General features: G+C 50.4%; 6 protein-coding genes and 1 long non-coding RNA gene across 14 annotated transcripts; 3 read left to right on the forward strand and 4 right to left on the reverse strand.

Annotated features, from left to right (window-relative positions):
• Window positions 1-16,735: 16,735 nt before the first annotated feature.
• Window positions 16,736-20,580, reverse strand: LOC132506489 (probable cystatin-15). The gene is made up of 3 exons (XM_060125200.1): window positions 20,374-20,580; window positions 17,823-17,933; window positions 16,736-16,882 (listed from the first exon to the last, which is right to left on the reverse strand). The coding sequence occupies exons 1-3, from the start codon at window positions 20,578-20,580 to the stop codon at window positions 16,736-16,738; spliced, it is 465 nt and encodes a 154-aa protein (XP_059981183.1).
• A 19,362-nt stretch (window positions 20,581-39,942) lies between these two features.
• On the forward strand, window positions 39,943-42,521 carry CST11 (cystatin 11). Its single transcript, XM_060124893.1, has 3 exons — window positions 39,943-40,167; window positions 40,741-40,845; window positions 42,438-42,521. The coding sequence occupies exons 1-3, from the start codon at window positions 39,943-39,945 to the stop codon at window positions 42,519-42,521; spliced, it is 414 nt and encodes a 137-aa protein (XP_059980876.1).
• A 4,639-nt stretch (window positions 42,522-47,160) lies between these two features.
• Window positions 47,161-50,421, reverse strand: CSTL1 (cystatin like 1). The gene is given in 3 exon segments (XM_060125037.1): window positions 47,161-47,244; window positions 47,900-48,013; window positions 50,206-50,421. Coding segments are annotated over 3 exon segments (414 nt in total).
• A 14,687-nt stretch (window positions 50,422-65,108) lies between these two features.
• On the forward strand, window positions 65,109-105,221 carry NAPB (NSF attachment protein beta). 3 transcript variants are annotated; one of them, XM_060123790.1, is made up of 11 exons: window positions 65,109-65,274; window positions 81,934-82,013; window positions 86,541-86,656; window positions 88,185-88,244; window positions 88,336-88,413; window positions 92,945-93,000; window positions 93,172-93,256; window positions 100,115-100,219; window positions 100,922-100,990; window positions 101,325-101,375; window positions 102,289-105,221. In XM_060123790.1, the coding sequence occupies exons 1-11, from the start codon at window positions 65,177-65,179 to the stop codon at window positions 102,397-102,399; spliced, it is 909 nt and encodes a 302-aa protein (XP_059979773.1). In that variant the 5' UTR covers window positions 65,109-65,176; the 3' UTR covers window positions 102,400-105,221. The 3 variants fall into 3 exon arrangements, with proteins under 3 accessions (XP_059979773.1, XP_059979771.1, XP_059979772.1); XM_060123788.1 differs by lacking the exon at window positions 88,185-88,244 and having other exon boundaries at window positions 65,217-65,274; window positions 86,541-86,657; XM_060123789.1 differs by lacking the exons at window positions 65,109-65,274; window positions 88,185-88,244 and adding an exon at window positions 74,628-74,760 and having other exon boundaries at window positions 86,541-86,657.
• A 1,332-nt stretch (window positions 105,222-106,553) lies between these two features.
• Window positions 106,554-114,853, reverse strand: GZF1 (GDNF inducible zinc finger protein 1). Of its 2 annotated transcripts, none has more exons than XM_060123807.1 (6): window positions 114,596-114,853; window positions 112,268-113,687; window positions 111,024-111,118; window positions 109,441-109,608; window positions 108,849-109,006; window positions 106,554-108,527 (listed from the first exon to the last, which is right to left on the reverse strand). In XM_060123807.1, the coding sequence occupies exons 2-6, from the start codon at window positions 113,662-113,664 to the stop codon at window positions 108,192-108,194; spliced, it is 2,154 nt and encodes a 717-aa protein (XP_059979790.1). In that variant the 5' UTR covers window positions 113,665-113,687; window positions 114,596-114,853; the 3' UTR covers window positions 106,554-108,191. The 2 variants fall into 2 exon arrangements, with proteins under 2 accessions (XP_059979790.1, XP_059979791.1); XM_060123808.1 differs by having other exon boundaries at window positions 114,195-114,853.
• Window positions 114,854-115,298: 445 nt separating this feature from the next.
• Window positions 115,299-119,237, forward strand: LOC132504942 (uncharacterized). Of its 4 annotated transcripts, none has more exons than XR_009535180.1 (4): window positions 115,299-115,556; window positions 115,677-115,785; window positions 116,531-117,117; window positions 118,636-119,237. It is a non-coding gene; the product is annotated as an uncharacterized LOC132504942 (long non-coding RNA). The 4 variants fall into 4 exon arrangements; XR_009535182.1 differs by having other exon boundaries at window positions 116,531-116,866; XR_009535181.1 differs by having other exon boundaries at window positions 116,611-117,117.
• Window positions 119,238-124,464: 5,227 nt separating this feature from the next.
• NXT1 (nuclear transport factor 2 like export factor 1) lies at window positions 124,465-127,482 on the reverse strand. 2 transcript variants are annotated; one of them, XM_060123939.1, is made up of 3 exons: window positions 127,230-127,482; window positions 127,187-127,198; window positions 124,465-125,131 (listed from the first exon to the last, which is right to left on the reverse strand). In XM_060123939.1, the coding sequence occupies exon 3, from the start codon at window positions 125,070-125,072 to the stop codon at window positions 124,650-124,652; it is 423 nt and encodes a 140-aa protein (XP_059979922.1). In that variant the 5' UTR covers window positions 125,073-125,131; window positions 127,187-127,198; window positions 127,230-127,482; the 3' UTR covers window positions 124,465-124,649. The 2 variants fall into 2 exon arrangements, with proteins under 2 accessions (XP_059979922.1, XP_059979921.1); XM_060123938.1 differs by lacking the exons at window positions 127,187-127,198; window positions 127,230-127,482 and adding an exon at window positions 126,534-127,178.
• Window positions 127,483-140,093: the final 12,611 nt, after the last annotated feature.

The following is a 140,093-nucleotide window of genomic DNA, read 5'->3' on the forward strand; positions in this document are numbered from 1 at the left end:
GAAAGGCTGTGCAGATGAGGCCCCAACTCCGCCATGAGGGAGCCCTGTTACGTTCAGGCCAACACCCTCGAAAGCAAAGAGCCTGGAAGGGAAAAGGCCCCATCACCTTTCTCCACATCCACATTAGCTGGCTGCTTGCCAAGGCAGGTGCCGAGCGATGGCAGCAGAAGCTAGGACGGCGCCCAGCCCACCTGGACTCACAAGAGACACCGCCGAGGGCCAGACACCTGGCTCCAGTCCTATGCCCGTCCTCGCCCGCACTCAGCCCGGCTGTGTGACGTAATTCCTGCCTGGTTCATCTCGTTCGGCAGTTCTTCTTCTAGCAATGCCCTTAAGTCTTGCTCCAGGGGTGGCTGAATTGGGAAAGATCCTGCAGAAATCACCCTCATTTCATCACAAATCCCCTTTCGTCAAGAGGAAGGCCACGGTCCAGTCCCCAGCACTTTGGAGCAATCCCCTGATCTGCGGCCTGGCTCTGGGCCTCTCTCATGGGTGAAGTTTGCTGTGACACTGAGCAAGGTGAAGCTAGGTCCACCACACAGCCGGTTCCATCTTGGCAATGGTCACAGTCCCATATTCTTGCTTTTTCCACGGGCAAGGTGAGGGTGAGAGAGTGACGGCAGAAGGGGCTTCTCTGCGTGTGAGCAGGGGGCTGGCCTTGAGGCCTTGAGGTTCCCGGCCAGGAGGCGCAGTCAGGGTTCTGGAAGCAGAGCAAGCTGGGCACTGGGCGTGTGCACACCTCGGGTTGAGCCCATCAAGTCCGACAGCTCGGGGGCCTGTCCCTGCAGTGTCCATGGTGGGAGCCCATGTAGAGCCGGAGACCAGCTCATTGCCGTTGGCAATTCTTTTCCTGAGAAAGGCCCCCAGGTTCACGTTCCTGTCCTCACGGGGGGATGGGTAAACGCTGCCGGCACGCCTAATGTCCAGATAAGAGCTGGGGACTCGCAGACCCAAGACCTCCCCATCCTCTATTCCAAGGACCCTCTGTTCTTTGGGCAAGAGCCTTGCAGTCTCTGTTTTGGCCCTGGCCTACTTTGAAGTTGCAACAATTAAACTCTGTGTCAGCCGAAGAACAAAAGTGACTGTAGAACTAATGCCTTTTAACTCTTTGGTGGGACAAGGCTGACAGTGAAAAGTGGGAGGAGGCAACAGAGGCCAGGGCTCAGGTCTCTGCTGCCAACTGCCCCTAAGGCCGCTAGCCGGCCTGACCTCAGCAGAAACCTGCAAATGTGTCGGCACACGGATAGCAGAACCGTCAGCCTCCCCCACTGTAACGGACGTACATGGAGCTGACCCAGCACATCGCCTGGTCCTACCGAGCCAGCAGGCATTCTGTCCTCCAAGATGAAGGCTAGCAAACTGAGGGCCCAGTTACACCGTGAGGGCTTTGAACTAGAAGGTGGCAGCGTTGGGACAAGAACTCCATCTTCTGTGCTGGCCTGTGGCTGGACCCCTGCCCTCGAGGTGGAGCAGCCTACGGCTCAGACATGCTGGTGTCCGGGAGGTTGTCCCACAGCCGACCCTGCTCCTGGCCTCACTCCCCTGGCCGGGGGGCTCCGTGACTCAGCCAGGACTAGAGACTCGTTTCCTCGTGCTCAGACACGCTCATGCCCAAGAAGGGAGGCTGTTAGCTGGGACTGGTACCCAGGTAGCCAGGATCTGCCCACAGGGACCGTAAAATGCTGTGGGGAGAGGGCCTGCCCCCTGCCAAGCCTGGCCCCGAGCTCCTCTGGAAGTGCCCTGTTGTCCTGGGCCCCTCTGTCCTCTGTTCCCCGTGGCTTCCTGGACTCCCATCCTTCCACGGCCCAGCCTGGGTCCACACACGCAGCCAGGAGTCAGGAGGCTGCCCGTCACGGGGGGCAGCCCCACCGAGGGTGGGGACATGGTGCGTGAGTGCCCATGTGGAGTCTCCGCCGATGGGCAGGGGGCCCAGGGTGGGCCATGGGTGGGCAGAGCAGGTGGGCATAAAATGCTCGGGGCACAGTGGGCGCACAAAGGCACTGTCCGGTCCCCACCGGCATGGTCACCAGCCTGTAGAGGGGCCATCCAGGCCCTGCAAGTTGCCTCTCCTTCCAGATGATACACACCAGTCTGCAGGAGGGGGTGGTTCCCCTGGGCGGGGGGAGCTGAAGAGCCTCTGGCTGGCCCTAGGTGACATCCACGGCAGTGCGTTGACCTGGCCCTGCAGGCCCAGCAGTAGCCTGGTGATTGGGGCAGAGATGGGCTTCTGTGCCAGGTATGCTCAAGAGCACTTGATGGGCCGTTGACTATGGGAGGAGGGAAATGCCCTGCTCAGTTTGGCTTTGGGACAGCACTTGCGGGGTGGTCCTGGCTGAGACTGGAGACGCCAGGAGGGCAGACAGGAGGGGTTTATGGCCAGGCCGGTGCAGCGGCCTGCCTCTGTCCAGGACCTGCCAATGAATCGGGGAGCCCTCCACAGTGGACGTGAGGAGAGCTGGCAGGAGTGCCCTTCACCAAGGAAAGCAGCCTGTGGGCAAGGGACCCCCGGACCGCAGACGGCCTCTCTCACCCCCTGGGCCTCTGCTCCGGCTGCAGCTCCACTTCTGCTTACTCTCCTCTCCCCTGGCTGAGCCCGTCGGTCTCGGGAGAGGACGCAAATCTTTATCCCATGTGCCTTGGAACAGATCAGCCTTGTTGTTTCATTCCCGGGGTCGGAGGGGAACAGCTACTTTGAGGCCTGGGTCCATCCTAGAGCTCCCACGTGGCCACCCCACCATCCCCTGTGCAGGGTGGACACTGGTGGCCACTCCGCACACTTCCAGTGCCCACGTCTTGACCCTTTGTCCCTGACTCCTCTGGAGACCCTAGAAATGCACCTACTGTGTCTACATGTACCCACCACAGGGAAAGGGGAACACCACCCACTAGGTGCACGTGGGGGATGAGTTTGTGCCCCTCCCCATGGGCTCTCAGTCCAGCAGGGCCTGGGAGCCAGGCGGTCCCCACGCTGGCCTGGGTCAAGGCGAGCAGACCTGGGGTGTGGTCAGTGGTGCGGCACCCAGTGGACATGGCAGAGCTGGGACAGTGCTTACATCTCTGAGACTAGGACCAGGCTGCACTCTCTCCACAGCCCACCTGGCCCTTTCCCAGGTTGGAGGCCCTGAGCTCCCTGCTGCTGCTACCCAGGTGATCCCCGGAGCACCCACCCCTGGTCCTGGCAGCTCTGGCCTCGTTTCCCACTGGCCTGCGGGGTCTCCACAGCCCGGTCCAGGATGGGGCTAAATGGATTCCTTGTTCTCGCAGAGGATGGCCATGACTGGTCACCAGCTGGAAAGGCCTTGGGTCCCCGCAAGGATAGGGGCAGGGCAGAGGGCGGGACCCCCAGACCAGTCCTGAGGTTGGGCAGCCTCCGAGGCCACGTGACCAGTCTTGTTGGGTGGCATTTCCTTGATCTCTGTGGCCTTCCAGGGCCCCTTTGTTCCTGTGTCCCAGACTGAGGCGGACAGTGTTGGGTCCAGGGTGCAGGGGGGCTTCAGCAGAATGGAGTAGAGGCTGTAGGTCTGACCTCCCACCAGGGAAATGAGTGTGTGTGTGTGTGTGTGTGTGTGTGTGTGTGTGTGTGTGAGAGAGAGAGAGAGAGAGAGAGAGAGAGAGAGAGAGAGAGAGACCAGTAACAACATCTCAGCAGAAAGGACATGAAACCCAGCAAGGGAAAGCAAGGCCTGCCTAGCATTTTATTTCATGTGAAGAAAAAGAAAATGAAAAGAAGAGACTTGGAGAGACAGGTTAAAAAGAGGTGAAGTTAGATTAAATTTTGATATAAGTTAACACAAACTTAGAAATAGGCCCGTACGGGGTATCTCTGTCCACGTGGGAGGAACACCTGTACCAGCGGGGTGGCAGTCACCCCGCCCCCAGCACGTCCGGCTAGCCCCGCACTGTGCCCTGCCCGCTTGCTGCAGACACTAGATTCCTGCGGTTCCCACCCAACTGTCCGGAAGAAAGGACCATCCCAAGAGGTTGGTCCCAAAAGGCTGTCTTTCCTAAGGCGCCTACATGTGCCTCGCGAGCAGGGGGGGATGCGCAGCTGTGGTCCGACCTGAGCACCGGGGCTGGGCAGTGGGTCTGCTGCTCTGCAGGGAGCATCCCACCAGGGTATCTGGGGGGCACTTTTGGATGGAGCCCTCCTGGCCTGAGGGGAAGAGTAGTTTTTAATCAGGATAAGTGTATTAGGTCCAAGTGATGTTAAGCCTGTTTCAGATCCGAATCCTGAGCCCTTACCTGGCAGAGGCTCCTGGGGCTGGGGGCAGAGCAGGAGTTGCGTCGGAGGAGAGTGGGGCACACATGGGTGGGCTGGGAAGAGAGACTAAGGGGGCTGACAGGGGGGAAGAGACAATCAGAGGAGAGGCAAGGGCTCTGCAAGGGGAATGCCACTTGTCCCCTGTCACCCCAGGTGGCATGGTGTCTCCAACCATGAGACCTTAATTGGGAGGAACCAGAGACGAAAGAAGTGGCCTTTGAGTCTCGAGGCCTCATTCTGTCTGGGGCAGGAATGCTGAATCCCTGCCACCCACCAGGCCCTGAGGTGAAGCCCTGAACGCTGGAAACACAGTTGGTCTCCCAAATTGTACCCAACACCACGTTTAAAACAGCCTATTTAGTTTTTAAAAATCTAATTGTGGTAAATACATATAACATCTCCCATCCAAACCATTTAAGTGTATAGTTCAGTAGTGTTGAGTATATTCACAGTGCTGTGCAACTGATCTCCACAAGCTTTTCATCCTGTGAAATTAAAACTCTATCCATTAAAGAATTCCCCCTCAGACACACCTTTTTTTTTTTTTTGCAGTACACGGGCCTCTCACTGCTGTGGCCTCTCCCGTTGCGGAGCACAGGCTCCAAACGCTCAGGCTCAGCGGCCATGGCTCACGGGCCCAGCCGCTCTGTGGCATGTGGGATCTTCCCAGACTGGGGCACAAACCCGTGTCTCCTGCATCGGCAGGCGGACTCTCAACCACTGCGCCACCAGGGAAGCCCCAGACACACCTATTTTTAATGATTGCTTTCTTTGAGGGAGTTTTATCTCCTGTTATCATCTCTGTTTGTGTACTTCCTTCTCCACATACCCCCATCTCTCCTCCGTCTCTCTCCATACACACACCTGCATTCGCACACCAGTACACACCTGCACACACCAGCACACACCTGCACATACGTGCACCCACAGACTCATGTGAACACTGAAGCTTCCTTTGAAGGCCTTATTGTCCTCACCCCTCTAGATCTGCGACCACTGTTGACATTTACATAAAAAGAAACACAAATTCTCCCAATTCACAGAGCCCCCAAGGGGAAGACTGCTGCTTCTGCCAGGGGGTCTCCCAGCTGCGTCCCCCTCATCTCCCACCGGTGACCCATCCACTCGGGACCCAGGGAGGAAGGGGCCTCAGGCCAAAGGAGGCTTCCAGAAGGAACCTGTGAGTACCCACTGCGTTCAACCCTCTGTGGGGCGGGAGTGGGGCGATTACCAGATCAAAATGAGATTCCTTCCCAGGGGTGTGGCGGGAAATGGAATCAGACCGCACCCCACCCTCTGTGCTCAGTGACAAATGTTCCTTATTCCTAGGGGCGGGCCATCATGCCTGCTAAAAGCAAGTGGCCTCCCGTGAGGCCAGGAAGGAGGACTTGGTCCTGCCCATCTTTCGTTACCACCTAACCTGAATCTAGAAAGCAGAACAGCAAGCAGGGGGACATGTATGAGGAAAGCGTGCTGGTAACGGCTCACAGGCCATTGCTGTTTCACAGACAAAGGAAGGGATGGTGGTAGGAGCTCCAGAGCCCCAGGCATCCACACACTTCTTCTTCATCACAGTGAAATCGCTGTGCCACGGGAGTGCGCCCACCAGAAAGGTGCACATTTGGCTCTGAAAAAGACCACCACCACAGCAAAGTCAGCAGTGTGCCAAGAGGAAGAGAAAAAAAATGGCTCTGTTGCCAGGTGTCAGCTTAGGATACTACGTGTCAGCTTAGGAATATGTGGGAAGACGGGTCATCACCCATCAAGGAATGCCCCCAGGAATCTGCCGGCTGGAGGCTGCAGACCTTTGTAGCCACCAGCAGGTACCTGGAGGGGTATCTGTCTCCGTCCCTCCCATGGATAGACAGCAAATATTAATCATCATCATATTTTGGTGGGAGATCAGATGTAACCTTGATTTTATTTTGAATTCTCTTTAATGTTTTCTACAGTGTAGATTGTATGCAATTCTATGCCAGGTATAAACTAACGTAGGTCATCTTAATAATCAAACAATGCCTTTTGTTCTAACAACAATGTCAGGATAAGAGCAATTGAGAGGGTTCTAGGACCTAACATATCTTTTATTCCAAAGACCCCTTCTCTCCCTTTCAAAATGTCATTGAGGGCTTCCCTCGTGGCCCAGTAGTTAAGAATCCACCTGCCAATGCAGGGGACACGGGTTCGAGCCCTGGTCCGGAAAGATCCCACATGCCACGGAGCAACTAAACCCGTGCACCACAACTACTGAGCCTGTGCACCTAGAGCCCGAGCTCCACAACAAGAGAAGCCATGCAATGAGAAGCCTGTGCACCGCAACGGAAGAGTAACCCCTGCTCGCTGCAACTAAAGAGAGCCCGTGCACAGCAATGAAGATCCAACGCAGCCAAAAATAAATAAATAAATTTTTAGAAAACCACTGAAATGACAAATGAAATATTCTATGTGTGGGTGATAGACGGATGAGTGAAGGGAGGGATGGAGAGAGAGATGAACAGATCGGTAGCAACCCTGGAAAAACAGCAAAGGGCATCTTCAATAATTGGCTGGAAACACTGGGGCATTTCAGGAGCTAAGAGGCAAACGGTGTCAGAGAGAATGGTGTTAGGTCTCCACTGAGTTCTGGACACATGCAAAGGAGTATTATGGGGGCCTCATTGCCCACAAACCAACAAGATACCAAGTCAAAACGTTTTTATAGGCAAATTACATCAAGCCTTGAGAACCCAAAGCTCTTTTGGTCTTTAAACTGATCTAGATCACAGGAAAAAAAGGAAAGCCCCCATTCTCATTACACCAGACCACAGAAATCCTGAAACCAAAATATAGCTGAGAAATAAATTATAACTCAAACTTATCTACTAAATAGCCTTAAAAAATACCAGCAAATTAAAAGCAGCTGCATAGTAAACAGTTACTGTCCCTAATGCAGTGCTTTTCAGCGTTCCTGTGACATGAAGTGTGTGGATGTCAGTACCCGGACATTCTGATTCAGTAGGTTTGGGGTCAGACCATGGAACGTGTGTGTGCCCGTGTGTGCACCACATGCTCCAAGCCATTCTCTAGGGAAGTTTGACTGTTTAATATATAAAAGCAAAATTCCTAAATGAAAAGTGGCGCATCGATCCCTCTGTATTCTAAGAGACAAGTGTGGACACCACCCATGTCACTGCTCCCTTCCCAAGACCCCTCCCACCACCCCAGGGGCCCATGTGGCCGGGGTTTGTCTTCCTGTTCTCTGAGTGTTTAGGAAGCAGAACAGCTGTGATGGACAGAATTTGCTAACAGTTGAGTGAGGTAAAGGCTGCCCATATGTCCGTGTAAATCTGCTCCCATCTGGTTTTAAAAGATTACAGCAGGATTTAGAGATGGCCAAGCCCGCCATCCGGAAAATCCTTCTCCTACCAGCTCTTGGAATCACAGAAGGAATGAGGGCCGTCCTTCCGCAGTGGCGTTCCAGGCTTCGCAGGTGGGGCGCCTAGACTGGCAGCATCAGCATCACCAGGGAACTTGATGGAAATGCAGGACCTCGACCTACTGAATCAGAAACTCCAGGGGTGGGCCCCGCAGTCTGTGTTTGAACAAACCTCCAGGAGATTCTGATGAACGGTGAGGTCAAAAAAAGATGACAGGGCTTCCCTGGTGGCGCAGTGGTTGAGAGTCCGCCTGCCGATGCAGGGGACACGGGTTCGTGCCCCGGTCCGGCAGGATCCCACATGCCGCGGAGCAGCTGGGCCCGTGAGCCGTGGCCGCTGAGCCTGCGCATCCGGAGCCTGTGCTCCGCAACGGGAGAGGCCACAACAGTGAGAGGCCCGTGTACTGCAAAAAAAAAAAAAAATGACAGCAGGAAATGAAAGGTGTGTCTGCAGCTTGGGTCCAGGCTCACCTGGACTCATGCTTTTCTGCCAGGCCTTCCCTCACTGCCAACTCCAGCCTTTAACGAGGTCGTATGACCTCTTAGTTTCTTTCCAAAGAACTAACAAGGGTGACCGGACTGTAATGGGAGAAGCTGGTTAGCCAGCTGGCGGCCGACCCAGGGCTGAGACGGGGGCGTCGGGCACTAGAACGCGCACCCCTAACAGCCGTCCCCACTCCTCCTACCTCCCAGAGGTCCCGGACTCTCTGCTCATCCGGCCACAGGAAGGAAGAGGATGGCTGTGTGCTGATTCCAGGGAAACGGGACCCTGAGAACTCACATCCCTTTCTGGAGGTGGGTTAACCAGAGTGACAGATTCAAAGCCCGTATCTGATCGCATGGATCCCAAGAACTGCGTGACCTAATGTTTCTCTGGCTTTTCATCCTCCTAAGAAGGCCTGAAAGTCTTGCCCACAGCCTACGAGGCCTGGCTTGGCCTGGTCACTGCCCACCTGTCTGGCTGCTCACACTGGCTCCTTAGGGTGCCTGAAATGGGCCACACTCCTTCTTCCCCTCCCCCACACCCCTAAACCCTCCCCACTCCCCTCCTGCAGCAGATGTTATGGGTGGGGCCCCAGGCACCGACCCACACTGTCACTTCCCGGGGCTCTCTGTTGCCAGCAGAAGCCAAGGGCTCCTGGAGCAGCTCTTAGCCTGAGAGTTTGTGGATGAGGAACCCAGCTCCTCTCCTGCAGGTGGCCCAGCTCTGCAGTGCTGCCCCCTCTCCCCAAGGCCCCAGGGACCCTGAGCCCAGATGCCCTTGGTTGTCACCTGCTCAGTGGCTCCCCTGCACTGGTCCCTTCCCTGCCCCCTCTCAATCCTCTCCAGGCTGCCTGCTGCTTCCTGGATGGCCTCTCAAATAAACCACTTCACTGGAACACTAGCACTAGGGTCTGCTTCTGGGGACCCCCCCCCAAGAACCACTGCCCACCAGCCTCCTTCCCCTGTAGCCCATCTGCCCTCGGGCTGCACTTTCATCTGTCCCTGGGGAGGTGGTGCTCAACCATGATTGTGTAGGGGACCCAGGTCCCACACAGGGATCCTCACTTAATTGGTGAGGGTGCGGCCAGTGCAGGAGGGGATGCACCAGCTGTCTAAGGAAGCCCACGGACGCCTGGCCCCGAGCACCACGCCACAGACAGCATCTCAGCTCTCAGGTCTGGCTTAGTGGTTTGTCTTCTAATTGACCCCCTGACTCCCTAAAGGCTGTGATCACCTGTATCCATCTCAGCCCCACCTAGAGTGGCTGGCACGGAAGGGCTGCATGCCCATGACGCATGGGTGCCAAAGGGGAGAACTGTGAAGGGGGTGTGGAAGTTACAGGACCCGGGAGCCTTAACTTCAAAGGGCGGCGGGGTTGCCCCTGACGGAGCGTGCAGCCATCAGCCTCGTGCGCTGGGAACACCGTGTTGATGGCTCCCTTGTGCCGGGAGGCGGGGTCACGTGTAGACTGGCCCCTCTCCTGCCAAGGGAGGCAGTGTGGAGTCCAACACCTGGGGTAAGTCTTTCTCAATGGCCTGCCTGCCGACTCTCTTTACAACTCATCCCTGTGAGCCTCCTGTGCAATTATGCCCCAACCACCCTACTGAGGCTGGAAGTCAGCGGAATTTCAACGCCGAGGGCTTCTTCTTGGACTTGGCAGGCGGGGCCGTGTGGAGCATCACCCACATGGGACTCAAGCGAGCAAGGTCTCCCAGCCTTGGGCCACCTGAGGCCCAGCGAGGAGGGGTTCTGTGGACAGAATGTCTCCACTGCCACTAAAGAAATGTAGGACTGTCAGAATGAAGGAATCTGGGAGGAGGCACTATATGAGCCTATCTATTCGATATCAATCCACATTCCACAGGATGTGGATAGATTGAATGTTGCCTGGGGCTGCATTATTACAAAATATTCATGGCGCTCAACTTGTCTCCCAGCCTTAGCAAACACGGATCACAGACGTGTGATTTGCAGTTTGGGAATTAACTGAGTTCACAGGTTGGGGCCCCTCGGACAGAGGTCGCAGCACGTGGAGAAAAGACGCTGGGCGTGGAGTCCGGCGCTCGAGTGTCCAGAACCGCTGGGTCCCAGTGATGTTTACACACCCTCTCTCTCAGCCTGGCTTCAGTCTGTGCTGATGGGAACAAATATGCAAATTGGGAGGAAGCACCCTTACCTGCAGCTGGACCTGCAGCACCTTGACCACCTGGAAGAGGATTTCTCCTTGCTCTCCTTATTGTATCCTGCACAGCGAACCACAGACACTGCTTCACGTTGCCACTTGAGGTGCTGATGGTCAATTCCCTCAACACCTTGCCTGTGTTCTTGGATAGGAATGTGCTATCTACCAGGACCCCCAGAGTCTGGTCATGGTCCCTCCTTCCGGGGGCACAAGTGAACGTCCTCGTCCTCCCAGGGCTGGAGCTGTGGGTAGGGTGGGGTGACCGCGGATGCCACTACAGGTCCAGAGATCTTACCCTGAGAACATCAGCCCAGCTGGATGAAGACAGAACTGTCAGCGTCACCTGGTGGGGCTCCCCCTGTCTTCCAAGGAACCCTGCCCACGAGAAGCCAGTTCAGGAGTGCCCCCGCCCCACCAGCATCCTACTCTTCTCCTCCTGGGTGGCTCTGTGGCTCCAGGCAGAGCGCTTAGAGCTGGCGGGCCCGCACCTACCCTGTGAGCCTCTCCTCCCACTCTGGTCTCTGTGTCTCAGGCCTGTAAGATGTGGCTGTGAAGGGTGTGGCTGCCCTGAGGTCTCCTGCCCCGGCCCTGTTTCCAGTCTGCTCCCCCTCCTGTGGAGTTGGGTGCCCCAGCCCGGGGTTCTCCCACAAACCCAGCACTTTCAGCTGCATCTAAGCCCTGCTCTGGGGCCTCCTCGTTCCTGAGCCCTGGTGTGTGGCCACCTTCTGGGTCCATGCCCTGCAGGGAGGTCCCACGTTGTGATGTAATCCCACACCAGTGACCGTATCTCGGTGCGGGTACCTCTCCCCTGCTGGCCACTGGCCCGTGGTCCTGGCAGCTCACGCCAGGCAGGCACGCCCCGCCTGCCTCTGCCCTCGGGGCAGAGGGCCCACCCACACCGTGATCCTGGCTTCCTAAGTGCCTGGCCTCTGGCTCCCTCCCCTGGAGCCCCAGCACCGCCCTCTGCTGTCCCGTCCTCCGGGGAGCAGCGACCACAGCCCGCCCTGCGGCTCAGGCGTGCACCTTAGTGGGAGGGGGCGTGGGCACCCCTGGGCTCTTGGACATTCCTGGAGGGACAGAGAGGAGGGCATTGGTCCCAGGATGTTAAGGTTCATGGGCTCCTGACACTGGGCTATGTATGGGAAACCGCTGCATACATCTGGCTGCTGGAACCATTGCTGGGTGGGAACCCTTCCTCCACGTTGTACTTAAACTGTCGGAGGTTTGGTTGTTTCTCATTTTCAGCTGCTACAAACAGTGCTGTAGTGGACAACACTTTTCCGATATCTTTGAAAAATTATGCAAGTATTTCTGTATAATAAAAGGCAGAGAGAGAATTGATGCAAAAACTTAACATGAATGTATATTTAGTATAAACGGCCGATTGCCGGTCACTTACTAGTACAGTTGACTCTTGAACAACGCAGGGGTGAGGGGCGCCGAGCCCCAGTGCAGTCGAAAATCCACGTGTAACATTTGACTCCCCCGAAACTTAAATGCTAATAGCCTACGTTCGACCAGAAGCCTTACCAGTAATCTAAACAGGTGATTGACACATGTTTTTCATATTCGATGTATCATATAATGTATTCTTGCAGTAAAGTAAGCCAGAGAAAAGAAAATGTTATTAAGAAAATCATGAAAAAGAGGAAATTCATTTACAGTCCATATATGTATTTATTGAAAAAATCCATTTATAAGTGGACCCGCCCAGTTCAAGTCCGTGTTGTTCTGAGGTCAACTCTAATGTATTCATGATTTTTGAATTTTGCTGCATATTAAAAGCACCAGGGAAGTTTAAGAGGTTCCCACCTTTAGTAAATATACAAGTGCACTATGATATGAATAGAAGAAGCCTATGACGTTGACTTAAAAACTAAAGAACTCTCAGCCATGTTGGAAAATGCTTATTAAAAGAAGTGATGCGCGGGATGCAAAACACTAAATACTGGTGAATATCTTTATTGCCTGTCTTGCCCCACGAGAAATAAAACGGACTTTCTAAGGGTAGGGAATCTTTCCTGTCACGCATCATGACGCCCCCAGAGCCTGGAGCCAGGCTGAACACAGAGAGGACATGTCAATATTTGTGGACTGAGTGAGAAATGCTTTTGCTTTGATGAGAAAAACATTCATTTCTGACTTTTCTTTATATTGTTTCAAGCATTACTTCAATCATTAGGAAAAAAGGAAAATAACCTTAGCAAAGGTATGGTGTGTAAACAAAAACAGGGTTAGAGCGAAGGGCAGTTCCTGTGCTCATGGCAGAAGATCGAAGAGGAACCGGTCCTGAGGGCTGACAATTTGTCACCTCTAGGGATTTGGCCGCACATGCCCCTCTGCCCCCGGGATCAGGAGGCCTCAGGCACCATAGCACAAGGTCTGACCCAGGGGAGACCCCGCTTTGGGGGCAGATTAAGCTCCAGAGCCCACAGTGGCCTCTTCCTTGGGCCTCCACGTGCCTCCTGGGATCGGGGCACCTGGTCCCAGTGCTGTCATGGCCGAGAATGTAAAGCAGACAGGCCTTCTACGCTCAGTGGTTCCCACAACCCAGGGACATAGGGGTGAGGGAGGGCCCTCGGGAGGGGAGCCCATGCAGGCTGGCAGGCACCCGAGGCCCTACTGGGCCCCTCAGGCCGGGGTGTCATGGAGGGCAAACCCCAAGACCCAACCTGGCAGATGCAAAGCCCGCTTCGAGGGTCATCAGTGCATGGAGTCCCCTACCCCCATGTCCTCCAAGGCTGGGCTGATGGAGTAACCCCACCAGCTGCCCCTCAGCCCTTTCCCCATGAACTACCAAGTTCAAAGCACCTGCTGGACTTTTGTCTGACTCTAGGGTGCATTTGAGGTTTTTGTTTGCTCGCCTTTTTTTTTTTCTTATGAAGCCTAGTTGCCCAAAGTCAGCTTAAACATCATCTGTCTTGGTTTGCGGCACTCCTGGCATTGGTCCACGCATAGCTGTATGACGCAGTGGACACCCGTGAATCCTTCACCCAAGCTGAGAGCTGGAATGTTCTCAGTCTCTGACACGTACTTCTCAGCCGCCCTGTGACCCCACTCTGGATGCTATACTTCTCCTCCCTGCCTTTACTCAGAGCTTCATCACCAGTGTCCGCAACCCTGACATGTCCAGTTCTGCTGGGTTTTCTACTTTGGGAAACGATGAGTATCCATCATGGCACGTGAAGCCCTGGGACCTGGGCTGTCCGCTCAAGGTCATGGTACCAACCGTTGCACACGGAAGCATCCCTGTGGTCCTCAAGCCCTCCCTGGTTAAGACCAGCCCATCTGCACACTTTGCCCTGATTTCCCAGCCTCCCACCGCAGTGGGCCTGGCACATGGCTGGTTTCCACCTGTGCCGTGGAGGCGGAGTTGACAGCGTCAGAACGAGGTGTGAAGATTCCTCCTACTCTCGGGTGGTCACTCAAGGTGAGGGGTGTCCTGGGGGCACCTAGCCTGAGAACACATGGTGTGGCAGCTCCTAGCGTCCGGCAACCTGGTCTGGGAACTATTAAAGGTCTAGCTATTTGGAAACACCTAGTCGGGGCCCCAGAACAGGTGGAACAGACCTGTCCCCACTCCAGGGTGAGCCCAGCTGTGCTGATCTGGAGGGAAGCCACGCAGCCACGCCTCTGGGTCAGCCTCAGACCCACGACTTGATAATGGACTCTTGCTGTGACGCACTGTTGAGGTCAAGGGGGGTTTGTAGTGCAGCACTTCTGTGCCAAGAGCTGATCAGTGCACCAAAATTCACCACACTGAAGCGATACTTCTAGGATTTGGATATTTTGTAGAAATATGTGGTTACTGTTGTTGATTTTGTAAAAGAACCAAATATTATGCCCCTAACACTCTCATAAGCCTTTGAACTTCACAAGCATGTACAAACACACACACACACCATCAGCACGTTGATATTACCTAGAGAAGTTTAATTCTGGGTAGCTCTGAACTTAATACTCCCCCTACCCTGCGTGCCCGTCAGGAAGGAGTAACTCTCACTGCTATGTGTCACCGATATTCTGAGGCTGCTTCTTATGGAGCAAGAGCTAATGGACACAAAATCTTTGCATTGTGTCTTCCTTTAATTTTGGAAAATGTATCTCCATTATTTCTTCAAATATTTCTATCTTTTTCCTTTTCTCTTCCTTTGGTGTTCCTAGGTTCGCAGTTCTACGGATGTTTGTACTTCAACTTCTATCCTTAAATCACCCGACATTTCTCTCCCTTACCTTCTCATCCTTTCCTGCTGCCTCTGCACGCATTCCCCAGTGCTGAGACTTGGATTAAGGAGGGGTCTCAGCATGTGTATCCCAAAGGGCCCTGCTTCTCCAAACCAGGCAATCCCAGAAAACATTCTGGGTTTTGTGGACATCAAGAATTTCTAAACCAGTGTCCATTTTTCTATTGTGTGCTCCTACTGTGTATATTTTCACTCCCTACTGATTTGGGATGACTAGTGACTAGGCTAAATATGGAGGGGTTCCTCCAGGACACGGTGACACAGGACAGGCCACCCCTGGTTGTGAGACCTTAGGGAGTGGGGCGTCATCCCCAACCTGCTAACATGGGTTCGCCAATGACAACAGTGGTGGGCATGAAATTCACCAGCCCCACCAAGACCCTCACACGGCCCAGGACCCTGAGCCTCAGCTCGGTGAATGGGCCATGGTTTTAACCACATATTCCCAGACAGCGGGAGCCAGAGGCAAGATATGGGCCACAAACAAACTATCCTCACTGCGGTTCACACACCTCGAAATACTGGGCTTCCTTAGAAAGCATTTCCCAATCTTGGGCACAAGTGCCAACCTGGGGCCTTTGTGTGTTTCTGACATCAGGTAGCAGAGATGGGGGGAGTGGGTCTCTAGGAGATGAGTGAAATGAAGCCACTGGGGTTTCCAAAGTAGAAAACGACTGACTTATAATGAAACAGAGCAGATGGCAGGCCTTCCCCAGGGGAATGGGGGTTGGGCTGAAGATGCTGACCTGTGAGCAGAGCCCGCTGGCCCTCAGGGCAGGGCTGTTGTTCCTGGGCCAGCGTGTGTGGCCCAGAGCAACGACCCTCAGAACTAACAGCTCTAAGGCAAGGGTGGGCAACAGGCTGGCTTTGCTGACCCTAAGACTCACCCCGTCAGTGTGTACACGCCCCTAGCAGGGCGTGACGATGTTACAGACTCTACGCACAGGCTGGACAAGGAGCCAAAGCTGACCCAGGCCGCTGTCTTTGTGACCTGCCCAGTGGAGCTGTCCTCAGTGGTCCTGGGAAATGCTGTCCCATCAGCACTGATGACCACGTCAAGGGAACCAACTGGCCAGGAAAGGATAGACTATCTACCCTGGACACACAAATCAGATCCCTGAACTGAAAAGGCATAGGGAAGACCCCTCAGCCCCTCCCTCTGAAGTCCTCCTCCAGACAGCGTCCCATGGCCTCTCTGTCCCACTTAGAGCCCCAGGTCCCCATCCCTCGGCCCCTCCAGGGCTGCCCCCACCAGGACCCGGGAAGAGAGAGGTGCTCATGGGGGGATCTGTCAACTCAAGGCCTGTCCCAGGGCTAGTGATCAGTGTTGACGGCCATGGAGGCCAGGCTGGGTGCCGATGGGGGGCGCAGGGGTCAGGGAGCATGAGGGGAGGTGTGACTGGAGCTGCCATCTTCTGAGCTGACCCCAGACGCCCTAAGAAGATTTCTCGTCGGTCAGGCAGCTCCAGGGCAGACGCCCCAATGGCGATCCACGGAGGACAGAGCCTTCTGTCATCCTTGTCACCCACCTCCCACCTGTGTGCCTGGGCATCAACCCAACACCACCACCGCAGAAGGGCCACTCACTGTGAATCTGGCCTCAGAGATGGACACAGAAGGGACACAGGTGGCTGTCATCAGGCAAAACTGTCTGGATTCCTTTTGAGTGGAATGGATGGGGGCCTGGAGAGATTGGAGGATGATGAACAAAGGAATGGAAGAAGAGATGCATGGATGGACGGATGGATGGATGCATGCATGTTTGGATGGATGGATGAAAGGAGGGATAAATGGATTGATGTATGTGTGTATGCATGATGGAAAGATGGATGGATGCCTAGATACATGGATGGATGCATGGATGGACAGATGATGGACAAATGGAGAATATATGAAAGAATGAACGAATGAGTACACACACCAACCATGAGGACCCTGCAAGAACCAGGAAGGGCACCCTCCCATGAGCTGAGGAATTGGATTGACTCAGCACCCTGCGCCCACAGCCAAGGTGAGAACAATGGTAAATTCTCCATCGCTTGTCACTGGCAGCAACGTCCATGGAAATAAACCAACAGGGAGAATGCAAAACTGACAGGGACCCAGGATGTGCTCTGAGATGCCTTTAATTGCTCCGGTGCCACGCAGACCTAGGACTGCAGACTCTCATTCTTCAGGAGGAAAGGAGCTGCTGTGGGAGCCGGGAGCTCCTCCCCCCATTTCTGCTGGCAGGTGCTGTTCAGGAGGGTGAACTGGGTAAACCATGGGCGTGAGTCCACAATGAAAGTGCAGCTCACCTGAAAAAAGTAATTTTATGTAAGACATCAAATCAGAACAATGTAACAAAGAGAGCGCTTAGCAGGAAGGACTTAGCAGGAGCTCAAGGTGCATTGAGAACTAAAGGGGAAAGAAAAGCAGAATCAAACAGTGGCCTGGGGCTGGGCTCCAGAGCTCTAGTCTCCACCATCAAGGCAGGCGCTCCTGAGAGGGTGCCTGGTGGGGCCATCACCTGCCCTTCAGGGTCCCCTCCCACCCAGGGCACGTGACGCTGCCTGAAGGGTCTCTGCCCCGTGAGCTCTTGGGGGAGCCAGCAGACTGCCCAGGAGATGGCCCAGATGGTGCCCACCCCGCCATCAGCTGCAGCTGCAAACCCACCCCAAGGAGAGGCTACCCCAAGGCTGGGGTCCGGGGAGACCCCAGCCCCACTGAGGGCATCACCCTGACTGAGGCCCGTCCCCAAGGTTTCAGTTCAACGGACCAGATGTCAGTTCATAGGGTGATGACAAACGGTCTGACTGACCGGGACTCCTCCTTGCCGCCCAGGAGACCAAAGGGAGGGATGGGGCGACCAGAAAACTAAACTGTCCTCCTGTCCAGAGGAATCAGAGCAAAGGAAAGAGGCCCACAGGGAGAACAGCGTCCTCCTGGACCCGAGTTCTCAGGAAGCTGGAGGCTGGGGCCTGGCGAGGCTCCATCCAAGAGGGAAGGGCCCATGGGGGTCTGTGGGGTTTTCTGGGGGGCCAGCCGGGCTGTGAGCACAGGGCCCAGCTTGGTGCTGTGCTGGGAGCATCTCTGTGCTGGGGGAGCCCTGGGACCTGGCGGGGAGGGGCCAGGGCCTGTCATTCTGCCCCAGGGTCATCCCTGAGGCCTTCCAAGGCTCCTCTCATAGACACTTCTTGACATTATTTTTCATTCTCTGAAGATTTGTGATGCTTTTGGTTGATTTTATCCTCAAACCTTTTTCTGTTCTGGGCCTTCTTGCAAGGGGCAGTTGTCAATGTCTTCGTCGTGTTTTTTACAAATTGTGCGGCCCAGCTCCAGGTCCATTAAATATATCCAACTATACATCTGTCAAGGAGAGATTGTAGAAACGTCTGTGAAATACTTACTTTGCAGTAATGAGAAAAACACAGACAACCAAGTAGAAAATGGGCAAATAGGTATGAATGTGCACATGTGTATAAATTGGGACAAACCTAGGTGCATTTTTCTTATTTTTAATTTATGTATTATTTTACTTTTTCATTTTAATTCTCTACTCTTCCTACAAAAAGATGTCCCTCAGTGCAGCTCCAGCCCTGGATTCTTCCCTGCCACCCTCCTGATAGCTGGTACCCAGGAGCCGTGTCATGAGTACATGGCGGTGGGGAGGGGGGTGGTCACGGGAGGTAGGGCCCCAGCGCTGAGAGCACACGAACAGCACACCTGACATGAAACCCAGCTCTCAATCCTCCAGACACACGGAGGGCATCGCACGGCTCCTTCTAGGGAGGCGGATGGGGGTGTTTGTCCACCGAACCACCCTCAGAGCTGCCCTGTCCCTCGGGGTTAACACAGATAGGATTTCATCCCCTACAGAGAGGTCGTGAAAACTCAGAAGAACTCCAACACGGAGAGGAATGTAGCCAGAAACTTCCATAGGGAGGAGCACGGCCCTGACCTGGAATTGTCTAGAAAACTGGCTTCCTTAGGGGCTCAGGCATGCCTGCAGCCGATGCCACCAGCCACACACACACACACACACACACACACACACACACACATGCCCAGCCCCTTGCACTGCCGCTGGACCCTGGGCGAGGATAGGCTTAGGGCAGTGGGGGGTGGAGGGTGGCAGCTCAGTCCACAGTGATGCTCGACGGGCCCTCAGCCTCCCCACGTCCAGGGCTGGGCGCAGCCCAGCGAAGGGCCAGCCGGTCAGCAAATGAGGGCCCTTGAGGGAAGCCAGGGCCGTCTGCGCAGGGAGGGGGCCAGCCTCCAGTCCCATCAGGAGTGTGTGCAGCGGGGGACCTTCACATCAGAGCCCCGCTGACCCGGGCCACCTTGGGGCTAACCATCTGGGGCCAGTAATGGGTCTGGGCTCAAGACTGCTGGACAACAACTAATCCAGACAAAGTATCTGGGGCGGGGGAGGTATGGGCATCGGTGGGAAAGCGCTGCACAGCCAGGTGCTAAGGGCACCCACACTCCCATCAGGTGCCCCCTCTTCCCCACCCTGATGCTCTGTAACCCATAACCTTCTTTCCCAGAACTGCCTCGGGAACACTGACTGTGACGGACTCGGCCCGGCCATCTTCCTGTCTCCCCCGCCCCTCACTCTGCTGTCTGCCCACCTGCTCAGGACAAAGACCTGGGGTCTGTGCCTGATCCCCGCCCCACTACCTGCCACGTCAACCTCCAAGCCGACTCAGAAGCCGGTTTTCCTCTGCCTCCTGGCGTCCAGGGCCCAGCTCCTGCACCCTGGTCTCAACTTGCCCCCAAGCTGTGGAGCCCACTACCCCCACGGGGTCCAGAGAGACGCTGGACAAAGCTGAGCGACCTCCTTCCGTGAGTCCCTGCTCCTCTGAGGATAACATCCTGGCCCAGCCCTGGCACACACCCACCCCGCACGCCCGCCTCTCTGAACCTCCTTCCCTGAGACACTGGCCCACAGCCCTCAGGTGGCCCCGCCGGGCACTGGCAGCTCACCCTGGTCCAGGACCCTCTCCGGGGCTGCCCGCCCTTCTTGTCCCCAAACCTGCACTTGGCCGGGTCCTTCCAGGAGTGCCCGTCATGAAGAGCGCTTCCCCACCCCCTCACCCCCCCCTCCCCTCAGCCCTGCGGTCCTACACTGACCGCTCTTGTCCAGGTCTTCCACTATCTCACCTGAAAACTTAGGGCCTGTGTGCTTCTCACCACCAGTGTAACAGCCCTGCGAGGTCACGCCCTGTCTGCCTCTGCTGCCTCCGGCCGGGCCTGACCCACGGCGGCCACGTGGTCAAGGCCGGCTCACTTCATGAGGGGCCTCAGCCCAGCATCCAGGCAGTGATCCTGGCAGCTGAGGCCTGCAATCGGCTCCGCTCTGCGCTGCCGGCCCTTCCTGGGCTTTGATGTCGGGGCGCTGCCTCCGCTCCGTCTGTCTCCCTCCTCACCTGCCCTCTGCCTCCCTCTCCTTTTCTCCCTGTTCCAAGCGCTAAGCTAACACATCAGAAACTTGGAGCCCTTCTATTTAGGTACCTTGTGTTTTTAAATATCCTTGACCAAATGAAACATCCCTTACCTTTTCCTGCAGACAGCGGACGGCCCCTTCTCCCGACCCCGGGCCCAGCTTCAGGAAGAAGGTGGAGCCGCAGACAGGGAGCCTCCCTCACCCTCTGGCCCCCACTCCCCACCCCCACCCCCCACTCCCACCCCCATCCACCATTCCCCCACTCCCAGCCGCATCCCCCATCTCCCACCCCATCCCCCACTCCCACCCCACCCCCATCCCCCATCTCCCACCCCCATCCCCCACTCCCATCCCCCTCACCTTGCGCTGGCTCCGCCCCACCCAAAGCAGCTTGTAAGCATACTCATCTGGCTCGTGTTCATTGAAGTGAAACACAGCAAACTCCACACACAAGCGGAAGTTTTGCGTACTCTTACTGATGTCCTCAAACTTCCAGCTGCAGACATGAGGCCCCAGAGCAAGAAGCCCCAGAAGCAGAGACAGCTTCAGGAACATGCTGTCCGGCATTGGCCTGGAGGCCAGCAGTACTGTGGGCCGCCCTCCCCAGCTCCCCAGCCAGCGCCGCCCTGCCCTGCACAGCCCTGTGCTGCTGGCCAGGCCCTCTGCCCAGCTCCTCCTCTCTGTCCCTCCCGTCATCACCCGACGGGAGGCAGTGGCGGGGGAGTGTCCCAATTTCCACCCGTCATCACGTAAACCTTGAGCCCAAGGACATGCAGGCTCTGTTCCCCCTCATCTCCAGGGCGTCCCCAGCCCAGCTTCGGTAGGGCCTTGGTGAGGGTCTCAAGCCCACTAGGCTTTGCCCTCATGGCAGTGCCTCCCTGGGCTGGCAGAGTCACGGGCACTTAGGAATGCTGGTGGGTCCTGAGTCCCGGGAGCCGAGGAGGAAACCAGATCTACCTCTGACCTTCGCTGCAGCCGATGACCTCAGGGCACAACGGGAAGACCGTTGTACTAAAAGACCAAAGCTGGCTCAGGCCAGCTGTGCTCATGGAACTGCCCGGAGCTGGGGGGCAGGGAGGGGGACGCCTGTTTCACCAGTGCTTATGGCCACATCACGGCAATAGGTCAGTCAGGAAAGGGACAGCCTGCCAACCACAGGACACACAAATCAGATCCCTGAACTCAAAAGGTGGAGGGAAGACCCCTCAGCCCCTCCCTTTGAAGTCCTCCTCCAGACAGCATCCCATGGCCTCACTGTCCCACTTAGAGCCCCAGGCCCCCATCCCTCGGCCCCTCCAGGGTTGCCCCCACCAGGACCCGGGAAGAGGGAGGTGCTCACGGGGGGGCTCTGTCAACTCAGGGCCTGTCGCAGGGCTGGTGATCAGTGTTGACGGCCATGGAGGCCAGGCTGGGTGCCGATGGGGGGCGCAGGGGTCAGGGAGCATGAGGGGAGGTGTGACTGGAGCTGCCATCTTCTGAGCTGACCCCAGACGCCCTGAGAAGATTTCTCGTCGGTCAGGCAGCTCCAGGGCAGACGCCCCAATGGCGATCCACGGAGGACAGAGCCTTCTGTCACCCTTGTCACCCACCTCCCACCCCTGTGCCTGGGCATCAACCCAACACCACCACCGCAGAAGGGCCACTCACTGTGAATCTGGCCTCAGAGATGGACACAGAAGGGACACAGGTGACTGTCATCTGGCAAAACTGTCTGGATTCCTTTTGAGTGGAATGGATGGGGGCCTGGAGAGATTGGAGGATGATGAACAAAGGAATGGAAGAAGAGATGCATGGATGGACGGATGGACGGATGATGGAAGGATGGATGGATGGATGCATGGATGGACAGAAGATGGACAAATGGAGAATATATGAATGATTGAAGGAATGAGTACACACACCAACCATGAGGACCCTGCAAGAACCAGGAAGGGCACCCTCCCATGAGCTGAGGAATTGGATTGACTCAGCACCCTGTGCCCACAGCCAAGGTGAGAACAATGGTAAATTCTCCATCGCTTGTCACTGGCAGCAACGTCCATGGAAATAAACCAACAGGGAGAATGCAAAACTGACAGGGACCCAGGATGTGCTCTGAGATGCCTTTAATTGCTCCGGTGCCACGCAGACCTAGGACTGCAGACTCTCATTCTTCAGGAGGAAAGGAGCTGCTGTGGGAGCCGGGAGCTCCTCCCCCCATTTCTGCTGGCAGGTGCTGTTCAGGAGGGTGAACTGGGTAAACCATGGGCGTGAGTCCACAATGAAAGTGCAGCTCACCTGAAAAAAGTAATTTTATGTAAGACATCAAATCAGAACAATGTAACAATGAGAGCGCTTAGCAGGAAGGACTTAGCAGGAGCTCAAGGTGCATTGAGAACTAAAGGGGAAAGAAAAGCAGAATCAAACAGTGGCCTGGGGCTGGGCTCCAGAGCTCTAGTCTCCACCATCAAGGCAGGCGCTCCTGAGAGGGTGCCTGGTGGGGCCATCACCTGCCCTTCAGGGTCCCCTCCCACCCAGGGCACGTGACGCTGCCTGAAGGGTCTCTGCCCCGTGAGCTCTTGGGGGAGCCAGCAGACTGCCCAGGAGATGGCCCAGATGGTGCCCACCCCGCCATCAGCTGCAGCTGCAAACCCACCCCAAGGAGAGGCTACCCCAAGGCTGGGGTCCGGGGAGACCCCAGCCCCACTGAGGGCATCACCCTGACTGAGGCCCGTCCCCAAGGTTTCAGTTCAACGGACCAGATGTCAGTTCATAGGGTGATGACAAGCGGTCTGACTGACCGGGACTCCTCCTTGCCGCCCAGGAGACCAAAGGGAGGGATGGGGCGACCAGCAAACTAAACTATCCTCCTGTCCAGAGGAATCAGAGCAAAGGAAAGAGGCCCACAGGGAGAACAGCGTCCTCCTGGACCCGAGTTCTCAGGAAGCTGGAGGCTGGGGCCTGGCGAGGCTCCATCCAAGAGGGAAGGGCCCATGGGGGTCTGTGGGGTTCTCTGGGGGGCCAGCCGGGCTGTGAGCACAGGGCCCAGCTTGGTGCTGTGCTGGGAGCATCTCTGTGCTGGGGGAGCCCTGGGACCTGGCGGGGAGGGGCCAGGGCCTGTCATTCTGCCCCAGGGTCATCCCTGAGGACTTCCCTATGCACCCTCCCCTCGGCATGCTGTGAGATAAAGATAATATGTATATTGGTCTCTGCCTGTATTCCTGGCACAGAGCACCTGGATCCCTTGTAAATTTCTAAGTGATAAGAACACCAGGAGCATGTTTTGTTCTATTGCGGTGACTCTGGGTGGGCCCCTGGCTGGGGGCTGGTCAGCAGAAAGTCCAATGATGACCAGTGACGGGGCTCGGGGTAGTCTTGCCTACGTGCGGAAGCCTCCCTAGAATCCTGATGGTGTGGCATTCAGAGCATCCCTGTGGGTGAGCACATCCAGATGTTGGGGGGAGGGGTGATACCCCTCGATCCTCAGAAGCGCCTGTGCTCAGAACCCTCCTCCACCTCACCTGTGTATCTCCGCATCTGGCTGTTCATCTGTATCCTTTACCATATCTTTTAATAAGATGGGAAATGTAAGTATTTCCCTGAGTTCTGTGAGCCACTCTAGAAAATTCATCAAACCTGAAGAGGGGGAGATGGGAACCTCCGATCTGTGGTCAATTGGACAGAAGTTGTGGGCAGCCTGGGGACGTACTCCCTGCGACTGGCATTTGAATGGGTTGGGGTGTCTCGTGGGCCTGAGCCCTTAACCTGTGAGACGTGATGCCCCCTCCAGGTAGGTAACTGGTGTCCCCGAGAATTGTTTGGTGGGGGAAAAACCCCACACATCTGGTGACCAGAAGGGTCAGTAGTGAGGTGTTCAGCGTAGGGAACAAAGGAGATGCGCGGGAACTATGTGTTTTCTTCATACCCCCCCCTTGATATGATTCTTCCTTCTCAGATTGGTGATGCTTTGGGTTGATTTTACTCTCAAACCTTTTTCTCTTCTGGGCCTTCTTGCAAGGGTCAGTGGTCAATGTCTTCGTCGTGTTTTTTACAAATTGTGCGGCCCAGCTCCAGGTCCATTAAATATATCATTGTCCGGTTCTGTCAAGGAGAAATTAGAAAACAGAAAGGCAAAGAATCCAGTAGAAAAGATGTCCCTGAGTGCAGCTCCAGCAGCCCTGGACTCTTCCCTGCCGCCCTCCTGATGGCTGCTACCCGGGAGCCACATCACCAGTACATGACGGTGGGGGAGGGGGGTGGTCACGGGCGGTAGGGTCCCGGCGCTGAGAGCACATGCACAGCACACCTGACACGAGACCCAGCTCTCGATCGCATCCGCCAGGCACACGGAGGGCATCGCACGGCTCCTTCTAGGGAGGCGGATGGGGGTGCTTGTCCACCGAGCCGCCCTCAGAGCTGCCCTGTCCCTCGGGGGCAGCATCCAGACCAGGACAGGGGGCTGGGGGCTGGATGCTCTGTCTCTCCTGGGGCAGCTGCGGCACCAAAGGGCTCACCTTGTAAACCTTCATCCAGGTGGATGTTTGTGAACCGGGTGCTGCTCTGTGTGTTCATCAGCTTCTCTAAGAGGTTAACACAAGACAGGGTTTCATCCCCTACAGAGAGGTCGTGAAAACTCGGAAGAACTCCAACACGGAGAGGAATGTAACCGGAAACTTCCATAGGGAGGAGCACGGCCCTGACCTGGAATTGTCTAGAAAGCTGGCTTCCTTAGGGGCTCAGGAATGCCTGCAGCCGATGCCACCAGCCACACACACACACACACACACACACACACACACACACACACACACATGCCCAGCCCCTTGCACTGCCGCTGGACCCTGGGCGAAGACGGGCTTAGGGCCTGGCGAGGGTTGGGGGCAGCTGAGTCTGCAGTGATGCTCGAGGGGCCCTCAGCCTCCCCAGGTCCAGGGCTGCGACGCAGCCCAGAAGAGGGCCAGCCGGTCAGCAAATGAGAGCCCTTGAGGGAAGCCAGGGCCGTCTGTGCAGGGAGGGGGCCAGCCTCCAGTCCCTTCAGGAGTGTGTGCAGCGGCGGACCCTCACATCAGAGCCCCGCTGACCTGGGCCGGCTCGGGGCTGGCCATCCGGCAGCCTGGGCCCACGACTGCCATTCACCTTTTGCTGGGCTGCCTGACCTCCAGCAGCCTGTCGGCATGCTCTTCCTCATGGTCACTGTTGAACAAAGCCACGGCGAACTCCACAGACACCGCAAAATAATTGTGGTCCTTACTAATGTCTACAAGTTCCTTTTGAATGATCCAGACGTGAATGCCCACAACAGGGAGCCCCAGAAGCAGAGCTGCCTTTGGGAACATGCTGTCCAGAGTCAGCACGAAAGACAGGTGATTGGGGGCAGGGTGGGGGGGCGGCCCTCCGCAGCCCACAGCCCATGCAGCCCTGCGCGCTGGCCTCCCGCTTTGAATATGCCTGTGCCCACCTCCTCCTCTGCATCCCCTGCCTGTCCCTCCTGCCGGCACTAAAGAGGCAGAGCAGGGGGTTACATCCCTGTCTCATCACAGAAAGCCTGGATGCGGGGACACGCATGGAGCAGGCTCTGTCCCCCTTGCTTTCAGAGCTTCATCCTGACAGGGTCCCACTCCGCAGGGCCCTGCATCCCCGCTGCTTGCCCTGGGGACTGTGCAGGCAGGGACTGCCAAAGTCCTGTGATTTCCTGGGAGCTCCAGGAAGCCAAGCCTGCCTATGACCTTGGCTGGAGCCAACACCACCAGCTGGGCACAGGGGAGTACGGGGTGTGCAGCCAGCTGTGGAGGTGTCTAGGAGGAGTTGTCCTCATCACTGCCCTGATAGGAATTACTAACCATAGTTGATTTCCTAATTGTCTTTTCTTTTATCGACTTCCAGCTCAAGTCCACTACAGTCAGAGTGTAGTGGAATAACTGAGGACATGGAAAGGAGACGTGACCCATGAGCCCCTCCCCCCCCAGCAAACTAGGGGCTGGCGAATAAGCCAGAACTGCAAACAGTCCTGATTGCTTTGAGCACCCCCAGCAAACCGGGGGCCTGCGAAGAAGCATTGGGTGCTTTGGGCACGGATCCATGAGACGTCCTCAGTATAATCAGAACGGTGGGAACACAAGGAAATGTCCTTGTGCTACTTCAGTATAATCAGAATAATGGAAACACAAGGCAATGTCCTTGTGCTGCCTTTGCGCTCAAGGACGAAGCACGGCATGTCTTCAAGAAAGCCCACTGTTGCGTGTATAATCAATAAAAGCATATGTTGCTGCTTTGGCATTTCTGGAATGTTAAGAAAACAAGTCTTAAAATGTAAACATAGATAATGCTTCAATAACAGCAGGACAGACGGCGCTGTATTGCCTGAGCGAGCGGCAGCCCTCTACTGCTGTGCCTCGGCACAATTCATCTCATGTGATGAGCTTACTTTCGGCCCTGTCATAAGATAAACTACAACATTTGGTGCCCAAACAGGGACCTGAAGGTAAGTTATCGCGTGATCGCGGGACCGAAGGGGAATTTGGTCCGCTCAAGAGTAAGCGAAACCTTCGGGAGCAGTAGAGTAACTGTAATGCGGAATTCCCATTCAGTAGAATTTCAATACATTAGACTCCTGAAACAGTTATTACGGACTTCAGGAGTGAAAGTGAAACCAGAATCTTTTGATGAATTGTTTGCGCTGGTTCGTAAACATTGTTACTGGTTTCAACCTACTGGTCATAACCAGTTGAATTTAAAAGTTTGGAAACAGGTTATGCGAGCCTTAAGAAGAGCTCATCAGCATGGAGACCCTATATCTGTCCGTGTTTGGTCTCTTTGTAAATTAATTTCCCTCGCCCTGGAACCATTACAATCTGAAACTGAAAGTGAAAATGGGGCGCGCCCTCAGCGTCCGAATTCTGCTCCCGATCATTCTGCTGCTTTTTGTACTCAGTTTCGTGAGTCTCCTATAGAGGACCTTCCTCCTCCTCCCCTTGTGTCTGAGACAGGAGAGGATTTTTCAGGTTCCAGTGATGAAGGGGCTTTTTCTGATGATGGTAAAGATTGGGAGCAAACAAAATGAGATGCCACTTTCTCAACAGAATGAGATTACTGATATACTTTCAAAGTTAAAAAATTTGATGGTTAAATTGGAAGAAAATAAAAACAATGCTACCACTCCTTTACATCAGGAGCCCTGTCCTACTATTCCTTTGGCTCCTTCTTTAGAATTAGCAGCTTATCCTGTTGGAGCCTCTCGTCAGTTTCGCATTCCTCTAAAACCTGAATCTAATAGACTATTGTTGGAAGAAGAGATGAATAAGGAAGAAAAGCAATATTCTGAATCCTTTTTTGCTTTCCCTATTGTTAGACAAGCTATGCCTGCTAATGATCCATTTCCGAATGGATATGTAAGTGTTGAGTATAACCATCATGATATACAAATTTTAAAAATGCTAAAAGAAGCCATTAATGCGTATGGGATGCATTCTAATTATGTTCAAGGACTTTTGTCTGGGTACGCTACTGAAAACATATTAATTCCTCACGATTGGGAAGTGATTGCCAAAACTGTTCTTGAACCTGGACAATATATGCAGTTTAAGACTTGGTGGAGAGAGGAAGCTGAAAACATGGCAAGGACTAATGCGGCCCGTAATCCTCCAGGGCCACTTTTAGATGAATTAATAGGAGCAGGCGCATTTAGTAATCTACAAGCTCAAGCTCAATTTGATGATTTACAAATCATTCAAATACGTATGTGTTGTTTACGAGCATGGTTACTAGTGGAACCCCCCGAAGAAACAACACAATCTTTTACTAAGTAAATGCAAGGGCCTGGTGAGCCTTACGCAGATTTCTTGTCTAGGCTGCATGCAGCCATTCAAAGAGCTGTAACACAAATAGACATGCAAGATTTATTATTACAATCTTTGGCCTTTAAAAATGCAAATCCTGAATGCCAGAAGGCATTATGGCCTTTACAGGCTGTAAATGCTCCCCTTGAGGAGTATATAAAAGCTTGCCATGATATTGGATCTCCTACTTATCATGCCAATTTACTTGCAGCTGCCATAAATGAAGGGTTGAAAGATAATCGTACTAAATGTTACAATTGTGGAAGGTATGGACATGTGATGCGAGATTGTCGAAAAGGGCAAGGCCAGATATCAAAACAGGTTAAGAATGAGCAGCTACCTGGTATGTGTCGCCGGTGTGGTAAAGGACGACACTGGGCTAATAAATGCTGTTCCAAAAGGGGTAAGTTAGGAAATCTTTTGCCTCCATGAGATGATGTCTCGGGAAATGGGAAGCTAGGCCCAACCTGGGGCCGCAACAACAATACGGGAAAAGTGACAGTAAACTCTCAACAGTATCCAGTAAGCAATGGCAGCTTTTATCAGACATTACAGGACAGTCTCAACCTCGGCTCTTAGTTACTGATCTCATACATAATACCAGTGGCAGTGCTGCCGTTGACTTGAGTGCTCCTCGAGATGGTATCCTTACGCCATCAGGAGAAATACACAAATTAGCTACAGGAGTTTATGGCCCTATACCTACAGAAACCGTGAGACTATTATTAGAACGAAGTAGTTTGACTCTGCAGGATGTAACAGTTCATACTGGAGTTATTGATGAGGATTATAATGGAGAAATTTCTATTATGATTTCTGTTACAAAATCTATAGAATTTAATAAGGGACAAAGAATTGCTCAATTGTTACTGTTACCGTATGTAAAACAAGCAGCCGCCCCAGTAAAGCCTACTGGGGGGTTCGGCAGCACGGGAAAAAATGTTTTTTGGCAATCCTTTATCAACGACCAACGTCCTCAATTAACGCTTACTTTTAACAATAATGTGAAATTTACGGGCCTTGTTGATACGGGAGCTGATGTGTCTATAATAAAACAGTCTGAATGGCCTTCATATTGGCCTTTAAAAAAGATGGAAGCTACTTTTACAAAAATAAAAACATTACATATGGTTTGACGCAATAAAAAATTGAGATGTAAAGGCCCGGAAGGACAAAAAGCCATGTTACAACCATATGTGGCCAATATTAAAATTAATTTATGGGAAAGAGATATACTACAACAATAGAAAACCTCTATCTCCATACCAACAATTTCCCCTAAAACAATACAAATGATGTCAAACATAAAATGTGATTATTCACAGTTAAATGCTACTAAACCCCAATATGTAACTAAAACAGGAAAAGATTATACTGGGCTTGGATATCCAAATTTAGTGTAGGGGTCACTGCTCAAAAATTTGCATTACCATTAAAATGGTTAAAAGATACCCCTATATGGACAGAGCAGTGGCCCTTAACTCAAGAAAAATTACAAACATTACACCAATTAATACAAAAACAATTAATAACAGGACATATTAAAGTATCCACTAGCCCTTAAAATTCACCTGTTTTTGTAATAAAAAAAAAATCAAAAAAATGGAAAATGTTGACAGATTTACGAAAAATTAATGAGATTATTCAACCTATGCGGGCATTGCAACCTGGAATTCCATCTGCTGCAATGCTCCCTCGCAATTGGGAACTTATAATTATAGATTTAAAAGACTGGTTTTTTACTATACCATTACAATCTCAAGATTGTGAAAAATTTACATTTACTGTACCAGCCCTAAATCAAAAAGATCCGGCTCAGAGATTTCAATAAAAAGTTCTCCCTCAGGGGATGTTAAATAGTCCAACTATGTGCCAATTTTTTGTTAATCAACCTTTGGAGGATTTACGTCACATATATCCTGAGACACGTATTCTTCATTATATGGATGACATTCTATTTGCTCATTCTCATCAGCAAATGTTACAACAGATGTTACAACAAGCAGAGTTGAAATTTAAAAACTGGGGTTTACAAATAGCTCCTGAAAAAATTCCAAAATGTGCTTCCTGGCAATATCTTAAACAAATTGTAACCAATACTCAAATTATTCCTCAGAAAGTACAAATTAGACGAGATTCTCTTGTAACATTAAATGATTTTCAAAAATTACTAGGAGATATTAATGGGTTACGTCCTAGCCTAGGAATTCCTACTTATAAGTTACAAAATTTATTTCACACCTTGGAAGGCGATCCAGCATTGAATAGTCACCGTGAACTTTCTCCCCAGGCTGAACAAGAACTTAAATGGATAGAAAAACATATACATGATGCACAATTGGATCGGATTGAGTCTCTGGATCATTTACGACTTATTGTATTTCATACTCCTCATTCCCCTACTGGATTACTACAACAACAAGATAATCTCATAGAGTGGGTATTTTTAGCTCATGAAGCTCAAAAGAAATTACAATCTTATGTACAAAAAATAGCTGATATTCTTATTAAAGGTAGGTTACGATTAAGGCAATTATGTGGTCAGGACCCACATGAACTTATAGTTCCTTTTTCAAACAAAGAGATACAAACTCTTTTTCAACTAGAGAATAACTGGCAAATTGCCTGTGCTCATTATATAGGTAAAATACATAATCATTATCCTTCTGATAAACGTTTCCAATTTTTGAAGAAGACTAATTGGATTTTGAAAAAAATAGTTCAGTCAGATCCTGTTATAGGACCAACCTTTTTTACTGATGCCAATAAAACGAGAAGAGCAAGATATGCTAACAGTCATGATCAAAAGGTGTTACAATCTCAATATGTTTCAGTTCAAAAAGCAAAACTATTTGCTGTAATACTATTGTTACAAGATTATCCAATTGCTCTTATAATTACAGACTCTCAGTATGTGGAATTTACAGTTTAAAATATTGAGACCGCTTTTATCCCAAATAATGGATCAGAACTGCACTCTTTATTTTTGCAAATACAACATATAATTAGACTACGTACTGCACCACTTTATATTACTCATAATCGTGCTCATACTCATTTACCCGGCCCATTGGTAGCTGGAAATGATTTTATTGATACTTTAGTGGGTACCGTACAATTAGCTACAGCAGAACATCATAGATATCATACTAATGCCAGAAAATTGGAAAATAAATTTAATCTTACATGGAAACAAGCAAAAACTATTCTCCGTACGTGCCCGCAATGTGCTGCCATTAATCAACCTTGTTTGAATATTGGAGTTAACCCTAAAGGCTTATCTGCTAATGCTATCTGGCAAATGGATGTAACTCAATATCCTGGTTTTGGAAAGTTAAAATATATTCATCATTCTGTAGATACCTACTCTCATTTTTCATGGGCAACTCCATTATCTTCTGAAAAAGCTGATGCTGTAATAACTCATTTATTAGAAGCTTTTGCTGTTACGGGAATTCCCGACAGCATAAAAACCGATAATGCTTCTGCATATCACTCTCAAAAATGTCAGACTTTTTTTGCCACACATAATATACGGCATGTTACAGGTATCCCAGGAAACAGTATGGGACAAGCGGTTACTGAACGACAAAACCGCACTTTGAAAGAAATGCTTATAAAACAAAAAGGGGGAGATGAGGTACAAAGTCCTAGGAAAAGAATACATATTGCTTTATTTACTCTTAATTTTTTGAATCACGGAGAAGATGATTTTAGTGCAGCTGACAGACATTGGACAAAAGTAAGTACATGAGAACTTAGGCAACCTGTTTTTATATTAAATGAAAATACTAACACTTGGGAACCTGCCGAGGTTCTTCGCTGGGGCCGGGGATATGCTTTTGTTTCTGCAGGAGCTGAATCCTACTGGGTGCCGGCTAAGAAGATAAAACTTCGGGATGGCAACTAAGCGTACGCTTGATGTGACGGAAATGACGAAGGGATTTGCGGAGATGGATTTGAGCAAGAGAGCATCCCGTGTGCCATTGGATCGAACAAAGAGGGCGTCTCCATTGACCTGGGGGCAAGTGAAAAAGTTTGCAGGCACTGCCGAAAATCTTGTTATTTCGCAGGGTAAACCCCTCAATAGCACCAATCTTTTTGTGGCCATGATGGCAGTGTTGTCTGCACAGGTAATAAGCATATCAGCCAATGAGATAAATTGTACTAACCATACTTATCGGACTTATATTCCTAACCCCCCTCTTAATATGGGGGTTACCTGGTGGGATGCCCCAATTCTTGTATATGTAAATGAGTCTGGATGGTTGCCTGGTCCTTTTGATGATAGAGGCCCTTTGAAGCCAGAAGAAGAAGGAAGGATAATAGAGAATTACACGGTGGGTGTTAATGGACCTCCTATTTGTATGGGAAAGGGAGATCATTGCCTTAAAATGAATTATCAGGCATGGTTAAGTGTTGTCAAAAATGAAATCAGATATCATGGGTTATATCCTTTGAGTGCTTATAGTTTTAAAAGTTCTCATTCCACTCTTAATGAGAATGTTTCCGCACCTTACTTGCCTCCACGCCAGCTGCCTCTTGTGGATCGATTATCAGATTGGGTCCATTGGACCCGATGCTGAGGAGAAATGGCTCGGGTTCTTGTTAATACTACTTGGGGAAGCGTCATTGATTGGAGCCCTTTTGGCTCCGCCCGAGGAAAAAGGGGTCTGAAGAATTTACACTGGCATAGAGAGGATAACACTATTTATAGCAATACTATTAATGGTACCATAGTATGACATGCTGGAGGGTTTTCTCCTCCAGGTCCTCATTTAAATGGATATCCTATCCAAAAGGACTTGTGGAAGCTTATGGCAACTTTGAAAAAGATTAATGCTTGGGTAGGACATATGGTTAACAAATCTGGAAATCATAGTTTGACTTTTCATAAAAATGTTACTCGGTATACTCGTAGTTGTGTAAAATTACCTTATATATTGTTAAAGGAACCAGCTGTATGGAATGAGACTCAAGGTATTATAATGTGTAAAAATTGCTCTCTGTATACCTGCATTAACTCTAGTATATCTTTTAACATATCTACTGAAAGTTTGTATATCTTACGAGCTCGGACAGGTCTTTGGCTTCCTGTCAGTCTTGGAAGGGAATGGCAAGAATCTCTTCCTATGGCTGTCTTGCAATATTTAGCTGATGCATTAAAAAGAAGTAAAAGATTTGTAGGAATGTTGATTGCAGCTGTCATGGGTAGTATAGCCATAACAGCTACTGCTGCAGTAGCTGGAGTTGCTTTAGAACAATCTATTCAGACCGTTGATTATATAACTGATTGGCATAAAAATTCTGAAATGCTTTGGTCCTCTCAACGACAAATTGATTCAGAAATACATTCGGAAATAGCAGACTTGCAACAAGCTGTGGTTATGTTGGGGGACCAACTTGTAAATTTACAAAGACAAATGAAGCTACGTTGTGACTGGAATCAAAGTGCCTTTTGTGTCACTTCAGTCCCATATAATCAGTCTGCATTTCTCTGGGCAACAATAAAAAAGTATTTATTACATCACAAAAATTTGACAGAAGAAATTGTGAATTTACAAGGGAAAATTCAACAAACTTTTCAGAAGAAATTACAACGACTTAATTTGCAAGAAATAGGGTCTGGAATTACTCAAGGATTTAATAATTTAAATCCCATGTCTAGATTACGTGCTTTATTTGGTTCTACTACAGGATTGCTAATGCTCATTGTAATAATAATCATATGTTTAATTGTAGTCCAACGACGAGTAAAAGCTACCCGCCATGCAACATCACAACAAGCTGCCGTGTTCTCCTTGATGCTGCATAAGCTGCAAAACGAAAAGGGGGAAACGTAGTGGAATAACTGAGGACACGGAAAGGAGACGTGACCCATGAGCCACCCCCCCCCCCAGCAAACTGGGGGCTGGTGAATAAGCCAGAACTGCAAACAGTCCTGATTGCTTTGAGCCCCCCCGCCGCAAACCGGGGGCCTGCGAATAAGCATTGAGTGCTTTGGGCACTGATCCATGAGACGTCCTCAGTATAATCAGAACAGTGGGAATGCAAGGAAATGTCCTTGTGCTACTTCAGTATAATCAGAATAATGGAAACACAAGGCAATGTCCTTGTGCTGCTTTTGCGCTCAAGGACGAAGCACGGCATGTCTTCAAGAAAGCCCACTGTTGCGTGTATAATCAATAAAAGCATATGTTGCTGCTTTGGCATTTCTGGAATGTTAAGAAAACAAGTCTTAAAACGTAAACATAGATAATGCTTCAATAAAAGCTCCCACAGCAGGACAGACGGCGCTGTATTGCCTGAGCGAGCGGCAGCCCTCTACTGCTGTGCCTCGGCACAATTCATCTCGTGTCATGAGCTTGCTTTCGGCCCCGTCATAAGATAAACTACAACATCAGAGAATGTACTTTCTATTATGTCTCTTCTCTGAAATTTGTTGAGATTTGTTTTATGGCCAATATTCCACAGTTTCTTTTTTTTTTTTTTTTTTTTTGATGTAGACCATTTTTAAAGTCTTCAGTGTATTTATTACAATACCGCTTCTGTTTTAGGTTTTGTTTTTTTGGCGGCAAGGCACATGGGATCTTAGCTCCCTGACCAGGGATTGAACCCACACTCCCCGCATTGGAAGGCGAAGTCTTAGCCACTGGACCACCAGGGAAGTCCCCACAGGTTCTTGAAAAGACTGTATGTTCTGCATTTTTCAGGTGCAGAGTTAGGTATTGACATAACTCAGGTCGCCCATGTGACCAAACCTTCCACATATTGACTTCTTTACTTTGCTTTGTTTTATTGAGTTTCCTTTGGTTTGGGTTTGGGTTTTGGTCTGTTGTTCTGTCCGTTTCTGAGAGATGCATTAAAGTCTCTCACTGTGATTATGATTGTAGATTTGTCTGGTCTTCTTTTCTCATAATTCTTGCTGTATATATTTGAGACTCTGTCATTAAGTGATTGTACAAACAGAACTGTTAGGCCATTTTATCCTCATCAGTCACACCTTTGCATCCCAGTAATGCTGTTGCTCTAGAATCAGCTTTGTCTGACATCAGAGTAGCCACATCAGCAACGTTCTCATTAGTGTTTCCATTATGTATCTTTATCCATCTTTTTACTCGAAGATGGTACCTTAATAATTAAGATGTGTCTGTGTGGGGCTTCCCTGGTGGCGCAGTGGTTGAGAGTCCGCCTGCCGATGCAGGGGACACGGGTTCGTGCCCCGGTCTGGGAAGATTCCACATGCCGCGGAGCGACTGGGCCCGTGAGGCATGGCCGCTGCGCGTCCAGAGCCTGTGCTCCACAACGGGAGAGGCCACAGCAGTGACAGGCCCGTGTACCGCAAAAAAAAAAAAAAAATGTGTCTTTGTAAACAGCATGTAGGTTTTTAAATCAGTCTAACATTCTTTTATTTGGGTGATTTAATCCCATTTGCGATAACTCCTATTACTGATCATTATCAGTATATTCAGGTTCAAATCTACCATATTACTGTGTGTTTTCTCTTCATATTGGTTGTCTCTGTTCCTTCTTTTCTACTTTCTTGTGTTCTCTTGCATTATTCGTGGTCTTTTCATTGTTCCATTTCTTCCTCCCAATGGCTTTATTTGCCCTTATTTCTCTTCTCTCAGTGGTAACTCAAGCAATTGTAATGAGCACCACTGACTTAGTTGAATCTACTGTAAATTAGTACCTTTATCATTTCAAGGATGGCGGGAACACTATTGCTCTTAACCCCACTTCTGCCTTGTGTGTTATTGTCATATTTGAAAGTCCATAGAACAATATGATTGTTGCCTTACACATTTGCTATTCACTTGGACTTAGCAACATACCTACCCTTCTGCTGGGCATCATTCCCTCAACATAACTTTTCTTCCAGAGGGTTCATTTCCCCTCCCCCTAAATAACTCTCTTAAGGATTTTGGGGGGTTTGAGATTCTTTTAAAAATGAAACCTACTTTTGAAAACACAGCAGGACTGAGACACAGCGATCCCCTCAGTATGTGGTTATGGGTCAGAAGAGGGGAGGCGAGCCCAGCAGGATGAGGTTGTCCCTGCCCTGGGGGACACCAACTGCAACGGAGGGTGTGCCTGGGCAGTCCTGGGACCACCACCCCTGATCTAGCAACGGGAACACACCTTGCTGCTTCTGACACGGAATCCCACGTTGTTGCAGCTGGAGGTGACTTAAACACAGACCAGCGCCACCTCCACGGGGAGGGGAGCAGAGCTCCGTGGGAGCGTTTCTGGCTGAAGTCCCCAGGCCATCAGAGGGGGCCCTAAGCAGAGCTTCAGGCCCGCCTTCCTCAGGCAGGTGGAGGCCCCATGGTGCTGGTGGCGCTCAGGGCGCACAGTGAGAGCGGTGGAGGGAAACCAGTGCGGGGCTACTGGCGAGTAGGTGACACTGGCTCTGTTCCTCTAGGGTTCCTGGGAGACAATACACAGTGTGTGCCTCGAAGGGGCCCACCTGAGGGGGGTATCGAGTCTCCAGCTCCTGTCTGTCTTGTATAGAGGCTGCTCCCACCGCCTGCCGCTTTGGCCTGTGCCCACCCGTGGGCGCACGTGCCCGCAGCCAGAGAAGCCTCAGGCAAAGCACAGGGAACATGGTAGGAGGCCCGGTTCTGCTGGGAGGCACGTCGGGGCCCTCTGCTGCTCTGTCCCCTGGGGGAGGCCCTGTCCCCCTCCTGGCAATGCCCTGGGCCGGGAGGGCTGCTCTGGTCCAGACTCAGGTCCTTGCTCCAGCCCCTGTGAGGGGAGAATGGGGAGAATGGGGGCTTTCTGGAAGTGCTCTGGGGAGGGCTGGCGCATGCCTCCTGATGCCCCATTATTACCGGGGGCGGAGCAGGCGTGCCCATCCCCGTGTGTGTAGCTGGGGCTGAGCCGACAGACGGCTCTGGGAGAAGCCCTCTAGGAGCAGGATGGGGAGCTCGCAAGCACAGGGACAGTGGGAGAAGTCCTGTCTTTTCTCTCCTTAGTCCTCCCCTGCCCCAGCCCCTGCGCGATCCCTGACAGCAGAACGGGGACGGCAGATACTGCAGCCACATAAACATTGGTGGGGGCGCAGCCTCCCTCTTTGATCAGAGCAGCTGTGGTTCTAAGAGGGTGGGGTAAGCCTCCACTGCTTTTTCCCATCTCTGTCCTCCTGCGCTGTGGCCCCAGCATTGGGTGCAGATGTGGGCCTGCAAAGCTGAGCGACGTGAGGAAGATCCGGGGAACCAGAAAGGACCAGAGGGATCATAGGAGCTCCGGAAAGTGAACCCTGAACAGCACAAGTGTGGGTATAACCCTAATGGCACACGAAAGATGTGAACTGAAGGAAGGGACAGACCACCACCCAGCCAGCCCAGCCTCTGGAAGACACACGTGCACAGACCCAAAGAGCCCTGCAGAGGGTTGACACAGAGCTGACCTGACGGTGAAATCACAGCCCCCAGAAGGCTGAGCAGAATTCGCACCCTGAATGCAGCTGGTTGAATCATTGCGGAAACAAAACTACCAACATTCCCCAAAGAACATAAATAAGATACAGAGTCTCATAACACAGTTTTCAAAACACCCAGGATACAACCCAAGATTACTTAGCATATGAAGAATCAGGAAAATCTCAGCTGTCCCGGAAAAAGACAATCAACAGATGCTGATGCTGAGATAACTCAGATGTTGCAAATATCTGACAAAGACTTTAAAGCAGCTGTTATCAAAAGGTTCCTAGTAAGGGTAAACACTCTTCAAAGATTGGAAAGGTAGGAACTATTCTTAAGAAATAGAAGATATCTGTACAAATCTGATGGATATTTTACTGATATCCTGCAAAAATACAAAAACCAAAATAAAAATCTCATTGGATGAACTCAAGAGCAGACTGAAGATGTCAGAGAAAAGGGCCTGTGAACTTGAAGATAGATCAATAGAAATTATCCGCTATGAACACTAAGGAGGAAGAAAACATTAAAAAGCATGACTAGAGCTTCGGAAGCCTATGGGACAATATCAGAAAGTCTTTCATGTCATTGGACTCCCAGAGGGAGAGGAGAAAGTGTTATGCCAGAAGAAGGAGGAGGAAGAGGAAGAGAAGGGGGGAGAGGGAGGGGAGAAGGAGGAAGGAGAAGACGGAGAAGAAGGGGAAGAGATAATGGCTGAGACTTTCCCAAATTTGTCGAAAACACAGATTTAAGAAGCTCGGAGAACCCCAAAACAAGTAAATTCCAAGAAATCCACATCAGAGCACATCATACTCAAACTACTGAAAACTAAAGACAAAGGAAAAAAACCTGAGAGCCATTAGAGAAAAGACATAATTTACAGAAGAACAAAGATTTGAAGGACTGCAGATTTCTCACCAGGAACACAGAGGCTAGAAGGAAGTAGAATATGATTTTGAATTCTGAAAGACAAGAACGGCCAAACCTGAATTCTATATTTAGGGAAAATATAATGGTGGTATAAAGATGTTACCAGATGAGGAAAGGTTAAAGTATTTCATTGCCAGCAGACCTGCTATAAAAGAAGGGCTAAGAGAATTCTTTTTTTTTTTTTTTTTTTTTGCGGTACGCGGGCCTCTCACTGTTGTGGCCTCTCCCGCTGCGGAGCACAGGCTCCGGACGCGCAGGCTCAGCGGCCATGGCTCACGGGCCCAGCCGCTCCGCGGCATGTGGGCTCCTCCCGGACCGGGGCACGAACCCGTGTCCCCTGCATCGGCAGGGGGACTCTCAACCACTGCGCCACCAGGGAAGCCCAGGAATTCTTTAACAGAGAGAAATTTTCTTGGTTCTTCATATGCTGAATAATCTTGGATTGTATCCGGGACATTTGAAAATTGTGTTATGAGACTATATCTTACTTACATCCTATAGGGAATGTTCATATATTTGTTTGGGAGGATGGAGGAAGGGGGCCCAGGCTGAGCAATGCCTCTGGAAGCTGGAAGAGGCAAAGAAAATGTTCTTCCCTAACACCTCTGGAAGCAGTGCAGCCCTGTGCACACCGTAATTTTAGGACCTGCAATCTCCAGAACTGTGAGATAATAAGTGTGTGTCGTCTTAAGCCACTGTTGGTGGTCACTTGTCACCACAGTCACAGGACACTAGCCAGGTGCCAGGAGAGCAGAGGTCACTGCTATGGAGGCTGGGGGAGAACAGGGAAGGGACCTGCTTGGCAGTCAGCTCCAGAATCCCGCCGGGGCGGGAGCCCCGCAGCTGAAGCTTCCCAGTCCCTCCCCTTCCTTGCCTCATCCAGACCAGGAAGGTCCAGGACCCGTGGGTGGTGAGACGGGAGGCAGGGCAGACAGAGGGCAGAGGAGAATGACAGAAACCGTCTCTCCCTCTCCAGGCAGGCCTCCAGAATGGAGAAGGGCAGCTCCAAGTGCCTTCTAAGCTCTGGGCATCTGAAGACCCTGGCCCCTTGGTACTGGACCAAGGGTGCGTGTGTTGTACGAGTGCCACAGAGGGTCGCAGGGACGGATAGCATGGCTGATGCATCCACAGGGACAGCAGGACATGAACACAGAGCCGCGTTGTGGCCACACCCACAAGCTTCCCATACGGGGCACACCCTCCGTTTTCTGGGGAGTATCAGCTTCTCCAGGGAGGCCCAGTTACCTCCCAGGGTTAAGAAATATTAGCAGGAGGAAGATGCCAAGGTTTGGGCTTGTGGGCGAGCTTGCATCCCAGCCAGCCCGGGGAGTGGGGAGGGGACAACCAGAGGAAAGTCTGAGGAAGATCACAGGGACAGGAGGACGAGGTGTTCAGGGCTCCGTCTCGCTCCACCGCCCTGGGATCCAGCGCCCCCAAGTGCTTATCGCTTCCTGCCTGCCGCTCAGGCCTCCCACGGCCTGGCTGGGCCAAGCTCAGCAGACAGAAACCCCCGGCCTGGCTCCCACCCAGAGATGCTGGGGCAGCAGGAGGGTCTGTGCTGCTGAGACAGCAGCCCCCCATAGAGAGAGGCGAGTTCGGTGTGTGTGTGCCTGTGAGATGCGGAGGCCTGTGAGGAGAACACGAGTCTGCCCTGATCTCCCCGCAGCCTCGGCTACGGATAACGAGGGAGGACACGCATGGGCGTCCCCCGGCTGCCTTAAATCCGTCCGTGCAGAGCAGCCTTGGCAGGGTGAGCCACGATGGCCAGAACCCAGCAGGGCCCCAGGCTGCTGCTGGCCATCATGGGGGCCCTGGTGGCCCTCACCTACCAAACAAGGAGGAAAACCTTCCTAAGTGTCAGCGAGGTGCCCGCGTCAGATCCTGTCGTGGTGACCACCCTGGACTTCGTGACCAAGGACTTCAACAAGAAGAGCGAGGACCCGTACAACTTCCGGATTGTGCGTGTCCTCAAGGTCCTGAAGAGGGTTAGTGTCCCCCTCCCATCGCGCCAGGCCACCGCAGGCTCGGGGTGGCCAAGCAAGTGAACTCAGCCTCGTTTAGTCCAAAGTGGAGGTTTTAAGAGAAGCAGAAATCCCCTGGAGTGGATGAAGTGGAGCTGCTTAACTGATACCCAGGACCAGGGCTACACACCCCGGCCTGAGGGCCCGAGCCGCCTGTGGCCCCGCGTGAGGGGTCTCCAGGGTGCCAGGCGCACCACATGTGTGCACGTCGGGGGCTGTTTCCACGTGGGGCGGCAGCGCCAGGACCCACAGCTGAGCCGGGCTGGCCCTCAGAGTCTAGGCTGCTGCTCTCTGCCCTTTACTAACCGTGAGCATCACGTGGGTCACCCAAGGGTGACTTTGCCCATGGAGTGGCTTCTGGGGAATTCTGCTCAAATGGCAGAAAGGGGCACGGGAGGCAGACAGGGGGTGGGGGGAGCCCACGGGTCTGTCCAGTGCAGGCCCTCGACCTGGGGCGCCACACTAGGAGTCCCCAGCCCCAGAAGCTACAGACAAAGGAGAGGAGGTCCTTTATCCCCCTGTCCTTACCTCCGACAGGTGACTGACCACATGGAGTATCGCATAAACCTGGAGATGCGGCGGACCATCTGCCTCAAGATGGAGGAGAACAACTGCTCCTTCCAGGAAGGGGAGCTCTACAAGGTACTGGTCACGTCACCCAGAAAGAGCTTATTTCTCAGTGCTCTGCTCCTTTGTCGTTGGAAGAATGATGAAGCAGTTGGGGGGTCCAGAGGGAGAAGCCAAGGTGGCTGAGCTGCGGGGGAGTGGGGGGACGCTCTGGGCCCGAGAGAAGTAGCTGATTATGATAATATTTTAGCAGCCGGGGGACCTTGTTGGTGCACCCACTGAATATCTGAACCTCAGGCTGACGTAAGACACGGTCGCTGGGCTGCAGCCTCTGTTTCTTTCATCCAGCAGTGTTTAGGCAAAGAGGTGGAGAAAGAGGTGGGAAAATGTGTTCAGAAATAGTTCAACTGGTTGTGGGGTGGGTCAGAGAGGGGACAAGCCTGCAGGCAAGTGGCCCGATGCAGGCCCACCTCCCAACAGTGGCTTTGTCCCCACCCAGTGTTGTCACATCGGGGAAGCCGGCTGGGCCGTCATCACTGCAAGTGGTGGACCATCACACGCACACGCGTCAGGTGGGCCCACGTGCTCAGGGGCCTTGAAGGTCCCAAGTCCTACAGGCCCTGCAAATCTCTGCTCTTTACCCAAAGGAACTAACATGACGGTGATCACATGACCCACCTTGCCTACAACAGTCCTGATTGTGCCCAGCTTCTTAGTGTCACTGTTAACAGCATCCCCAGTTGTCTACAACATGTCCCGGTTTGGTTCATAGATTCCATGGTCACCCTAGTTCTAATGGCCTAGGTTTCTCAAGACAAACACATGTCCATCCACGGGCCTCCCCCTCCATGGAGAAGTCTTCAAAATCTAGCAAGTTAGACGTTTTTCTTCTTCCCTGGAGAAGATCATGAAATCTATGAAAAGACTAGTTGACGATAACAGTAAGGTAAACTTAGAGAGTCTCATCACTGTGAGAGATTAAGTTGTGGGGTTAATATTCTGAATTCTACTTTAGGAGAAATGTCAACTTTTATGCCTCCCACATCACCTCATCCCCACCCTGGCTTCCCAGCGGAGAGCAGGAAAGCAAAATCGCACTACGAAATGAAAATAATATGCAAAATACATTGATTGATCTTTCCTTGTGGGAGAAGAGGGAGGTGGAGAAGAAAGGGGATCTTGAGATAGAACAGGGAAGGGAGAGGAGAGGATGTGATGATGGGCGGACGGATGGATGAAGGAAGGAAGGAAGGACAGCAGGAGGGAAGGAGAGGGGATGGGTTGGGTGGAAGGAAGGCGAAAGGAAGCAGGAGGGATGAGGTGGGAGAGTGGGTGGAGGGAAAGAGAAAGGGAGCCAAGTGAGGGTAAGTGTGTTCACTGTATGAACAGCACATGAGCAGAAAAGAAGAGGAAACATCAGTCGTTACCATGGTGATGTGGGCGGGTGGACACTTGATTTCCAGTCTCCAATTCTAACCACAAGCAGAAGGACGTTTTGTGGGGTGGTTTCAGCAGTAACACTCTCAAGTCATTGAAATCAAAATAAAGATGGGCCCGCCTGTGGACTGGAGGCAGGTGAGGCAGGGTCATTTTCCCCATCTGCTTGTCTTACACCTTCCTCTTTCCATCTTGATCTTTTTTATATTTTGTTTTCTTGTCTTTTTCAGAAAATCGATTGCTTCTTCTCAGTATTTGTTATTCCCTGGTTTGAAAAGTATAAAGTTCTGGCCCGAAACTGCACGGATGGCTAGGTGTCCCAGAGTGCAGCCCACACGGAGTCACTGTGTGAAAAAGAACCCTGCATTAAACACGAGTTCTCAACATAGAAAATAAATGTTGGTCAGCCTATGCTCTTAATGCTTTGAATGTTTATGTTTCCACTCCTTTTTTCCCCAAAATTCTTCAACTCATAATAATATGATCTGAAGGTCTTCTGGGCTAGGGCAGTTTGGGGGTCCAGATGAGGTGACATGTATAATTTTTGGTCTTATAGCCTCTACCTGCAGGATAGCAGACCTTCAGCCTCATCCTTATATCAAGTAGGATTCTTTAGATTTTAAAATAAGGAGATGAGAAAAGGGAGAAGGAGAACGAGGGAGGATGCTCTAATTACTTAAATGAACAGCTAAGAGATATTGGCAAGAATGCCTGTGATGACATCTCTGAGGGACCCAGTGAATCTTCCTTGCCTAAAGTGTGAAGCAAGGGGAAACAAGGAGAAATAATGCAAGTAATTGAAAATAGGAGGGCCTTTGTTGCTGGTAAGAACTAGGTTGGGAGATGTGCCTTATTTTTGCAGGCACGTGCACTTTCTGATACCAGACTCCAGAATTAGACTCACACCTCCAGCATCAGCAACATTGGACCAGAGCAGGTCTCTTCCCAGAGAGATTCCTCTCCCAGAATTGGCACAGAAAACGTGGGCACCTGTGAGAGGAGGAGGACGTGGGTATAACGCCCCGTTTATTCTTCCCAAACAGACCCATCTGATGAATTCCTGCAGGAGGGGAATGATCGAGGGCAGAGTGAAACCAGGAATGCTGCATTAAAGTGGTGTCCTTTTCATGGATGTCACATTAGCAGTGAGGAATAAGCATCCTTCACCCACCAGCTTGATTCAGTGTTTCAAATAATGTCATCAGGCTCAGCTCTCCCCTCGACTTCCTCCATGTGGTCTCAAGACGGTGCTAGCAGTTCACTGGGTCACATCTGCCCTCGTTCACATCAAGTAGGGAAAGGACGAGCCCATCCGCAAGAGTTCGGGCAAAAGCCTTGGGGTTTAATATCGCAGGGGAATCCCAGGGTCTCTGTGGAAAACACACCGGCACACACAGCATCCATCGACCGGCAGAGAGAGGGAGCTGGGACATTTATCCCCAGTTACTGGCTGCAGGACAGCTCCTGTGGGGCATTAATTCCCTGGAACCTCTGGCCTGGGGTGGCTCGAGGGCAGAGCAAACAGCCAGAGGTGACAGGGCACAGGTGCTGGAATCTGGAGCTGGTGTGCACAGAAGGATGAGATGTGAGAGGACACGGGCAGAACACCAAAGGGACAGGTGAATCGTGAGCTGACAGCGGCCACCCACGTCCCCACCAGCTGGAGAAGGCTGGAGCTTTGAAAGAACAATGTTTTTCAACTTCTACTCTCCCTATGAAAGTTCCGGAGTCCTCAGGACCCCATTTCAGGTGGGACCCAGGTGAGAGTTCCCTCTGCCAACTGTCTGGGAAAATGCTAACCTACAATTTCTTCATCTTTAAACGAGAATGACAGTACCTATTTCTTGGAAGAGTTGCAAAGATTAATGATGATAATGCTTGTAAGTTGCTTAACACAATGCCTAACACAAAGCAGATATTCAAACAGACAGGGATTCGTAAGAATACGGGCACCAGCAGTATAATTTAATATTAACCAGCCATGCAGCTCTCTTCCGGCACTTTGGTTGCCATGTCTGGAGGTGAGGGTGGGAGGGGAGAATAAAGGAAAGGTAGGACATTTGTGCTCATTGATTTTGGATTTCTCAGCCCAGTGGGTTTTTGAAACTTTTTTTTTATTTTGAAATGCAGATTCACAGGAAGTTACAAAGCGTACAGAGCGGGCTCTTGTACCCTTCATCTAGCTTCCCGCCATGGTTACATCTTTTGTAATTACAGAAAAATATCACAAGCAGGAAACGGACGCCGTACAGTGTGTATGTGTGTCATTTTGTCATATGTGTTGATTTGTGTGTCCACCACCACGAAGACATTCTGCACTAACCCCTCTGTAGTCACACCTTTCCTTCACCATCTCAAACTCCCAGCAACCACTTACTTCTCCATCTTTATTACTGTGGCAATTCAAACATGTTGTGTAAATAGAATCATACGGTGTGTGCCCTTTGGAGACTGGTCACAATGCCCTTGGGATCTATCCAAGTTGTTTCATGCATGAGTAGTGTGTGCCTTTTAATTGCTTAGTGGCATTCCATGGCATCCTTAGTACCACAGTTAACTATTTACCCATTGTAGGTGTGTTAGTTGTTTTCAAGTTTGGGGCTATTACAAATGAAGCTTCTACGTACAAGCCTGGAAGGTTCACGCGTGGACCTAAGTTTTCGTTTCTCTGGGTTAAATGCCCAGGAATGCAATTGCTGACTTGTACGCTAAAGTATATTTTAGGATTTTTTTTTTAAAGAAACTGTCAAACTTTTCCAGAGTAGATGTATTGTAATGTTCGCCTCTATCCCTGGTGATAGTCTTTGCCCTGAGGTCAACTTCATCTGATATTAATATAGGCTCTCCTGCTTTCAATTAATGTTCGCATAATATAACCTTCACTTTTTTACTTCCAACCTACCTGTATTGTTATATCTAAAGTAAGTTTCTTGTAGACAGCACACAGTTGGGTCACTTTTTTAATCCACTCTATCACTATCTGTCTTTTAATTGGCTTGTTTAGACAATTTACATATGGTTTGTACATACCATGCATGACATTATTAACATGTCAGGGCTTACGTCTATTTTACTATTTGTTCTCTGTTCTCTCTGCTTTTTTTGTGTGTGTGTGTGGTGCGCGGGCCTCTCACTGTTGCGGCCTCTCCCGCCGTAGAGCACAGGCTCTGGACGAACAGGCTCAGCGGCCACGGCTCACAGGCCCAGCCGCTCAGCGGCATGTGGGATCTTCCCAGACCGGGGCATGAACCCATGTCCCCTGCATCGGCAGGTGGACTCTCAACCACTGCGCCACCAGGGAAGCCCTCTGCTTTTTATTTGTGTTTTCTTTATTCTTCCTGTGAGTTTCTTGAACACTTTTTTAAGAATTCCCCTTGCACGGATCTATACTGTTTTTGAGTGTATCTCTGCATAGCCTTTTTAGTGGTTGCCTAGATATTACGTTATGTATATATAATTTGGTCTACTGGTGTCAGTATTCTACCAGTTTGAGAGAAAGTTTACCTTCCTTTACATTCCATTTCTAGAAGTTCAGCCAACAGGCCAGCCTCGGCTGGGATGTTAGGATCTGGACAGTTTCCTTTGGAGGCTCCTGGCCTGTGACGTGGAGATAAGCTGCCCCTTTATAGGGTTGTCAAGTGAGGTAGTGAGGGCAGCAGGCAGCACCAGGCCCCCGGGCAGCCCCCAGTGACGTCAGATTTGCAAAACCAGATGCTTCCAGCTTCCCTCGTTTTTGCACAAGAGTTTTACCACCTTTAACCCTTCACCTCCATCCTCCGCTCTGCCTCAGGCCCCTCTGGCAAATGTGAGTTTCTGGTCTTCCCCCTCAGGAAACACTCTCTCCAGTTGCCAGTGTGACTGATGGTGGGACTGCTCCCTGGGGAGGAGACCAGCTGGTCTGGGGGCGCATCTCAGCCCACAGCCACTCCCTGGGTGTGGTCCAGGCCACACCTTCTCTGCTTGACTGTGAGTCACATGACGGAAGACACCGTGGGCCTCACTCCACCAGCAGTGAGCCCGTGAGCGGCTCGAGAACTCTGTCAGGAAGACCATCCCACGGCCAGCCCAAGACACAGGGTCCTTGGAAAGGCCTGCTTGCAAAGGCGGCCTTGGCTGGAGTCTGGGAACTAGGACGGTAAACCATTCCCGATATAAAACTTGCCCTAAGTGATAAGAGGGCCTCCCTAGGTCTACAGTGTTTATACAAACAATGGGATTTATGCTGAGCACCTGCTTTCTTTCCAGAAATCTGAAATTTCGGTACATGCTGGGCAGAGGCTGCCTGTGTGAGCAGCTCCAGTGAAATCCTGGGGCACTGAGTCCCTGGGGAGTTTCCCCGGCACACACATTATCTAATTCCTGGAGGAATGAGGCATGTCCTGTGTGGCTGCCCCCGGAGGGGACCCTGGTTTCAGGGACTTCTCCCCACGAGCCTCTTCCCTTGGCTAATTTTGTCCTGTATCCTTCACTGTAAAATTCACAGCCCTGAGTACGACTGTACACCTGCCAGGTCCTGGGAATCCTCCTAGTGAATTCCTGAGCCAGAGGGTGGGCGTGGGGACCCCTGACACACTCACAAAGACAGGTGTCAGTCACAGAGTTGTACGTGCGTGGGACAGAAACTGGGCTCTCCAAGCTCAGGCCAGGGTCAAGATGTACCTGACTCGTGAAAAGCCTCAGAGATGTGGGCTGGAGGTAGAAACTAAGTGATGAGCTTCCCCCAAAGGACTAACAACCTTCTGCTCCAACCACATTGGCCGCCTAAAGACCATTGACTATGGGCATGAGTGTGTGAGTGCACACGTGTGAGGTTTGGGTGGCTGTGAGTGTGCATGCACGTGTGAGCGTGTACCGAGATCCTGATGAGGGATTCAAGGACCTTTCAGATTCTACAGTGCAAAGCACACAGCATGACCGTCCAACGTTTCTTCAAGGACCTTTGCACATATGCACCTAGGCATCCAGACAGGAGTTGTTCCACAGCTGGTAATGGTTCATCCAGGGCACAGTATATACCAGAAAATCACAAATGAAACTCTGTGGACGGAGAAAGAAAACGGACAATCAGCTTTCAGGGAAATATTTTTTTTGAAGGCAACAAAAATTCCTGCCCCCACCACCAGCCCCTGCCTGGGGAGTCTGGACCCGGGCTGACGCGTGGGCAAGGCCAGATCTACTCACCGGCACCTGCTGGGGGTGAGAGTGTCAGCCAAGCCGGCACAGGAATGTCACCCTGGGCCCCCCCGCCCAGTCCTCCTGCACCTGCCAGCTTGCAGGAGGTGCTGCCAGGAGGGACCAGAAGGAGGACATAGGTTGGAAGGCAAGGAGGTGACTGGACAACCCACATGGACCCAGCGGTGCAGCCCAGACACAGCAAGGTCCCCGAGGAAGGTAAAGCTGCTTCCATCTGAGGGCCGGGGAGTGTGCCAGGTGGGTGAGGCATCCAGCAGCCGTGAGGCCTGCTGCCAGGGCTGTACCAGTGCAGGGTGGGGAGACACCCAGTCAGAGGGCTTCCCTTCCCCCTCTCCCGGCCCCAGGCACCACCACCGGCATCAGGCAGCCCTGGGGCTGCGTCCTCGCGCTGTCCCAGCCACACAGCTGCCAGAGCTTCCGACATCCTGTTCATGTTTCCTTGTAAAACGTTTATTCCCCCCTTGACCGGAGCGCCTTCTCAGACAGCTGCCGCACACACCTTCTGCAGCTTCCTCTTGCTCTGAATGGGGCACCAGGAGTTGTTCGTGCTGTTCCTCTTGCACTTGGTCCGGCTAATTTTCACGGTGACTAGGTACTCCATGCCTGTCGTCCGCTACCAAGAAGCAAAGGCTATTAGATTTGTTTGTTTGTTTTTGAAATATTTATTTTGGCTGCACCAGGTCTTAGTTGTGGCACATGGGATCTTTAGTTGTGTCATGTGGACTCAGTTGCAGTATGCACGCGGGATCTAGTTCCCTGACCAGGGATCGAACCTGGGACCCCTGCATTGGGAGCGCAGAGTCTTACCTACCGACCACCAGGGAAGTCCCAAAGGGCTGTTAGTTTTGACTCCAAGCATTGCTGATGCTCCCCAGGAGGAGCTGGGTTGGAGAGTGAAGTCCCAGGAGCCTCTGTCCCCATTCCCTCCTCCCCTCCTGGCTGGAGGATGCCCAGTGGTCCCCGGTCAGCGCCCAACATGTGTGCAGCCCGGTCCCTGCTCTGCACCGGCTCCACTGCTGCAGCCACAGGTGGCTTCTCACCTGTCTCCCTCGCATCCTCGGGACCAGGGAGGCAGCTTGGCTGCAGCCCCATCGTACCCCCTAGTCTGCAGAAGGGTCCTCAAAATGCATGGATGGAGCCTCATCAGTTCCCTGGGCTCTGCCTCTGTCCTCTTCCTCCCTCCCCGCTGCCTTGTCCCGAAGTCAGTGGTCACACCAGTGAGAAGGCTGGGCACTCTCTGGGGTGGCCCCCGGGAGGACAGCCCCCCAGAAAACCTCAGGGCAGAGCAGCAGGGGAAGGGGCCTGGGGCAGGACCACCGCCCTGGTCCCAGCAGCCACTGGAAGGACCTCAGGATGCAGGGCTTCTGGCTCTCCATCGAAGGGCGGCTGTATCCAGCTTGCAGGGCTGGTGCCCAGAGGTTTCACACTGACCCTCAGCACACCCCGCATGCGTGAAGAAATTAAAACACTGGTGGCAAAGTTAACTAACATTTCAGAGTGCACAGTGTTTTCTTATTCATTATTAGGCTCGTTAGTTAAATAATAATAGGAATAATCGTGATGATACAAATGTTCTCACAGGTGCCGCTTCACTCTTATTCTGCCCACTTTGCAGGTCAGGAAACTGAGGCCTGGAGAGTATGGGTGGTGCTTGACCAAGACTCCACGATCAGGAGGAACTGCGTGTCAAACCCAGAAGGGGGACCAGGAGCCCAGCAGAGACGGCCACCGCATCCCCTCCCTGCCCCCTGTGAGGTACAGATGGACACAATCACGTGGCAGCAGGCGATCGTCACCCAGCTACCCAGGGGTGCACTCGCTCTGTCCACTAATCCAGCTGTATGACATCAAAAGTTTGCTTATAAACAATGATATCTGTTAACTGTTAGTGACAACGGACCAACTCCACATGACTGGCCTCCTTGGGTTCCAGCTTCACCCCAAAGACTGATGGGGGAGAAAATGCCAACTTGGGCAGAATTTGGTGGATGGCCGCCACCTTGTGGCCATGTCACCTCAATGTCCTTGGCGCCGCGAGCCGCCGTCTTGCAGCAAGAGTGTGTGACTCAGGCAGACAGGCTGCTGTCCACGCCCTGTGAGACCCCTTAGTGTCGCACTAGCACTGCCCGCCTACCCTGCCCCACTGTGGCTGGGTTCTGTGTTCCTGTCGTCCCTCTCTCTGGCCAGAACCCTTTTCTCCTAGTCAGTTTTTTTTCCAAATCCAGTTAATTGAACAAAGATGCATTATTGCCTCTTTCCTAACTCATATAGTTTACTATCTAACCTTGAGGGCAGGTTGGACCAACAAAAGTGTTTTTTCAACAACTTTTCTTTCCTCTGTTATCCTTCAATTGATGTATTTCAGAGAAACTTTATATGTAAAACAAAATGAGAGATGATGTGTACCTCCAGGTTCCTATAGGACCCTGCTAGAGGTCCTCTGTGTCATTCCAGCTTCCTGAAGGACACGGCTAGAACATCGAGACTCAGAGTTTACAACCCTGGACATGGAAAAACTATTGCTGAGGGGAACATACAGAGAACACTTAAGTTTTGCCAAACGAGAGGAATAATAAAGGAGACGAGACCATCCTCCTTTGCTGTCCTTCTGGCAAATTTCTCAATGAAAGCGATTCTTCCCTCGGAAGAGCAGCTGAGGAGCTCGGGGACATTTCCGTTCAAATGAGAGTAACCTCGGTGCTCAGGCGGCTCTGGGTCTGAACGACCCTGCTCCCAGGAAGGCGCCCCCTGGTCCTCTCTGGGAGGCACACCTGTGCCCACGAGGCCCTGCTCACCCGCTCTCACCTGCACCTGGCTTCAGAGAAGTTGGTCCACGCGGAACAGGTAGGAGTCATCGCTGTTGTTGTTGTACGTCTCCATGAAGAAGGCGACGGTGGAGTTCACGTTCTTTGGGCTCGTGGACTCCTGGAAGCCGCTCCACTGTTGCAATTGACCCAGCCTGGCCACCAGGGCCAGGGCCGCCAGCAGCAGCAGAGGGTTCCCCCAGGGTCCAGCTCCCATCTCTGTGGCCTGAGAAGCCTCCTCTCCACCGGGCCTTCCAGGTAGAAAGGTGCCAGCCTCGTCCACTCACCCTCTCTCCCCGCAGCCGTCGCCACGCAGGCTTCCCCAGGAGATGCCCGCCTGCCATAAAACAGGGACTGAGGCCCCAACCCCTTCCTTCAGGTCCTGCCCATGACTTGACCGGAGGACCCGCCGGGGAAGTCTTCCCGCGCAGCTGCCCAACCTGCCGTCAGCTCGTTCACCTTTCTTGCCCCTTGGGTTCTTCAGTGATTGAGGCAAGTGTGCTTTCTAAACACCCACCAAGGCTGGCAAGACCCTCTCTTACCTTCACACCCAGTGAGGACAAAAGCCCCCAGAACAGACCCCACAGGTAAGAAGAGCTGGTGTATCAGACAGAGAAGGCCCATTTGTGGGACTCGGGCAAGGCCATGGAGAAGGTAATGTTTGAACTGGGATGCAAGGAATCAGGGACACTGAACAGGATACATTCCACATTATCTACAGTGGGTTCCAGCCGTCCAGCCCGGCCATCCACTATTCCGTACTTCCTCCAGACACTGGATCTCTGCCACCCACTCGCCACAGAGTTCAGCCTGCTGGATCCCACCATGCCTGCACCCCAGCACTAGCTCTTACCATCTTGGTGTGACCCCAGTGGAGCTTTGTGAGGTAACCCCAGCCTCTCTGTGAGGGAGGAATGAGCTGTGGGCCTCATTCAGAGATTAATCCTGCAGATCCCTGAAGGTTAGGTGTTGCCCATATAGGGAAGGGAAATGTCCTCTCCCCTCTTTGGGTCTCTGGCTGAGCCTAAGACTTAAACTGACAGAAGGCAGATGAACAGGAGACAAGTGTACAAACTTTACTGGCTTTGACATGTACGTGGGAGACTTCACAAGAGAATGCAGACCCAGAGAAGTGACCAGAACAGGGAGCTTTCATACTTTGTAGATAGGGACACAATAAATCTGTGGAGTTGCCAAGACAAAGGGGTTGGGCTCGGGGTGCCCAGTGGTGAAGGGGTAACAAGTTAGGTTAAGCAGCCTCCTTGGCCCTGCCTTCCCGTCTCTGGTTACCAGGACATCCTCCATCTTCATGTGCAGAGAGGGGACCTTCCACTTGGGACATTTATCTCCTGCTTCAGGGAGGAGGGGCCAGTGGGAGGTCAGAGTGACCTTCCTGCTTCTGCCACTTTTTCAGACTCCTCCAGCTTAAGACAGTCCATAAGCCAAGGTGCCATATTTGGGGGTAGCATGTCCTGAACCCCATCACCTGCACCCAGAAGTCTGTAAGAGCTCCCTATTTTTAAGACACTCATTAAGGTGGGATCCTGAATTGGGTTCTGCTCCAGAAAAAGAACATTAGTGGGACAATTGATGAAATGTGGATAAAGTCTGTAGATTAATAGCATAATAAGAGAAAATGGGACTCTGGTGATTTCCATGGAATGAGAGGAAAATATAGACCCTGGCTATGTCTGTAGAATAAAACTAAAAGAAGCCTTGTCGTGTCACTCCCGGAGTTCTTGGGCTCGTGGCAGTGTCACTCCAATCCGTGCCTCCCTCTTCACATGGCTTCCCCTGCCTCCCTTGGTCTCAAATATGTCTCGTCTTTCTCCTATAAGAACATCAGTCTTGGGACTTCCCTGGTGGCACAGTGGTTAAGAATCCGCCTGCCAATGCAGGGGACACAGGTTCGAGCCCTGGTCCGGGAAGATCCCACCTGCCACGGAGCAACCAAGCCTGCGTACCACAACTATGGAGCCCGCGCTCTAGAGCCCGTGAGCCACAACGACTGAGCCTGCCTGCCACAACTACTGAAGTCCACGCGCCTGGAACCTGTGCTCTGCAATGAGAGAAGCCACTGCAATGAGAAGCTCATGCACCGCAACGAAGAGTAGCCCCCGCTCGCCACAACTAGAGAGAGCCCACGCAGCAACGAAGACCCAACACAGCCATAAATAAATAAATAAATTTTATATATATTAAAAAAAAGAACATCAGTCTTATATAATCTCATCTTAACATCCTTCACTTCGTTAGATCTGTAAAGACTCTGTATCCAAGTCAGTTCCCGTTCACAGGTACTAGGGGTCAGGACATGGCCATATATTTGGGGGGTAACACACTTCTACCCACTGAAGCGCCCATGGTATAAGAAGAAAATTGAGAGCACAGGGTCATGTGTATTCGTTTCTGTGCCTACTATAACACAGCGCCACCAACTTGATGCCTTAAAATTACTGGGCTTCCCTGGTGGCGCAGTGGTTGGGGGTCCGCCTGCCGATGCAGGGGATGCGGGTTCGTGCCCCGGTCCGGGAGGATCCCACGTGCCGCAGAACGGCTGGGCCCATGAGCCATGGCCGCTGGGCCTGCGCATCTGGAGCCTGTGCTCCGCAATGGGAGAGGCCGCGGCGGTTAGAGGCCCGCGTACCGCAAAAAAAATAAAAAATAGAAACAACAACAACAACAAAACTATAGAAGTATATTCTCTTGCAGTTCTGGAGGCCAGAAGTCTGAAGTTATTTTCACTGGACCAGAATCAAGGTGCCGGCGGGGCCTGTCCTCCCCCAGAGGCTCCAGGGGAGAACCTGTTCCCTGGCTCCTCCAGCTTCTGGGGGCTGCCAGCATCCTTGGCTCATGGCCTCATCACGCCAATCTCTGCCCCTGTGGTCATGTGGCCTCCCTGCTCCTGTCTGCCTCCCTCCTAATGAGGATAGAGGGGAGACACTCAGAGCCTGACTGGAGAATCCAGGATGTCTGCCCACCTCAAGATCTGGAACTTCATCACTTCTGCAAAGTCCTTCTTTACCATTTAAGATTATGTTCACAGGTTCCTGGGGTTAGGATGTGAATATCTTGTGGAGGGACGTTATTTAGCCTATCACACTATGACTAGGGGAAAATCGGAGGCTGATTATATCCATGGAACAAGGGGAGGACAGGGGCCCTGGTCACGTCCCAGGAAAGGGAGAAGGGGAATGAACACATCCGAGGAAACAGGAGGGAATGGGAGGAAATAGGACGCCCCATCAGTTCTATACCTAAGGGAAAAGTAGGAGTCCCGGTCATGCCTGTGGAATGAGGAAAAAGCAGGGCTACGGTTCTCCCCAGGAGTAAGGATGCAGCAGGGTATGATCACGGACTCAGGGGGAAATGGCATCCTGGTCCCGTCCGTGGAAAGGGAAGAATAGCGGCTGGATGACATCCATGGGGCAAAGATGAATCCGGCAGCAGTGCCGCGTCCATGAATCAGAGGGAAAATACAGAGGACGGATTGTTTCCATAGTTGAGGGGGAGACTGGGGCCTTGGTCATGTCCACAGTAGAAGGGGAAACAGGGGCTTGGTTAAGATCATGGAATAAGGGGAAATAGCTGGAACACGCTGCGGGGGAAGGCAACAACTTAATGTCCATAAAATAAGGGGAAACCGTGGGCCTGTCATGTCCATGAAACACGGTGGGAATAGGGGCCTCTGTCCACAAATTAAGAGAAAAATATTGAGACTGATAAAATCCATAGAAAGGGAGAGTATGAGGCCTGATTGCTTCGTGGAGTCATGGGACAGTGGAGCCCTTGGTGTCCAGCAGTGAGAAGAAAAGAGAAGACACGGCTATGTCCGGGGAATACAGGGGAACCCACGGCCTGGGCAAGTGCATGAAGTCAGAGGAAGTGGCCTGATCACATCCATTAACAGGGCAAACAGGGAACCTGGGCATACCCATGGGATTAGGAAAAGGAGGGTCTCTGGATGTTTCTACGGGAAAGGGGGAAAACGGTATAAAGGAAAAACTCAGCTTTCCACCTGTGTAGGAAAAACCCATTTCTCCCCGACTATGTCTTTGTTTCCCATGAGCCTCCTTTATTACTCCCACTAAACACACCTTCTGACACTTCTGGTTCCCAAATAGGTGGGTGTTTTCCCCACAATAAGCAACTCCCTGTGACACTGGCTGGATGTCCTACAATTCAACTCCATTCCGACACCATCTACCTGGAGACGGCATCAGACCCCACAGGGTAAGGGTTCAGGCCTGCAAGATGCCTCCCGCCCCACACTTCTAGGACAACCGCAAGTCCAGGTCGTCACCTGTGCTTCTGACCGACCGGCTGGAGATCGGAGGTCACCATGACCCCCTCCTCGGGTTCGATTAATTTGCTAGTGAGGCTTACAGAGCTCAGGGAATCATTTACGTAGGTTTACCAGTTTATTATAAAAGGATATGTTAAAGGATACAGACACCATCCAGATGCAAGAGACACGTGGGGCAGGTGTGTGCAGAGGGGCACGGAGCTTCCACACCCCGCCCAGGCGCCACTCTCCCAGCACCTCCCTGTGTGCACCAACCCCGATAGTCTCTGTATCCCATACTTTCAGGATTTCATGGCAGCTTCATCATGTAGGCATGATCGAACTCCTCAGCCCTTCTCCCTTCTCAAAAGAAAGCAGAGGTAGGGCTAAAAATCCCAACCTTCCAGTCATGGCCCGATCTTTCTGGTGACCGGCTTCCATCCAGAAGCCACCCAGAGTCATGGCATTAGAACAGAAGACACCCCCGTCACCCAGGAAGTGACGGGGTTCAAGGAGCCCTGTGCCAGGAACCAGGGGCAGACACCAGTATGTATATTTTCTATTATCCCACAATAGGGAACTTGGTTATGTCCATGAAATAACTAACAGGGCGCTAGAGGCCCTGGCTCCGTATCTGGCCCAATCATGTCCACAGAACAAGGGGAAAATACAGGACGTATTTATTTCCATGGAATAATAGGAAAATATGCTGCCTGGTTACAGCCAAGGGGTAAGAGGAAAATAGGGAGCCTGACTATTTCCATGGAATAAGGGTACACTTGTTGGTTATGTTCATGAAAAGTGAAAAATGGGAACCCTGTTCTTGTCAATAGAGGAAGGGGAAAATATGGCCTAGTTATAGCATGGAACCATAGCAAATATGGGGCCTGTGTATGTCCATGGAACGAGGGGTGGGAAGGAGGGAACGCAAAGGGGCATGAGGAACCTTTGGGGGGTAGATGTGTTCGTTTTTATGGATTGTACAGACGATCTCATGGGAGATTCGTATGTCAAAGCTCATCAAAGTGTGAGTTTAAATATGTGAGTTCATTGTATGTCAATTATACCTCAAAAGAGCAGTTTGGATGGATGGATGAGTGGGTGGGTGGAGAGGTGGATGGAGGGACAGATGGATGGATGAACAGATGGATGGACGGATGCATGGACAAATGCATGAATGAGTAAGTGGACAGGTGGATGGAAGGACAGGTGGATGAATGGACAGATGGATGGATAGAAGGATGGACGGACAGTTGGGTGGATGGAGGGATGGATGGATGAATGGATGGATGGATGAGTGAGTGGGTGGACAGGTGGATGGATAGATGGATGAAGGGTGTGCAGGAATAAGCACAGAGCTCCCTGTGGAACAGACACTCAGACTGGAGTCCCCCTCCTGACACCACACCTTTTCCTGACTGGTACCCGGGCCATAGAGTGGAAAAGGGCTGCCCCTGCAGAGCCTTGTGGGGGCAAGGATGAGAAGAGTGAGGTCTGCACCTTGGCCCCTTCCACCTGCCTGGACCCAGGCTACCTTCTCGTCTGCTGCCACGCCACCCAGAGGAAGACAATAGTTGGTTCTTAAGAAAGAGGAAGCATCTTTCCCCAGAGTCCAACAAACCTGACCTCCTGACTCACAGGCTGAACCTGGTAGCAGAGCCATGGCTGCACCAGTCACGGGGGCAAGAGGATGGGATTCATCTCAGGTGAGCCCTTGGCTGGTTGTGTGTGGGTCAGGTAGCAGGGATCCAAGGGGGGCCCCTCTGTGAGCTGCACAACTTCCTGGTTTTGCTGTTGCCAACCAGGCTTGGGATTTCTTTATCAGCTGCTCCCAGGGGAAAATAAGCAGGAAATGAAACTGCCTTAGCACTCAGCAGAAAGGCTCTGCTTGTGAGGCTGGGGTCTGGAGACAGGAGTTTCCTGGCTGTGGCTTTTAACCCACTCCCTGGTCCTACCTTGGTCATTGCTGTGTCCCCCACCCCTGCTGCCCTCGTCCCATGAAGTTCTCAGGGCCTGCACAGATCACCCTGGTCAAAACCTCTGCTCGTCATGTTACGCTCTGACTAGACATCTGAAGTGGGGTGGCATTGCTCCCCAAAGTGTGGGGGGACCTGGAGGTCATGTAGCAGGTGGGACCCATGCCCTAGGGTGCCCGGCATGCTCCAGGACAGGTAGCCAGGTAGAGCATCCCCTGCCCAGCCAGGCTGGGTCCAGACATCCGGGCTGGTTAGTGGTCAGTCTGGTCTCACTGTGTGTCCTGGGCTGCTGTGAAGGGGGCCGCTGCCCAGCAGGGGCCGAGGTGGGGCAGGCTCGCCACTGTGGCTTGGCCATTGCTTTACCTCCTGAGTCTCTTTCCGGGCCTGTAAAATCGGTGTCATAGGAAGCTGACTGTGAAAGTTAAATGATAAAAGGTGCCTGGGGCAGGGCTTCAGCTGTTTTAATAAGAAGGAGGAGGTGAGGCAGGTGGACTGGCCCTGGGCTTCCGGCCATTCCCTCCCTCCATCCCTCTGCCACTGCCGGCCTGGGCCTGGGACACGGGACAGTGTCACGCTCTCTTAGGGACCTGCGTCTGCTCCCAAGCCTCTTCTCTATCTGCGGGAACAACTGAGCCCTTGCAAACAGCAGGCTGGCTTCCTCTGGGCTCTTCTCTCCACTGTCTTTCCATTTTGTTTTGTTTGTGTTTGTGTTTGGTAAGCTCCTCCTTTTCCCCTAAATAGTCCTGATCCGGCCTGGCTGCTGACCTGGATGTAACCCAGGCAGGATGCCAATCTATTTGAGGCTCACCCTGCCACCAGAAACCCTTCAAAGAGAGCCCAGCGAGGAGCAGCCCCGGGATGGAGGGGTTGCTGCCTCGCACGCTCCCGGCGGAGGCTGCAGGGGACACTGCCAGCCGCCAGCGGCAGCCCTGATCCCTGCGCTGTAGCAGAAGGACGTGGCTGACCCTGGCTGGAGAGCCCCGCTGGTCCCGGGGAGCAGGCCAGCAGCAGAAAGCCAGCCGTGACGAGGCGGAGCTCCAGATGGCTTGGAGCTCACACCGCCTCCAAAGGCCCAGCGGACGTTTGCTTTTTCTAGACTAGGACACCTGAGAAACCATGGGACTCAGAAGGTCACAGGGGCTGGCATTCTGTCTCCATGGGACTTCTACGTGGGGACCCAGGGTGGCGGGTTTGTCACACGCCGTTTTCCTTTGTCATGTTGCTTTTCTGCAGACGGTGTCCATAATCCTGCGATGTTGGTTTACCAGTTCCTAACAGGCTACTCCACTTAAACAGCCATCAGGCCCCGTCCTGAAAGCAAAGAAAAGGCACCCAGGCCCCGCAGGCCTCTGGCTGCTTCCCTGCTGTCTTTCTGGTTTTCTATGAACAAACCACTGTCCTCCTAAGGCAATGAGCAGCAAAAGCTGAAGAGGACCCAGACTTTGCTGCAACCTTCAGTCCTTCAAGTCCTTTGCCCATGTTTTCTATTTGGTTTTTGGTCTTCCATTGATTTGTAGAATTTCTTTACCCTTAATAATAATTATCTGAGGGCAAATGTGCTGCAAATATCTTTTTCTGGGTTGTGGTTTTGTCTTTTCGTTGGAGTCAAAGTTGGTGAAAATAAATCTTTAATCTTAAGGGAGTGAACGTATCGATTTTTTCTCTTACAGTTTGTAGTTTTGATGTCTGTTTAGGAAATCAAGGTCATAAAGCTTCTTTCCTGTATTTTCTTTTCCTGTATTTTCACTTAAAACTTCTTAAAGTTTTAAAGTTTAGCATTTCACATTTATGTCCATAACCATCAAGATTTTTTTTTGCATGGTGTGTTTGGTAATATTTGTTTAAAATTTTTGTGTTCATGTTCCTAAGTGAGACTGGCCTAAAATTGTCCTTTCTCACACTGACCTTTTCTGGTCTGGGTTTCAAGGTTTCACCGTCTTCAGACAATGAGCTGGGGAGTGTGTCTGTCAGGGTCCCAGTAGTAAATAGGATACACTAGCAATAGGAGGGCTTATTTATGGGGTTATCTACAATGCTGCAGGGGCAAGGGAGCCCAGGGCATAGGGCCATCATTTGCTACGGGATGAGGGGAGCCTCAGCTGGCCACCTGGTCGGGGGATGTCCCTTACCTTCTGCCCTCTACCACAGGCTGGGCACCATTTTGGCCAGACACAACAGGAAGTCAGAGGTCAGGGCCCCATTGATGGAGTCCGTACAGGTCAGCACCACAGGACAGACATCTCATAGATGGGTGGTGAGTGGAGCTGGGGGCAATGTGATCTGACACGGGGAGATTTCTCTGTCTTAATTCTCAGGAAGAGTTGCTAGATTTTTACTTTATCCATTTCTTTTAAGGAGTGGGAAAGAGAGATTCCCTGATCTGACTTCATTTCATTGTCTTTACCAGATACCCTCCTAGTGTAGTCGATTCTCATCATTCGAGGTAGTTCCGTTCTGTAAAGTCAGCACAAATCCCTAAATTAACAAAGACCGAACCATCGCCATCCCAGGGTAACATAGGTTTGCTTCCCGTGAGTGTCTGGTCACCCATCAGTATATGTATATGAAATATATCGTTTTATTTGACATCTCGTGGACTCATTAACAGGGACTCACAGCCAACAGCCCTGTAACTCGTGCCTCAACAAAGCTTATCCAACAGACGTGTTTCCTCTGGAGGACATGGCCTGCCTTCTCCCCTGAGGACGTTAGACAGCACTTCAGCACCATTCTCGGGGGCCAGTTTAAATAGCAAAATCACCAACAGAAAGTACACAATGTGAAAAACGTGGCACTAAATAGACTACGAGAAGGACAGTCATTTACAACATGAGACCAGCGTGTGGACTCATCCTCGTGTGCATCGAGCACGCCAATATCTTCTGCTCTGCACACGTCTGCAAATGACCGCAAAAGTGCCCTGGGTGTTGATTTTGGTTACAAATAAATGTTAGGGAATAGGCACAGTTGCAGGCACAGAATCCGTGGACAACAAACATCACCAGTGTTTCCCGATATCACCAGTACAGAGGGGCGGAGTGTGAAGAGCGGTCAGCACTACACCCTAGAGAAGCTGAGTCCATGTGACCGCTGCTGGGAAAAGCCTTCTTGCATTTTGGGATGGCCCTGAGCGTTTTGGTAATAGTCAAATGTGACAAAACCCAAATATGCCACAATGGGGAACGGATATGTTAAATTCAGTGCAGTGAACTATTACCCATGAGCAATCAATTACAAAGACTTGTAGCAACGTAGAAAATGCTTCTTTCCTAAACAAAATACAAATATACACTAATAATTCCTGCATATTTGTAGGTTTAGAAGATAAGGATTTTAAATATTTATTTTATTTTATTTTAACTCTTATAGTTGAGTAATAATGTCGTGATAGTTTCAGGGGTACAGCAAAGTGACTTAGTTATATATTTTCCCATTTAGGTTGTTACATAATATCAAACAGAGGTCCCTGTGCTATACGGTAGGTCCTTGTTGGTCACCCATTTTAAATATAGCAGTGAAAAGATAAAGATTTGATAGGAAAACATATTTGTGAAAAAGGAAGTCTCAGGTAGGTAGAAATATGGGTGAACATTTTTTTCCTAAAATTTCCTTTATTGTAGCATTAAATGATAATGTGAAAGGAGGGACTTCCCTGGTGGTCCAGTGGTTAAGACTGCACTCCCAACGCAGGGGTCACGGGTTCAATCCCTGGTCAGGGAACTAAGACTCAGTGCAGCCAAATAAATAAATAAATAAATATTAAAATAAACAAATTCCATTTAAAAAATAATGTGAAAGGATATCAGAACAGTCCAGGAAATAAACTATTTTTTCCCTGTAGCTCAGAACCATAACTTTGAAAAGAATTATATTGAGCCAAGAGAAAAGAGAGGTCTTTGAACATATCATATGAATAAAAATTGTGTCATCTTTGTTTTTATGCCTATTTGCCATATTTAAATGCATCAAGTTAATTTCGAAACACGTTTTAGAGTTTCATATAGATTAATTAGAAGAATAACATTAATAACAATACTATTTTTTCATGAGTACTTATTTTACCTTAAGATTTTCTATGTTTCCTATAACAGATATTGTGTATTAAATTAATTTTACCTTTTCTAATTCTTTGTTCTAAATTTTATAAAATAATTTCTTAAGGAAATGTTAAATAATATTAACAAAGCTGCCTTTGGGAATATTTCTAGAAATTTTGACACGGTGTGAAATGTTTCAAACATACACATACCCAAATGTTGTTTCGAAAAGTAAAAACAATTGTAATAAAAAACACAGATCCAATGATTCCTCTGAAGCTCCCCATTCAATTGCCCTTGCGTTTTGCAAGTCCTTGAGGAAAATGAAAAGAACCACTGGAAATAAAGTAATTAAATTCTATCCTTAATGCTGCAAAAAGTACAGAAGCCCAACCTCATCAACAAGAATGGAGAATATTCCTTGTCCTGAATTCGTTACTTTGATGCTTTTGGATGAAGGGCCTTCTGCAATGGCTTCCTTTTTCCCTCTTTCTAAAGGGGAGCAGTGGATGGGGCCTGGATTTGACTGGCTGCCTCTGAGCCACTCATGCTGCAGATGGAAGCGAGGCCGAGATGTCCTTGGAGGAGGCAGCTGAAGACGGGGCAGAGCTTCTCAGGGCTCCAGGGCCCTTGGAGGAAAGGGTGGCTCCCAGCTTGGGGGCTCCTGGTTCCCAGCTTTGTCAGCACAACCAGAGTGGACCAGGGTGGGGACTGGCTCCCTGGAACCTAACTGTGGAGGTTTTAACATGTCTGCAAAGCCTTTGAGACCCTCCCCTTGAACACAGGTGAGTGATTTCCTTCCAGGAAACGTAAGTGATGCCTGGAAACTTTGGAGACTAGGTTAAAGGTGACGGGGCTGCTGCCTGGGTGCCGGCCCCCAGCACCTTTGGTTCTTTGGCCTCCACGTGAGTCCAGAGAGAGCCTGCGAGGGGCCACATGAGTCTTCCCACCCCCGGCACCAGGAGAGTGGGAAGAGTCAACCCCAGCTCCAGCTACACCCTCACTGAGAGACCCTGAGTGAGACGCCAGGCATCCCAGGCAGCGCCTCGACCACGGGGGATGCCAGTGACAAATGGCTGTTGTGGTTTTATACCACGTTGGAAGTGGGAACCAGAGCCCTGCGTCTGCAGTGACCCACAGGTGAGAAGCTCGGCTGATGAACTTGCAATGAGCATGGGGGCCGGAACGCACCTACTGGTCCTCAGCGCACACTCTCCCTGTCCAGGCTGGTGTCCTCCCAGAAGCAGACCTCGAGACAAGGATTCTAGTGTGAGCAGTTTGTGGGGAGGTGACACCACTAGGCAGCGCCAGTAGGGGTGTGGGGACAGGGCGGGGAAGGAAGCCAATGCAGGGCACCGAACAAGCTACCTTCTCCTTTTGGCAACGGGGGCTCGTTCCCACTGAGCACCTCGGGGGAGAGTGTAGAACATTCCTCAGCTGTCCGACCAGAGGGGTATTTATCCTCCAACTTCTAACAGTCATTGATTGAGGGCTGCTCCCAGGAGGAAAAGGGGCGTGCATTCCCCTGTTCATGAGGTTAATTACCTCCCCCTTGCCTCCCGCAGCATCCAATCAGAGCAGGCTGGAAGGCCAGAGAGAACCGTCAGGAGAATTGCAGGTGCTGGCAGTCGGGAGCAGCAGGGACAGGAAGATTAAGTGCTAGTCACCGTCAGAAGCTTCCTACTGACTTTAGAACCAGAGGGTGACACTAGGTGAGCTGTACCTGGCAGCTGCCGCCTGGCCACTGAGCAGTCAGAGGCACCCTGAGGCAGGCCGCAAGGGCGCCCGCTGCCCCCGCAGGTGCCGGCTCCACACGGGACCCCCATGCTGCAGCCCCTCTGCGAGCACATGCAGACACCACACCTAGATTCCCACGTGGGTCGCGTCCTGACCCGCCTTTCCTAGAGCTGCAGCTGTCAGAGGGCCTGTGTCTGCCTTTGCAGACCACCTCTCAGGTGGGTGGGTGGACACGACATTCCATCTACTCCTGTGTGTCCGTCACCTGACCTGCTCACAGGCATAGGCCTGCAGCTTCTGCCTGGTTCCGTCTCGTTCGGGGTGAGTCTCCTCTTTCCCAGCTCCATCTTCTCAGAAGCTCTGAAGCCGTCTTCCTCTTTTCTTCAAAGTGTCCAGAGCTGCCCAAATGCAAGGTATGCACAGGCCAGTGCTGTCCACTAGAACTCTGTACAGTGATAAAACGGCAGCCGCTAGCTACATGTGGCTACTCAGCGGTTGAAATGCGGTGCGGCTGAGGGGTGAAATTCACATTTCATTTCATATTATCTGATCTAAATTTAAGTGGCCACCATCCTGGCTGGCACAGGTGTGGGCCACGGCTCCTTCGGATCTACTCCAGGGCCTCGCCCCCTCCCTGGTCCACTATAGCTCCTCCCTCCTGCTTTGAGGATCCCTCCTCCATCCCTCTGGTCAGTGCTTATTCTGAGAGGTCTGTCCCTCTGCCCTGCTACCTCCCCTCACCCAGCCACCAGGAGAAGAAAACACGCACTTGACACAACAATGAAGGTTTGACATTTTTTCCCACAGGGGTGTGGTCTGGCGGGGAAGGCTGGGAGTGCCCGTGAGAGAGAAGAGACTGAGCGAAATACCCAGAAACATCAAAACTGTCCAGATGTCCCCCTGCCACCCATCACTGCAAGTTCTGGTTTAGAGAAGGCAGTCCATCCTGCCTCCTTCTCCGCTGACTGCAGATTTGAGAATCTAGAATTGCATGCTTCAGAATAGTGGTGTTCTTCCTTAAACGCACACTTCCTAGACTCCAGCTCCATGAAATGCCAAAACAAAGAGCGAGGAGCTCAGGGATCAGTATTTCTTGAACATCCTTTGGGAACTGCTTTAATCAACACACTCACGCTGCACTTGGAGTTTTCGAGTTGGACCCTCCACCAAATCCCCACAGACTGCTCTGCTCCTCGCCTGCTCGTGTCCACTTTTTGCAGTTTTTCTCTTTACTCCTGCATTTACTTCCTCTAGTTTCCTGCTTCCTTCTTCACCAATACTGCTCCAGATTAGCTTTTTGAAATTAGAATAACGCATGTAGTAAAAGTTAATAAACTCTGCCTGAGGATCTGAGGCTTCCTTCCGTCTCTAGAGTGGCTGCACTGTAGGGACTCTGTGACATACGCTTTAGTGACCTTTCTTTTTAGGAGTTTCGCCCTTCCTTGCTCTCTCAGTTCAGGCTTCATTTGCTTAGATGTATTTTGTGTGCCATTGCCCACAGTGTATTTATTAATAGTTTGAAACTGTCACAAGTTCTCATTTCGCAGCGATTTTCATATTTGCTTCACCACCTCTGCTTTAGCATTACCAAATGTAAATGGCCTAGACTTTGCATTAAAAAATAACTCCCCCTGTCCTTCCAGGACAGGCCTGGAAATCGTTGGCACAGGGTAGCGTCTATCTACGGATACTTCTCCTAGGAGATTATAAGTTCCTGGCAGGCAGAACTGTGTCCCAGGAGACCCACTCCACACTATGGCCAGCATTATGTAAAGAATAAGAGAGCTCAATGGCTCACATCCATTGAAAAGAATTCAGTCAGTAAAAACAGAGGACTATGCACATATCCCATATATGCAAGTCTTCTTTAACCAAGGAGGAGGACCGACAGAAAGTTACAATATGCAGAGACTGAAAAACAACTCTGAATTTTTTAAAAAATAAATTTATTTATTTTTTGGCTGCGTTGGGTCTTCTTTGCGCCGCGCGGGCTTTCTCTAGTTGCGGCTAGTGGGGGCTACTCTTCCTTGTGGTGCACGGGCTTCTTATTGCGGTGGCTTCTCTTGTTGCGGAGCATGGGCTCTAGGCGCGGGGGCTCCAGTAGTTGTGGCTCGCGGGCTCGAGAGCACAGGCTCAGTAGTTGTGGTCCACAGGTTTAGATGCTCCACAGCATGTGGGATCTTCCCAGACCAGGGCTTGAACCCGTATCCCCTGCATTGGTTGGCAGATTCTTAACCACTGCGCCACCAGGGAAGCCCCAACTCTGAATTTATATTGGGGCAACGGTTTCCCTCTTAAATGCCTTGCTCTGAAGATAAACGTGGTTCCTCCTCCTGCTGGAGCTGGAGGGTGGGTGGGCGGGGCATCGCAAGGTTATTGTAGCTGCGTCCCTGGCCGCCTTACACGCTCGCGGAATTCGCGTGCAGTGAAGCTTTCCAGCCTGCCACCCGCCGTGTCCTCCTCATCCACCCCGTTGTCCCCGCGTCCCCGTCCATCCCCCGGCCACGGTCGTGCTGGGCAGACTCCTGATCCAACGTGATGCTTGAGTTTGAGGCGGTCTTCTCTGGAAGACACGGGCTCTTTTCCGTTCCCCACATCCTTAAAAGATTAACGTTCCCCTTCGCAGAGGGCCCTACAGAGGGTCAGGACCCCCGCCTCGAGGCCCCCGACGCCCGCGGACTCTGCGGCCTTCTGGGTATGGTAGTGAACGCCTCGCTCGCTCCCGCCGCACAGTGCGGCCTGGACTACAACTCCCGACAGGTTGCACGCTGCGCCTCCGCGCCCCGCAGCTGCTAGAGGACGGTCCGGGCGCGGCCTGGACTGCAACTCCCGACAGGCTGCGCGGCTCGCTGCTGCGAGAGGCGCGGGAGGCGCGGGAGGCGCGGGAGGCGCGTCCGACTCGTAGAGGAGGTTGTGGCGGCGGTCTCGGCTGGCGACATGGACAACGCGGGGAAGGAGCGAGAGGCGGTGCAACTGATGGCGGAGGCCGAGAAGCGAGTCAAGGCCTCCCACTCCTTCCTCCGAGGGCTCTTTGGGTGAGCGCCGGACCGCGCGTGCCCTGATCGGGGGTCTCCGTCCCTGGCCGGCGGCCCCCCACTTTCCTTGGGGGCCCCCAGAACGCCCCAGGGGCCCTCAACCCTCACACGCCCTCCAGAGATTCCCCTAGGGCCCCTTGGCGCCCCCTGAAATCCCCAGAACGCCCCTGGCCCCCCCACTCTCCAGGGACCTCCTAGGACCCCCGGAGTCCCCCACCTGCCCTCCAGGGATACCCTGGAACCCATGTAGCCCTCCCAACGCACCCCCTGGAACCCCACGGCGCTCCAGGGGCCCCCATGCGCCCTCCAGGGATTCCCTATGACCCCCGGAGGGCCCCCCCCCAGCGCGGGTGCGGTGTCCCACGGGCCGCGCGGGTGTGCGTGACCCTCGCCGCGGCGGCCACACCGGTTTGTTATTTCGCCACGAGTGAACCCACGCAGCTCGGGAGACCCGTGTGGGCGTGAGGCGCCGGGTGCCGGACCCCCAGCCCCAGTGCCTGGCCCGCGGTCTTTTGGGGGCGTCAGGCTGGCGGTGGGGCCGCGGCAGCCGCATTCCACCACCCGGTGCCCGTGCGCCTTGCGCCAAGTAGAGGTTTAATAAATATCCGTGGGAGGAATGAGTACGTTTTCTCAAACTGGTGTCTTTCCTTCACTGGAGATTGATGTGATATCCAGGGCCTCCTGTTGGATTAGGGATAACGCAACTCCTCTAAGTCTGCGTCATTTGGGAATCCCGTTCATTTCCTATAATTCTTCTGTGCTCTCCTAGGGAAGGTCTTAAATTCGGATTTCCCAAGAAGCAGAGCCTGCATTGACAGTCCTTGGAAGAATTCTGGGCGGTTGAATATGTGAATGATTCAGCTGTTTAGGATGAGAGAGGCAGAAAGTTCGTGGTGGTTTACTCTTTTTCCTTTTGGAAGTGAAAGGTCCTCGGCCAACACCCAGAGCATGTTTTTATTCTGAGAAGGACCGGGGGTCCGTATTTAACTGTTGCATGATTAGATGCAGTTTTATTTCTGTACAAAATCGGTTTGGAATCTGCTAGTCTTGGCACCTTCGTTCTTTTGGTAATACTTTACCGTTGTTGATAATCTCCAGGAAATGCTCATATGCAGGTTTCATGCAGTGCACGTAGTGCAGGGTGCAAAGATGCAGAAAGGTAAGGGTTCCTGTCCTCAAAAATCTCTCGGGGCATTTATCCCAGCTGGTTTCTAAATTTCTCATGTGATGTGTGGTCTGCATTGTAGCAGTGAATTATAAATTTGTTCCCCTTTGAAAGTTATGGCAAGACATAAGGAGCACTGCCTAATACTTGATGCTAACACCAAACAATAGCTCCTTTCTCTGGTTGTTCAAAAAACAATTACAGTTTATTTATGTAAAATTTAATGTCATAGCACCTCACACTGGGAGGTGATCGTAAAGGCACAGCATTTCAAGTCCAGATGTGCTTCCCTGGAAGGGAATCTGTAATTGGCAGAGGAAAAAAGCCAGAGAGCACTTGATGCTTCTCAGGGGCGTGCTCCTTTCTGTGAAGAGGTGTTGCGTTATTGTTTTCGTGAAAGTATGCCAGATCTTGAATCAGTAATCCTTAAGGGATTTTAAAAAGGCCTTTTGTCTTTTTTTCTCCTTGGCCTTTGATCACCTGTTTCATTGGCAGGCTGTGTAGGAAGACTTCATCGTCACCATTCACACTCAGTTTGCTTGAAAGTCATTGCATCCTAGGTCTGACCTGGATCCAGCAGGTCAGTTTATTATCCTCACTTTGGGACCTCGGGCAAGTTCCTTAGCCCCTCTGTGCCTCAGTTTCCTCGGCTATGAAATGAGGGTAAGAGAAGTATATCTCTTAGTGAGTGAGGGTTTTGTGAGTATATGCTTGTAAAACATTTAGTCATTGAAGATGGGGATTATGAAATATTAATTCGTATCTTCATCAAAATTTTCAGGCCCAGTTATTTATCAAGGAAGCAGCCAGACAGATCAAGTGACTTTGCCAGGATTTCGGAGCCAGCGACCTTTTGGACTGTATCATTGGTCTTTTAATGAAATAAAGTATTTGAAAGAGCTTTGCACCATGTAAGGGTTATCTATACTATGGAAGACTGTGTTTTTAGTAATACTTGGCTCCAGAAAAACTTGGGGAAGAGGGTACTCAGAGTTCTGTGAGGTTTAATAGCATTACATAATTCTTTGAAGCCGAAAACCAGGCCTAGTTTCTCTCTCAGTGACAGTGGGAAGACAGATTCTGTATCAGTTTCAGTTGTTCAGAATCTGATGTTACATCTAGCATCACTTGCCCCTGTCATCACCCTTATAAGCTGGGATATATGTTCCTCCACCCTACCCCCACTCCCTTAGCCTGAGAATTTTCCCATCTACTTGTTTTCCTTTATTTAAACCACAGTGTAATCTGTCTTCATGTCAGGCTCCTTAATTAACAAAACATACCTGCATGAGTATCACCAGTATCACCGAGCCCATCTGTTTAAGAGCTAACAGTGCTTTAAAGGGGGCACGTGATGCTGTTTGGGGCTGGGGCAGCCATCACAAGGTGCTCAGTGTACTTCACTGCAGATGTTTCACACCACGGACTCATTAACCCAGCTGCAGGTTAAAACCTGTTAGAAGTTGGTCCCCTTCACTCAGTGCTGATCCACCACCCACGCTAGTTTTGTGGCAATACTGTATTCTCACTACTGTTCTGTAGCTCTTCCTTTTTTGTTGCTTTCAGTAAAATTAGATGAAAATATGCATTGTGTATTCCCGAGAAAAAGTCAGTCATGCGTTCTTCTGTGTGTAAGGCACAAGTCTAGGCTTGTCTGCAAGATGTCAGTGTTCCTTCCCTGCGTCCCCCTGCAGGAAAGGAGCTGCTGAGGGATGCAGCCATCACAAGAAGCCACTGTCGTGGTGGTCTGTCTTTCTGTTTGGCTGCCAGTTAAACAGTGATGTGTTTTTGTAGTTGTGGAATGAAATTAAAACTTATTCTTTGCTGACCGAGCTTAGTATAGCAAAATTACCACCGAAAGAGTTGTGTTTCGGTTTCATTTGTTTCCAGAGATGAGCTATTGAACTTTGTAGTTAATTTCAAATTTTAATTTAGCATCTTAACTACTGGTATGATGGTTAGCTGACCTGGGTCTGACAGCAAGATAGCTTTGCATCTCTCTTGTTATAGGAGACCACACTGGGTACACTGCCCAGCGCACATGGAGAAAGTGGCTTAAGACAGACCGTGGGAAGATGTTCTGGATGGTTAATGCTTCCTTCTCATGCTCTTGAACGTTCCCCAGTCTCAAAGCTTATAAGGAGCTGTAAATCTGGCAGTGTTGAAGTAAATTTATTGAAAGGCCCTGTAGGGTTATCTTGAAATAACTATAAGTTTATAATTTCTTAGCTAGTTGTAAAAATTGGGAATATTTCTTAAGCATTATAGGCCATTATCAGTATTCTTCACTTAGCTTTATTTTGTCAAAGATTGTGTTTAAATTTTGCCAAAATATGGTGGGGGCATGTGAAAGCATTTATAAAGTATTTAGGTCTGCCTCAGTTACAGTAGATATTCAAATGCAGATTAAACTTTTAAAAAAAAAAAAAGTCATGAAAAACCTAGGGGTGAAACAGGAATAAAGACACAGACTTACTAGAGAATGGACTTGAGGTTATGGGGAGGGGGAAGGGTAAACGGTGACAAAGCGATAAAGAGGCATGGACATATATACACTACCAAACGTAAGGTAAATAGCTAGTGGGAAGCAGCCGCATAGCACAGGGAGATCAGCTCGGTGCTTTGTGACCGCCTGGAGGGGTGGGATAGGGAGGGTGGGAGGGAGGGAGACGCAAGCGGGAAGAGATATGGGAATATATGTATGTATATAACTGATTCATTTTGTTGTGAAGCTGAAGCTAACATACCATTGTAAAGCAATTATACTCCAATAAAGATGTTAAAAAAAAAAAGCATTAAGCTCAGATTTACTCAGAGACAGGTAGTATAGTATAAGAAATATATATGTATATTTACTCTTTATTTTCTATGTAATAAGAAATAGAGGACTTCCCTGGTGGCACAGTGGTGAAGAATCCGCCTGCCAATGCAGGGGACACGGGTTCGAGCCCTGGTCCGGGAAGATCCCACATGCTGCTGAGCAACTAAGCCCATGTGCCACAACTACTGAGCCTATGCTGTGCTCTAGGGCCCTCAAGCCACAACTACTGAGCCCACACGCCACAGCTACTGAAGCCCACGCACCTAGAGCCCATGCTCTGCAACAAGAGAAACCACCACAATGAGAAGCCCACACATGCAACGAAGAGTAGCCCCCGCTTGCCGCAATTAGAGAAAGCCTGGGCGCAGCAACAAAGACCCAACACAGCCCCAAAAAAAGAAAAAATAGAATAACCTATATATTGAACAATTATATATTATATAAGGTATATTATGTATGAAGCATAATAATACATACTATTATATGTAAGAAGACCAAATATAGATTCTAGTTTACTAGCTTGGTGACCCTGGCCAAGTAAATAATATTCGCAGCTTCTGTTTTTTCGGCTTTTGAATGAATGGGCAGAGGGAAAGAATTTACTTGTCAGAGTTGTAAGGATTGAATGAGGTGTCAGAATGCTTATTAAGCTGCACAGAGCTATATTACTGCTACTTATAATCATTTGGTTTCCTAATTTGAGTGTCAATGTCAAGTTACAGTTTGTATATCAAGTGATAAACTCTCACAAGGTTGGCCTTTTTCTGTCTGCATTTTTGCAGTGTTCACCATATATTTTCTCATTCTTGTGAGCCCTGCGAGGTGCAGAGTCCTTTACAAGAAGTAGGGAGGACTGTGGTGGCCTGTGGCTCTAGGATGTAAGGTCCTGGGGCGTCTGCCTTAGTTGGTGGCTTTGGCCCAGCACCTCCCGCAGCACGTGGCTGTGGCAGGTGCGCGTGGACTATGGTGAATGCGGATACAGATGTTGATTTGTTTTCTTGTACACTTTTGTCTAGTTTCAAGAGCAAAGGTAACAAAGAGCAGGGGAGTTCATGTCACTTTCTTCTGTTTTCTTAAATATGTGTTTGTAATAAATCCATATATGGTAGGAAAATGCAAGGAGTACAGAAGGGTTTCAATTGAAAAGTAAAATTTTCCCTGAGTCCTCACTCTCCTAAATCTTACTCAGCAGAAGTAACCATTTAACTTTCATTTTGATTCTTTTGATGGTTATTGCCATAAGTCTAAGTAATTTTAGAATACTTCTACTACCAGATTGATTAATTTTAGATAATACTTGTCGACCCTGCCACATAGCTTATGTGGCAGTGCATTTTCTCCTTCACCTCTTGATTTTAGTTAATTCTCAATCTCCAAATATTATCTTTTATATGTAAGTAACATTTAAATTTATAATTCTACTTTTAAAATTTTTCAGATATTTCCCTATTTCTGTGAGTTATAGAGTGGCCGTGAGTATCATGTCCAAACTGGGATATTTTTGAGTTGCCAAGAAAACGGGTATAACCTAGGAGTGTCCCCGCAACCAGGACGGAGGATCATCCTAGTTAAAGACGACTCTATAATCTGTTTTTATGCTTTCACTTTACATTCATTTGATTAGATGATAAAACGGGTAAAACTTCCGTATCTTAAGAATTTTCAGTTAGTGATGCTTGTGAGTGCACAGTAAGGAGACTTTGAAAATAGAATCTCAGAGTGTTAATCACGTCTGTATTTGAATAGAGCTTATTGTAAGTAATGGTAATTTAATTAAAATCTAACAAAGTAATAGATCAGTTCTTTCTTGGGTTAAAATATGTTTTCCACCGTAAGGAAGTATCTTCCAATTCGTTTTTTTTTCTTTTTTTGTTAGCATAGGACCGAAAGGGCAGCGTTTATTGTGAGGCGCCATACAAGGAGTCCAGGACAGCCAACGCTCAGAAAGCCCGAACTCCTCCATACAGTTCAGCACGGCCTTTTTATTTATTTATTTTTTTGCTGTGTTGGGTCTTCGTTTCTGTGCGAGGGCTTTCTCTAGTTGTGGCAAGCGGGGGCCACTCTTCATCGCGGTGCGCGGGCCTCTCACTATCGCGGCCTCTTGTTGCGAGGCACAGGCTCCAGATGCGCAGTGAGCACAGGCTCAGTAGTTGTGGCTCACGGGCCCAGCTGCTCCGCGGCATGTGGGATCCTCCGAGACCAGGGCTCGAACCCGTGTCCCCTGCATTAGCAGGCAGATTCTCAACCTCTGTGCCACCAGGGAAGCCCCCCAATTTGGTTTTAATGGGTGTTTTCATTAGGGATTGAATGAGGGCCTTTTCAATAGCTGTCAGGTAAGCGTGACTTTTTTTCTTAGTTATTCGTATGTTAACTAATGGATAGCCTCATATTGAACTCTGCTTGCATCCCTTGAATAACCCCTCTGGATTGCAATGTATTATTTTTACTATGGGATTCTGTTTTTAAATATTTTACTTCAAATTCTTTTATTTACAATTCTTTTGTGTATAGTCTTTCTCAGATTGAAGTATTGATGTCACAGGCACACATGTCACAGGTACTCTCATAAAAAGAATTTGTAAGTTTTTCTTTTTTCCCATGCTCTGGTCTTTGGATTTTTAAATAGAATCCTCTTACAGTGAAATCATCTTGGGCTTTTTGGTGGGTATTTCTTTGATAACTTTCTCTTTTTTCCCTCTGGAATTTATAATGTTTAAACTTTCTATCTCTGCTGAGGTCAGTTTTGGTAAATTGTATTTTACAAGGAAATTATTCATTTCATCCAAGTTTTAAAATTTATTTGCAGAGTTGTGCAAAGTAGTCTTTTAAAATGTTATTGCAGCAGTTATTTCCCTCTTTTTACTTCTTTCTTATGTGTTAGGGCTTGTCCCCGTTTTGTCTTGATTCTTTTTCTTTAAACAACTGATATTTTGACTTATGAGTTTTACTAGTTTCCTGTTTTCTACCTTATTAATTTCTCTTTTGCCTTTATTACTTTCTTTTGTTTTTTTCCCTTGGCTTTTTTGGGGGGTGAGGGGTGGTATTTAATTCATTATTTCTATTTTATTTATATGGATCCAAATATTCATGGATGAATTTTCCTTTATAACTGTTTTACTGTTTTAATTGCATCCCATAGATGCTGATATATAGTGTTTTTATTTTAATTTGTTTCATCTTTGACCCAGGAGTTCTTTGAGGGTTTTGTACCAGGTAGAAGGGCCTTTTTTGTATCTTATTAATTTCTAGCTTTATTTCATTATGATCAGAGAACATACTGAGGTTTTCTTTGCCACCTAATATGTGATTGGTGTTCATTAGTGGTCCATGTGCCCTTAAGAAGAAGTGGGTTTTCTCTTTTCAGAGTGTGTGACTTGCTAGAGATCCCTGAGATCTGGTTACTGATTATGTTGTCTAGGTCTTTCATGTCTATATTTTTTGTCCACTTGACCTGTTTTGGACTAAAAGGTTATATTAATATCTCCTTTTATGAGTGTATTTCTGTCTTCTTGGATCTATTGTAATTTTTTTAATTCTTTTTTTATTGTAAAATACACATAACATTTACCATCTTAACCATTTTTAAGTGTAGAGTTCAGTAGTATTAAAGTACATTCATATTGTTGTGCAGCCATCACCACCATCCCATAACTCTTGTCATCTTGTAAAACTGAAACTCTATACCCATTAATAACTACCCATTCTCTGCTCCCCCAGCCCCTGGAAACCACCATATACTTTCTTCATGATTTCGGCTATGCTGAGTACTTCATATAAGTGGAATCATACAGTATTTGTGTTTTTGTGATTGGCTTATTTCACCTAGCATAATGTCCTCAAGATTCATCCATATTGTAGCATATTTCAGAATTTCTTTCCTTTATAAGGCTGAATAATCTATCGTATGTATATACCACATTTTGCTAGTCCATTCATTCATTAACGGACACTAGGGTAGCCTCCACATTTTAGCTATTGTGAATAATGCTGCTATGAACATGATTGTACAAATATCTCTTCAAGACCCTGCCTTTCATTCTCTTGGGTATATACCCCAAAATGAAATCGCTGGATTATATGGTAATTCTACTTTTAATTTTTTGAGGAACTGCTATACTGTTTTTCCACAGTAGCTGTACCATTTTACATTCCCACCAACAGTGCACACAGGTTCTAATTTCTGAACATGCTTGCCAGCATTTGTTATTTTCTGTTTTTTTTTTTAAAATAATGGCCATTCTAACAGGTGTGAGATGATATCTCATTGTGGCTTTGATTTGCATTTCCCTAATGATTAGTGATGTTGAGCATCTTTTCATATGCCTATTATTGGCCATTCATATATCTTCTTTGGAGAAATGTCTATTCAAGTCCTTTGCACATTTTTGAATTGGTTTGTTTTTTCTGTTATTGTTGAGTTTTAGGAGTTCTCTTTATATTCTGGATATTAATCCCTTATCAGGTATGTGATTTGCAGGTATTTTCTCCCATTCTGTATGGTGCCTTTTTACTCTGTGAATAGTGCCTGTGATGCATAAATTTTTTTTAATTTTCATGAAATGCAATTTGTCTATTTTTCTTTTCTAACCTGTGCCTTTAGTGTCATATCCAAGATATCATTGACAAATCCAGTGTCATGAAGCTTTTGCTGTTTTCTTCTAAGATTTTTTTTTTAAGTATCCCATTTAGGTCCTTGATCCATTTTGAGTTAATTTTTGTATAAGGTGATAGGTAAGGGTCCAACTTTATTCTTTTGCAAGTCAGTATCCGGTTTTCCCAGCACCGTTTGTTGTAAAGACTGTCTTTTCCCTGTTGAATATTTTGGCACCCTTGTCAAAAATCATTTGCCCATATATGCAAAGATTTATTCATGCGTTCTCTATTCTAGTTCGTTGGTCTGTATGTCTTTTTGTATGCCTTTATCACATTGTTTTGATTACTGTAGCTTTGTAGTAAGTTTTGAAATCAGGAAGTATGAGCCCTCCAGTTTTGTTCTTCCTTCTCAAGATTATTTTGGCATTTAGGATTCCTGTAATTTCTGCTGTAGAAAGGTGGCTGCCAGGTTTCGGTACATAGATATTCACAATTAATATAATTTCATTTGAATTGTATCTTTAGCATTATGAAGTGAATTTCTTTATTTCATTTGATACTTTTGAGCCCAAATTCTACCTTGTCTGATGCCAGCAATCCCTGCTTTCTTGTTACTTGCATTTGCCTGTTTTAGAGCTGTGTTAGGTAAGAGGATTATACCTGATGCCTGTTGCCATGTGGCCTGTGCTGCCTCGCCCCAGGGAGAGGGCACCTCCCCTCCCCGTTGAGTCCAGGCGCAGTGCCAGGCAAGGTGGCCGGGACTGACTTTGAGATAGGAAGTGAGAGCAGAAGCTGCAGGGGTCATCTGTGCTTCCGTCATGAGAGGAGTATACCCGATGGGGGCCGCATTCCAGATCAGAGAGAAGACCCATGGAGAAAGAGCCAGCAGAGTCACAACCAGCACAAGGTAGAGTGAGAGAGAGAGAGAGAAGCTTTGGAAGACTTGGGGATATTTCTTGTTGCAACAAATCTAACAAACGCAGGTTGACATATTTGGCAAACTCCCGACCAGCTCTTTATCTTGAGGCTTTCAGAATAGCTTTATTTTAGTTGTGTCTGTCATGTTGAGCACAGAGTTGGGCTTTGTTTGTTTAGATTTGTGAGCAAATCTAAAAATCTTCAGCACATTTACATTATTGGTATGACTAGCATATGGTTGATTTTTAATTCTGTCATTTTGTTATATTTGTTATGTACAGCTGACCCTTGAACAGCATGGGTTGGAACTGCGTGCGTCCACTTACACGCAGGTTTTTTTCAGTAGTAGATGCTGCAGTGCTGCCCGATCTGTGGAACGCGAGGGTGCGGGCGGGGGACTGCGTGTTTGGAGGGCTGGCTGTGCCAGGGTCAGCGCACCAACACCCCGCACTGTTCAAGGGTCAACTGTATTGTGTTTTATTTGCAGTTTTTCTTCATGTGATCTCTTTTCTTTGCTTTTTATTTAGGAAATTTCATAATTTTATTTTACTGGCTACCTTTATGCCATGAATCTTTTTTAATACCCTTCGCTCGGTTTTCTTACTTAGGCATCTAGTATTTTGTCTGCCCTGGGAAAAATCCATTACCTACCTATGTGCCACTCAGAGAGGGTGTTCTGCTTACCCCTCTATCCAGGGTGTGTGTGTATCGGAGAGGTTCAGTTATTCTTGCTCCGCTTACAGTGGGGTTATGTCCTGATAAACCCCTCGTAAGTTGAAAATGTATTTCATACCCCTAACCTACCGAACATGATAGCTTAGCCTGGCCTTCCTTAAACATGCTCAGAACACTTCCATTAGCCTACAGTTGGGCAAAACAATCTAGCACAAAGCCTATTTTATAATAGTGTTGAATGTCTCTTGCTGTTCATTGAATAGGTACTGCAAGTGAAAAGCAGAGCAGGCATCTGGGTCCAGAATGGTTGTGAGTGTGTCGGTGATCACATGGCTGACTGCGAGCGCAGCTGGTGTCCCTGCCAGACCCATCACAAGAGAGGATCTGCTGCGTATCCCTAACTTGGGGAAGGATCAAAATGGGAAGCCTGGTTCCTCCTGAGCGCTCCGCCTTCTAGCAGTAGTTATTGCGGCTTCTTTGAGGACTAGGGTCATGGGGGTGGGCTGGGACTTGCTGCCACTCCAGTTCTGCCTCCTCCCGTTTCCTAAGACCCTGAGTTTATTTCCACCTCGCTTTCTTTCCCTTCACTGCCAAGCCTCCTCTCCCCCTCCCTCCCGCAGAAGCACGTCTTCTGGAGTCTGCCGCCTCTAGCCAGGCCACCCTTCCAGCCCCCCAGGTGCTCCAGGTCTCATACCTGCCTCCTTGACCCCACTCTGCGGCCCCTCCTTGCTGGGGTCTTGTCTGTGAGCTGCTGTTGCTGGGACCCTGCCGCACCCCGTCTTGTGTCCAGGCGTCCCCTCCTGATTTCTAGCAGGGGCTGTGTCCCTGTCTCTGCTAGTTCAGCGTCTTTATTTAAATGAAGTCTTGTTGAATTCTATCCGCTAGTTCTGCCGTGAGTGTAGTACGGGTGGTTGTATCTGCTCCTTGTTGATCTGTGTGGTTCTCGAGGATGTGAGGACGCGCTTGTATTTAGGCAGCCATCGTTGTCCTACGGGAATCGCAAGTCTGAAAGATTAAGTTCAGTTTAAAACTTGAATTTTTATAAAGATTGAAATTAAATATAAAAACTTCTCTTGGCAAGTCATGTTGTGTGTGTCATTTCTGAGTTTATCCAGTAATTCCTGTTTTTGGCTTCCTTGTAATATTTAAGAATCTTGGTTTGTTTTACTAAAAGGTCCAATCTATACATATCTCTCCTCTTCAAGAGAGGTGACTCCCCATGTCAAGTCAAGGCATTGGGACTATTACAAATAAAGTCCAAGTAGCTTTCTTTGCTGCACCTGTTCTTGTAACTTTATTTCAGCAAGTTATGCTTAAATGCAGATACTTTTGTCAGACAGTCTTTAAATGTCTCAGATTGTTTCCTGTGTCTGAGAATCTGTGATTATTTTTTCTTACATAAATGGAAATAAAGTGAGATGTTCTCAGAAGATGGAATCCCAGGGTCCAGGGCAAAGCACTGAGGCCACCTGTCAAGTATGAGGCACCTGCTTGTCTCCTGCCAGCTGCTCTGGGGGCGGTGCTCTGGGGCGTGGAGCTGTGTCTGCTCTTGGGGGGTGGGGAGGGAGGGGAGCAGACAGATGCCTACGTTTGTGGTAGGCAGTCCAACTCCAAGGCCTGCGTGCTTGCACTACTCCTCCTGTTACTGGTTTGTGAAAAAGCAGAGGACTTCAGTCAAGCAGTTACAGGCATTTGGTATAAGAATTCAAGTGAGCACTAAGAAAAGTATCTCCCTGGGGCCTCTGCATTCCACCTGCTGCAGGCGCTCTGCTTCGTCATCAGGTGGAGGAAGCTGGACTGTTTACAGACATATTAAACCCAGAACTAAAATAACCCTGAAAGGGTTAAGTTTATCTAGGAAAACTCCCAAGTTTTAGAATCTGTGGAGATTACAGATATAAAGTATCAGATGCAAGTAAATTGCTTGTTGGAGGGTAAAAAGTAGAATAAATAGTTGTATGTGGCTGTGATGTTGTGATATATGAAATATATATACTTGTTCTCCACCCTGGGTTCCTGGCACGGAGCTGGTAAAGGCTTGTAAGACCCTGAGTGGTGAGGGTGAGAGGGGCGTCTTGTTATTCATAATAAGCCCCTTTCAACCCTACCTGGGTTATGCTAATGAGGTGACTCAAGGTGGGTCCTGATGGCTTCAGGATAGGGGCTGGTTGTCAGAGGAAGCAGCCAGTGATTAGAGGGCTGGAACTTTCAGTCCCACCCCCGAGGGGATTGAGTCAGTCACCAGGGTAGTCAGTTCCTCTGCCATGAACCTTGTAAAAACCCTACACGATGGGGCTCAGAGAGCTTCCGGGTTGGAGACACATGGAGGTGCTGCTCCCAGGGAGAGGATGCTCCTTGGGGGAGTGGGGCTCCCCGGGAGAGGGGGGCTCCCGGAGAGAGGGGGGCTCCGGGTGCCCTCCTGACACGCCTGCCCTGTGCCTGTCTCCCGTTTTGCTGTTTCTCAGCTGTGTCCTTGATAAGAAACCAGTGATAGGAATGTGTTTCTCTGAGTTCTGTGAAACCTTCCAGCAAATTATCGAATTTGAGGAGGAGGTTGTGGGAACTACTGATTTGTAGCCGGTCAGTCAGAAGAACGGGGGACCCAGCACTTGCAACGGGCACCTGAAGTGCGGGTGCTCAACCCGCACTTCAGGACATCCCGCTGGTGGCCGCAGGGAATTGGAGAGTTGCTTAGCATAGAAAACCCACGTTTGGTGTCAGAAGTGTTGTGAATAGAGAAACTGTTTCCTTTAATGATAGAGGTATTTTAAACAGACTTTGAATTTTTCACTTCTTTTCGGGAAGCTTTCTGTATTTGCTTGTTTTGAGGGACACGTGGGAGAACTTGCAAATCTGTGATGTGGGCTGTTTCTTCCATGCAGACGCTGGGTCTTCAACCTCGTGATTGAGACCTGTGAGCCAGGCCCTGTGCTGGACCCTGTCCCGGCATCGGCCTGGTGGCTGGAGTGGTGTCACTGGTGAACGAGCAGGAGGAGCCCCTCCCAGCCCTGGGAAACTCAGAGTGATCCCTGTGTTCAGTCTTCCACACGGTTTGACAGCCCTTCAGGGTGTTCTGATGATGAAGCTGAATTCTGTCTCTAGTCCTGCTTTGGCATCATCACAGCTCAGTGATTGTCACGCGGTAGGACACTTCTGCGCCAGGTCTCGAGGGTTAAGAGCAGCGTTCTTTCCACCTCAGCAGTTGCCCCACTTCTCTGGGGCATATCTCTTGGTGTGTGTCGTTGGTCCCCACGGCTCTTGATTTGGTGTCTCTGGCGCCCACCTGCGCACGTGCTCAGTTGCAGTTTCCCGCTGCTCCTAGATAGCTCTCACTCACCATGAGGAAAATGCAAGACTTCGGATGAGTGGAGGATTAATAGGCTGGTCTGCGTGTAGATGTCATCGGAGCTCTTTGGAATAATGGGCTGTGATTTTTCCCAGGCTGATTTTTTTTCCTCCTAAACATTAAAATGAGAACAGGTCGGGGCCGGGGAAGGTAGTTAAGAGAGGCAGGGGCTTGCAGGCAGGCTTGGGCCCAGCTCTGCTGCTCCTGGGGGCTGGGGGAGGCGTGTGACTCTCACCCCATCTCCTTGGAACCTGGGGTGGGGATGTTAGACACTCTCAGACTTCTCCAGCACTGAAGTTAAATACTCTTCTTGGCCTTCTGACCTCCTCCTGGGTAAGGACTTGTTTTCTTAGTGATTTCTGGCAGGTCGGTGCCATGTACTGTGCTATATCACTTTATAATGTAGACTCCCTCGATGAAACTTGTTTCTGTTTTTGAGGAGCTACCTCACTTATAGGGGCTCTGGGTAATGATCAGTTGAATTATTTGAATGTGAATTCTGAATATTTGTCCTTAAAACTTATAAAAATCAGCGTTCATGGGTGTAGAACACAGTAGGCATTTGGAGTGACTTAAAAGTATATTTTTTTCATGAATTCTTTCAGTTATGTCTGTTTATGACACATGAGTTCTCTGGTGCTTTTAACATGAGAAATTTTCTGGTGATTCTGTTTTAGGAGAGGTGAGGCAGGGTTCATTCATTATTTTTATAAACATCACTGAACCTGTTATCAGGTGTCAGCTCCACCACTGACGTTGGCTGGATGACCTTGGGCAAGCCATTGACCTCCAGGTACAGTTTTCTCTTCTGTAACATGGAGATCTTTTGTGGTCGTTGTAATAATGAAGATGACGTAAGGGATGTGGAAATATGCAGCATAAAACCTAGCATAATGTAGGTGGTCTATTATTCCTAGCTGAACCTGCTTCTGAAAATAATAGGATAAAGTATATTTTAATTAAGCTAGTTTTATTTGGAAACCTTTAATAAGAACAATTGCACTGGACTTCCCTGGTGGCATCGTGGTTAAGAATCCGTCTGCCAGTGCAGGGGACACGGGTTCGAGCCCTGTTCCGGGAAGATCCCACGTGCTGCGGAGCAACTAAGCCCATGAGCCACAACTACTGAGCCTGCGCCCTAGAGCCCGTGAGCCACAACTACTGATCCCATGTGCCACAACTACTGCAGCCCACGCGCCTAGAGCCTGTGCTCTGCAACAAGAGAAGCCACCGCAATGAGAAGCCCGTGCACCACAACGAAGAGTAGCCCCTGCTCGCCACAACTAGAGAAAGCCTGCGAGTAGCAATGAAGACCCAACGCAGCCAAAAATAAATTTAAAAAAAAAAGAATGATTGCACTATAATTACAGTTCAAGATTCCTGGTACATGTTAGAAAAATAAGACACAGAAAGTGGCAAGCCTTTGTTAGCTCCAAGGAGCTGTGGCTAAGTTTGAAAGCTTTCTCAAGTTGGGAATTTTCCATTGGGATAATTAGCTTTTTTTTTTTGCTTTTTTTTTTTTAAATGTAGCTCTGAAGTAGAGAAAAAGAAACATGAAGGTGTGAGTGAGAGAAGGCTTTGCCTATTCTGACGCTTCATTTTTGGTGTGGTTTGTTGCCATCCTATCATTGGCTGTGTGACATAGCTTCCAAAGGGGTTTTTTTTTAGAGGAGAGAGGAGCAGCTTTATTGAGATATAATTCACATACCATACAATTCACCTGTTTAAAGTGTCCAGTTGAGTAGTTTTAAGCATATTCACCAAGTTTTGCAACTATCACAACAAGCAGTTTTAGAACATTTTCATCACCCCAGAAAGAAACTCTGTACCCTCCCCCCTCATTTTTCTCTAGCACTTCCAGCTCTAGGCAACCACCAGTCTGCTTTCTGTCTTTGTAGACTGGCCTGTTGTAGACCTTTCATGTGAATGGTGTGCTCCTCTGGGACTGGCTCTTCACTGCACATTATGTTTTTTGAAGGCTCGTCTACGTTGTAGTATGATCAGTACTTCATTCCTTTTTATTGTCTGATCTCCTCCATTGTGTGTGTACCTCCTTTATCATTTGATGGACGTTTGGGTTGTGTCCATTTTTGTCTGTCATGAGTAACGCCGCTGTGAACATTTGTGTACAGGTTTTTGTGTGGACTGATGTTTTCATTTCTCTTGGGTAGGTACCTGGGAGTAGGATTTCTAGGTCACATAGTAACTATGTTTAACCCTTTGAGCAGCTGCCAAACTGTTATCCAAAGTGGCTTTTTATACAATTTGCCGCCTGCACCGGAGTATGTGAGGGTTCCAGTTTCCGTACATCCTCCCTGACATTTGTTAGATCTGTCTTTTGATTCTAGCCAGCCTAGTGGGAGTGAAGCGATAGCTCGTTTGTGGTTTGATTTGCATTTCTCTCATGGCTAATGATGTTGAGTATCATTCATTCATTCATTCATTCATATTTTTGGCTGCGTTGAGTCTTCGTTGCCATGTGCTGGCTTTCTCTAGTTGCGGCGAGCGGGGGCTACTCTTTGTTGTGGTGCACAGGCTTCTCATTGCGGTGGCTTCTCTTGTTGTGGAGCATGGGCTCTAGAGTGCAGGCTCAGTAGTTGTGGCGCACGGGCTTAGTTGTTCTGCGGCATGTGGGATCTTCCCGGACCAGGACTCGAGCCTGTGTCCCCTGCATCGGCAGGCAGATTCTTAACCACTGGGCCACCAGGGAAGCCCTGGGTTTTGTTTTTACTTTTAAGTCTGAATAAACAGTGCTGAACTCTTGGATGTTAAGAGTGTCAAGATGTCTTTATCCTAATTTCCTTTGACAAATATATTTCTCAGAATGAGTAAAACTTCAGTTTTCAAGCATGGAAAAGACTCTGGTTGAGGGTGTAAGCCCTGAGTCCTGCCACATCTGTATTTGAGTCTCAGTTCTATGGCATCCTTGCTGTGTGGCTACTTTCTTATGCTTCAGTTTCCTCATCTGGACAGCAGGGATAATTAAAGTAACTCCTTTGAACAGCTGTTAAGGTTCTCTAATGCTGGTCTGGCATATAGTACGTGCTCATTAAATGTTTATTGTTTGAGGGAGGAGGGGAGGATTAGGGATGTGGATGGTTGTTATAGTAAAACTTAACCTCATTTTTTAATTTTTCTCAGAGGAAACACAAGAATAGAAGAAGCTTGTGAAATGTATACCAGAGCTGCAAATATGTTCAAGATGGCTAAGAATTGGAGTGGTATGTATAAAGTTTTTGTTTGTTTGCTTTTTGGGCAAATAACTTTAAAATCACTTTGAAGGAGGAAATGACTGTCTGCCTTCCCCTTAGAAAAACTGCTGGCTGTGGACCGGGAGAGGGGGGGCCTTGATCCAAGGGAACAGAGCTTGAAATCCTGGCTGAAGTTTAAGCATAGAGGCCGTGTCTGTTTTAGTGTCTGTAAACCATTTCATACAGTGGGCATGTGGTGATTAAAAAGACTTAAAGTTACTTGGATTTAAGAATAGTAATCTTTGCTTCTTATTAATGTGCTTAAATAAATTCAGTACCGCAAGGAATGAAAGTTGTAGTAAAACTTATTGAAAACAAGTAGGATAAACAGGAGAGTCTGTGTTTGTTTACCTAAACCTTGGTGGAGAATTTCTAACCATTCCTTACTCTGATAACTGGTTGTAATCCACTGAGAAATGCAGCAGTGGGAGGTGTTATTTCTATAAACCCTGACAGACTCGTCAGTTTCTAACATAATGTTTTCTACTGGGGGAAATTACACAAAATAAAATCAGAATTCTTTTCGTTGTTCTGAGAGGGGATGGCTTTTTCTAACACTGATTTGAGAAACAAATTTATCCTCTACCCCTGGAGAAAGAAGTTCTGTGCTGGGGCTTTTCTGTAGTGCAGGTGGAGACAGCCTTTGACAGGGCAGGACGTGGGTCTCCAGGCCCCTCACACCTGCGGATGACCTGAGGCAGGGTCTTGCCCTCTCTAAGTGTGTCTCCCCGTGTGCTTTCCCAGCTTGATCGAGATGTCAGTGACACATCGCATCATGTAAGCGTGAGGTGTGCGGTGTGACGATTTCCCCCCTTGCTTCTAAGGCTGACACTTTAAAATCATTTCAGTGAAGAAAATGCTGTTGAACTGGATGACCCTAAAAGGTCTTTTCTGGCTGTAAAATTATTTTTATAGGTTTAGTTGTAGGTTAAAAAGGTATGTTCTGTTTCCAAAGTGCATTTATACCTGAATTATAATGTATTTTAAAATGGAGGAGAAAAGAGTATTAGCATTCACATCTTTTGTTTGGTTCAGGTCCTGTAATCATACGTAAAAAGTGATCTTATCTAAAAAGACCCTTTATTTATTTGGTGACCAGATGTTCTAAACTTTGGAAATGCCTTTCAGCAGGACATTACCGGTTATGTAACCGAGGGGGATGTGTGTGCTCTCCCCACCCTGACCCCAGTGATCTCTTGCCTGGACTGTTACCTCCCTGCTTCTTTACTTTCCTAGTGTGTTTTAATGAAGAAAACAAAGTAATCCCATTAAATCTTAAGTCAGGTCATGTTATTTCAAATCAGAACTACAGTCCTTCACGGTGCCCTTCAGGATCTACTCAATCTCCCATCCCCTCCCGACTCTGGACACTTCTCCTGCCCACCCACTCCTTCCCTGGCTCTTTCCTCTGAGCCTCTGCCTGTGCTGTGCCGTCCCTCTGGCACTCTCTTCCCTACAGTAGGGCGTGGCCAGTCCCTGTTTTTTCCAGGTCCTTCTACAAATGTCATCGTCGTCTTAGGTCTTTCCTGGCCGTCGCTTTTAAAGATAGCAGTCCTCTCTTCTGGGAAACCCCGTTCCCTTTTCTCCGATGCCCTTACCACCATCTAGCAAAAATAAATGAAGTACATTTGTTCATTTGTATTGTCTGTGCTTTTATTATGTGCTGTCCCTCGCTAGAACATAAACCTTAGAAAGCCAAGGTGTTTCTGGCCTTTATCTCTGCTCTACCTACAGGCCCTGGACCAGTATGTGCAACACGATAGATACTCAGCATATTTGTGTAGTGAATTAATAAGTATTAGGTTCTTTGAATTTGGGATTAACAGATACACACCACTATACATAAAATAGATAAACAACAAGGACCTATTGTATAGCACAGGAAACTATACTCAATCTTTTGTAATAACGTATAATGGAAAAGAATCTGGAAATGAATAGATATATATATATAACTGAAACACTTTGCTGTACACCTGAAACTAACACAGCATTGTAAATCAGCTCTACTTCAATTTAAAAAATGGTTAAAAAATGAAATAAGAAACTGAAAAAAAATCAGGTTCTTTGAAATGACTTCCATGTCCTAGTGGTTGGTGATCATGGCACCACTGCATTTGTTTATAGTTTTAGAAGTTCTTTTATAAAGTAATTCATCTGCTACTCCAATTTTGAGAGGTCATCCTGGCAGGTATTAGATGTTTACAGTTGAGGAAATTGAGCCTGAGAAAGTGTGTAACTTTGTCTTTGAAGGAGCATGTATTAAACCACTTCCAAGTTTGGAGAGATGGAGCTGGCATTTTTAGCGGTGTTTGGAGTAAGTGCGCAGACTGAAAAAGTGAGCCAGCACCTAGTTTTGGAAGGTGGGAGTGTGAAATTGTAAAATCAAAGCTCTTAATATTGTCTGGGGAGGACTTCCCTGGTGGCGCAGTGGTTAAGAATGCTCCTGCCAGTGCAGGGGACACAGATTCGAGCCCTGGTCCAGGAAGATCCCACATGCCACGGAGCAGCTAAGCCCGTGCGCCACAACTCCTGAGCCTGCGTGCCACAGCTACTGAAGCTTACATGCCTAGAGCCCGTGCTCCACAACAAAGAGAAGCCACCACAATGAGAAGCCCGCGCACCTCAACGAAGAGTAGCCCCTGCTCACTGCAACTAGAGAAAAGCCCGCACGCAGCAACAAAGACCCAACGCAGCCAAAAAAATCAATCAATCAATTTATTAAAAGAAAAAAGATCATCCGGGGAAGTGGAGCCAACACGGCAGAGCCTGGATGCCGTGCTGTTATCCTCAGCCAGGGAAGGATGGACCACGATTGGTTCTGGGACGGCCAGCACAAACTGTCAAAAACTAAATTATTGGTGGGAGGGGGAGGATTCGGTTGTAAAAGAAACGATGACACTTAAACACAGCAAAGCACAGGTGTTCTCTAAGGACATTTACGTGTGATAATGACGATGGCCAACATGTGTGCAAGTGCCTGGGGCCAGGCTGTTCTGAGCGTTTTGCCTAGAAGGTCCAAGTGATGGCTACACGCTTCTGAGGCCGAGCCCATGAGAGCCACTCTTGGGCCGCTACGTTCCTGAACTGCCACCGGGAAGTTCACAGCTGCCCGTAGGACCTGGGTGCCTGCCCACCACCCTGGCAGTGGCTTGGCCCCTCCTCTGGGCCTCTGGGTTCACGGTCCACCAAGGTAGGGGTCAACGCCTGGCAGGCAGGCTTCTGCAGTCCCAGCTGCAGCCGCAGGCCAGTGTCTGCTTGGACTGGCAGGGCCCAGGCCACGCTGGTGGGTAAATATTTTCAGAAGTGCCTGGGCGCTCTTTTGTCTTGCACAGAGCAAGACTTGAATCTGGGCAGGCTGGCTCAGGGATTTGTGCTGCCTCTTCTCCCTTGGGTGGAGGTCCAGAAACCACAGTGGGAATTACGTAGTTTCCTCTGGGAGTGTGGTTGGGACACGGAGAGCCACTGAAGCGTCAGTGGAATTGACTGTTCTGTTTCTGAAAAGAAATTTAAAGTAAATGTTTAATACCATCAGGGTTCTTAGGCGTCTTTCACTATTTTTTATACTTTTCTGAATGTCTTTGAAACGTTTATGACTGAAAATTTTTTTTAAGTACCAGGAGGTTTTGTGATACTCTTGGTCGTGCCTTTCCTAATGGGGCGAGCTCTTCCTCCATCCCTGCTGGTCCTGACTTCCGACTCCAGACCCGCATCAGCCGCCCCCAGTCCTGGTTCTCCCCTGCGCTTGAGGACCTAGTGGTGAAGTGGGTTCATCCTCGTCCAGGTCCCATGCTGACCTTCACAGCCTCCTGGGCGGGCCTGACCTCTTCCGCCCCAGCCCGGTCCTTCCTCCTTCGTTCCTCCATTTCAGCCCCACCAGAAGCCACATTTCCTGATCCAGAACCTTTTCTGGAAAAGCTGAGTGCATGAGCCTCTCATGCTGTGCCCCGGACAGCACCCGTGTGACTACAGGGAAGTGTACCAGTTGCACACCAAGTGGGACAGCCCAACCCCATGGGCCTCTGTCAGACTTTGTCATAAGCTTAGGAAAGAGCTTTGACTTTAGAAATTGTGGGCCTCGTCTTCATTCCTTGAGAGCCTGCTCTGGGAGCCTTCGTCGCTGTTTCTCCGGTGATGCCAGCTGAGCCAGTGGCCGCAGAGAGATGGGCGGTGCTCATCCTCGCCTGCGGGCCCTCCTGGCCTCACGCCTCCGCGGAGACACCCTGTTGGTGCGGGGCCTGTGCCGGGGACAGAGCTGAACACCCGCCGCCGGGCGGTCAGTGTGGAAGGAGGCCTGGGGCTGAGAGGAGCCCTTGTTGCTGTCCCCCTGGGTCCTGGGCGTCTTCGTGGCCACCCAAGGTGCACTGGGTCACAGGCACGTGTGCTGCTGTCAGGGATGGGGCCTTCCCCAGGTGGGCGTGGGCCGGGCTCCTGGAGCAGGGCCGCTCTGCAGGGTGCTTGCTCCTCTGTGCTAACTGAGTCATTTGTCTTCTTCAGCTGCAGGAAATGCGTTTTGTCAGGCAGCCAAGCTCCATATGCAGCTGCAGAGCAAACACGACTCCGCCACCAGCTTTGTGGATGCTGGGAACGCCTACAAGAAGGCAGACCCCCAAGGTGAGCCGCGCTCTGTCCCGTGCCCCCCGGACCTCACGCAGGTTGTGCTGCTAGAGCGACATGCTCGTGCTTCAGGACGGTGGAGATTTGGGGATTTTTAACTGCAATCAGCTGAAGCTTTTATGAGGCAAAAATCTATTAAATTTATCCAGCTTAGTGCTCAACACCATTTTCTTGAACTCCATTGTGGAGTTGCGTTATGGACAGTTTTTTGGAAATTAGCGTTAATTTTATCTAAGTCTTACCTTAATTGTGTGAGTGTGTACATCGCTCACTAAAGGAAACGAGTGTTCCCTCGCTCCCGAATAGTGTGTGTGGAGATCCAGTTAATGGGAGGTCGTAAAATCCTATAGTTGAAAACAGCTTATTCACACAGCATTCATGTGACTTCTTTAAAAAGTGTTTTTCAAACACTTTAGGTTTTGAGGAAAGAATGATCTTGGGTATTTGAAGAGGTGAAGTTTTGCAGACGTTCTTTATTTTTGAGTTAGAGGAGCGCACACTTAGCGATTGAAGGCCTCATCTCCTCCCTCCACACGTGCACTGGTGGCTGTGGAACCTCCCTCCATGTTTCAGCAGCCCGTTTGAACACAGAAATCCCAGCTCTTGTGAATATATCACACTGAAACAAGCTATTTCAAGGGCTGTGGTATAAGGATTAGCCACAGTTTATTTTCCAAAGGGGAAAAACTGGGCACAGCCTAAGTGCACAGTAGAATCACCTCACATCAGTATTTCAGAGTGTGTTGCAGGCACTGAACCCCAGGCTTCAGGGTGTCTCACTGACCTGGGAAATGTTCTCACGGCAGCTGAGGAACCATGGAGAGCCGAAATCTGAAATTCACAATACGTCAGTGCTCATAGAAATGCATCCAGAAACACGGGGAGGAAAAGTGCATCAAATTCCTAGCCGGGGGTTTGAGCGGGTTTTGTGGGTAGCTTTTGTATTTTTCTGTATTTTTAACGGCATAACAATCCACATTTCTTATGCAGTTTAGGGGGAAATTGCTTTTATTTTCACTAATCTACTTATCTTTCTGATCCTTCGGTCAGGCCTTTTTGCTCTGCTGCCTCTTTAGAGCAAAAGCAGTAAACTTGGAGCCGCCAACCGCTTGCCAGCGCTGTAAACGCCACCGTGTGGTGGGAAGCTGTCGGCTCCTTGTTTCAGAAAATGAGTGTCATTAGCGCTCTCGTTTATTAAATTTTTTCTTCCTATTGGTATTTGTTAGTACACCGAAAGTTAGCGTCTTTTAACACTGTACAAAAAGTACTGTCTTTCAAAATTAATACATACACGTGATACCAGTGAGGAGTGCACTGCACTTAAGGTTTTAGTGGATAGATTGACAGGTGTTGATGACACTTCCGTGGACAGGTTCCGCAAGGGGCTGGATGTGTTTTTGCTTTTTGCCAACCACCCTGCCCCCTCCCCGCCCCAGCGGGGCCCCTTAGCCTTGTAGAAGCAGCCAGGAAGACAGGCTCAGCGAACCCTCTGACTGAATGGATTTTTCATTGTCTTTCTTGAATGCCTTCGCTTCAGAGGCTATCAACTGCTTAAATGCAGCCATCGACATTTACACAGACATGGTAAGACATGCCTTGCTTGAGCGGCCGTGGGGTGGAACCCTCGAGATAGCTCACAGTTAACCGGGATGTGACTGCTTTGTTTCCTCCCCAGGGAAGGTTCACGATCGCAGCCAAGCACCACATCACCATCGCGGAGATCTACGAGACGGAGCTGGTGGACATCGAGAAGGTGTGTGGACGGGGGAGGCGGCGGGCAGGGACCCCAGGCGCCCCTGCAGTGGGCTCGTGAGGGCAGAGGGATGTGCGCGCAGACAGGGTCATGTGGAGACCTCGGGCTGGGGCGGGAGGGAGAGCCCTGCCAGCTCCCCAGGCTGCCTCCCTCCAGCTGGGGATGGCGTTGATGTAAAACCGAGCGCCGTGGGAAGCAGGCGCGAGTCAGGGAGCGACGGCTTGCACTGTCTGGGGCGGACGCTGAGCTCTCAGAGGGCACCCTTCACCCCGTGCCTACTGCTCGCGCTGGACCGTTGTCACCCTTGTCTCTCTTCCTCTCCTGTTTCACCTCTTCCCTCGGCTTCTGGAGCACGGCCCCCGCTTGGTTCTCTGCCCCCCACCCTTGGCAGGTTCCTCCTCTCTCCCCTTGGGGCTGGGCCCGCGTCCGCTCTCACTGTGCTCGCTCCCGTGCTCCTGTCTGTGCTCACGCAGCGTCGCAGCTTGAAGTGTCCCGTGTATGCTGGCAACTCGCCATCCTCGTTCGCAGGAGATCAGGTTGTTTCTCCACTGCTTCCAACCTTGCAGGCGGCCTCCTGCAGCCCGGGCTGGCCCCTCGCCCAGCACCTTTCAGGCTCCCCTCTTCCTCGCCCCCTTGCTCTCCTGCTCCCCCTGCAGCAGCCACCCTGCCTCCGCTGACCCTCGCACAGGTGTTCTCTGCCTCAGGGTCTTTGCGCTGCTTGTCCCTTTGCCCAGAGCTCTTCTCCCACACGTCAGTTGTCCTTCAGAGCTTTGCTCATTTGTAACTGTGATGAGAAGCATCACAGCCACCTAGTTAAAACTGGGACCTCAGCCCTCGCGGGGACACACCCAGACGCCCTCCCACCTCAGTGGCCCCCTTACAGGCGCTCTGATGGCCTGCTCACCGTCCCTGTGTTGCCGGCTCCCTCCAGTGGAGTGGGTGCCCCATGTCAGCCCGAACCTTCCTGTGGTTTACTGGTGTGTCCGAGAGCCCAGGCTCTGATGAGTGAGCAGAGGATGCCCTCACTGTCACACTGCACCCGCCAGAGCAGACGGAGTCTCGGGCGGGGAGGCCCTCGGTACTGCAGTCAGACAGGCCTTGTTAACGTCGCCCTTCGACTTCATGCTGACGCCCCTTGTGGTCACACAGCTCAGAACTCTCTGGCTCGTTTCATGGACTTGGCTTTGAGCCGTTTTTGTCATACTGTGCCATGCTTTTCTGAGGCTGCCCTTAGACCTTGACTACATCAGGGCCGTACTCCCCATCTCTGTGGGGAGCTTTTCTGCAGACCCAGGAGGAGGTGATGAGCCCCAGACCTGAGCCCTCCTTTGCCCCCGGGTGCAGAGTCGGTGGCAGAGCAGGAGGAGCCGAGTCCGGTGGCTGGGGTGGCTCCACATCTGTACTGAGCTGAACCACCTTGCGGGGATGAGCGCCGCTGGGCAGAGCGTTTCTCCAGCCGAGGCCGCTGCGTCCGCTCCTGTCCTCGGTGGTCAGTCCTCTGTCTTCCGGGGTGGTCTTGGGCAGCCTCTTTACGACATGCGTCTCCAGAAGGTTCAGGGCGGATAAACGACCTGTGGCGAACTCTTGTTTTCCTTCTTCTTGAACAAAGTTGACAGTTTGTCATGCACAGGAGCTTCTGCAGCCTGTCGCCCGCGGTGTTCCTGCCATTCTGCAGGGTGCCCGTGGGCAGCACCTCCTGGCGCTTACGTGGGGCGTGTCACAGTGCGTCATAAGAACCACATCACTCAGCACATGCGTGGGGCTCAGCTCGTCTTGCTGCCTCACGTTGGGCTCCTGTGTCTAGAAACGTCCTCGCCCTCGCCTCCCTGGCGGGACTCTCCAGGTTGTGTTGGTGGCGCATGATGTTGCTTTGAAAAATCAGTGACACTGAGGCATCTTATGTCTGATTCATTATGTTTCTTCCCTGTTAACGTGGCCGCGATGTGTTCCCTGGTTCACTCAGATTTTAGCTGGTGAACAAGGAAATGTGAAGTTCCATAAACTCACGATACTCCTTTGACTTCCAAGTAAAACATTAATATAATAATAATCAGTAATATTCAGTGACCTAGAGGAGCTCTGGCTCGTGTCCGTCTCAGCCCCTGGAGAACGTGATTTCGTGTTGTCTGTTACAGTGTAGGGTAAGTGTCTATGGCAGGTTCTCAGGGCGTAGGTTCTGAAAGGATGATCCCATCTGAAGGCTGTTTAAGGCTGTTTCACCTACAAAGTGGACTCTTGAGCTTGACCCTCAGCTGTTGCGTTTGCCTTAAGACTCCGCTGGTGAGCGCAGTCCTAGAGTCCGGTCTCTGCCTTCAGGGCCCAGTGTTCTCCAGCACCGTGACGCCTACCAGACTCCCCAAGGAGGAGTATTGTGATTCCTTTGGCACGCTATCCAAATTACAGGATAATAACTGCTTTTTGTGTCTGGATTTATTGTTACATGTGCTGTTGTTATTGGCAGCTGTGTTCTACTTTTTTGTTTTTTTTTTTTGTGGTACACGGGCCTCTCACTGTTGTGGCCTCTCTTGTTGCGGAGCACAGGCTCCGGACGCGCAGGCTCAGCGGCCATGGCTCATGGGCCCAGCCACTCCGCGGCATGTGGGATCTTCCCGGACCAGGGCACGAACCCGTGTCCCCTGCATCGGCAGGCGGACTCTCAACCACTGCACCACCAGGGAAGCCCTCTACTTTTGATATTTATTATCATCCTTGAAGTTGTAAGATACTCTGGGCTGAATTCTAACGTGTAAGGGTTGACTTGTGCCTGATTAATGTCACTATGTGTTAAAATTCCACACTAGTGTGAACATCCAAAGATAACCCGTGCCCAACCTCTTTTCTCTGAAACTTCTCTGTTAAGCGCTAGGTAAGTTTTTTTTCAACTATTTTCTGTCAAAACTTGGGAATACCATGAAATTTGATTAGTGGTTTAATTAGCATTATTAATTATTAAAAACCAAACAGATTTTTTCTTTCACTATGATAACTCTAGCTGTAGTTTAGAGCTATAATGTCTTGATGAACCAGTGTCATTATTTACTACGTGTCCGGTTACACCATATCATCCGCATTTGGCCTTTTTTTTTTACCCTCCAAAACAGCAGTTCCACATGGTTCAGCCCAGCACTGTTCCCTGAGTTCTGGGCGGTAAGAGCCAGGAAGGTGAGCTCCCTCCCTGGGAAGAGGTTATACAGCCTGGTACTCTTTACACAGTGATTTGGTATTGTTTCCCATACTTAACCCCATTATTACGATGGGAAAGGGTGCAAAGTACTTCAGAGAATGAGGACAGTTCAGAGATAATGTTTGACTAATCAGAAATTCATGGGAAACCTTTCTTTGATAGGCATTCCCATGAGTCATGATGGTGCTGGTAGTGTAATCCGGACCACCTGTGAAATGCAGCTGCCCACGTCCCCCCAGCACCTGTTTGCTGAGCACCCGCTGTGTGACAGGCGTCGCGCTGGGCGTGGGAGCAAAGCCACGTGGGCCTGCCTGCCCTCAGAGCTAATGGTGTAGTGGGAGAGTAAAGCATGCGTGTGCGCGCGCACGCGCGTGTGTGTGTGTGTGTGTGTGTGTGTGAGGGCTCTGACGGTGCTCCAAAAGGGTGGATTCCAGGTGTTTCCTCCACGTGTTTGTGTATTTGTATATACTCTTTTCTGGCTGTTTTTATTTACTGCTTCATGAAGAACTTCCGTACTGATGCTTTGTATCATTATTCTTCGTCTTAGCCCGGTAGCCCATTATGTTTAACCATGGGGTCACTGCTCCAGCAGGCACGCTTCTGCTTTCTGAGCTGTCAGGTGCTTGATTTCACTAAGTCTTAAGCCACAGCATGACAAGGGCTTCTAGCTTTCCAGGCTGCAGCCTGTTTCCTCTCCACTTGATTGTTCACAGCTCCCCCCATCTTAGGTGGAAGGCAACACCTTTATTCTGGATGACCCTTAGGCATCCGTGAGGGACGTCTGTGCTGCTGCAGCAAGCCATAGATCTGAATGGAATAGGGCCTCACACGTCTCTGAAATAACAGTCCACTGTCACTGCTTGGGGTTTGGCGGTCGTGGGGACATCACTTGGGAACCAGGCTGACAGAAGGGCTGCCATCTTCAGTTTGCGGCTTCCAGCATCACTAGACGTGGCCCTTGCCTTCCAGCTCACGGGAAGGGGACAGGCCTGGAGAAGGCTGCAGAGTCAGATGTGTGGGTCACATCTGGAGGTGGCCCACAGCGTGTCTGCTTACATCCCATTGGGAAGGACAGGTCACCTGGCTGCCCCTAACTGCAGCAGGCCTGGGGAGACGGGGTGGCAGGGCGTTTGTTGGGTGGGAGGTAGGGAAGAAGAGATTTTGATGGACAGCAAGCCATCTGCTGGAAGCGCGTGCTTTCTTCTGTTCCCAAAATAAAGCAGGCCGGGTTGTGAAAGATTTGCTGCTGGAAAAGGTTTATTTATAGGAAAAATATCTGTGCAAATGTAGTTTTTGAATGCAACTCTTCAAACAAATAGTTTGAATAAAATGTGTGTGTGTTTGCAGGCTATCGCCCATTACGAACAGTCAGCTGACTATTACAAAGGGGAAGAATCCAACAGGCAAGTATTATTTTTCTTGATATAATTCAATGGGTTTTGTTACATGTAATAAAAGACAGACCTTCACTCTGCTCTGGGAGCCCCTTGCATCATACCACGTGAAGGTGCACTGAGATGTCTTGTCATTTCTCTTCGGGAGTGTTTTCTCTCTGCTCTGGTTCTCGGTTTCAGCTCGGCTAACAAATGTCTGCTGAAAGTGGCCGCGTACGCCGCCCAGCTGGAGCAGTACCAGAAGGCCATCGAGATCTTCGAGCAGGTGAGGCTGCTGTCTGCGCAGCTTCCGGCAGAAGGCATCCTGAATCTTTTTAAATTCAACTTTTTATTTAGTAATGATTTTTATTGAGATCTAATTCACGTATCATGTAACTCAGCCTCTGAAAGGGTGCGCATCAGTGAGTTTGCGTATATTCACAGAGTTGTGTAATCAGCACCACTGCCTAGTTCTAGAATATTTCCATCATCGCACAAAGAAATCCCATCCTCCCCTCCTCCCAGTCCCGTGGAGTGTGAGTCCGTGGACGTGGAACCTCGGATATGGGGGGCCGACTGTGGGGTTTGAGCATCCATGGACACTGGTATCTCAGTGGTCCTGGAACCAGTCCCCCTTGTATATCGTGGGGTGACTGTAATACTCCACAGTTTGGAGGGGTGACTCCAAACTGGATACCGAGGGGTGACTGTAATACTCCACAGTTTGTTTAACCGTTTATCAATTAATGGACATCTGGGCTGTTTGCATTTGGGGGTGTTATGAATAATGCAGCTAAGAATATTTGTGTTCAGGTTTGGGGGGCATGTTTGCGGTTCTCTAGTTTATATATCGAGAATTGGGATTGTTGGGTCACGCGTCAAGTCCCTTTCTAACTATCTGGGGAACTGCCAAATTGCCCGATCTTACATTCCCTCTGTCAGCGCACATGGTCCAGCTCTCCATGCTTCACTTGTTTTCTGTTGTAACAATATCTACCCTAATGTGTGAAGTGATATCCCATTGTGTTTTCGATATCCATTTCCCTAGTGATTAGTGATGTTGGGAATCTTTTCATGTGCTTATTGGTCATTTGTATACCTTCACTGTAGAAATATTTATTGAGTTTCTTTGTCCTTTTTTTTATATATAATTTTTTTTATTTATTTATTTTTGGCTGTGTTGGGTCTTCATTGCTGCACTCAGGCTTTCTCTAGTTGCAGCGAGCAGGGGCTGCTCTTCGTTGTGGTGCGCGGGCTTCTGATTGCGGTGGCTTCTCTTGTAGCGGAGCACGGGCTCTAGGCACGCAGGCTTCAGTAGCTGTGGCGCACGGGCTCAGCTGCTCCGCGGCATGTGGGATCTTCTGGACCAGGGCTCGAACCCGTGTCCCCTGCATCGGCAGATGGATTCTTAACTACTGTGCCACCAGGGAAGTCCCTCTTTGTCCCTTTTTGAATTGGGTTGTTTTTTTTCTGTTGAGTTTTAGAAGTTCTTCATATATTCTGGATATTAATTTCTTATTAGATACGTGATTTGCAAATACTTTCTCCCATTCTGTGGGTTGTCTTTTTACTCTGTTATTAATGTCGCTTGATGCATAAAGTTTTAAGTCTTGATGAAGTCCAATTTGTCTTTTTCTTTTGTTGCCTGTGTTTTTCATGTCAGATCCAAGAAATCATTACCAAACCCAATGTCCTGAAGCGTTTCCCCATGTTTCTTTTTAAGAGTTTTATAGTTTTAGTTCTTAGGTTTATGTTTTTCATCCATTTTGAGTTAATTTTTGTATGTGGTGAAGGTAAAAGGTCCAACTTCATTCTTTTGCGTGTGCATGTCCAGTTTTCCCAGCACTGTTTGTTGAATACACTGTCCTTTTGCCATTGAAGGGTCTTGGCACCCTTGTTGAAAGTCATGTGGCCATATAAGTAAGGGTTTATTTCTGTGCTTTCTATTCTATTCTACTGGTTTTCTGTCTTTATGCCAGTACCACACTGTTTTGATTACTGTGGCTTTGTGTGGTAAGTTTTAAAATCAGGAAATGTGAGTCCTCAACTTGGTCCTTCTTTTTCAAGATTGTTTTGGCTACTTGGGGTCCCTTGCATTTCCACATGAATTTTAGGATCAGCTTGTCAATCTCTGCTAAAAAGTCAGCTGAGATTTTGATGAAAGTATTGTCATTTTGACATTAAGTCTTATAATCTGTGAACTCAGGGTGCTTTTACATTTATTTAGATCATCTTTAATTTTGTTCAACGTTTTAGAGTTTTGTAGTGTGCAAGTCTGGCATTTCTTTGGTTAAATGTACTCTAAGTATTTTATTCTTTTTGATGCTATGTAAATGAAATTGTTTTCTCAATTTTCTTTTCTGATTTTAATTGCTAATTTTATATACTGCAACTTTGCTGAACTTGTTTACTAGCTCTAATGAGTTTTTATGGATTCCTTAAGATTTTCTTTATACAAAATCATGTCCTCTGCAAGTAGCGATAGTTCTATTTCTCTGATCTGTGTGCCTTTTACTTCATTTTCCTGTCATTTGCTCTGGCTTGATCCTCCAGAACGATGATCAGTAGAAGTAGTAAGAGCAGACATCCTTGTTTTGTTTCTGTCTTAGAAGGAACACATTCAGTCTTCCACCATTGAGTGTATGTCAGCTGTGGGTTTTTGCAGATGCCTTTTATCAGTTTGAGGAAGTTCCCTTCTCCTCCCAGTTTGTTGTTTTTATCATCAAAGCGTATTTGTTTTTGTCAGGTGCTTTTTCTGCATCTTTTGAGATGATCATGTGGTTTTTGTCCTTTGTTCTGTTAACATGGTGTCTTTCATTGGTTGATTTTTATCTGTTGGCCCAACCTTCCATCCTTGGGATAGAACCTGCTTGGTTGTTGAAAAGTTTCAGGGTCTCCCAGAGCACCTTCAGGTTTGATAATTCTCTGGAAGGACTCACGAAACTCAATGAAAGCTGCTATATCACAGTTATGGTTTATTATAGCAGAAGGATGCTGACCCACATCAGCCAAAGGAAGAGGCACAGAGAGGAGGTCAGGAGAGCCCCGAGTGTGAGCTTCCTGTTGTCCTGCCCAGACTGGGACTGTGGAACTGTGGAACTGTGCAGACAGCACTGACTTCTCCCAGCAGTGATGTGTGAAAGCATGTGTAGGGTATTGCCACCGGGGAAGAAACTCACCTGAACATGGTAGGCCTTATTCTGCAGTCCCTCCATAGGTTGAGCTAAACTACATGGTCTAAGACCCCTGGGTAAACAAAAACACTCTTTCAGGCAGGACATTCCAGGGGCTTAGAGATTATCTACCAGGAATCATGGGCAAAGACACTTTGGACAAAATTAATCCTTTACTACATAGTTATGGTGTGTAATCCTTTTTGTAAGTTGCTAGAATTAGTTTGCTAGTGTTTTGTTCAGGATTTTGCATCTGTATTCGTAAGGGATATTGACCTTTAATTTTCTCTTGTAATGTCTCTGTCTGTCTGTTTGGTAGCCAGGTAATACTGGCCTCAGAATGAGTTAGAAAGTGTTCTCTCCTCTTCCTTTTCTGGAAGAGTTTGTAAAGGATTGGTGTTCATTCTTTAGACATTTGGTAGAATTCAGTGATTTTGCTCTGTCGTTCTGTTTTCAGTTTCATTGATTCCTATTGTTATCCTGATTTCTATCCTATTTTCTTCAGATTTATTTTGCTCTTCTTTTTTAGGGTACTGAGGGTAGAAGCTTAGCTAATTGACTTTCCTCTTTGTTGTGTGGGCATTTTTAGTGCTCTCAATTTCCCTCTAAGTGCTGCTTTGACTGTGTCTCACAGTTCTGTCACATTGTTTTATTTATTTTATTTATTGATTTTCATGGATTATTTATCAGTGTTTTGTTTAATTCCCAAGTGTTTGGAGGTGTTCCTGTTATATTTCTGTTGTTGATTTCTAGTTTGATTCTGTTGTGGCTGGGAAATACACTTGTGTGCTTTCAATACTTAGAAGTTTGTTTTATGGCCCAGAATATGGTCTTGGCATATATTCTGTGGTTCTGCTGTTGCTGGGTGGTATGTTCTATAAATGTTGATTAGCTCCTCTTGGTTAATGGCGTTGTTGAGTTCTTCTGTATACTTGCTGATTTTCTGTCTACTTCTGTTGTTGAGAGTGGAGTGTTACAGTCTCTAACTATCACTGTGGATTTGATTATCTCTCATTTCTGTCAGTCTTTGCTTCACAATATTTTGCAGCTCTGTTTGGTGCATACATATTTAGGATTGCTGTGTCTTCTTGTTGGGCTGACCCTTTTATCATTATATAGTGTCCCCCTCTGTCTCTGGTAATTTTCTTTGCTCTGAAGTCTATCTGATACTAATATAGCCTCTCCTGCTTTCTTTTGACTAATGTTTACATGATATATCTTTATGCATCCTTTTTCTTTCAGCCTGCCTATATTGTTATAATTGAAGTGTGTTTGTTGTAAACAGCACAGAGTTAGGTCATATTTTTAATCTACTCTGCCAGTTTCTGTCTTTTAATTGGTATGTTTAGACCATTCACATTTAATGTAATTATTGACGTATTAGAACTGAAGTCTCCCATTTTATTTTTTTGTTTTCTGTTTATCCTCTGTTTTCTGTTTCCTTTTTCCTACCTTCCAGGGGGTTTTTGATTACCTATAGTGTTTTTGGGTGTATCTCTTTAAATAGCTTTTGTAGTGATTGCTATAGGTATTATATTTACATAAAGTATCACAGGCTAATGATGTCATCATTTTTTCAGTTCCAGTGAAATACAGAAATCTTACCTTACTTTCTGTTCCTTTATCCTCCCCCATTCAATATATAACTGTCTTTAATATTTCCTCTACACACTTTTAGAAACACATCAGTCACTGTTACAATTTTTACTTCAATCATCCAACTTAATTTAGAAAACTCAGGAGGAGGAGAAAAGCCCATTGTATTTTCCCATATTTTGCTTAATGTGTTCTTTCTTCCTGATGTTCCAGGATTCCTTCCTGTATTTTGTTCTACTTAGAGAACAACCTTTTGCTATTCTTTTAGGGTAGGTCTGCTGGCTAAACATTCTCTTGGTGTTCCTTCATCTGGGAATGTTTTGATTTCCCCTTCATTCCTAAAGCATATCTTCCCTGGGTGTACAATTCTGGGTTGACAGCTCTTTTCTTTTCAGTGCTTGAAAAATGTGCCCTTACAACCAGCGTGGTTTCTAATGAGAAGTTTGCTCTCATTCAAGCTGTTTTCCCTGTAGGTGAGGTGGTGTTTCTTTCTGCTACTTTCAAAAAGTTTTTCCTTTGTCTTCAGTTTTCAGAAGTTTATGTGGCTTAGCATGGGTATCTTTGCTTTTATGCTGTTTGGATTTCAGTAAACTTCTGGAATCTGTAGGTTTATGTTTGTTTCTTGCCAAATTTAGGAAGTTTTCAGCCGTTATTTCTTCAAGTGCTTTTTTAGCCACTCCCTCTTTTTTCTCCCCTTCTGTGGCTCAGACAGCCCAGATGTTATGCCTTGTTTTATCATCCTATTTGTCCCGATGCTCTGCTCCTCTTTTCTGGGTCTGTCTGCTCTCTGTTGTTCAGACTGAGTAATTTCTAATGTTCTACCATCAGTTCACTGAGTCCTTCCTGTGTTCCATGGGATCTGCTGTTGAACCCATCCACTTTTTATGTCAGTTATTGTGTATTTCAGTTCTGAAGTTTCCACTCATTTCTTCTTTGTATCTTCTGGGGTTTCTTACTGAGAATTTTTCTTCATTGATGTTTTGGTTTTCCTCTGGTCTCAAGCAATTTTCTAATGGCTTGTGGAAGCATTTTAGAAAGGCCCCTTTAAAATCTGTTAGATAAGTCTCACATCTCTGCTATGTGAGAGCTGTTGTTTATTAGTTGTCTTTTTTTTAATTTTATTTTATTTATTTTTTTATACAGCAGGTTCTTATTAGTCATCCATTTTATCCACGTCAGTGTATACATGTCAATCCCAATCTCCCAATTCATCACACCACCACCACCACCCCGCCGCATTCCCCCCTTGGTGTCCATACATTTTTTTCTCTACATCCGTGTCTCAATTTCTGCCCTGAAAACTGGTTCATCTGTACCATTTTTCTAGGTTCCACATATATGCGTTAATATACGATATTTGTTTTTCTAACTTACTTCACTCTGATTAGTTGTCTTTTTTTCATTCAACTTGAGATGTTCCCTTTTCTTGGTATTGCAAGTGAGTTTTAATTAAAAACTGGATTTTCGTACATTGAGTTACAAGACAGGGTCTTGTTTTAACTCCACTCTCAGCTGGTTTTCTTTGGCACTGAAGGGGTGTGGCCTCGCTCCTGCCAGGTGGAGGTAGGGTTCAAGCTCCCCACCTGACCGCCTGGTTACCATCAGGTAAAGGTGAATCCATGCCCGCTGGGAGATGACGGGGCCTCTTTCTCACTGGGAGGAGGTGACGCAGTCCCCACGTGGTCTCCAGTGCCTCTGTGATGGGGGCGCAGGCTGGCTCCTGCTCTGGCCTCCTTGGCAGGAGAGTGGGGCTCTCCCAGGAGGATGGGCGTCTTGTCTTCCTCTTTGGCTTTTGCTGCTGTGAGTGGCGTGGATCAAAGCAGGTGTCATCTAAACATTTTCTGTCTTGCTAGCTGCCCCTCTCCTGGTCCTCTGGCTGGAGAAAGCAGGCTTTCATCTATTCTCTCTCTTTCTTTCGCTGCACCCACCGGCATTTATGGGTTGCTGGCTTTTTCTGTTCCAAGTCAGGGATTTATGCAAGAAAAAGAAAAACCAGGGAACTCCCTGCCATGTTTGCCCTGTGTCCCTGGCTTGTCTGCTCTTCTCTCCACCTTTCAGTCTCCCTATGTTAGTTTCATATAAAAGATCCAGGGCTTTTAGTTGTACTTAGCAGGAGGGACAGAGGACAGCATGTCTGTTCCATCCTCCTGGATGTGGAATTCTGCTGAGTCGTTTTTAACAGGTCAGCACTTTATGTCTTAAATATTGTTTTTTTATCTAGTAACATTTCTGGTACATGGCTTTGGGTTAAAAGAATGGATTTCATAGCTTAACTAACGTAAGATGCAGAGTACTTGCTAAAGAGTAGATGAGGGTCAGCATGCCTAGTGTAGGAGGGCAAACCTTTTCACTCTGACCCCACTTTCTCTGCCTAGATTGGGGCCAACACCATGGATAACCCTTTGTTGAAGTACAGTGCAAAGGATTACTTCTTTAAAGCTGCCCTCTGTCACTTCATAGTGGATGAGCTGAATGCCAAGGTGAGGGGCCCTGCGGTGTGGGTTCTGATGCGCTTCACCCCTAAGCACAGGTGCTCAGCCGTTGTCCGTGGTACCAGCTCGGAGGAAGACTGCTACGTACATGAAAAGCAACATGGAGGGTGATACTCTGACCCTGTCCTGGCTGTACTACCGCAGCTGGAGTGACAGCTGCTGAGGCTCTTCTCTTAAGTGAACACCCCCTGGGGGCCACACTTCCTTCAGTAGTTTTGGTTTAAAGAAATTAGGGGCTGAGGGGAGACAGTAAAAGCAGAGTCGTGTCTTTTTTTTAAACTCAGAAATGGAGTTGGGGTGAGGGTTGGGAGAAAAGCAAAGAGAGAGCTGGAGGTGGAGGCAGGGACAGGGCAGCCTTGGTGTCCTCGGGGTCGGGGTTAGGGCCCCGGGCTCCGGGCAGAGCCTCCTCCAGCGCGTGAAAATAGACGCCTGCTCTGGGAGGTCCGAACATTGGATCTGACTCACGTGGTTTTCCCCACAGCAACCTCATTCGGAAAAACTGGTTTAGAAGTTTATTCTTAACTGAAATTGAAATTCACAATCAGCAGGTTTGATCAACACAGGTTGATTTTGATGTTGAGTCTGATAATTGAGTAGGATGTAAATAAATCGTACTGAAGTTAGTAGAATGTCAAAGCTTCGTTTCCTGGTTCAGTGACTCAGATGTTAACGAGTGGTTTTCTTTCCCAGCTTGCTCTGGAGAAATACGAGGAAATGTTTCCGGCGTTCACTGATTCGAGAGAATGCAAGTTATTGAAAGTAAGTAGGTGGGGCTGGGATACAGTGACGTTTTCCTCCTGTGAATCCGCTCACTGAGCAGCCCCGTGCCTTCCTGCTCTTGCACACTAGGCCTCAGGTGCCATTAGGGCCAGGCGCGCACTGCTCTTAACCTGGCGGGTCAGGCACGTTAGCACAAGGCTGGATCCCTGACTCGGGGTAACTCTTGACTTGTATTTGGAATTTTCCCCAGTTTTGTAAGTCATTTGGCAACATCAGTTAGTGTGATATGAAGGCTATTTTGTATTTAAAGTATCCATTCATAGATGGAACTTTTTAGCCTACCAAACTAATTTTTCTATATTTATGTTCCCAGAAACTTCTAGAAGCTCATGAAGAGCAGAACAGTGAAGCTTACACGGAAGCAGTACGTTCACTTTTGGGATTTAGCATGTTCTCTGAAAGTTTACGTTACAGAAACAACTCCTTTTCATCGTGTAAATGCTGAACATTTATTTGGACATTATTGCACTATACCTACGTTGTGTTTTCCAAAAGGCATGTTTTTAGATCCCACCAGGCTTCACAATCAGACAGTTCTATGAGCTGTGCTGAATTTAGCTGTGAGGCAAATATATCACATAATGTTATGACTTGTTTGGATGTTTTCTAGGGAAAATAATCTGCTCCATAAATAAGTGTCAAGTAAAATCAGTGAAATCTAATCACTTAAATTTAAAACAAAAACAAAGCAATGAGAGTTTGTTATATTCTTGGTCTAAAGTAAATGGGAAAATTATTTTTACATTCATCAATCTCCTGTTTTCCCATCTTTTTCCATCTTACGTTCATAATCAAGTGAATTTCTTAGTGTCCTTCATTCAGTCATTCATCCTGGCTTTGAAGCAATAGTGGGAAGGCGAGGTTTCCCCTTTAACTGTTGCTGCCAAACCCTCTTCATCCTATGCAAGTCCGTTCTTCGATAACTCGTGGAAATGAGTTAAAGGAATTCTGCTTCCACATGTCCCCTTGCTGCAGATGCGTTTGTTTGTGTTGAGTGGATACTGCAGCCACATTGCTTTTCCATGTCCCCTTGTTCTTATGCAGGGTCTCATGTCCTTTGTCACGCTAAATGTGCTCTTCGTCCAGTAGGCTGTTATGGAGCTTTGCCATTGCATGTTAGCATAAGAGCAATAGAAAAAAAGTTTTTAATGAAGAAAGTTGCTTGAATGAATGATTTTAAATGAAGAAAGTTAATGTTTAAGCAGTGTGGGGCAGTGTAGTTCTGTGTTTGATTGTGTTTCCATGGAATGATTCCTGTTCCTCTTCCCTTAAACCAGGTGAAGGAATTTGACTCGATATCCCGCCTGGACCAGTGGCTCACCACCATGCTGCTGCGCATCAAGAAGTCCATCCAGGGGGACGGGGAAGGAGATGGAGACCTCAAGTGAAGCGCTGTGTCTCTGTGGCATGCCGCTGAGTCCTCTGTAGTTTCGTGTTAGGGCCAGTGATCCTTACGGGATGCCCATTCAATGGCTTCATTTTGTTGCACATGAGCCTGATGATGTGTGTGTGTTTAAGCCGCCATGTGTGTCACCGTGCAGTGGATGGGTGGGCGGCTCCTGTGTGTATTGCGAGTGTGACAGGCTGTTCCCCGCTTGTCAGTCCCCAGAGTTTTCCGAGAACTGCTTCCGAATCTTACTCCTGTTATTTTGATACATGCAGAGCTCCTGTTTAATTTTGCCACAATTTTTATGTCCTTTTTCCTGGACTTGAGTACCCAGCCCAGTTCTAATAGATGCTTTGCATGTTCTCCATGAACTTGCACCTGGATGGATTCTCTAAACGTGTGTTTAGTGTAGGATCGTTGTTAGGAGCGCGTTTATGACTTTCCTCGTGAGAAACTATTTATCCTTTTTGTTGTCTTGTGATTCTTTTGATGGTGCTAGTGACCCGTTTCTTTGCTTTCTATATCGTTCCGTAGGTAATGTGCGTGTGAGAATTCAGATCAGCCGGGCCTGCCAGCCGCTTACAGTGGGAGAAGAGGGAGCTTCCTGGCACTGCCTGGTTATGTGTGTGGACGCCTGTGGAGGTGGGCCTGATCTTACATACAAGTGCACACACACATAAGATCTAGAAGACTTGGGCGTTTTCCTTTCCTGCAGATGGCGTCCACTTTTAGTTGGGGCGGGACCCTTGCTTCATCTTCATAGGAAGGTGTTTGAACGGGCACATCCCTTTACTTCTGTGTTCACACACTTCTCCACGCTGAGAGGGTGCCTCGTGTACCCCCTCACATACGTGCTCACCAGGGCTGGGAGGTTACCTCAGTCGGAGCTTGTGTGTCATTAATTTTAATTTTTAATTGTGTGTCATGTTCATTTTATCCATTAATTGGATGTGATGGGCTTGGTAGCCTGAGTACGGTACAGAGGTTTGCTGTGCTGAGTCAGGAAAAGATCCCCAACTAGCTTCTGAGGGGACCTGCGCTTAGCTGATGGAGTTGTTCTAGCTTGTGTGTTTGAATTCTGTCCTATTATTTTGGCTTATATATGTGCTCTGTTGACCTGTGAACTTGATCCCTGCACATTGTTATGTGCTGACATCGTACTTTAGACATGGTCTTGTTTCCTGAGTCTCCTGTGTCCATATTTTTAGGCATAAATGATTTGTTTGATGTGTGTTAATTGCCAGGTAATGACAGTGTTGACAGATAAGTGGAATTTCATGTGCCCTGTCAACGTTAGCTGGTATTTGAATGGTGTTTGCATTTTTGGACGGTCCTCGACTGGGATTGGTAGCTGCTGTTGGGCAGAAATAGAGGGTGTGCCCAGGCTGAGGGCTGAGCGGGGAGGAAGGCTTGGGGATGGGGAACAGGTCCATCTGGGATGAAGCAGAAAGTGGCAGGAAAGGAGGCTAAGAAGGGCCAGCTGGGACCCGGTCATGGAGCAAGCCCTGTGGGCAGCTGTGAGGATTTGGTGGCCGTAGTTGCGGGGTCACTTGTGCAGGCTGGGCTGGTGGAGAGGCAGGGCAGTGATGTCACAGTGTTGGCTGAGGGCAGCAGGAACAGACCAGGAGACGCAGGCGCTCTGACCTTGGGCCCTGGCATCCGATGAGGATTCCTTCCTTCCTTCAGAGGTCTGGGACTCTTAAAAGAAAGCTGGCTGTCAGCTACGGTACATTTGGGATGGAGCCGCTTGGTACTTCTCCACTTCCTGTTGGAACTATGGAAAAACGCTTGGAGAGAAAAGCAGGGTTTTGTTGCTCTACCTAATCCAGTGCCAACCGGCCAGAAGCACTTGGGTGAGAAGAGTGTGGGGCCTGTGTCCTCCGGCTGCAGATCTGTCCCACCTGAGGGGCTGTAACCCTCGCCGCCAGCGTGTGCGCTCTGTCGTTAGTCTGGAAGCTTTGTTCCCACTTGTTAAAGGAACCTGGTCTGACCATGTAAAGTAAAAAGCAAATGATGTCTTTTAAGGCAATTTATTAGCTTTTCATCCTGCACCCCTGACAGAAGACCTGTGGTTTTGAGAAATAGTATTGGCAGCGTTTTGTCACATCAGTTAGAGTTGCTTGTGTTGAAATGAACACTGGGATCAGTGCCTGGGTTAAGATGTTTTTGTTTTTAATATTTCACGTGAAAAAGAGTAAAATATAATTGTAATGGCTAGAGCAGACCTGCCAGCACGTAACAGGAAAATGAGCAGAAAAAAGTCCCATTAACAGTATCCAGACTTTCTCCCTTGAAGTGTTCCGTCAAAGTGGGCAGTGCTGTGACTCAGAGCCCGGGTCAGGTTTCCAGGACTTACAGATCGTTATTTATGAACAAAGTATAATGACTATTTATGTTACAGTCCTTGTGTTTTAGCAGATCGTGTTTAGTTCATTGTCAGAATGAGTTAAAATTTCTTACAGGAAAGCTTTGCTTTTTGTGGCAACGTTTTTATAGCTTATGTGAATTCCTTTTTTATTTAATGATTTGAAAACAGTATTCTTGCAGTAGTGACCGTGTGTGATGATGTCCCTGTAAACCTTTATTGTTTCCTCTGATACTGTGCATTTAAGATGCCCAGAGGCAACCCCCGTGGCTTTCTCAGGGCCTGTGGCACGCAGCCTGCCTCCCGGGGCCCCAGCCTGGCGCGGCCTCTCCTCCCCCGCGCTTTCGGGGAGGTTGTATTATGAGAACTCATCCTGTGATGATAAATCCACCTTCGCAAAGAGCCTGTGTGTTTCATGTGAACCTGTACAGTAAATAAAGTCGAAGTTGTGAACGGTATGGTGAGTTTCCTGGTTGGTTTGCACAGGTCGGGAGTGGCTTCCTGTCCTGGAAGGTGTCCCCCGGGGTTCAGGGCAGTGGGCAGCAGCCGTCCGGGCTCTGCAGGCTCCCCGTTCCCATCCCTCCTGCTGCCTGGTCAGGGATCTCACTGGCAGGCTTGAAGGAGGAGTGGCCCCTAGGAGACCTCAGAGCGGGAGGCCGGGGGCCCGAAGCCCCATCTCCCTTGGTGGAGCTACGTTGACTTGGTGCTGTCAGCGGGCCTTGTTCAGGTCCCTCAAAGATCATTTGAGGCAAATTCAAAATGAATGGTCGAACAGGCCGTCCCATCTAGGAATTCTGCCAGGTTGTTGATATTCAGGGTTACTTTCTCATTCAAATGTCTCTTCTGTTTCCTAACAGAAGCTCCCGTGGTGGGTTTTGCCAGCCTCGGTGAGGGTCCCAGAGGCCCGTGCAAACTGGTGGAGGGAAGTGGGCAGTTCCCGGGGCTCAGCTGGGGGGTGACGGATGTGCCAGGCGGCCCTGTGCCCGCATCCATCTGCCCGTCTTGGTGCCTGTGGACAAATGGACTTTCGCCTGAAACAATGTTACTTAGAGTGACAGGAACACCATCAAGTTCAGTTAAGGGGACAGGCACTTGCTTGGTCTCAAAAAATGTCCCTGCTCTGGCAAGATACACAACAGGTAAGAATTAAATGATAACTTGCACTCAAATTGGTCAGTTTAGATGATCACCTTTGGCAAAACCACATTTCTGTGAAGATCACCTTTAATAAAGGTTTTACCCCCACCACTTGGCCAATTTTGTTTTCAAACTGTACAACAAATTTTGGTTAAAAGCAGAGGCAGGGGAGCTTTGGAGTCTGGGCTGAGAGCGTCTCCCACACGATGGTTGGAAGGCGTGAAATCGCCGCCTTGGTGTGGCCTGACCTAATCGTCTGGGGCTGACAGTCACGTGGCAACAGAGCACCTGGATGGGGAGAAACGAAGACACCCCACAAATCCCCGAGGTGAGATGCATCTTCGGCAGGGTTTGGGGCGGCAGCCCTCTTGTCCCCTCCCGGGAAGCAGAGAAGTGACCGTAGATGGAGGAGCCTCTGAGGCACAGAGTCACCGTGGCTGCAATGAGGCTGGGCCCCTCCCCGCCGCCTGGCACCAGCTACCGAGGCCGAGCGCATGCGGGGCCAGGCCTGTCCTGTGTCAGGAACACACGTGCAGTGCACGGAGGTGGAGAGACTCCAAGAACCAGGGAATTAAGCTACCTGTATGAATCAGGTATCTTATTTCTGTAGAACCTAAATTCTAATAATGGAAATAAACTTAGACTTGCGAAACTATTTTTACAAAACGTTTATTAACACATTAAAGTTTTCTGTCGAATTTCTAAAGAAACAAATTCAAGACAAAAATTATTCCGATAGGTAACAAAATAATCTATTATTTAAATTTCTTCTCATTAAGATGACTTTACCCCAAGAAACAGTTCCTTAGCCGGGCAGGTTCATTCTCCTTTCGAGAGTAAATTGTGTGTGAGAGTCACTGTTTTGTTCTGTGAACACAAGTGGGTCACGCTGTCACAGCTGGAGGTGGAATCAGTACTGCCACCTGCAGCCCGTGTCAGCACCTGGGACGCCTTCGACACCTTCGGCACCTTCGGTGTTGACGTCACCGTCTCATGGGGAAGAAAGTGTCCTCGGTCTTTTTCTGGCATTTCGTGCAGCTGTGTCTTCTTCCCGGACTTGCATAAAGTACCCTTCCTCTTAGAAAACGAGGAAACAGCAAGTGTAATAAATTAAATGTAAGAAAAAGAGCAACTAGTGACAATTCCCCTTCTCTTTTTACCTGGGTCACGTGTGAGTCAAAGCACTGTGCGCACGGCGACCCGCCCTCACCACTGGATCAAGAACCAGGCTGGGTTAAGGCCAGCGGAATTACCAAAGGCCAGCATGAGACAGAGGTGCATTTAAAACAAGGTTGGCGGTTCCATGGTCCACTCTTAAGGCTAATCAAAGAGGAGTGTACGGAGGCTTTTGGTCCCTTTTGCTAAATTCACTCATGCTCCCGGGGGAACGTGTGCGCCAGTGACTTGCCTGTGTCAGCGTCTTGACATGTTAATGAGAAATGCTGGGTTTCTGAAAATCACAGAAATTGTCAAAAGAACCTAGCAAAACTACTAGTATTCTGTGTTCTTAGATTGGCTACCACCACCTCAGTGCTACTCGTGGATAAAATAACTACACTATGTTTCAAGTGTTCTCAAGCCCCTGGCTTAATTTTTCACACCTCTTTGCAAAAACTACTATGCTGTTTTCTGCTAGTCTTTGGTAGGACAGCTTTTTAAAATTGGATTTTTAGAAATGAAACCTGTAGCCACATCTCAGGTCATTTTATGACAGACTTCCTAGTTGCATGTGTGCCGTGAGCAGCTACTTTACAAGTGTTCAGTTTAGTGCCTACAAACAGGGGGGCAGAGGGGGACAAGTGCAGTCATCTGTCTCTTTAGCCCCATTCCAGTGTCCCAGAGCACCTGACTGGCTTCAACAGGAAAGAAACAGCTGAAAATAAATATATGGTCCCAGTTTTACTTCAGGTTGGTAGAAAAATAGCTTTAAAGTATCAGAAATAAACTTCCACGAAGAAGCTGAGCAGTAACCCCAGCCTCAGGAATGTCAAGGTCATCAAGCATTAGGATAATTCCACCAGAATTAGGTGAGGTTATGTTAACTGCCTTGTTTGCTGATGAAGTGTGGCTGAGACCATGCAGATCAGGATTTCTAAGGGAAAGCATGAGAAATGGTTTGATAGAGACGTGCAAGTTAGCAGAAATTCAAGAAACTGCGGAAGCCATCCTTGCCCACTTCTTTGCCCACAGTTCTTCTTGACCCCTGACGAACGCTCGCGTCCAGCCCTTATGCGTGCAGGTGCAAGGCTGGGACCGCGGGGCAGGTGACCCCGTGCTCTAGTCCGTGTGAGTCAGAGAGTGGAGCTGTGTGGGCCCGCGTCCGTTTGCGGCGTCAGCTCGCTAAGCTCGTTGATGGTGGTGGCCAGCAGCGTGTCCTGGGACCCCACAGGGCCGTCCGACTTACAGGCCGGGTCCGCAGGACTGTCATCGTGCACGGCAGGCATGCTGCCCTGCACAGTGGCCAGGTTGTGAAAATGGCCATTTTCTGCGAAAGACAGCAATTTATCAGAGAGTTTGGATGGCGTGTACTCTTCATCGGGCTGCTCAGTCTTGGGCCCATCGCCATCCTTGGGAGAGCTGTCCACGATGACGAGGAAAGACTTCCATGGAGTTGTCTTATCATGGATCTGCGGACCAAACGCAGAACAGAAAGGTCACCCACTGTGTCCCTAACCAGGATCTGCAGAGCCCCCAATTCACAGCCACTCGTTACCAAGTACAACAGCCTTCTCCAACCGTCAGACACGTGTCTGCCACCGTGGTCCCTGCCAGAAAGAACTCAGCATGCCCCGGGCCCTGCTTCACCCCCGCCTTGGCCGCCCTCGCTGCAGGGGAGGGAGAGCCCCGCCTTCCCCTGGGACCCCCTTACAGACTGAGGGCCTCAGGGAAGGGGGGCGGGTGGCTCTGCTGTCCGGCAGCTGTCCGTGGGGGCCAGCCTGGCCGCTCACCGAGGTGTGCCGCCGGAGCGTGGACTTGTCGGTGAATGTCCGCCCGCACGCATTGCACATGAATGGCTTCTCCCCCGTGTGGATCCGATGGTGGCGCTGGAGCGCGTTGAGCTGCGTGAACTGCTTGCCACACTGGTCACAACAGTAGGGCCGCTCCCCTGGGAGGGAAGGGACGGAGGACACGAGAGCTACCGGCTGCTCTGGGCCGCCCGGCATCCCGAGCTGCCATGGGGAGGGCGACACGGGCACGAGCAGCCGACCGTGCAGGAGCCCCAGGGGTCCGTGGCCTCACCCACAGCTTTCCAGTCGTAAGTGACCCTGCGCGGGTGTGAGTGTTCACCAGCACGTGCAGATCATCACCCCTAATTCTAATCTCAAGGTGTTCAAGGGTTCACACGTCCACATCCATGTTCACACATTCACACCTTTCCAGTTTGTCAGAGCCAGAAACTAGACACTCAAAAAATGTTTAAATGCTATTAGGACGCACGACTTAAAGCCAAATTCCAAATAATTTTCCAGAAAATCTAAAACCTTCAGGATATTTTCTTGCCACACTGACCTCCCTTCTCTGGCAACATTCCAGCCATACCTGTGTGGACTTTGATATGCTGGTAAAGCGAATTCCGCTGAGCAAAAGTCCTGAAACAAACTTCACATTTAAAGGGTTTGGACCCAGTGTGGATCCTGTTGTGATGTTTTAAATACTCCTTGGAAGCGAAACTCTTGCCACACGTTTCACACATGAAAGGCCTCTCACCTACATGAAGACATGAGACACGAAGTTAGAAGAGACACGGGCGCTAGAACACGCGGAGTATGGGGTCCACCCTCCCAAGTGCCCTGGCAGGCAGCGCGTTCTTTTCTAGTTAAAACTGTCATAAAATATCTCTTTGTGTCCAGTGCTTGCTACCTGCTGAAAGCTGGTGTAAAATGTCCCTGGAAATCTCAGGAAAGATCCCAGTAGATGAGAATTAAAGAGCGCATTCAGCCAGCTCACGTTTTGGAAATTCAGTCATCCCAAACAAGAAAAACAGTTCGCCAACTGGTCTGGTGGAACAGCTGGACTTTTTCACAGGGCTTCTGTGGGTCTCTATCAGAACAGAAGCCCCTCTTGAAGGGAGAGGAGTGTGCGGTGGACACACGGGGCTGTCCTGGAGCAGCTCCCAGCCGCCGGGGGTGGGGTCAGGGCAAGGAGGGCGTCCACCCTTCACGCTGTGCAGTTGGGGCCCTGAGGGCCCACAAACCAGACTTCTCTGTCAGGCGTGCCCCAATTTCTCAAACATCAAAACAAAACTACTGGCTTTAATAAAATCCAAATATGTTAGCATGTTCATCAAATGACCGATTCTAACTTAATCCTTCGGGGTGGCCTGACCTCCCCCGACCCCAGTCTTCCATCAGACACCAATTCTGCTCATTTTAGTCTATTAATTCATGTCATTAAGTGGCTCATCTATCTCACCATTTGAACTTGAGGCTCATAGGACAGTCAAAGAAGTAAACATTTTTAAATGGGAGCAGAACTGGGTTAGCGTGATAAGCCCAGTACCCGACAGCTAGACTCCACACGCCCCAGGGCTCTGAACCCCAGGAGCACTGCACAAAATCAGAATAAAGAGCTTAAATGTTCTCCCTCACCTGATGAAATCGTACCACAGAAGTTCTGAAAACCTCATGATTCCCCCACCTTAACACAGCACGTAACTACTTTTATTTCTGCAGGTTTTCAATAAAGCTGGGATTCACTGTATGCTCAGTTGTGCATTTGTCAAGTCAACAGCCAAACACAGGTGTTTTTCGTAATATTCAGAGACCTTAGTCAGAAAGGCCTGGGACGGGACAGGGTGGATTTACCCATTTACTGAACCACTTCCCTGGGGTTGGACAGTCAGGTTTCTTCTAATGCTCTGTTCCTAGAGATGGCAAGAAGCGGGATAACAGCATACAGCTTTTCCCATACTCTGAGCAATTTCTTTCAGGTCATGGCCACAAGCACACAGCCCTGGAGGCAGCGGGCGGATTTTACTCATTTACTTATGCTCACTCACGAGACGGAAGAGCGTGTCAGGGCTTTAACCTAAACCACTTGGCAGATGCCAACTTCTAAATGAAGAAGACTGCAGTTTTCCTCCTACAGCCAGGAAGGACATTCAATCACGATGGAGTATTTACCTGTGTGACACCTTTTATGATAAATCAGCATGTGGTTCTGAGTGAATCTTGCACCACATTCATCACAGACAAAAGGTTTTTCCCCTGTGTGAATTCTGAAAGCACAACATTCAGAGGGTAACTCAGGATGTGTCAAAGCTCACTCTGCATTACCATCTCCTCCCTCACCTGGGGAGACGCTTTGCTCCAGGAGCCCGAATGCGAAGGACTGAAAGGCGGCGAGGCCCAGGACTCTCACCCCCAAATCAGTCTCTGCCCGAGTCAAGACCGCCACATCCCCGCCAGACGCCGAGTCCCCCCGCGTGCTGCCCCCAGGTGCAGGCACAGGCTGTGCCTCTGCAGGCTGTTTGCAACACCAAACAGCACCGTGTGGTATTTATAAAGCTCCCTCATTGAGAACAGTCACCCCCAGACACCTTAGGAACCATGGCTGACAAAAGTACCCCGTGATCAAAATGTTTACCATCCTTTCCTAGTTTGACGTAACAGTCTAGAAAGAACTGTTATCAACACACGAAGCCAGCCGGTCCCTGGGGTGCATGCGTAAGCACTGCACTTCAGGGCGAGGATGGAGTGGCTGTCACCATGTTTACTGAGCCTTTCCTGAGCCGGGCTATAAATGACAATAAAAGGACAAGAAACACCCAGCTCCCACCCCTGGACTGGCCCAGGATGATGGCAGATCTAGGGGAGAGTAGAAAACTGCTCTGTCTGGATTTCAAGCATAAGTACTGAGCACTGCAAGGGAATTTATTTAAAAACTGAATGTCACCCACCTACACTTCAAAAATCAGTAACTGGAGTCCCTGTCCGTCCTAATCCTGGAGCTTAGATTGGCGACAGGCACTCTCCAAGCCCAAAGAAGTGTCGCCCTGCTGAGGTCTTCAGTGGGACTCGCCACCCAGCCGGTCACAGGACTGAGTCCCAAATGAAGGGTCAGGAAGGGGGACGGGGTCGTTGGCCCCACTTGGCAAGGGTGGCAGGAGGCCTCAGCACCAGGAGCGGGAGAGGCCCCCGCGCCTGAGCGGGAGGCGCGGGTCCCCATCAGCCGGGCCCGCGCCCAGAGAGCGCCATGCCCGCATCTCTGCCTCGAGAGAACCCAGAGGCTCAACACAGCCCCCGACTTTGAGAGGGAGCAAACTGAAAAGTGACCCATCCCGCGAGGCAGCCACACCACCGGCTGCCTCCTGCACGCCCCCCACGTCTCCACGTGCGTTCTGGGGTTCGAGGCGGCCCGTGCCTACCTCAGGTGGGTCTTGAGGGCCGAGGGCTGCGAGAAGGTGGCCGGGCACTCGGTGCAGCCGTAGGGCTTGTGGCCCGTGTGCGTGCGCTCGTGCAGCCGCAGCGCCGTTTTGGAGCTCAGGCCCTTGCCGCACTGCTGGCACTGGTGCCGCTCGCCGCCGCCCTCGTGCACCTGCACCACGTGCCGCTTCACGTCCTTCTTCCTCTTGAACTTCTTGCCGCACAACTCGCACGGGAAGTGGCGCTCGCTGCTGTGCACGTGGCGCTGGTGGCCCTTCAGGTTGCAGCGGTTGGCAAAGGTCTGGCCGCAGGTGTCGCAGCGGTGGACCACCTCGGTGGCCACGCCGTGGTGGTGCCGCACGTGCTTCAGGAAGCTCTTCTCGTACAGAAAGGCCTTCTCGCAGCGCGTGCACCGGAAGCTGCTCCTCCGCCTCCCCGCGCCCTCCTCCCCCTCCTCGTCCTCATCCTCGTCCTCGTCCTCCTCCCCCTGCCCCTGCCCCGCCTTCGGCAGCACTGCTTCCGCCTCGGCCCCAGCCCCGCCGTCCTCCTCGTCTTTCGTGACTGTGACCAGCTCCTTCACCGTTCCCCCGGCGTCTGGGCTGGGCTCACGGGGGCCCCCACGGTCCCCAGCGTCCTGCTCGGCACTCTTCTGCTGCTCTCGGAGTCGTCGAGTGTACTTCTTTTTAGGGATTTCCACGAACACCTTCCTCCCAGCCAGCCTCCCGCTAGCCCTTCTGAGCTTGGGGTAGGGGGACTTAGCGATCTCTTTTCTCTTGTCTGGCTTCTCCCTGGACTTTCTCGAGGGCAGATCTGGCAACAGGCTGTTGCCGATTCTTGCTGCTGGGGGATCCAAGGAACCCGCGACGCCGTTGGCCAGAGGGCTGTCCGCAGCCACACCTGCCCGAGCATCAGGGGAGACAGCAGCAGAGACCTGGGAGCCACTGCTCCCTTCTGCCTCCTGAGACTCCGAGAAATTCTGCAACTCCAAAAGTACCGACTCTAACATCTGTTTCTTCAACTGGAAACAAGTTTCAGATAAGTCCAAACATTTCAGCTTTTCTGCCATTTCCAGCATTCGCTGCACCCGATCTTCCTCCACCTGGACCTTTGCAGTGTAGACAAACTCAAGAAAAGAAGCGAAGTCAGCCACCTGCACTTCGTCTAAGTAGACGTTAGTCCTCGAGCCGTCCGCAGTCTTCTCGTTAAGAAACACCTCCTTAAAAAACTTGCTGGTGGCTGCCAGCACCGCCTTGTGGGCCATGAATTCCTCCCGGACGCCCTGGTACTCCACGCTGACAGTCACGTCGCACAGGTGACCCAGCAGCCGGAGCTGGTGCATTTCATGCAGAAGGTTAAGCGGGGAGGACTTGGATTCCAGCAGAACTGCACCACTCTCCATGTTTCTTCTTCCCAGGAACAGCTCTGAAAACAAACCAAGAATTATTCATGCATGAGCAACCTCTGAAGTAGAAGGATTAAAAATTATGAGGATTATATCAGTTCTTTAGAGGATATAAGCTGATTAACGACCTAAACCTAACTTTTCTCATGTACAGATTCAAGTCACGCATCACTTCTTAGCATTTTTCTGAAGCCCTGATGCACCTTCATGAGATATTTGCATGAAAACAGACTAAGACTGCCCTAAAGATAAAGTGATGACTAATGAAATACATTAAAGCAGTTAATTGGCTTCTCTAGGTCATTTTGTAATTTACATACAGACCCAGACCCCCAAACTAACAGAATTTATAGCAACAATAAATAACGTCTACTACTTTGATCAGGAAACCAAATAAAACAAAATATAATACATGGCGGCCACGGATGAGAGCAAACCTTGTCTACCTTTGAAAACAACCAACTAAACTACTTTATATGAAGAAAATTTCATGGAAAGTAGCCCACAATTCACAGTCATTCTCCAACCTCGTTAAGTCCCTCCTACTGGAGTCACCGTCACTGCAGCGAAGCGATGCGGGGCACTGCGCCGGGGGCACAGCTGCGCTACGCCGAGCAGGGCCCTCAACACCTCCGAGCCGCAGTGGCTCCCGTGCTGGAGGCTGACAGGCCGTCATGAGGGCTGCAGCCGCGCCGGCCGTCCCGGCGACCCTCGAGCAGGCGTCACGGGGGAGGCCCTGACAAGGTCACAGGGCGGCCGGGCCGGACTCGGGCCTCCCCGCGCACCACCTTCCCGCCGCCAAGCCCGGACCGCCCGGGGATCCGTCCTCCCGGACCCGGCGCGGACGCTCCCCCCGGCGCACCCGCCTTTAGCTCCCGCATCTGCCGCCCGCCTCCAGGCTCGGCCGGGTCCCTGAGGCCGGCCTCACCTGCCCGGTCCAGCTCCTCAGCGCCCGCCGGTCGGCGGGGCAATGGCCGCAGGTGGCTGCTTCTGCCCTCGCCCGCCGACAGCTAGGCCAGCCCCGACTCCCCGGCGGCCTCCCGGCCCGCGCGTGGCCCCTGAGCCCGACTCGGAACCCAGGCCTAGCGCCCTCTTCCTCGCGGGCCGCGCACACACCGCCCGGCCGCGGCCGCCGCCGAGCTTCCGAGGACTAGGCCCCGGAACGGACAGCCTGCCCGACGGATGGGGAGGCGGGGCGCGGCGCCGGCGAAGGCGACGCCGATTGGCCGCGGTGGGCCTGGCCCCGTCCCTCGCGGGTAGGGGAGGACCTGCGCATGCACGTCCCACTGCGGAGGCCATTCGGGGAAGTTACGTGATCCGACACACGCTGCCGTCGTACGCCTGGCCGGCTGCGCAGGATTGCGTCACCCACCGCGAACCACGGTCTGCGCCTGCGCAGAGCACTGTGCCGGCGGCTCTGCGCTTCTCGTTACGCGGAGGGGGCAGGGCCGGCCCACCCCGAAAGTCACGTGATCTGCGGGGCACGCACACCGTCTCTCGTGGGTCCCGCCCCGGCTCCAGCCCTTGGGCTGTACAGCAGGTGGGCGGGTCGCCGGATTGGGTGGAGCCCCTGGAGGAGCGGGGCGGAGAGAGAGGGCAGGGAGGTGGAGGGGCGGGGCGGCGGAGGAGGTTGCGGGAGGAGGTTGCAGGAGAGGGCGCGGCTCGGGGAGAGGGCTCGGCGCCTCCACGTGCCGCAAGAAGCGGTTGTTGGATACCCAGCGGCGCCTTGCAGAGTCGGCGGCTGTGTTCGTTCTGGGCACGCGGCAGGCGGGCAGGCAGTCAGGAGCGGAACCGGAGGCCGTCTGTCCTCCGAGAGCCTCCGAGCCTCGGGCTCCGGCCGCCGCTCCCGGGTGTGTGCAAGCCGTCGGCCGTTCGCCGGCGACCCCAGGGTACGGGCCCTCGCGTCCCAGAGGCTTCACGTCGCTACTCCGAGCCTCCGTTTGTCCTCATTTCTCCCAAACGCCCAGCGGACCCTGGGCCGATCTCTCATCCGGTGTCTTCTGGTTCAGGTTATGCAGTGTAGACAACGTCCAGAAATGAGACAGATCCTCTGCGCAGTCATCTGGAACAGCGGTCCCCAACCCTTTTGGCACCAGGGACCGGTTTCGTGGAAGACAGGTTTTTTTGGTGGTGGGGGGGTGACGGTTCAGGCAGTAACGTGAGCGATGGGGAGCTGCATATGAAGCTTTGCCCGCCGCTCACCTCTTGCTGTGCGGCCAGGTTCCTAACAGGCCGTGGACCGGTAGTGGTCCACGGCCCAGGGGTTAGGGACCCCTGATCTAGAACAACTCCTCTCTTACTGTCTCAGTCATAGCCTGTAAAGCATCTGCCTGAAGCGGCTGGAATACAGTGTGGACACGGGGAGCAGGGCCGGGGTGAGAGGGTCCAGGCAAGAAGGTCTCGGACAGCAGCCTCTTTTCAATGCTGTCAGGGGGGAAGGAAAGGGAGCATTTGAAAATAACTGTACTTACCATCCTTCAGCGTCTGTGTTTAGGGCTATAAGCGCTTCCACAGAGTGGGAGGCCTTGCCCTGATGGACCCAGCTTCACTGGTAGAAGGAGCCCGGGGCCAGGAAGCCTGGAGGCCGCGTGGCAGAAGATGGTGCTCAGCTTGCCTGGGCCTGGCTCCTCCTCGATGCAGGGCACATGCCACCCGCCCTCCCTGCCACCTATGGTGATACCTGGCACTGTGCCCACCTGACCTCCCTGGGTGTAGTCAGCACACAAGCCAGACCTTGGGGAAGTGGGTCGGCCGCTATTCACAGTGGAGCCCAAACAGGACAGAGCAGTTCTGCCATCTTTCCCGCCCTACTTTCTAGCTTCTGGTTTGTACAAACGCATACAATCTCTACTTTCTGCTGCAGCTAAAAAACACGGCAGGACTCTGCTGGTTCCAGAACAGCCCTGCCCTCCTCACACACCTATGGGCTCTTCCTACCTCCAGATGCACCCAGAAGTGGATCCTGCTGTCACTCCCCATCTCAGGAGGATTTCCAGAAGCCATCTCAGTTCCTGGAGGCTGGGCTCAGCCCCAGGTGCACACGCTGAATTTAGTCTTTCTCCAGCCTACGACTCTCCTGCCCTCCCGCACTTGGGGCCCCGACTTCCTCCTGCAAAAGGATCTCCTCCCTGCAACTTCCCCCAAACTGGTCCCAAGTCTCAGGATAATAAGAACAGAATGTGCTTGATGGTTACAGAAGGTGGGTCACTACTACCCACCCCCAGTTACTAGTATTAGTCACTTCTCACAAAACTCTGTGTGTGTGGGGGGGGTAGTATTACTACCCCCATTATACAGATGAGGAGACTGAGGCACAGGGAGCTTAGCCAACTTACCCAAGATCACACAGAGAGCAAGACAGAGCCAGGGTACAAGCTCCACAGCTCAGCTCTGCGCAGACCACATGCCTCCCCAGCTACAGCAAAATAGAGCTGTCTCCTGTCAGATCAGGTAAACGTCAAAAGGGAACTAGAGAGGGTGTGATTAAATAGCATCCTAGAAAATTCCATGTCTGGTTTGCATGAGTGCAAAAGTGAACACCGAGAAGTTGTGGTTTCTAAGATGCTGGGGGGACATGGGAGGACTTCTCACAAAAGCCCAGGGATCTATGGGCTTCCCTGGTGGCGCAGTGGTTGAGAGTCCGCCTGCTGATGCAGGGGACACGGGTTCATGCCCCAGTCTGGGAAGATCCCACATGCCGTGGAGCGGCTGGGCCCGTGAGCCATGGCCACTGAGCCTGCGCGTCCAGAGCCTGTGCTCCGCGATGGGAGAGGCCACAACAGTGAGAGGCCCGCGTACCGCATAAAAAAAAAAAAAAAAAGCCCAGGGATCTAGGCCTACTGCCTGCCTGGCCGCATCACTTCCATCTCTCACCTCCAAGCTCTCCGGGGCCCGGGCCTGGGCACGGGTCTGCCAGTGGTCGCTATGAATACTGGTGTACAAGTATCTGAGTCCCTGCTTTCATTTCTTTTGGATATGTATCTAGAAGTAAAATTGCTGGATCGTATGGTAATTCTTTGTTTACCATATCTGTTTTCCATGGCAGCTGCACCATTTTCCATTCCCACCAGCAGTGCACAAGTGTTCCAACTTCTCCACATCCTCACAGATGGACTGAAACAATTTTAAGCAAGGGATTTTTACACATACAGTATCTTTAGCATGATATTTATTAAAACCCTAAATAGTTTCAAAAAATAGCCCTCAGTCTTCAGGATGTGAGCCCAAATAAAATGTCTCCTCTAAGAAAAGCCTATATGATAATTCATGATAGGAGATGGGAAACATGAACAAATAGCAGCTTATTTTTGGAAAAAGTTCAGATTCCATTAAAACATATATATTTAAAAGATACATGTATCTGGGTTTCCCTGGTGGCTCAGTGGTTGAGAGTCCGCCTGCCGATGCAGGGGACACAGGTTCATGCCCTGGTCTGGGAAGATCCCACATGCCGCGGAGCGGCTGGGCCCGTGAGCCATGGCTGCTGAGCCTGCGCGTCTGGAGCCTGTGCTCCGCAGCGGGAGAGGCCACAACAGTGAGAGGCCCATGTACCGCAAAAACAAAACAAAAAAACCATATATCCTCTTATCATGAGCATCACATTTGGATAAACTTAATCTGGCCACAAATGCTTTGAAATCAACTTTGCTTCAACACAGAATGTCAAAATAGGTGATGCACCACTTTTTATAGGACAATTTCATATAAAACGTAACACCACTGCAGTCTTACTTTGTCACTAACAAGGATCCTAAGTGTTTAAAAGAGCACACGAAGTATTTAGAATGTGCTAGAAGTCCAAGTAGATGTAGAAGCAGCATATGTGGAAAAGAGCAGCCAGGATTCTGTGTTCTGCCCAAGTTAGTTAGCGTTCAGTGCTGAAAGGACTTCTTTATTTAGGGTCATAATAGCTTTAGTGATTGACCAAGTGAAGAAACTGGATATGATTATTTTAAGTTTTATCTTCAGTTCCCTTTAGAAATGCTACCTGATCAGGTTCCAAGGTAGGAAGTACATCAGGCTATTCAAAGAAGCTTTGGAAAACAAGAAAAAAAACACCAACCGCCCAATGCAAAACTAACAAAGAACAAAGACAACTCACATACGTGTACACATGGCAGAGACAAGAGAATACTATAAAAAGCAATGATAAACCAATGAATACAACAAATAGACCCGAAGTTAAACATAACCTGTGATGTTGCAGAAGTTTGCATGGGAAATGCAGTCTCAGGAGCAGTTGGAATAGATGTTTATCTCCAAGTAACGCCTTGTAGCCATCCTGAGGAAGTGGAGTGAACAACTTTCAGGTAATTATGTTAGTGAAAATTTGGAAACCATCTACTCGCCCAAAAGGAGACAACTGAATAATTTATAATATATCCATGCACATTTTAAGAAATGTTTAATGGAACTTGTGGTAATCATTCCACAATGTATATGTTTATCAAATCATCATGTACACTTTAAAGATGGACAATTTGTCAATTATACTTAAAGCTGGAAAAATGTTGAATTGTTTGATGCAATGCTCACTATATTATAATGAATAAAGAAGGTACGCTATTTTACCCAGGAAATGATCTGATTAAGCAAATCTATAGAACCAGACCGGAAGGAACTCGCCACATCAAATTCTAAACTGCCCAGGGAGGGGCGGAGAAGCTGTGCCACGCCCACCCGACGCTGAGGAGGGGCGGGGCTGGGGCCTCAGATTCCGAGGCACTCACCGCCCACTGGCTGTCATAATCTCAGATTGTCACAGTCAATCTTCCGATTGGTCCTGGGCCGTCGCCTGATGATGATGTTAGCCGCCTTGCGTGCGCGCGGAAGCGCGCCTTAGTGGCCGGCGGATGCACGGAGGCAGCTCCTACGTACAGGCCTCGGGCTGGTGGTCGCACGATTTGGGTGGGTCAGCCCGGCATTCCCTCCAACCCTCTGGGCGGCGTCGCGGCGGCAGGGCGGGCGAGGTTTTCTTGCGCGGTCTCGGCTGTGCGGTGCACTGCGAGGTCAGGTTCCGGTGGGTCAGGCCAAGCGTATTAGGGCAGCTGGGGCTCCATCAAGAGTCTGAGTTCGGGCACGTCTTCACCTGCCTTCAATTTGGGCAAAATATCCGGACTTTACACTAACTTCTTACAAGCCTAGGTGGTGATTTTTAAATGTTTAAAAACATCCATTTTTGCGAGAACTCAGGATATTTCAAAGCAGCGTCTACTTGGAGACTTCACTGGTCAGGTCAGGCACAGGTTGGCCACTCTGTGGGGGAAAAGGCCACTCCTCGAGGTGCCCACAACTTGAATACCCCTTACTTCTGGCAGCGAAAACAGAGTCCTGATTCTTAAGTGAGCTTTTAATTTAAAAAACAAGATGGGCGCACTGTATAAAAAATGAAGTCCAAGGACATGCGGCAGCAAATGCCTTGTCTCCACGTTAAAACCTAGAACCCAATCCCTAAGGGCAGCTGTCCTTACGTTTTTGCCAATCCTTCCAGAAGGTCCGTGCAAACAGAGCAAGCCTATATGGAATCTTTAAAAAAAAAAAAACAAAAAAAACACAAAGCAGTTTCCTCATCTGTAAAATGAGGTTGAAAATGGTGCGAAGTACCTTGAGCAGTTCTTGGGATGTTGTTCTCGCTGCCTGTGACAACTGTTGTCAGTATTCCACAAAGTGTTTGAACTTGGTTTTCTGACTACCAAAGAAACTCAGAGATTGTTTCATATTCGTATCACGGACAGGTCTGCCTCTTCTTTTCAAGCCCCCTTCTGAGGGGCTGCGAGCCCCTGCTGTGCTGAAGTGCAGGCCTGAATGCTAGCTTTTAATGATCTTTCTTTGCGCTATAGAAGGCCCTGGTTCTGAAAATCTGAATAAAACCACAACAGGCTCGTGTGTTTGAGGTTGGCTGGGGGAGTGTTTGAGGGAGGGGACACCTGGGGGGAGGGGAGGGCCCAGTTGCCTTGGCTGGGCCTGCAGGAGAGGAGCGCAAGAAGAGCTGCAGCAGGCGTGCACACACACATACGTGCACACCATTCCTTAGAGAGACCGTGAAATAGCTCATCTTCAGGCTAAAGCAGGAGATTCAGGTTAAAGCCTTGTCCTTTCCCCTCCCACCTGGCCTTAGTTAGAAGGCAATGTTCACACTTCATACAAGTCACGGTAAATAAGCCGACTGACCCATCCCCTGTCACACCTACCTCTCCGAACCGGGAGGCCACAACTCAACAGTAATTGCAAGGCCGCAAGCAGGACGGTGGCAGAGGACAGGCAGGGAATGTCTTCATGTCTGGATCCAAGTTGCACCTATATTTACTTTAGGGTGGTTTTCCCGGAGAAGTTTCAAGCCCATCTTGTGCCTCATTTCAAGGAGGAAGCAGGTGAGATCCTGATGTAAGCAGCTTTTGGCAGGAAAGAGCTCTCCGAAGGGGCACCCTTTTGTCTTGTCACTTTAGCAAAGCTATATTGTCACTAACCTTAAACTAGGCGCCCCCATGTTCTACTCATCTCCTGCCCTAGCACACCTATCGAATTCTGATCACACAGTACCTTGCCTAACCTGTTGGTTCTTTCCGTAGATCAAAGAAATAAAAATGAAGAAGAATTAACAGGTGTACAGATCTATTCCCTAACTTCCCCTCAGTAATGGCATAAATAAACTGTGAACAAGACAGCATCTAAAGAAAAGATCACGCTGGGAATCCCCTGGTGGTCCAGTGGTTAGGACTTGGCACTTTCACTGCCGGGGCCTGGGTTAATCCCTGGTCGAGGAGCTAAGATCCTGCCAGCTGCATGGTGCGGCCAAAAAATTTTTTAAAATAAAAAATAAAGATCATGAGTTGACAAGCCTGCACACTGTGGGAGATGGCTACGAGTCTGATACCCTAGCTCCATGATTAACTGACATTACGTCCCCTTTTCCCTTTAAAACTTTCATGGCAGGGACTTCCCTGGTGGTGCAGTGGTTAAGAATCCGCCTGCCAATGCAGGGGACACGGGTTTGATCCCTGGTCCAGGAAGATCCCACATGCCGCAGAGCAACTAAGCCCATGTGCCACAACTACTGAGCCTGCGCTCTAGAGCTGGCGTGATACAACTACTGAGCCCACGTGCCACAACTACTGAAGCCCATGCACCTAGAGCCCGTGCTCCATAAAAAGAGAAGCCACTGTGATGAGAAGCCTGTGCACCGCATCGAAGAGTAGCCCCCGCTCGCTGCAACTAGAGAAAGCCCACGCACAGCAACGAAGACCCAACACAGCCAAAAAAATAAGTAAATAAAAAATAAATTAATTTAAAAAGAAGAATTTTTTAAAAAAAAAACCTTTCATGGCGGAGCATGCATCTTTAGAGGTGGATTTCCAGGACACGAGTCTGCCTTCTCTCCAGATTGCCATCTTTCTGATCAAAACAACATTTTCCGGGGCTTCCCTGGTGGTGCAGTGGTTGAGAGTCCGCCTGCCGATGCAGGGGACATGGGTTTGTGCCCCGGTCCGGGAGGATCCCACATGCCGCGGAGCGGCTGGGCCCGTGAGCCATGGCCGCTGAGCCTGCGCGTCCGGAGCCTGTGCTCTGCAACAGGCGAGGCCACAACAGTGAGAGGCCCGCGTACCGCAAAAAAAAAAAAAATTCCATTTCTACCAACACTTCCCTCTCGAGTATTGATTTTCAAGCATTGAGCATCTGGAGCTGAGTTCAGTGACACTGATGTGCTTGGGAAATCGGGGAACAAGGTCTTTCTGGCCTCGCCTCCTGGTGGGCAGGACAAAATTCTCTCCTTAGGAGACGGCAGCAGGGATCTGTGCTTCATGTCAACCTGGTCAGTTCTGAGGCCCATTCCGGCTAAGAAGGGGCATGTGTCCCCTCTGTCGCCTGGGCCTGCGCCTAGGCCCCGGCCACACTCGTTTCCGGTTCCCAGCCACCTGTCTCCGGACCAGCATTCCTCTTTATCTCTGCACCAATACAGAAGGGACCAAGCACCATGGCTATTCAAGTTGAAATTAACTAGAATAAAGTATAAACCCAGTGCCCCAGTCACACGAGCCACACTTCAAGTGGCTGGGGGACATGTCCGCTCACCAGGCCCAATGGGACAGCCTGATGCCCTCCTGCTCCCAGCACTAATGGGCCCACCCCACTCCGCTCCTCGCCTATTTCTAGAAGCCACCATACTGTTTAGAGTTTACTAGTCTGTGGCAGAAATTGGGCTGAGGGTAGGGTAACCAGCTAGTTCCGGTTTTCCTGGGACTTTCTTGATCATAGCATTGACGGCCTCATCTGGGAAGCCCCAGTCCTGGGCAAACCAGGGTGCTCGGTCCACCCACAGAGTAAGTGATGTCTGACCGAGCTCTCAGTGGGATGGGGTCAGAGGGCAGTTCATGCCCTTCGGTGGGGACACCCTGATGACACGTGCTCACTTGTAGATAAGACAGTCCTGCATTAACCTAAATACCCCCGAAGCCTCAAGTGTTAGAAGGCTCTGCGCCTGGACCCCCTCAGCCGGGCTGGAGCCCCTCTGGCCCCCTGTGCCCACCTCCATCACCCCTGAGTTTCTCAGTCATTAGCCTTTGGAAGGGAGCATTCTGTAAGAGGAGTTGGCTGTCACTGAACCTGGGATCTTTTCTCTCCTGGGGCACTTCAGTGGGTTTTCTGAGGCCCCCAACACTGCTGAGATCTGGCCTTGGAGGATGGACCTCCTGCTCTGGGGGGGTTCTTGCTCCCCTAGCAACTCTATGAACCCTGAGGACCATGTCCGCCTTCCTCTTAGCCTCTCCCAGGGGCCCAATCACCCAGCGCCTGAGACAATCCCCAGGCAGGGCTCCGGGCTCAGGCCTGCATCTCAGCCAGGGAAACTGACCAGGGCTTGCCCTGAAGTACAAGCTGCCCCCCGTACGGCAGCCTCTGTCCTGCCTCCTGCCCTGTTCCTGTCCCACCAGCTCTCCGTCCAATCCCCAGGGTCAGGGCCCTTTGCTCTATCAGAGGGGAGTGAGATCCTTCTCGACACAGCAGCAATGTCCACCTTGCCCAGCCATCCCCAGCGGACGCCACAGCCCCAGGGTAGAGGTCCCTGCTGTCTGTGCAGCCTACACGTCAAATTCCCCCATTCCTAATCCTAACACACCCCTAGCCCAACCTTTTGTCACAGATTTACCCGGGGAAGCCATGTGTCCACAAGATCTCATCTATTAATCAAAGGATGATGGAAACTTCTAGTTTTCTTCTCTTTCTTTACTTTGGAGAAATGCAGTTAGGGTTGGTCCTCAGGGTCAATAAAACCAGCATCCAATTCTGATGCCCCCCAGCCCCACCTCAGTACTTCTTCCTCTTAAAAGCAGTTCTCTTCCTTCTCTTTGTAAGGGAGTAGTCAATGCAGCTGCTTCACTTACAAGCAATTATTAGCTAACTCCAGGTATCTCACCTGTTCTCATCCATGTGACTCCCAGCGCAGGTGCTAAGGGAGGGCCCAGCACCTCTTTAGGGGATTCTAATGTGCTCTAAAGTGTCTTAATGGACAGCTAGGTTGTTTTTGTAAAATGCCAACGCCAGCCCCACCCTCAGATATTCACAAGTGTTTGGTCCGGGATGTGCAGCCTGGTGATTTTTCAAAGCGTCCCAACGGATTCCTGTGTGCGCAGGCTGGGAGCCCGGCTCCCGTACACCTGTGTGCACACCTGTGCCTGGGGCAGGTGCTCGGCCCTGGACCTCAGCCTCTGCAGTGCCTCCTGCTGAGCTTGTTGCCTTTAACCCTCCTTCTCTTGCTCCCCCTCCCCAAAACCTACCAAACACATCAGGCGAGGGGAAAAGAAGCAACATTCATATTATCGTTTTATTCGTCAGAATTTCCAGAGACAGGGTCTCTACTGGGCAAGTAGAAAAATAGAGAATTTTACTACTTTGAAAAGGCAGCTATGACAAACAAGTGTACGCCGAGAAAAGCGCCCCTGGGACTCGAGGGAGCACAGGGTTCAGTCTGGGGGTGTCTCCCCACGCCACTAGCAGGCCCAGTCCTGGAACCGGAAGCAGTCACTGGCAATCTTCCACACCGTGTTGCTGGGCGAGGCCTGGGCTGTCAGGATGAAGTTCTGGTTGAAGTCCCGCTGTTTGTTGCCCTCAAACTTCACTGTCCCACAGATCACCACGAGGACCGTGGTCTGGCTCGGGGTGGCTTCATCGTGAACGGGCTGGCAGTCTACCACGTTGATTTGGAACTCACTGGAAGGGAGCATCTCAAAAAACTCACTCAAGGACTCTTGTCCCGAAACGGCGTTGCCGTTCCACACCAAGGTGGCCGTGCCCATGTACAGGCGGGACAGCAGCCGCCGCCTCTTGTCCATGGTGGTGTAGTACACGTTCACGAACTCCTCAGCGGCACGGCAGGCCTGGTCCACATAGGTCTTGAAGTCCACGGACGCCATCTCTGGCACCGCTGAGGAAGGCCTCCACCCAGGTGCTCCCTGTACCTGGGGGAGCCGGGCTGTGGGGCAGGAAGGTGAAAGAGACCCTGTGTGAACGCCACTGCCCATCCTGCCGGACAAATGAATATCCTCCTCCTCTGGTGGTGGCAGAACAGCTACACATGGTGGAGAGATGATTCTAGGCGCACACTGGTGCTGACACCTGGTCTGACTAGGCCTCAGTTCACTCACTTTAAACGGGACCATCCCCAGCTGTGCATAACTGCAGTGTTGGATGAAAACAAGCCGTGTACACCACGTGCTTAGTTAAAAAGCCTGAGACCCACATGGTCCGCAGTGGTAGCTATTACTATGAATTTTAACGGTTTCGTTTTATAAGCTGTAGTACAACTGATAGTGGAAGGGCGCTTTTTTCTGGAAGCATGGAACAGCTGTGACTGCCCTAGAGAAGCGGGTAAAGGGACTTTCCTGGCGGTCCAGTGGTAAGGGCTCCAAGCTTCCAATGCAGGGGGCACAGGTTCAATCCCTGGTCAGGGAACTAAAATCCCACATGCTGCGCGGTGCAGCCAAAAAAACATTAGAGAAGCGGGTAAAGACGCTGCACCCTGGGGAAGGGAACAGTGGCCCTCAGCTCACCCACAGGGTCTGTGAAGGAGGAGGCAGGTTTCCTAAGAGGGTAAGAGAGCAAATGCCATGAGGACAGGACGGGAACAACATGGTGGCTACAGTCCTCATGACGGGCTCTGAGAAGCTAAGCTGGTGCTGACTGGAATGAGAAGCTAAGCTGGTGCCAAGCTCCTGGGAGCACAGGGGAGCCCCGTGAGCCAAGGAAAGACAGGCCAGATGGAAGAAATTCTATGGGGTGCGGGGTGGTGGCAGCAAGTTAGAATTTCAACTGTAGGCGAAATGTCACATTTCCTTAAAGAAAGGTCCAAAAGCACAGAGAAAAATTATTATTACCTTTTTTCAGGGTATGGTACAAATATTATAGCTGTATTCTTTTTTGCACGATTAAAATATTTCACTAAACAAAAATCCAACAGAGGACAACATGACTAAAATAGTGGATGGGTTTAGATTTACAAACTTAAATACTGAATTTTTTTTTTAATTCAACAACCTTAAAAAAAAAAATCATCTTATGAAAGAGATAAAAGATCCCAGGCAGGGTTGGGAAGGAGTCAGGCACTCTTAAGGGCGGAGGAAGGTGTAGGCCTGAGCCTCCAGGAGAGAACTAGCCAGGCTGGGCGGGAGCTCCCACCTAGAAAGCAGCGCTGGGTGCCGAGCGCTGATGCGGGGTCCTGTCACCCCCTCGGGGACCTCAAGTCCAGCCTCCCAAACACTCACTCCAAGCTCCTATTTCCTAGTGTTTTACATTCGTACACCACGTCCTTTAATGGTCACCGAGGACGGATGAAGGTGTTACTATAACAACTTCGCTAACGAGAAAAGAAAACTTACGTGTGGATGGAGGTCACACCCCTGATTTGTCACTACAAGAACTTGTTGCCGGTACGACGCGGTCCTCTCACTGGCTCCTGCCCTTCTGGGGTCCAGTCTGGGGCTCAAGGTTCCGGGATAGCCAGTTTGTCATTTCCCGCTGTGGGCCCGTCTCCCTCGCTGGACTCCCCATCAACCGGCGTCCACGCGATTCCCCAGCACCTCGGGCCTCCGCCTCCCGAACGCAGCTCAACCAGCTGCCCGCCCGGGCGTCCGCAGGGAGGGAGGTCGTTCCTGCGGGGTTGCGACCGGCCCAAGACCCGCTGCGGGACCAGCCGGCATCCCCACCACGCGGGGGCCACCTACCTGCGCTGGGGGGTACCGACCTACGCGGGGGTCACCTACTTAAGCAGGGGGCACTTACCTGCACGGGGTCACCTACCTGAGCAGAGATCACCTACCTGCGCTGGGAGGGCATCACTTAACCGAGTAGGGGGCACCTACCTGCGGGGGTCACCTACCTAAGCGGGGGTCAGCCATATGCGCGGGGGTCACCTACTTGAGCAGGGGGAACTCCCTGCACGGGGTTACCTACCTGCCCGAAGGGCACCTACCTGCGCTGGGTGGGGGTCAACTACCTGAGTGGGGGGCACCGACCTGCGTGGGGCACCTACCTGCGCGGGAGTGACAGCGGGGCGGCGGCCCTAGTCAGCACCGGACAGCGTGGGCCTCAGTCAGCCGGGTAGGCGTGGGCGAAACGACCCGGGTCGGCGCAGGTCGGCGTGGGCGGCTCCGGTCACGCGGGCCGCGGCACAACGGACTTTTGGGCCGGGCCCGCCGAGGCTCCGCGCTCCTCCGCTGCTCGCCCGAAGCGGCCCAGGAAGAGCCGCCTCCAAGGAACCCCTTCCTCCCAGCAACCGCCTGGTCCGGTCGGCGCCTCCGCAGGTTCCCGCGCGCGGCCCCCCAGTCCGCGCAGACGCGAATGCCCGGCCTCCGCCCCCGCCCCGTGACGGGCAGCTGTGCCAGCCAGTGGGACGGCGGACCGCAGGCTAGCCCCGCCCATGTGTGGCAGAGACGAGGCGGCTTCCGGGAGAGACGCTTTCCCAGAAGACCACGGAAAATCCACGCTCGCGTCTTCATTGGTCAATCTGGGTCACAGACTCCGGCCCGACGTTAGGTAGGGCCTCTGATTGGACGAAGCTTCGCAAGTCCCGTCCCCGACTCTCGGGGCGGGGCTGTCTCGAGGCTGCGCGAAAGCCGCCGGGCAAGAGAAGTTTATTGATGCCGTCGCGTTTTCAGGGTGTGTGCGTTCACCCCAACTTGGCTACGCTAGGGCGCACCTTTGTCTGCTTTCCTAAGGGAAAGCTTGCTCTCAGTGTTCAGGACAAGTTTAGAAACTGGGTGGGCTCTTCCATATAGGCGACCCCTCCGCCCCCAATGAAAAGTGTGGATTATAAACAAATAAGTTGCAGGCTAAGTAGAAAGGTGAATTGAACTCGCATCTTTGGAGACGTATTCACACTTTACAAAGCCCGAGCCAGTGAAATTGGAGTTTAATGTACAAAACTCCGAATCTCTAGAATGAAAATGAGAGTTGACCTGCATGTCCACTGGGTTGGATGTCGCACTGCTTTTAAGTTTCCTTATGTTTCCCATGTAAGCCCTTGTCATTTCATTCTCATAGCTTCGGGGGAGGTATCATTATTCCTGATTTTATAGACGAGAAGGCCGAGAGACAGAAATTAGATGACAGCCTGGAGTCACAGAGCCACTTCAGTCCTAGAAAAGCTGGTTAGGAGGACATTAATCCAGCGCTAAGTTCTGGTGAAAACACAAGGCTTTAAGCCTGAGAGGCAGCAGAGCCAGCAGCGGGAGGATGGGAGGGCAGGAAGCTTTCAGATTTGTGTCTCCAGCATCTAAATTGTGCCTGACCCACAGCAAGGGCGCGATAAATACTGTTTGAATGAACAGACAGGGCTGGGTTCAATTCATTGCTCCACAACATTCTAGTTGTGATGACTCCTCTCTAACATTTAATCCATTGCTCTTGGAAGCAAGCCTGTTTTTTACTCCCCCTGTGGTTCTTGAGTTTGGGAGGTTAGAGACACCGCTGGCTCCAAGGGCACAATTCTGGAGTGGTGGGATGCCTGGTTAGGGCCACTGAGCCTAGAGGAGTTTGCCAGGGGATTTTGGAAAAGATGATGTTTGTCTTTCTCCTGGACATGTGATGTGTGCTGCTGCAGCCATCTTGCCACGCTGAGGGGGGCGCCCTTGTACCATGAGGCGACCGGAGAGATGGGAAGAAATCAAGAGTTTGATGACTGTTGGGAACCAAATCAACTCTGAAGTTTAGACTTTCTAATTTCAAGAGCCAGTAAATTCCCTTTATTTTTTAATACTATTAAAAATTGGGCATAAACAAACATATTTGTAAGTTAATTAGTGTACTAGCAGAGTGATTGTGCAAGTGAGTTAACCTACCTGAGGCTCAGTGCCTCACCTGTAGAAGAGGGATAGTAATGCCATCATTTCCTCGGGTTGATGTGAGGAGCTAATGGAGGAGGCTGTGGTCAGCGCTTAGCCCAGGGCCGAGCGCAAAGCAAGCATCCAGGAAACGGTGGTGTATTTTGACATTTTGCATCGACAGCAGCTTCCTTATTTGCCAACAATCCTTCCAACACCTGGCTTTTAAACTTGGGACAAGTGTACTGACAAATTGGTAGGATTTGTCACCAAACCACATGGGCGCCTTCTGGAAGATGAGCCTGGTTTGAGCAGCTGTGGAACCAATGGCCCATTTGCCTCGTGGAGTCTCTCCAGGGAGGAAGGACACCGCTGGTCAGACACGCTGAGCTGCTGGCAGCTCTGAAGACAGGCTGGGATCTTTGGGTCTGTAAACACAGGGCCGAGCTTTCCGAGTTGTCAGCGTAGTTCTCTGGTGCAGCATCTGATGACGTTTGTTTCCTGCGAGAGGCTGTGTGACTTGGAGCTGATCTCCGGGGGTCTACGGTGATGGCTGGGCAGTTGTCCCTCCAACACGTTGCCTCCAAAACAATCATGTGTTGTTTTTTCCCCTGCCCTAGAGGAATCATCTGAGCTGCTGCTGGACCAGGGTGAGCTGGGGCTGCATGTCTGGAAGGTCACTTGGGACGAGACTTTTAGGGAGATTCTGGGAAGGCAGGGAGAATGGAGGCTCGTTAGCTTAGAAGCTGAGCTGTGGCCGGAGCCCAGAGGGGAGATGTGAGCAAGAGAGAGGGAGGGACGGAGAAGGGCAGCTGGAGTGAGGTACGTGTGCACACACCTACACACTCACACACACACACACTCACACACGCACGTACACACACCCCAGAGAGGAAGCAGCTGAGCTTCCCCAGTAGCCAGCAGTGGGGCAGGGGGCTGCCTTGGAAATAGACCCTCCAGTCCTGGTCGGGCTGCCAGTGCTGGTGTGGCTCAGGGCAGAAATGGGCCTCCCTGCCAAGCCCTGCCCCGATGGATCTCAGATTCCCGAGCAAATAAGTGGGCGTCGCCTGGTTATGCACCGAGGCCCCTGTGGTCTGTTGTGCAGCACCCTCGGAGCCCCGCTGAGGCCCTGTCCTGAGGCCCCAGGAGAGCCTCCAGCCCAGGATCTCCCTTTTTAACTTACACCTGTATGACCTGGGTGGGCCACTTGCTGTTAAAGGGACCCTGAAGACCCCATCAGGTCTTCCACTGGGACACGGCCTCGAGGAACTGCCCGCACGGCTCCCTCCTCGTCTCTGAAATCAAGCCCTGAGAGGGAGGTTTGTTCATCTGCAGCCAGAGCCAGGGTCCCGGGGGCTGGAACACCCCTCCCCGCTTTGAGACTAGCACGTTCTCGTGTGAGCAGGGGAGGTGGGAGCCACAGCAATGTGGACGGTGTGGGTGGGGTGCGCCGGCTCTGGAGCAGTGACCAGAACAAGGAGAGGCAGTGGACGATATGATCCCAAGGGTCTGTGTTCCCAGCAGGGAAAGTGTCACCAGGGGGACCAGACAGAGTCCCATGAGCACAGCTCCTTCCAGCAGCACCACCCACATTTGCCCTGTGAGCTTTCCCACCCTGCCTCAGTGTTTCCCACTTGGCTGATAGATCATAGCTGGGCTGGCCTGAGCCTCGTTTCTCTTAAGGGTGACGTGGCCCCTGTCTGCTCCAGTCGGTGCCTCGCTGACTGAACTCTCAGGGCCATCTGATTTCTCTGCTTCTCGGCAGCATCCCTGAATGTTGCGTATGAATTGCTGGTGTGGCGCAGATCCAGAGCAGGGATTCAGTGCGGATTGTAGATTTGGGAGGTGTGGGAGCACCGCTGGGGAAGAGGGCCGTTGAGACAGGGTGGGTATGATACTGTGATTTACAATAAAAGGTACAGATTTGGTCTTCATCCCCTTCCTGGCATAGAACTCCAAAAACCCTTGGAATTTCCTAAGTGATAACAGCAATAAAGTTGTCTTTTGTTGTGTTAATGAGGTGACTTTGGGGACCACACCTAAGGGTGGGGCTGGTTTTCGGAAGAACCCACCTGGTGATGAGAGGATTAAAGGGTAGAACTTTCAGACCCCTGCCTGGATCTCTGAGGAGGTGAGGGGCTTGGAGGTTGAGTTCAATCACCAATGACCAAAGATTAACCAATTGTACCTGTGTAATGAAGCCTCCATAAAAACCCAAAAGGTAACGCATGTACGTGGAACCTAGAAAAATGGTACAGATGAACCGGTTTGCAAGGCAGAAATAGAGACACAGATGTAGAGAACAAACGTATGGACACCAAGGGGGGAAAGGCGGGGTGGTGGTGGTGGGATGAATTGGGAGATTGGGATTGACATATATACACTAATATGTATAAAATAGATAACTAACAAGAACCTACTGTGTAAAAATAAATTAATTAAATTAATTTTTAAAAAGAAAAACAACCCAAAAGGACGGGGTTCTGAGAGCTTCTGGGTTGAAGAACACCCAGAAGGAGGTGGCTGGGAGGGTGATGATCCTGGAGGGGGCATAGAAGCTCCACGCCCTTTCTCCACACCCTGCCCTGTGCATCTCTTCCATCTCACTGTTCCTGAGTTACAACCTTTTATAACAAACCCGTGATCTAGTAAGTAAAGTGCTTCCCTGAGTTCTGTGAGCCGCTCCAGTGAATCTAACCTGAGGAGGGGGTCATGGGAACCTCTGATCTCCAGCCAGTTGGCTAGAAGCCCAGGTGACGACCTGGACTTGTGACCTGGACCTGGCATCTGAAGTGGGGGGATCTTGTGGGACTGAGCCCTCAGCCTGGGGGATCCGACACCATCTCCAGGTAGATAGAATTGTGTTGAACTGTCGGACGCCAGTTCTGAAGACCCCCACTTCAGTGAACCTCAGGGATGATAATGTTGACCTTTTCTGACCCTTGTGACTTCAATCAACTAAAGCTTGGAGTCTTTCCACCTTTGCCCTAATTCTATGCTGAGGTCTCCTGCCCAAGCCCCTTCATGAACATGCATATACCCTTAGCTTAACAATTCCCCAGTCTTGCTGCTGGGGAGACACTCCTTTGGGAAAGATCTTCCGTGTTCTCTTTACTTCCTGCAAGTAATACATCCCCCTATCTCCCGCTCTTTGGCTTGGTTGTGTCTTTTGGCCTGATACCCACCAAGAGGTGGACCCAGTTTTTCAGGTAACAATCCCACCTGGAGGCCAGAGAGGGGGATAGAGCTGAGGTGTCTGCACCCAACTCCTGAGGGTCAAGGGCTGAGGGGAGGGCGTCATTTCCTGGTACCATGGCCTAAGGCAGGTGTTGTAAGGGGTGGGGACCCCCATGCCCAGTGTCCTTCACAGGCCACCCCTTGCGGGCACGGGGTGGACCTGTGAGGTGACTGGTGCCAGTGTTACCGCCCCCAGACACCCAGCCGAGTGTGCTGTGTCCCTCCTTAAGCCATGGCTGCTCCGAGCTGACCACCCTGGGAAGAGCAGAGCGTTTCCTGGTCCCTGCATTCAGTGAGCTGACCGTCAGCGTGAGGTCCTCAGGGAGAGGTGGCCTCGTAAAACTGCCTGTCCCCTGGGGCCCCACTTCACACCCACACCCACAGCATGGCCCAGAGTCCGTGGAGACGTGTGTCTAGAGAGGCAGCGCTCCACCTGGAGAGGCCGAGGTGTCCAGGGAAGACGGGACCAATGCCGAGGAAATGAATAAGGAACCAGAGTCTTAGAACTTTCCTCCCCCTGGCAGCCTGGGGAAGCTGCGTAGGGCCGACAGTAGGGGTCTCCATGCTCTCCTTCCTGGATGAGGGTCCTCCGGCCACAGACTCCGGCCTCACCCAGGGCGGAGCAGGACACCTCGGGGGTCAACACCCCAGAGCTGCCCTCAACAGTGACAGATGGAGGCTGGAGGATAGATAGCCCAGCTCCTGAGCCCCGGCAGGGACATCTCTGAGGATGCCCACACCGTCCCCAGTTGCCCTTGGAGCCGGGCTGCCCTCAGCCTTCCCACGCCCAGCACGTGCGTCCTGTGGCCACCTCCCCCCTGCCCCACTCGCTCGGGAATGATTGTTGGGGTCACTGCTGGGGGAACCCAGCCTCAGCAGTGACAGAGAAGACAAGACTGTCTCAACATAAGATGTCCTGGGGAGTCTCCAGGGGGTCCTCCGGGCACCTTGCCGGGTCAGTACCTTGGCTACCAGGTATGTTGCAGCAACGGCAATTAACAGAAATAAACCCGAACATACCTAACAGACCACAAGCATCAGGACCCTCTGGAGGGCTTGTTAACTCACAGAGGCTGGAGCCTTTGCCTCGGTTTCTGCCTCAGGAGGACGGAGTGAGGCCTGGGGTTGCATTTCTAACTAAGTCCCAGGGCTCGCTGGAGCCGCCAATGCTGGTCCAGGACCACAGGGAGAACCAGAGGACAGTGCCCAGGGATGGAGCTCCGAGGGGCTGCAGGGTGAAGGCTGGGAGAAAAGCCCCTTGAAGCAGAGGCTTCCTAGATTCTGCTGATGGAAGCAACCCCGCAGCCCAGCCCTGGGGTCCTCGTGATTTTAGAATCTTAAATCGGGCATTACTTTCCATTCCTCTGGCAGTTAGCTCAGACCTGACTACGTGCGTGGTTTCCCCACCTTTGATGCTGTCTGAACTTTCCTGCCCTTGGATTCTGAGCTGCTATTCAAGCAATGGCCACGAGAGTGTGGTCCAGACTTTGGAAAGAGCTTCTGCACGCACGTCTGCTCAGCTCAGCTGCTCCAGGGCTGCGAGGACAAAGCAGCTCTGTTTTTCCCAGATCAAACCCGGGAAAATGTGGCAAAGCCCAAGACTATCTCTTGTGGTTTGGCAGTGGGTGTGCCGAGGGGCTTTGGGTTTTTCTTTACGGGGAAGAAGTGTTGGGAGCCTTTGGGAAAGCGGATGCCCTGTGCGCTCCTGGAGCTGCAGAGCCGGTCCCGTGAGGTGAGATCAAGCAAATGGTCCACCAGGGCTGAGGTCCGCTGCCTCCGGGAGAAGGAGGAAAAGGTGTCCCCAAGGGAGAGGGCCTGATGGTAGACAGTGGCCGGCACACTGGGCCACAGCTTATTGTCACCGGCACAAGCCCTGCGCCAGAGATCTTCCCACAGCCCGGGATTCTCTCTGTTCTCGTCAGTTTTTCTTGAAACCTGTGCTCGTTGCTTAGGAACGAACCTTGCAATTTGGAAGTCAGATCAGATGATGCTTTACTTTAAAGAGCTGTGCAGAAGGATTGCAAACTTATCATCACTCACTGTCAGGGTCATGACTGGCAGCAGCTCCCAAATTGCAGAGATTTTGTGCGGGGGGAGGTGGGAGGGGTAGAGGGGGGAGGCAAACGGATGCTCCTTACCGAAAACTGTTTTTCAAGGTTCTGAGTGAGAAGCTGTTTTTACTGTCCCAAAGAATAACTACTTCCATCTGTGTACGGCTTTATCCAGAAAGCTCCACAACAATTCTGTGAGGGAGGTTTCACGATTATTTCCATGTCATAGAGGAGGAAACGCAGGCTGGGAGGGTGAGGTACCAGTCAGCTTGGCTGCTGTAACAAAGTACCATGGACTGGGTGGACTTAAACAACAGAAATCTATTTCTCCCACTTGTGGAGGGATGGCTGACACCACTTAAGAGCTACTCTCTTAGCAACTTTCAAGGGTACAGCACAGTATTAACTACAGTCGCCACGCTGTACATTAGATCCCCAGAACTTATCCAACTTATAACTGGAAACTGGTGCCCTAGACCAGCATCTCCCCATCCCTGCCCCACCTCCAACCTCTGGTTCATCATCATTCACTCTCTGTTTCAGTGAGTTTGGCTTTTTATTTATTGATCTATTTTTCTTTAAAGAGTCTTTGAATTCTTTTATTTTCTTTACTTTTTAATTAATGTTTATTGGAGTAGAGTTGCTTTACAATGTTGTGTTAGTTTCTGCTGTACAGCAAAGTGAATCAGTTATCCATACCCATATATCCACTCTTTTTTAGATTCTATTCCCACAGAGGTGAGTTTGGCTTTTTGAAATCCCATATATAAGTGGCATTATATGGTATTGGTGTTTGCCTGACAGCGTAATGCTCTCAGGGTTCAGCCATGTTGTGGAAAACGGCAGGATATCCTTCTTTTTTTATGGTTGAATAATATATGAATATTATTTACATTTAAATAAATTTATAATTTATATAAAATATAAAGCATCTCCTTTGGTTCCATCCTCCCCCTCATTGTTAGCTTACGAGACGTGCGTTTAGAGGAATGGGGCAGTCGAAGGAGAGGAGAGAATGGGAGTGGAGTGAGTTCAGATACAAGCAGTTTGCAGAACAAGCCCACTGTGAGTGGCCCCTGCCAGGCGCCCGTGCGATGGGCTTTCGCGGCTTCCCAGGGAGGCTCGGGCAGGTGATGTGAGCGGGTTTTCACGCTGGGCTCGGAACACAAGCAGAAACACTGTAGGGACGTCACGGGCCGTCCAGAGACACCGTTCAGGTGGGGTGCAGGGACAGACATGCAGGTTTGCTCTAGGTCCTCATTTGCAGGCAGGGCCTGGCCCCCGACAGCCTGCTCTGCTCCAGACCTGCCCGAGGTCTGTCCGGCATCCAGCGAGCACAGCGAGGTCTGGGAACCCAAGGACACACGCAAAGTATTTTGGGAAGGTCAGTCGAGAGGGTGGGGCCAGAGCTCCTGGTAAGGCTAGGAGAGGAGCGTGCCTCCAACCTCGTTATATGATAAGCATGGAACATTTTCCTTGGGGAAAACAACGCCCGCAATGCAGCTTTGCATTGGGAAGAGTGGAAATGCAGAAGGAGCCGGAGAAGCCCAGCCCCAGTTCTGATTCTTTGTCTGCTGACTCCTCCCTCCTTCAACTGTCAAGTCTACTTCCTGAGCACTTTTGAGGGGTGAGTGGAAGAAAGCAGGCAGGTGCACAGACAGGTAGGGCCTTGGTTTCCCCATCTGGGTGGCACCCGACGCTGCCTGGGTGTCCTCTTCGCCGCCAGTGGACACCCATCCAGGTGCTGGGGCTACGGTCAGCTTCCTGGTGTGTGACCTGGGCCGTCACACAGGGCCCTGTGCTCAGAAGGGCCCCGAGCTTGGTTCCATGCTTTGCGGTTGTGTCTTGGAATCTTAACAACTTCTGAGCAGGGGACCCCCGGTTTTCAGCCTGCACTGGACCCAGCAGATCACGTAACCATTCTGCCTGGGGCTTTGGTTTTCCTACCAGTGGAGGAAGAGGGGATTGGATTGGGCCTGGGGCCCTGAGAGAGAAGGGCATGGCATCTGAACTCAGCGCCGTGGACGGGCTTGAGCAAAGCCAGAGGCCAGGGATGCTTCTCAAGGGAGGAAACTGTACGGACCGTGGGCAAAGGCCCAGCTGCTTCGGGGGCCAAGTGACCGCATGTGGGATATGGTTGGAGAGAGGGGCCCCTCACAGCACGGGCGCCCAGGGCTGCTCTGGCATCCAAATAGTGTGGGAGGCCTGGAGTGGACTGTGGGTGCTGGCCAGGGCTCTTCCCGAGCGGCACGTGGTTTGTGAACAGCAGAAGGAGACCAGGAACAGCCCCAGAGGGGACGAGGGGCACAGCGGGCAGATCCTGTGCCCCACGGCCTGGGGGCCACGTGGGGCCGTCTGCTGGCACGTTGGTACCCTGAGAGCTTTGAAGCCCAGAGACTTTGGGGGCAGGTTAAGGGAGTCTGGGCCTGCTGGCTCGTGATCACTGGGGGACTCAGAGCCTCAGCGTCGAGATCATTAGGCAGGAGTCGGGCTTTGTAAATGCTCAGGAAAAAGGAGCGGCCATGACGACTGCTCTGCAAAACCTGGCCGTGATCCTACAAAGGTGACATCAGAGCTCGGAGAGCCTGGACTCTCTGCAGCCAAATAGGACGTAAGACAGGACCTTCAGAGTCGTCAGGAAGAGCTGCTCCCTTACATGGAGGGAACTGGGGCCCGGTGTCATTCCCGGGCATCCGGACAAAAATCCCCACCTCTTGACCCCAAAGAGAGCTCTTCCCCGCACCCCCGTCCACCCTACCCCCCAATGAGAGCAAACTAGGCCACCGAAGTCACTTTTAGGCCTGCAGGCCGGTTTTCTCTTGTTACAAAGTCCAGTTTGCGGGCGCTAGTGGGCAGGGCTAGTGGGCAGGCCGCTCGGGTTCATCCTCAGGTCTCGGTTCTGGGATCGTTAACTGGGAAGCTTCCTTGAGCCTCTCAGCCGCCAGGTGGTCCTGAGAGTAGCACATGAGACCACCGTTCTCCGCTTCCCATCTGTTCCTTGAGCTCCGGTAGCCTTCCACAAAATTTCCCCTTTTGCCTAATTTGTCCGGCTTCAGATTCTCTTGCTTGCAAACCAGACCCCTGACTGTTTCCAGTGGCAGGGAGGGCCCTGGAGGGGGCGGGGGTGCGCGGGGTTGGATGTGCGGACACGCAGCAGCGGGCTCGGCTGGCGTGGGACCTGGGGCTGGTGGCGCAGAGGTCCGGCCGGGGAACCGTGGTGAATGAGGAGTCCGTCTGTGACTCGCAGGGTGCTGTGGGCTTTGGCGAGCCTGCCTGGGAAGCGGGGCGAGGTCCCCGATCCTGTAGAACTGTCTGGTTGGGGCTCAGAGACGGCGATGGGTGCTGCGTCTCACATCCTCGCCAGGTGGCACAAGTTGTCAGGAGGGGCGAGTCTGTGCTGGCCAGACCTCTGGCTCTTCTGCAAGTTTGCTCAAGAGTCTTGAGCAATCTCCCCCGTGGACTGAGCCTGGAACCAGGGCGTGAAAACGCTCACTCCAGAGAACGATCTGCAGAGGTAGGAGTTTTTGGTGCGCCAAGAATGACGTGTTTGAGCGGATCAGCCAGGGTCCGCAGGAGCCTGGGGCGGCCCCATTCTCCCCCCGAATAGCAGGGAATGACCTGACCTTCACCCCAGAGCCAGGCCAGGAAAGCACGCTTTCTCATAGACCCGTTCACTGGGCAGGGGGCTGACACCCCCTGGCTGGGCCGAGTCTCCTGGACCAATGCGTTTGCAAGCACACTTCTGAGCTATGGAGTCTTGGGCGAAGCCACGGGAGGTGCCCCTCTGGCCCTTTGCTCAGGAGTTTGAAGGAGCCGCTAACACACCTGTGAGACGCGGGAACAAGGGGTGGCTTTGACATTGGGCCAGGCTCTCCTCCAAGGTGTAGCGGTCCATCCCCTGGGCACTGGAACCCTCTCTGGGCACATCTGCCTTCCTATAAACCTCCAGCAGAGCACCACACGTGCTCTGTGCTCTGCTTGACACGAGAGAGGTGGTTACAATGAGCGCCCAGTGAATCTCGGTGAGTTGCCGCCTTGCGTCCACGCACCTTTGGGATGTGGCCCTGCTCCCCCTGCCCCAAGGTAGGGGCCTGTTTCTCTGTCCCCTCAATCTGGGTCGCTGTGATCTGCTTGGACCAGTAGAACGTGGAGGACGGGACACTGGGTAAGTTCTGGAGCCTCAAGGACCCTGACAGCTCTGGCTGTTGCTCTCCTGGAGCCCTGAGGCCTCCAGGGTGGGAGGACGCCTGGTCCAGAGAGGTCATGTCGAGGAGGCTGAGTTGCCCCGGCCGACGGCCAGCACCACGTGCCGACCAGTCCAGTGTCAGCTGGATGGAGCCTCGCAGGTAAGCCCACGCGTTGGGAGAAATAGCAAAGCACTGTTATTTTTTTTTTTTTCTTTTTGCGGTATGCGGGCCTCTCACTGTTGTGGCCTCTCCCGTTGCAGAGAACAGGCTCCGGACGCGCAGGCTCAGCGGCCATGGCTCACGGACACAGCTGCTCCGCGGCATGCGGGATCCTCCCGGACCGGGGCATGAACCTGTGTCCCCTGCATCAGCAGGCGGGCTCCCTACCACTGCGCCACCAGGGAAGCCCAAAGCACTGTTATTTTAAGCCACAAAGTACTGGCTTGGTTTGTTACACAGCAGAAAAAGATACACACTTGACTGTCTTTCTGGAGAGAGGCTGGAGGGTTCCATGTGGTCATTTTTTGTACTTTGAATGTGGCATCAACTGCTGTATATCGATCACAGGTGAATAAGCCACAGTCTACCTTTACACAGAATTATCCAACTCGTGAAATTCACCCTCCATAGCAACACTCGATAGTTTTTAGTTTTTTTAAACTTAAAAGTTTTGGACCAAAAATCCAGTTCCTTTCACATGTTCTTTCTGAATCAAGGATGACAACAAAGAATTTATTTCTTACCAGAATCAGTTGTTGACATGTCTTCACGCCAAGTATTTAAGGGTGACCTATCATGACATCTGGGCGCTGCTTTATATATTTAGTAATTATTTAAGAAAAGACTCCACTGCGTATTCTACAGTTATCACAATCATTAGAATCGTTTTTCAAGAGGTTATGAACATCTGCTAAACGTGATGGTGATGCGAAGGTTATTGTGATTTGGGGGCCATGCTCCCCGAATGTCCTCTCCATCTCCTGGGAGTGTGTTCCCTGTGAAGGTACCGTAGGCTGGAGTTTAGGAGGAAGGACAAAGGTGGAAAAGAAACTCACCCAACAACCACCTGGCGTTCCCGCTAAACTCTGCGTGAAGGAGGCCTTAACCTCCAGGGCTGCTCGGTTCTTGGACCCGCGAGGTGACGGCATCCTCACCTTCGTGCCCTCACACCTGCCCTGGGTCCCGGCTGGGTTCCTCCTCACAGATGCTTGGGGGACCGTGCTGAAGGAAAGTGCCCCCCAAGTTCTTGTGAAGAGGGGACATAACAAATATGACTGAGTCTCCGCTGAGTGCTCTGCAGAGAGAAGGTGAGAGACCCTGACAGAGGCGAGGGTTCCTGCAGATGCCAGTCCTGGAGCCGAGAGGACTCGGGTGGTCCACTTAACCCTATTCCCCATCCGCCCAACCCTGACGTCACGAACCTCCACCCCAGATGGAGTTTTCTGAAGCCCTCCCCTCTGCCTCCACCCTCGTTGCCCTCGCCAACCCTGCAGGCAATGCCAACTCCATGTACAGGCAAGTTCCTGGAGAGCAGGGGGGTGTCTTGGTCACTCCTGTTTCTCAGGCTGGAGCTCAGAGCTTGACCCAAGGCAGGTGACCCAACTTGGAGACGTTTGAAGTAGCTGAGGAAAGAGGTCACAGTG

This window comes from Lagenorhynchus albirostris, chromosome 15 (assembly GCF_949774975.1).
Source record: "Lagenorhynchus albirostris chromosome 15, mLagAlb1.1, whole genome shotgun sequence".
Taxonomy (NCBI): domain Eukaryota; kingdom Metazoa; phylum Chordata; class Mammalia; order Artiodactyla; family Delphinidae; genus Lagenorhynchus; species Lagenorhynchus albirostris.

Excerpts from the sequence above, each read along its gene's own strand:
- LOC132506489 (XM_060125200.1), bottom strand. The coding sequence starts at position 20,580 with ATGCCGGACAGCATGTTCCTGAAGCTGTCTCTGCTTCTGGGGCTTCTT. Across the intron at positions 17,934-20,373 it reads TGGGGCGGAGCCAGCGCAAG|ATGTATAGTTGGATATATTT; the intron begins GTGAGGGGGATG and ends TCTCCTTGACAG. Across the intron at positions 16,883-17,822 it reads AAGGCCCAGAACAGAAAAAG|GTGAGCTGCACTTTCATTGT; the intron begins GTTTGAGGATAA and ends TACTTTTTTCAG.
- CST11 (XM_060124893.1), top strand. The coding sequence starts at position 39,943 with ATGGCCAGAACCCAGCAGGGCCCCAGGCTGCTGCTGGCCATCATGGGG. Across the intron at positions 40,168-40,740 it reads TCCTCAAGGTCCTGAAGAGG|GTGACTGACCACATGGAGTA; the intron begins GTTAGTGTCCCC and ends TACCTCCGACAG. Across the intron at positions 40,846-42,437 it reads AGGAAGGGGAGCTCTACAAG|AAAATCGATTGCTTCTTCTC; the intron begins GTACTGGTCACG and ends TGTCTTTTTCAG.
- NAPB (XM_060123790.1), top strand. The coding sequence starts at position 65,177 with ATGGACAACGCGGGGAAGGAGCGAGAGGCGGTGCAACTGATGGCGGAG. Across the intron at positions 93,001-93,171 it reads AAAGGGGAAGAATCCAACAG|CTCGGCTAACAAATGTCTGC; the intron begins GCAAGTATTATT and ends TCTCGGTTTCAG. Across the intron at positions 100,220-100,921 it reads TGGATGAGCTGAATGCCAAG|CTTGCTCTGGAGAAATACGA; the intron begins GTGAGGGGCCCT and ends TTTCTTTCCCAG.
- GZF1 (XM_060123807.1), bottom strand. The coding sequence starts at position 113,664 with ATGGAGAGTGGTGCAGTTCTGCTGGAATCCAAGTCCTCCCCGCTTAAC. Across the intron at positions 109,007-109,440 it reads GCATATCAAAGTCCACACAG|GGGAGCGGCCCTACTGTTGT; the intron begins GTATGGCTGGAA and ends CTTCCCTCCCAG. Across the intron at positions 108,528-108,848 it reads CGCTCCGGCGGCACACCTCG|ATCCATGATAAGACAACTCC; the intron begins GTGAGCGGCCAG and ends TTTGGTCCGCAG.
- NXT1 (XM_060123939.1), bottom strand. The coding sequence starts at position 125,072 with ATGGCGTCCGTGGACTTCAAGACCTATGTGGACCAGGCCTGCCGTGCC.